This window comes from Eleutherodactylus coqui, chromosome 4 (genome assembly GCF_035609145.1).
Source record: "Eleutherodactylus coqui strain aEleCoq1 chromosome 4, aEleCoq1.hap1, whole genome shotgun sequence".
Taxonomy (NCBI): Eukaryota; Metazoa; Chordata; class Amphibia; order Anura; family Eleutherodactylidae; genus Eleutherodactylus; species Eleutherodactylus coqui.
This window is the reverse complement of record NC_089840.1, coordinates 48,864,627-49,008,805: the sequence shown is the minus strand read 5'-3', so window position 1 is coordinate 49,008,805 and position 144,179 is coordinate 48,864,627. Positions and strand designations below refer to the sequence as shown.

The 144,179-nt window shown below is 46.0% G+C and overlaps 1 protein-coding gene and 1 pseudogene across 3 annotated transcripts; both read right to left on the bottom strand.

The window, feature by feature from the left end:
* Positions 1-2,160, bottom strand: part of LOC136624597 (cell surface glycoprotein CD200 receptor 1-A-like) — a 6,359-nt pseudogene extending 4,199 nt beyond the window's left edge.
* Positions 2,161-47,131: 44,971 nt separating this feature from the next.
* Positions 47,132-113,453, bottom strand: CD86 (CD86 molecule). 3 transcript variants are annotated; one of them, XR_010792535.1, is made up of 8 exons: positions 102,204-102,228; positions 80,388-80,448; positions 66,526-66,846; positions 57,588-57,902; positions 54,360-54,497; positions 53,664-53,843; positions 52,577-52,640; positions 47,132-50,780 (listed from the first exon to the last, which is right to left on the bottom strand). XR_010792535.1 is itself a non-coding variant. In XM_066599392.1 (7 exons), exons 2-7 carry the CDS (start codon positions 80,434-80,436, stop codon positions 50,756-50,758), a joined length of 912 nt encoding a protein of 303 aa, XP_066455489.1. In that variant the 5' UTR covers positions 80,437-80,448; positions 113,325-113,453; the 3' UTR covers positions 47,132-50,755. The 3 variants fall into 3 exon arrangements, 2 of the variants coding, with proteins under 2 accessions (XP_066455489.1, XP_066455488.1); XM_066599392.1 differs by lacking the exons at positions 53,664-53,843; positions 102,204-102,228 and adding an exon at positions 113,325-113,453; XM_066599391.1 differs by lacking the exon at positions 53,664-53,843.
* Between the last annotated feature and the right edge of the window lie 30,726 nt (positions 113,454-144,179).

The window sequence follows — 144,179 nt, the reverse complement described above, 5'->3', positions numbered from 1 at the left end:
ACATACATCCTAAATCAGTCCACTGAGCACAGGACAGTTTTATGATGTGTCAGAACATCGTACTTTTGTTAGCCGTTAAAAGGTATAATATCTGCAAGATTACTTGGTTTCTCCCACTGAGAACAATCACACATTGAGCTGGTCATTGTATGGGGTGAGGCATTTGAGTCTTCCAAGTGTCTTGTTGGTGGTACAAATGTTGTGGTTGAGCGAGCTGTTGTGGAGTGCAAAAACAAGTACAAGAGGTGTTTGGAAGAGGCCGGGTGCTGCTGAAAGCACTGATCTGCAAGAAAGCCCCAGAGCTTCACTTCTAATCCTGCACCATCCGCAGGGCATAAGCTTACGTCTTGTTGCATTAAGTACCCTGCAGCCAGGACACAAACGTACTTCCTGTGGTGTTAAAGGGTTAAAGTGGCATGAATGTTGTAGATTTTAAAAAGTGACACATTTTTGAGTGAGTAAGGCTTGTGCCAAAATTTACTACAATAACCCCCCTAATGTAATGAAAAGTGATTCAACAACCATATGTACCCCACAATGGAACCAATAAAAACTACAGCTTGTCATAAAAGTAAGCCCTCACACAGCTCCATTGAGGTAGAAGTAAAGTATTATAGGTGCATTTGTTTAAATGGTTATTTCTTGAACATAGTACTATGGACATAAAGGGGGACACAAGATAAAATCAGGCAGAGTCTTCCTACCTTCCGATCTCCCCGCTCTTACCTGCAATGACAAGAGCTCCTCCTCCGCATACAGATAAAAATGCACGTTGCGACATTGTGAAAAAGAGGAAAGAAAAAGAGAAGCCAAAAGGAGGGGTGAGGGCGGCCCTAGGTGGCACGTTCTATGGTGGCAGCAGCTATCAGCAGACCCATTCTTATCACAGTGAGGGGCGAAGAGCGCAGGGAGAAGGGGCGCATGGTTTAGGAGTGATGTGAAATGAGACCCCCAATTCCGACTTCCATTAAAATTAATGGGAGTAAAGATCAGATTCCCTAATTTGGCCTCCAATATGTCCCTTGAACAAGAGTGCAGATGGTGGTAGCGGCGGCCCAGTGGTATTCATTGCTGCCATGCAGCAGTGGGGTCACAGGTTCAAATCCCCATCTGGAACTCATTAGATGAATTAGGCATTTCAATCGGTGCATCTTTGTGTCCCACATGCAAGTGACCATGCCCTGCATGCAGAAAAGAGTACAGCGAAATACGCCGATACGCGTGCAAAAAAAGCTTTGCTCATTGTGCAAATACGTTGCGCTAAGGCACATGCAATTGTGCATACACTTTGGTGAATAGCGTATTAACACAGTAGCAACGCAAGTAAAGCTATCCGATGATGTCACCTCTTTTATTTTATCTCCCGGTGGCATAGGATACTGCGTTCAAAAATGTGGTAAAACACTGTACACGGCATTCTACAGCATTTTTTACACTGTTGAAAATTCTCCCCCCTAATTTTAATCGGTGATGCTTGGCATTTAAAAACACTGAAATGTCTGAAAATAGAAGAGACAGCGCTAGAAAAATGAGGTGTTAGAAAGGCTGCGCTTTACTGCCGAGCTGAGAAACCCCATTGAAATGAAAGGAGGCGTTTTACAGTGTTTATTGTGGCCTTTGAAATGCACTTAAAAATGGCCCATGTGAGAGCGGCCGCAGACAATGCAAATATTGGTTACAGACTGTAATTATAATAAAACATGGGATACAGATCATGTATGATGTATTGTGTTATATAGACATTTTCAGAAATGATTCTCTATATGGACACTTTAGTGAAAGCAGTACCACAAGTTGTCACTCACCTAATACTTGTAGTACAATGTGTCTGATGACTGTGCCTGTATCATATATAACCTCACAAGTGTACGTCCCTTCATCAGATATCACTGTCTCGCTGATACTCAGTGATAAATTGTTGCTTCTCACCCTCGTACTGCAGTTGTTGTATGATGTCTTATTATTGTCTCCATCTATTTTATATGATGCTATACAGGATGAATTATACAGACGAAGCTTCCATACAACTCCTAGTAATGTGTTTCCAGGATCAGCCGGACAATGTAGGACAACAGGCCGGCCTCTTCTCACCGTCACCACATCTGAAAGTGAGAAAATAATGATGGTAAGATACAAATACATTAGTCTTTATACAGACATGATTATTTCTAACCATCATTTAATGGAGAAAATTACATCAACCCCAAATCTAGAATATACGGCTGGTTGGGACTATATCGTGACTACAACCTGCAGTACAAGGAAAAATAAACAAATTAAGGAAACTTTCCCTAAGGGGAATTGGAGAATGACCTACTAGTGGATGGCCCGCTCTGATAAGGATGTATGCAGCCACGTACCTGTGCCACTCGCTAACCCTAGCAAATGACAAAGAAAAACCAACATAAGAATAAACCAAAAACATCCAAGAATAAATCTCAGTGCAGAATCTCTGAGCTTCACTGGGAAAACCATGGAAACTGGATCCAGTGATGTCCTTGTAGTGGTCCAGAACAATGGGGCCCCCAGAAATGCATGCTATGTATAGTCTGTATTGTCTTTGAATGTGGTATGATTCAGCAAAATGTGTATTGGTGTTTGCAGGAAAGAATAGGTTAATATCTGCAAATGAGCTGTCTCTGTCTGAAAATGTATTGTTTTATGTTGTGAGTTTGTGGTCACATGACCATGCTTTATATTAATGTTTGCAGAATGTGAGTGGGAGAGTTAGTCTGTTTTGTGCCTGGGCAAGAGTCAGTCTGGAGTTCTGCAGAGTAGAGCACAAGCAAGTCTGCTATGTCTTAGGAGAAACTCTGCCTTGCCTTGTTGAGGCCCAGAATAAGAGTCCGAGAGGATGGCCAGATAGCTGCCTGAGGGCTACTATCCTCAGGAGTTCTAGAGGAGTCGCCAGTTAACTTGGATAGCATCAGAAACTGTGAATGTGTGCCGGTAGAGAGCTAGAGAGAGAGAGAGAGAGAGAGAGAGAGAGAGAGAGAGGAGATTGGTGCCGGGACCAGGACCCACAGATAACGGGACTGTGGATTTTCCCTGCCTACCCGAGAATCCTCCCTGCCACACAGCATAACAAACTGCTTATTCGAATGTTGCTGGTTGTAAAGTGTTTATAGACTGTTCCTTTTAAGTTATCTGCAGTAAACGAGCTTTGCCGACCGTTTCCGGCTCTACTCCTTAAAAGTTATCCCTGTGAGTGGACTGTTTTATTTACCATATCGTCTGGATCTACCGCAGCGGATGGAACGGTGGCGTCAGACGTGACAAAGGACTTAAGGTGAACCTCATTTAGGTTACCTCATTTAATAGCCTGGTCGGGTCCCCTTGCTACCTTCAGGGTGGGAGACGGAAGAGCCCCGTGACAAAGCCCAAACTCTACCCCGCTGTCTCCTAGGCTGAGGGCTTGTTCCTCGGACACTGCATCCTCACTCCACAACAGAAGGAGACTGAACTGAAATTGACCAACACAAAACTCAGACCAGAAAAGAACTAATAATCCTCCCTATTTGCCCCAGGTGTATAACAGCAGCTGACACACTCTAAGATGATAAATGCATAGTGAGGATTCAAACTGACACAACAACTACATTCTCTTTTCTTGGACCATAGACAGTATTACAATTTACCTGGGTATTGCAGAGTCGTTTTCTGTTGATGACCTTAAAAGCCCCTACCCCTTACACACCCTTTCCAATCCCTCGCCCTTCTCCTCCTTAAATAAAACACAAACAACTATTTCTTTGGATAATTTTGGCCATGGTATCCATTTTTATTACAAAGCATATTCAACATATATAATTATTTTAATGAAAAAAATCAATAACATTCCACCAGTATTAGTGTATCTTGAAGGCACTGGAAGCTAGGGGTTTGACAGGAGAAACGCCCCTCTTACACCCCTAGCTCCCAATTGGGTCAATTGCGCAAGGTCCTTCAAGTAGCTACAGAAAAGACAATTATAGCCATACACCCCTCCGGCGCTCCAAATACTTTCCTCCAGTATGTTGCGGGTCTGAGCACAGTATGTAGCTGAAATAATAGGCATGCAAGACGCCTCCGCTCCCAATAGTATTCTCCCACAATGCTGCGGATGTGAGGAGTGTGCGCGCTGCAGCGGCGCTCAGGAGCGGTCTGATGTGTGCCCCGCCACCTGTCTCAGCTGGCTTTTCCCGCACTGGAGCAGCGGTGACATGTGCCGATGGGCGGCTGTCAGTGCTGCCTTCGGACCGCCAACAGCGGGGAAGCTACAATGAGTGGACGTGGAACGCAACAGCCGCCGGGGAACAGACTGAAGCAGCAGCCAGCCTTGGACAAGGGGGCGGAAAGCGGGACTCCAAAATAATAGTGACCTGGCACAAGGGATCATGAGCAGCTGCGTGATCAAGCCGCCCTAAAAAGCAGCTGCATATGGAGCCGAGCTTTAAAGGTACAGGGACCGGGCAATAAAGAGCAGCAGCGGGGAGGGTTTCAGAGTGGCGCAAATTGGCCCTGCAACCAGGAGCTTGTATCACTGCTGGGAGTCGGCACACCAGCACCCAGGAGGTTGTATCACTGCAGGCAGGTGGGACGGGAGGCAGGAGCAGAGAAGAGAATAATTGTGGGCTGCCAGACACTGGGACGCAAGCATGCAGGAGGTTCTCTCAGTACTAGGAGCCAGGAGCTGAGAAATCAATTTTAGTGTGCTGACAGGACCTGCTGGGGGAAAGCTGTGCAGCCTATCAGGTTCAGGGGATGTGACCCAGCTGTCAGTCTTGTCTCCACCAGGACTTCCTGGTGGTGTCAAGATACACTAATACCCATTCCACCTACGAGGGGAGGTCTTTGGAGTCCCAGAATCTTCCACCACAACTTTACAGAAGATAAAGGGGCTGGAGATGTGCATGATATGCTGGGGTGGAGACTGAGGGATGCTATACACAAACAATGGTCAGACATTAAGCCGTCTGATGGCAGAATCGGTATGACTGCAGGGACAGTTGATGGTGGCTAGCAGGGATTGCAGTCAGTAGGTCAGGGAGCATGTTATCAGGTGGCGTATAGAGGGGTTTGGTTTAGGGGATGTGGTATGCCTCCCTGAAGAGGTACGTTTTTAGAGCATGCCTGAAGTTTTGTGAGTCCTGGATTGCCCGGATAGCCTTTGGTAGTGCGTTACAGAAGACTGGTGCTGCTCTGGAGAAGTCCTGGAGGCGGGAATGAGAGGTTCAAATTAAAAGGACGCTCAGTCTGATTTTGTCAGCAGAGCGGAGGGCCCAAGCTGGGTGGTGGATTGAGATGAGGAGGCAATGTATGGTGATGCTGTGCTGTGGAGGGCTTTATGGATGAAGCTAGTGAGTTTAAATTGAGTTCTGTATTTAATGGACAGCCAGTGCAGTGACCGGCACAGGGCAGAGGCGTCCGAGTAGCCGCAGGACAGGATCTTTGAAGGAAATCACATTCTTCTGCAAACAACCACCTCCCACCTTTGTGCTGGGAGAAAAATATTTAGCCAATCATAGTGCTCCGAGAAACGCTAATGCAAAGCCAGGTGAAATAAAACCATCTCCTAAGCATTATGACTAGAGATGAGCGAGCACCAAAATGCTCGGGTGCTCGTTACTCGGGACGAAAATTTCGCGATGCTTGAGGGTTCGTTTCGAATAACGAACCCCATTGAAGTCAATGGGCGACCCGAGCATTTTTGTATATCGCCGATGCTCGCTAAGGTTTCCATTTGTGAAAATCTGGGCAATTCAAGAAAGTGATGGGAACGACACAGCAACGGATAGGGCAGGCGAGGGGCTACATGTTGGGCTGCATCTCAAGTTCCCAGGTCCCACTATTAAGCCACAATAGCGGCAAGAGTGCCCCCCACCCTCCCAACAATTTTTACTTCTGAAAAGCCCTCATTAGCAATGCATACCTTAGCTAAGCACCACACTACCTCCAACAAAACACAATCACTGCCTGCATGACACTCCACTGCCACTTCTCCTGGGTTACATGCTGCCCCCCCCCCCCCACACACACACGACCCAGTGTCCACAGGACACACCAAAGTGTCCCGGCGCAGCCTTCAGCTGCCCTCATGCCACACCACCCTCATGTCTATTTATAAGTGTGTCTGCCATGAGGAGGAACCACAGGCACACACTGCAGAGGGTTGGCACGGCTAGGCAGCGACCCTCTTTAAAAGGGGCGGGGCGATAGACCACAATGCTGTACAGAAGCAATGAGAAATCCAATCCTGTGCCACCTCCATCAGGAGCTGCACACGTGGGCATAGCAATGGGGAACCTATGTGCCACACACTATTCATTCTGTCAAGGTGTCTGCATGCCCCAGTCAGACCGCGTTTTTTTATAAATAGTCACAGGCAGGTACAACTCCGTAATGGGAATTCCGTGTGCACCCACAGCATGGGTGGCTCCCTGGAACCCACCGGCGGTACATAAATATATCCCATTGCATTGGCCATCACAGCTGAGGTAATGTCATGTTTTATGCACATGGGCTTCGGCCCACACTGCATGCCCCAGTCAGACTTGGGTTCTTTAGAAGTGGACACATGCAGTTACAACTCCGTGTGGACCCACAGCATGGGTGGGTGCCAGGAAGCCACCGGCGGTACATAAATATATCCCATTGCATTGCCCTGCACAGCTGAGGTAACGTCAGATAAAATACAGGTGGGCTTCGGCCCACACTGCATGCCCCAGTCAGACCGGGGTTTTTAATACATAGACACAGGCAGGTACAACTCCCTAATGTGAGGTCCGTGTGGACGGACAGCATGGGTGGCTCCCTGAAACCCACTGGCGGTACAAAAATATATCCAATTGCAGTGCCCTGGACAGCAGAGCTAACATCTGATTAAATACAGGTGGGTTTCGGCCCAAACTGCATGCCCCAGTCAGGCTTCAGTTTTTTATAAGTATACACAGGCACGTACATCTCCCTAATGGGAAGTCCATGTAGACCGACAGCATGGGTGGGTCCCAGGAAGCCACCGGTGGTACATAAATATATCCCATTGCAGTGCCCAGCACAGCTGATGTAACGTCAGCTTTAATGCAGGTGGGCAAAAAATTAATTGGATTACACTGTAGGCGAGGGCCCAAAAAAATTGGTGTACCAACAGTACTAATGTACCTCAGAAAAATTGCCCATGCCCAACCAAGAGGGCAGGTGAAACTCATTAATCGCTTTGGTTAATGTAGCTTAATTTGTAACTAGGCCTGGAGGCAGCCCAGTTAAAATAAAAGTTGGTTCAGGTGCAAGTTTCAACGCTTTAATGAGCATTGAAACGTATAAAAATTGTTTACAAAAATTATATGACTGAGCCTTGTGGGCCTAAGAAAAATTGCCCGTTTGGCGTGATTACGTGAGGTTTCAGGAGGAGGAGGATGAATAGAATACACAGATTGATGAAGCTAAAAGGTCCCCGTTTTTGATGGTGATAGAGAACGATGCTTCCATCCGCGGGTGCAGCCTACGTATTGTTTAGGTATCACTGCTGTCCACTGGTGGAGAAGAGAAGTCTGGGGAAATCCAGGCTTTGTTCAACTTGATGAGTGTAAGCCTGTTGGCACTGTCGGTTGACAGGCGGGTACACTTATCCGTGATGATTCCCCCAGCCGCACTAAACACCCTCTCTGACAAGACGCTAGCCGCAGGACAAGAAAGCACCTCCAGGGCATACAGCGCGAGTTCAGGCCACGTGTCCAGCTTCGACACCCAGTAGTTGTAGGGGGCAGAGGCGTCACGGAGGACGGTCGTGCGATCGGCTACATACTCCCTCACCATCCTTTTACAGTGCTCCCGCCGACTCAGCCTTGACTGGAGAGCGGTGACACAGTCTTGCTGGGGAGCCAGAAAGCTGTCAAAGGCCTTAGAGAGTGTACCCCTGCCTGTGCTGTACATGCTGCCTGATCTCCGCACCTCCCCTGCTACCTGGCCATCGGAACTGCGTCTTCAGCCACTAGCGCTGTCGGATGGGAATTTTACCATCAGTTTGTCGGCCAGGGTCCTGTGGTATAGCATCACTCTCAAACCCCTTTCCTCTTCGGGTATGAGAGTGGAAAGGTTCTCCTTATACCGTGGGTCGAGCAGTGTGTACACCCAGTAATCCGTAGTGGCCAGAATGCGTGTAACGCGAGGGTCACGAGAAAGGCATCCTAACATGAAGTCAGCCATGTGTGCCAGGGTACCTGTACACAACACATGGCTGTCCTCACTAGGAAGATCACTTTCAGGCTCCTCCTCCTCCTCCTCCTCCTCCTCCGGCCATACACGCTGAAAGGATGACAGGCAAGCAGCATGGGTACCCTCAGCAGTGGGCCAAGCTGTCTCTTCCCCCTCCTCCTCATCCTCCTCATGCTCCTCCTCCTCCTCCTGATTGCGCTGAGATATAGACAGGAGGGTGCTCTGACTATCCAGCGACATACTGTCTTCCCCCGCCTCTGTTTCCGAGCGCAAAGCGTCTGCCTTTATGCTTTGCAGGGAACTTCTCAAGAGGCATAGCAGAGGAATGGTGACGCTAATGATTGCAGCATCCCCGCTCACCATCTGGGTAGACTCCTCAAAGTTTCCAAGGACCTGGCAGATGTCTGCCAACCAGGCCCACTCTTCTGTAAAGAATTGAGGAGGCTGACTCCCACTACGCCGCCCATGTTGGAGTTGTTATTCCACTATAGCTCTACGCTGCTCATAGAGCCTGACCAACATGTGGAGCGTAGAGTTCCACCGTGTGGGCACGTCGCACAGCAGTCGGTGCACTGGCAGATTAAACCGATGTTGCAGGGTGGGTAGCTTTTCAGAAAGCGCTGAACCACCAAATTAAAGACGTGGGCCAGGCATGGCACGTGCGTGAGGCTGCCGAGCTGCAGAGCCGCCACCAGGTTACGGCCGTTGTCACACACGACCATGCCCGGTTGGAGGCTCAACGGCGCAAGCCAGCGGTCGGTCTGCTCTGTCAGACCCTGCAGCAGTTCGTGGGCCGTGTGCCTCTTCTCTCCTAAGCTGAGTAGTTTCAGCACGGCCTGCTGACGCTTGCCCACCGCTGAGCTGCCGTGCCGCGCGACACCGACTGCTGGCGACATGCTGCTGCTGACACATCTTGATTGCGAGACAGAGGTTGCATAGTAGGAGGAGGAGGAGGAGGGTGGTTTAGTGGAGGAAGCATACACCACCGCAGATACCACCACCGAGCTGGGGCCCGCAATTCTGGGGGTGGGTAGGACGTGAGCGGTCCCAGGCTCTGACTGTCCTAGCCTCTACTAAATTCACCCAATGTGCCATCAGGGAGATATAGTGGCCCTACCCGCCTGTGCTTGCCCACGTGTCCGTTGTTAAGTGGACCTTGGCAGTAACCGCGTTGGTGAGGGCGCGTACAATGTTGCGGGAGACGTGGTCGTGCAGGGCTGGGACGGCACATCGCGAAAAGTAGTGGCGACTGGGAACTGAGTAGCGCGGGGCCATCATACCTTTGAAAGCCTCCGTTTCCACAACCCTATACGGCAGCATCTCCAGGCTGATAAATTTGGCTATGTGCACGTTTAACGCTTGAGTGTGCGGGTGCGTGGCGGCGTACTTGCGCTTGCGCTCAAACACTTGCGCTAGCGACGGCTGGACGGTGCGCTGACAGACATTGGTGGATGGGGCCGAAGACAGCAGAGGTGAGGGTGTGGGTGCAGGCCAGGAGACGGTAGTGCCTGTGTCCTGAGAGGGGTGTTGGATCTCAGTGGCAGGTTGGGGCACAGGGGGAGAGGCAGTGGTGCAAACCGGAGGTGGTGAACGGCCTTCGTCCCACCTTGTGGGGTGCTTGGCCATCATATGTCTGCGCATGCTGGTGGTGGTGAGGCTGGTGGTGGTGGCTCCCCGGCTGATCTTGGCGCGACAAAGGTTGCACACCACTGTTCGTCGGTCGTCTGCACTCTCAGTGAAAAACTGCCAGACCTTTGAGCACCTCGGCCTCTGCAGGGTGGCATGGCGCGAGGGGGCGCTTTGTGAAACAGTTGGTGGATTATTCGGTCTGGCCCTGCCTCTACCCCTGGCCACCACACTGCCTCTTCCAACCTGCCCTGCTGCTGCACTTGCCTCCCCTTCTGAAGACCTGTCCTCAGTAGGCTTAGCAAACCAGGTGGGGTCAGTCACCTCATCGTCCTGCTGCTCTTCCTCCGAATCCTCTGTGCGCTCCTCCCTCGGACTTACTCCAATTACTACTACCTGAGTGATAGACAACTGTGTCTCATCGTCATCGTCCTCCTCACCCACTGAAAGCTCTTGAGACAGTTGCCGGAAGTCCCCAGCCTCATCCTCCGGACCCCGGGAACTTTCCAAAGGTTGGGCATCGGTCACGACAAACTCCTCCAGTTGGAGAGGATTCGGAACCATTACTGCCCATTCTGGGCAGGGGCCCGAGAACAGTTCCTGGGAGTCTGCCTGCTCCTCAAAATGTGTCATTGTAATGGAGTGAGGAGGCTGCGAGGAAGGAGGAGCAGCAGCCAGAGGATTCAGAGTTGCAGCAGTGGACGGCACAGAACTCTGGGTGGTCGATAGATTGCTGGATGCACTTTCTGCCATCCACGACTGGACCTGCTCACACTGCTCATTTTCTAATAAAGGTCTACTGCTTGGACCCATTAATTGTGAGATGAATGTGGGAACGCCAGAAACGTGCCTCTCTCCTAATCCCGCAGCAGTCGGCTGCGATACACCTGGATCAGGAGCTCGGCCTGTGCCCACACCCTGGCTTGGGCCTCCGCATCCTCGCCTGCGTCCACGTCCTCTAGGCCTACACCTACCCCTCAGCATTGTGTATTACCAGTAGTGCAGAAACAGAACACTGTAATTAAATGTGCCGCTTATTGGCCTGTGGTTGGAGGCTGACTTCGCTTACGGAACGCACAGCAGAGCCAGGAAAGAATTTTGCGCAAGCCTGCTGTAACACTTAGCTGGCTGCGTATTAATTAGGAATACTACCCCCAGCACAGACGCAGTACACTGAGGACGGTCACAGGCAGCCCAAATAGAAAGTTTTTTCCCAATTTTTTTAGGAAAAGCCCACTGCCTATATAGACAGTATATCTCTTTCACTGTCCCTGCTTCACCACTACTGGCCCTGGACTATGTAAAATTACTGCAGACTGTTTCCCTCTGGACAGGATGACAGCGGTGATGTGACGGGCAACGCAGAGCCAGGAAAGAATTTTGTGCAAGCCTGCTGTAACACTTAGCTGGCTGCGTATTAATTAGGACTACTACCCCCAGCAGAGACGCAGTACACTCAGGACGGTCACAGGCAGCCCAAATAGAGAGTTTTCTCCCAAATTTTTTTGGAAAAGCCCACTGCCTATATAGACAGTTTATGTCTTTCACCTTTTTCACTGTCCCTGCCTCTGCACTACTGGCCCTATACTATGTAAAATTACTGCAGACTGAGGACGCAATGCTCTGCACGGCCAATATACAAAAAAAAAATGTGCAACACTGCAAAAAGCAGCCTCAACAGTACTGCACACGGTCAGATGTGGCCCTAAGAAGGACCGTTGGGGTTCTTGAAGCCTAAAATTACTCTTAACACTCTCCCTATAGCAACTCCAGCAAGACAGCACTTTCCCTGAACTATGTCAGAATGCATCTGCGGCGAGCCGCGGGAGGGGCCGATTTATATACTCGGGTGACACCTGATCTCGCCAGCCACTCACTGCAGGGGGGTGGTATAGGGCTTGAACGTCGCAGGGGGAAGTTCTAATGCCTTCCCTGTCTTTCTATTGGCCAGAAAAGCGCGCTAACGTCTCAGAGATGAAAGTGAAAGTAACTCGAACATTGCGTGGTGCTCGCCTCGAGTAACGAGCATCTCGAACACGCTAATACTCGAACGAGTATCAAGCTCGGACAAGTACGTTCGCTCATCTCTAATTATGACACACCTTTTATAATATTGCCCCCAGTTGTTCCAATAATTGAAAAGATACAGACCTAGGTTTATCCGGTTGCCTCTTCTATTTTTGGAAACCTTTCAGGGCATGGTCTACTACAAAATTCTTTCTCATGTCCTTCACCCCCACACTTTAAAACCAAAAGCCAAAGCTGCTGTGAAGTCATTAACCTTGGTTTCAAACCAGTCCGCAGTGTATGCCTCTCCCAGCCAATACAATATTGCTTCCACTCTTATCGTCATCCGTCCTTATGTCACCTAATGAGACCACCTAATTCTCCCATTTCTGACAAGCTGCTATGTAACTTGTCAATGTACCTGTTGTCAATGAGGCCAGAATCAGATGACTCGCTGTTTGCGGAACAATTTCCAAAGCCATGGTGGGTGCATCCTCCCTTCCTCCTCTACACCCAGAGCTAATGATTGAAAATGCTCCCACTGAAAGCGCAAGAGAGAGAGTCCACAATTTAATTCTCCACATGATACATGTATCGCCACTACCCATTCATTTAGGGACAGAGATTGTAACACTAAATAATGCATCAAACTAACTACCGGGGAAGAGGACACAGTTGAACTGTTAACAGCCTATACCACCACCATATTGTCATAGTGAAACCCGGTCTTCTTGTGGAAAAATTATTTGGGCCATAGCGTCACCATGACAATAATAGGTCTCAAGCAGCACCAAATTCTTCACCAATCCTAACCCAACCCACTCCTCTGGCCATTGCCTAGCACATCATTACCCCTGAAAGAACATGTTGAACCAAGAGTTGCCTCCCCTTAAGTAAGTTGTGTAAACAACTCTTATAGTCAAACTTTTCAATTGACTGCAGCATCATCAACCACCTACCATTATAACGTTTCAGAAAAGACATCCACACCTCCAAATCTGCCTTATGTTCCTTCTCCAAATTAACATAATGATGGCCGCTTTCACTCCGGACGTGGTAGCTGACAAAAATCGACAAAATACCAGAGAAACAACCAAATCTTTAAAAAGGTGTTCTCTCGCAGAGCCTGACCACGGAGAGAGATGGCCGCTTAGAGCCTGCGCTCCATCTCCACAGCACAAGAAAAGGCACTGAACAGCAGCGATCTTACCTAACAATGGGGAAGCTCGGCAGGGAGAAGGCAGGAGATCACGCTGCGACCCCCCGTCCAGCCCGAGGACAATCGGATCTCCAAAGATTCCTCAAAGACAGGAGCTCCCGCTCCCCACATGCGCCGGGCAAGATGGCGCCGGCGGCGGCTTCAGCTCTGACTGCAGTGCGGGAGGGAGAAATCTCCTCGGAGGGAGAAGATGAACCTCTCTCAAAAGGCTTTATGAGGGAACTTCTCTCCACAACTATGGGACCTCTGCTAACTGAACTAACAGCCATCAAGGAGGAGGTAAGGAGCGTGGGGAGGAGGGTGGAGGAGCTCGAGAGTTCCACGGCAACCATCACCACTCATACAGGGGAGTTCACAGCAGTAGTGAAGGAGCAGCACCTCCAACTTAATAAGATGCTCCTCATGCAGGAGGACTTAGAGAATAGAAATCGCCGTAACAATGTCCGCATAAAAGGATTACCAGAATCCTGGGCATCTGAAGTTCTGCAGAAAATCGTTATGGAAATTTTTGTGGACTTATTGGGAGAGGACAGAGCCTCAGTGATTACTATAGAACAAGTGCACAGGGCCCTCAGACCACAGCCAGCCCCAACTGACCCTCCTAGGGACATAGTATGCAAAGTGCTGGCATTCCCGGACGCTTTCTCCATCTTAAATGCGGCACGTAGCTCTAGAAATCTGCAATATGATGGCACAGCGATCCAGATTTTCCAGGACCTCTTCCCTTCTACCTTAGCCAAACGTAGGCTACTTCGGCCCCTTCTGGAGGAACTAAAATCCAAGAATATCAAATATGCCTGGTTTTTTCCCTTTGGAATCGGCATTACACATAAAGGGAGGAGACTCAACATAAGATCCCCAGAGGACTTACAGGACAGTTGGCACTACTTGGGACTCGAACCCATAAACCTCCCTAATTGGCTCCCCCTCCCAGAGTTCCCAACTCTGCCTCAACTACCTCCTCAAGACAGCTGGCGCACAGTCACCCATGTGAAATCCCCCCGCAGCAAACAGAAAAAGGAACAAGGAGAGGAAATTGCCGCCAGAGACACCTGATGATTAAAAGACAGTGGATCCTCTTGTTCCTCAGTCATGGTCAAAGAAAAGATGAACCCCTAAGTTCAATTGGACCCTTCTGACACTGCCCAAGATGACTACCTTTTGGGCATGAGAGGAACTGATCTCTGAACTACATTTGTTTGACGGTTCAGCCAGACTCCGCCGTCTGACGCTTTTTGGTTGATTCTTCCTTGCTATGTTTCCCCACAAGAAAGTGCCTTATTGTGCCCCCCCGGTTAGGCATCAGTTAAATTTTCTTAATTCAATAGCCTAAAAATTTTTCTTCCGCCCGGAATATACATCTGAGCTCCGGTAATTGCTGTAGAGCTCACCTGTATTCTATACAGCACCAAAGGTGCTGGTTTGTTAACTCATCAGTTCTATTTCTATTGTCTGACCCCCCTACTCCTTTTCCCTCTCTCTCCAGCTTTCCCAAACCTTCCTCCCCCCTCTATCCTTTAACACGCAAATGCTTCTAGGTACCAGAGAAACAGTCCGGACTAAGACGGCTGCTAGACTATCTATTGCCTCAAAGAAATATAGAGTGAATAGCTTCTGTTCTGACTTCTGCATCTTTCCCCCCCAGGGTAAAAAAAGCACAATCCGACCCTCCCAGGGAGTGATGGAGAAGCCTGGGGCCACGGAGTCGCTCAGAGTCACGTCTTTCAATGTCCGGGGTATGAATTCTCCTCAAAAAAGGTACAACATTTCCCAGCTGGTCAAAAGATACAACACTAAGATCCTGCTCCTCCAGGAAACACACTTTAAGGCGGACAAACACATTCATCTCCTGGGGAAAAATTTCTCCCAGTGTTATCATAACACACATCCCGTCTCCACCTCTAAAGGGGTGTCGATTTTGATTCACAGATCCATTGTGTTTTCTTTGAAAGCTGAGTACTCTGACGAGTTGGGGAGAACACTATTCATAAAAGGCTCCATCAACAACATAAAAATAACAATAGCAAACCTTTACGCCCCTAATTCGAACCAAGTGGGTTGGCTGCTAGATCAACTGAATATCCTGAAGGAATTCGCTGAGGGCCTAATTGTATTAGGGGGTGATTTTAACCTTTTCCTAAACCCTGTACTAGACTCGTCAAAGGGCAGATCATGGATCTCCCAGAGGCAAATCAAAAAGCTGCTTAAAACACTCCAGGACATGAGAGTCGTGGACGCGTGGAGATCCATCAACCTCTCAGTGAAAGATTTCACGTACTTCTCCCAAGTACATAACTCGTTTCAGAGACTGGACCATATCTATGTCTCCCAAGAAATCCTGACGAAGGTGGAGAGAGCAAAAATAGAAGCAAGCACCATCTCAGACCATTCACCTATACACATAGATCTTAGACTTACCACAGAAGGACATAGAGAATGGATATGGAAACTAAATGCTTCTCTACTGGACTCAGAGCTAGAGAGGGACCGCCTCTCGGGTCTGCTGGACGAGTTCTTCCTGCTTAATAACACGGGAGACGTAGAGTCCCCGGTTGTTTGGGAGACTCACAAGGCATACATGAGGGGCCTGTTCATCTCCCTGGGTTCCAAGACCAGGAAGCAACATCAATTTAAAATAGACAATCTCTTAACCCAGATCGCGAAACTACAGCAACTTACTAAACTATCCCTCGTCAAAAATAAAATGGAAGAACTGCTGGACCTCAGGCGAGAACTCAAACGCTTGCTAGAATCTAGATACAATAAAAAACACCTTTATCTCAAATATAAATTCTATGCGCATGGCAATAAGGCAAGCAAGCTACTTACCTCCCTAATCAAGAAAGCCAAAACTAGGAACCACATTCCCTCCATTTAGGACCACCTAGGTGTATCCACATCCTCATAAAAAAAAATAGCAGAGACCTTTCAAAGGTTTTACGCTGAACTTTATAACCTCAAAAGTTCAGACACTCCCGCAAAACTGAATAACACTAAAGAGCAAATTGACCACTTTCTCTTCTCCGCTAAACTTCCCAAACTGGAGGACACCGAGGCACAAGCCTTACTACAACCTATCTCTTTAACAGAAGTGGAGGATATAATTAAGAATAGCCCTAATAGAAAGAGCCCCGGCCCTGATGGCTTCCCAGCACTATATTATAAAACATTTAAAGACACATTGGCCCCTAAATTGAGAGACGTGATGAACGCACTCATGTCAGGGAAACAACTCCCAAAACAAGCGCAAGAGGCGCACATAACACTCATCCATAAAGAAAACAAAAACCCCGAGCTCTGTGGCAGTTACAGGCCCATCTCCCTCATTAACGTAGATGTTAAGTTTTGGGCAAAACTCTTGGCAAAAAGGTTAGAAGATATTATTCCACGTCTGATAGACAATGAACAATCAGGGTTTGTCAAAAATAGAGAGGGCAGGGACAACTGCTACAGACTGCTCCACGCCATTAGATATGCGCAGACCCACAACATAGCATTAGCGTTTGTTGGCACAGACGCCGAGAAGGCGTTCGATAGGGTGAGCTGGACTTACATGGACAGAGTACTGATTCATTTCAACCTCCCGCCCGCCTTTATTTCCACAATCCTCTCCCTATATAAAGAACCATTTGCAAGATTAAAGATTAACAATTTACTTCCCCCCCCCCCCCCCCCCCGTTCGATACTAGAAATGGCACCCGCCAGGGTTGCCCGCTCTTACCGTCTCTCTTCATCCTTACCCTGGAACCTTTGCTGAGGAGGGTCAGATTGTCCCCCACCATCAAGGGCTTAGAGTTAGGGCTCAGTTAGTCTGAACACGGCAGCCTTTGCAGATGACATTATGTTCATAAAATCCGTACCAGAAACAGGAATCCCCAACCTGATCACCCTACTAAATTTTTTTGGCTCCATTTCTAATTTTAAGATAAACTTCATAAAATCCACTATTTTTAATGTCTCGATTCCTGCAGCCAGCTGTGCCCAGCTAAAGTCCAGCTCACCCTTCGAATGGTCTGATACATTCATAGAATATCTGGGAATTAAAATTACAAAAAACATTGAGGACTTGTACAGTGCTAATTTCTTACCCCTCCTGACCCAGATTAAATCCCTATTACAGAAATATGACATCCCGTACGCCTCATGGCTAGGCTGGAAAAATATATTAAAGTCCTATGTCCTCCCCCAAATCTTATATAAACTCAGAATGGTTCCCATCCATCTACCCCAGACGTTCTTCAAAGCTCTACGGTCTGCCTTTTCTGGATACACGTGGAGACAGAAGAGGCCTCGTCTGGCCTTCAGCCTTATGATTAAGAGAAAGAATGAGGGGTGGGGTTGGACTTCCATGCGTCCACGATTTCTTTCAGGCAGTCCAGCTCAGGTACTGTTTAGACCTAGTCTCTCCCGCTGGAGATGATATACTACATGCACTGGCCGAAAGGGGTGAAGGAGACTCCTTCCTGGAGGAGCTCTGGTACCCAGCCAAAAATAAGTATAGATCCAAAAACTTTAATCCACTTCTAAGGGGCCCAAGTGAGGTCTGGGACAAGTTCAGACATTCCCTGGCTCCAGACCCTTCCCCCGTAGCTCCAATGAGCACCCTCAATAGATATCTGAACCGGCCGACAGACAGTGTCTCCAGAAGCCTTTGGAAGAGATTTGCTTTATTCAACTTGGGCGACCTACAAACACAAATACACAGAAAACCAGCGGACATATTAGACACACTGGTACCACAACTCTCCTTAACTTTCCTTCAAAAAGCCCATATATCCCAAGCTTTTGGCGAGTTTCAGAAAACCTCTAAATTAACGAGACCCGGAGACTCCCTTCGAAAAGACCTTTAAAAGTCACCCAAACAACAGCTCGATATCTAGTATTCGCAATAAGATCATTGCTCCCACAGCCCCTTACAAACCAGCCTTCCTAACATCTTGGGAAAAAGAACTCAAAATAACTCTCACTACTTCGGACATTAAATTGATATTACAGACCTCCTTCGGCCTCTCCCCTTGTATCTTGCTTCAGGAAAGCCACTATAAAATTATTGCTAGATGGTACAAGATACCACAATGGCTATATATGTACAAGCTAGCTAAACAGGACAAATGTTGGAGATGCAATGCCGAAACAGGTTCATATAGTCATATCTAGTGGGAGTGCACCGCACTCACCACATTCTGGAAGGAAGTAGAGGAGGTTTTACGCTTACTTAAACCCAATTTCCAAATTACACCAGAGATTCTATTCCTTTGGAGACCCTCAGCGACCTTTCACCCCATCAGGGATAAACTATTGGCCGTCCTCTTAGATGCAGCCAAGGCACTGATACTCTCCCTTTGGCTCCAGAAAGCGCCACCCACTCTGGCACTCTGGAAACCAAAGTCGAGGCAATCTACAATATGGAGGAGTTACATAGCTGGAACACGGGAATGCACGAGGGATTTATCAAGACATGGCACCCCTGGAGACAAATAAATCAGGGTAATGATCCCCTCCCTATTAATAAACAATAGGTGGTGGCTCAGAGCCAGGAAACCTCTGGACTCTCTAGCCAACAAGCGGATCCCTTTGTGGACCCCTAGGGCCCGACCCTTCGCCATATACCGGTCCATAGCCGAAACATAGATTTCCTGGAGTTAGGGGACAATTGCCTACACACACCCCAAAGGACGTGATGGGAGGCTTCGTGGTTCCTGGCACCCATCAGAGCGGCGGATCTAATCTGACCGTAAGTACCTCCGAGGAGAAGCAAAACACAAAAACAAGCACAGGAGAGGGCAACCCCCCAAGCTACCGATGGACCAATCTCGCCTCCCCTTGCCCCCTTTACCTCATCCCTCCCTTCCCCCTCCTTCCCAACCCCCCCACCCACAGCAACTGTTCATAGTTTAGTATTGTCTGTATATCTCTCACAAGAAGCGTATACTACAGTAGCTTATCTTTGTTACACTAGCAAATGACGCTAACTTTTTTGCGCTTTATACACTGACCTCTGTGATGAGAGAATGTTATGTAATATGAAAAATATAATAAAAAATTTGATTAAAAAAAAATAAAAAGGTGTTCTCTGAAAAGCCCCACCATGTAACCCAAGAGCACCTCCTTTTCTAGCTTTTCACTGACCACTGCAGCATACATAAGGGCAGTCTGGAGATTTTTATTGGAACAAGATGTAAAGGGGGTGGAATCCTAAAACTGTTGTATTTGGCAGCCATAGTTTAACGTGCACTTATTCAGCAAGCGTACAATTACATGGATAATACATTCCAAGATAGTGAATGCCGCAATTTTTTTGCATTCATATTTTGTGGCTCATGGGAGTGGCATTGCAGTGTCCGAGGAGCGGGCCCAGAGCTAACAGATAGCAGAGTAGATAAAGGCCTTGTCTCAAGGCTCTACCATTGGTCAGTAATGTTCGTTTACTTCAACTTTAGAATAACCCATCTTGTAATGGCAAACAGGCTCAACTACAACATTTGGAGGGTGGAGAGACAGGGAGGCTTCTTGGGGTAATCCAGACAATCAACAGTCCCAGTTTTTTGTACGATCCTACTCCCGTGACTCTCTCTGTCTAGCTCTCTCCTGGTCATCACTCACTCCTCTGTTGTCCTTCTCCTTCTCTATCATTCTCAGTGTAGATATCAACTCCGGCACATCCTGGGTAGTGTAGACCCAGGTCAAGCTGCGGAATATCTCTTAACCTCTTCCATACTGGACCACACAGACCAGACAGTGTCTGTGTGGCTCACTCCCTTGCCAGCTCTAGACTGACTGACTCACTCACTGACTGGCTGGGTGACTGACTAGCTGACTTGCATCCATCTTGCAAACATATATAGCACGATCACATGACTCACAACATGATACATTTCTCAGACGTAACCACAAATGCATACAAGATAGAAGACATTGACAATACCATTGCACAAGACAAACATCCAGCATCATGGAGGGGCCCGTTAACTCTGGGCCACTGCAGCATAATTAAAGTCAGTGGGATTTTTCTACTGTGTATTACACGTGTAAAAATTGAATTTAGTAAATCTTGGGTATATGGTGTAAAAGCAATTAGCAAAAAAAAAAAAGCAGAGAGACTGACAATACATCTGCTGATTAGCTGACCAGTTGGATGTTGCAAGGGACTTTGCCTTAGCCTCAACTTTAGCTGACAGCAGACTGTCATCTGTATATGACTACTGAATATTCTGAATATTAGGTGTACCATGTAAATTATTTCCAGGTAAGGTAGCTAAACCACTGGGAGCCTATCCTGATGCTTTCTCTCATAGTAAGAAACAACATAACATTACCTAAATGCCAAAAGAATGTTGAGGGATGGTGAGAAAAACCCTGGAAATTACAGTTCTTTCAAGCTTAAACTGTTGAAAGTAATATAAGCACTTGCTAAAAAGTACATTACCTCTTGTTGGGGCAGAGTTCATACTGTTGACTGACAACGATCCCCTAATGCACATAGACACGGTCAAGTTGATAGCCATGCAGCAGGGTTGTAGGGCCAGGCTCAGCTAGTTCAAGGACAAAATGCAGTACTGACTGCAATAACGGAAACACTGATACCCTCTGTTGTATTTTTGTTTCCAATTTACTTGTTTCAGTCTTCTTGTGGTCTGCCAATTTCTACTTAGACTCTTATGTTAATCCTCATGCATGTGGCATGTATCTGTTTTTCCTCTTAGAGGGTTTATTTAGGTAAAACATTGTTTTGGTCAAACTTTATATCCCGTGTAGAGTGCCAAGATGCAGGGATTAGACATCCATTCCTCTTTTTGCCTAAGTATAAAATGTCTGTGACCCTTGAGGTGCAGTGATAAGATAAAAAAGGATGAGCAATTTTTTGGACACTGAATCACAACTTTTAACCTTTCTAATCTTCCTTCTCTTCGCTGTAGTGACACTTACCTGAGGATACAACTCCCGGGTGCAAGAACACCAGACTCATCAGAAACATTACTGAATGCAGGCCGTCCATTTCTTTATTCTGCTGTGGGAAGAAAGAGGAAACCAATACATAGTTATAAAAATGAACTTCCTGTCCTGCAAACCTTCCACCCGTCATATAAACACTTTAGGGGTTTACTACACATTATGGTTACAACAAAAGAATATCAGATATCAGAAAGATTTAAAGCGTACTTGTACCTTCAGAAGATTTCAGAACAAGCTGCCACCTGCATTTACATGAGTAACAGCACCATTTCTGGCCATATGACTTGTATACCATATTTATCACCAGTATTCATGTCTGCAGGCTGTATCTCTAATTTTCAGTTTTCTTTGGCAGTACATTTATGTGAGCTACCCCCTCCTCCTCCTCCTCTTCCCTTCTCCCTCTCTGCTCAGCGGATGGATGAAGTGATCTTTCCTGCAGAGACAGGATAAGGTGCTGCCTGTTCACTAATCACCAACCGTGTAGAACGAAGAGTATTAACTAAGCTGAAGAGAAGTAAAAGGTCGTGGACTAAAGGCGCAACACATAATAAAAAGAGAATATTTCAATAAGTGACTGACCCATTCTTCTTTATTAGATGATTAAATACAGCCAATATCAACGTTTTTCAGGCAACCCCTTCCTCAAAAAGGTTTTGCCGCAGCGAAAAAATGCGAGATTTCCGCGGGGAAAGCACTGCTTCAAAACCCGCGGCACTTAGTCGCGGGTTTTGGAGCTGCTTGGCTGCATGCTTTTCTATTGCGGTCGGCGCTCCCATAGAGGAGAGCACAGACGTAGTGAGAAAAAAAAAAGAATGGACATGCTGTGTCCGGGGAATCCGCGCTGCAGCGTCGGCTTCTGCTGACTTTGCCGCGATGGATTCGCCGTCCCGTGTGGACGAGATTTTTCACAAATCTCATCCACATGGCTGGCTAACCCCGGGATTAGTGTTCGCAGGCGGATTTGCAGCGGTGAGATTACGGACAGAATTTCCGCCGCAAATCTACTCTGCGTGAACCCAGCCTTAGGGAATGTCTGACAAACAAAAATGATAGAGTATATTTTTATGATGGAGAATAACAGTAAAATAAAAAGCACAGATAAATTAAATAATACATCCAAAAATATCTAATATACTAATGTCAGTAAGAAGATACATGAATAGATGAATAAATAATTGGTACAAAACATTGGTATAAAATGTTCAGAGATGTAGAAAATATAAAAATATATAGTAATAATCAATTTTGACTATATAAAATATATCACAAAGCACAGTGAAAGAAAATCTTTTCCCCTCTAGGAGATATATGTATATACTAGCTGATAAACCCGGCTTCACCCAAGTTAATTTGGTACTGGCGTTTATCTGGTGTCCACACGGAAAATCTTATGAAGTCATGGTTACTTTAGAGATACCGAGGAAAAAAATATGTTCACCATTTTGCATGGTTCTTTGCGTTACCTAGGAAACACCATGGGGAGGTAACCATGAGACGTTTCCTTTATATAAAATGACATCAGGAAGTGAGAGAATTAGATGACGTACATAAAATTTGGACGCTAATTCTTTTGTGCTTAGAATTGAATAATCGAGTTGGGACCAATTAACTTTTCCTATTTATGACAATCAATGCTCATGCCAAATTTCAAGTAAGAGAATTAGATTACGTATGTAAAATTTGGATGCTAATTCTTTTGCACTTAGAATTGAATAATCGAGTTGGGACCCATTAACATTTCGTATTTATGACATAATCAATGCTCGTGCCAAGTTTCACGTTTCTATGACATCGGGAAGTGAGAGAATTAGATTACGTACATAAAATTTGGATGCTAATTCTTTTGCGCTTAGAATTGAATAATCGAGTTGGGACCCATTAACTTTTCCTATTTATGACATAATAATCAATGCTCGTGCCAAATTTTAAGTGAGAGAATTAGATTAAGTACGTAAAATTTGGACGCTAATTCTTTTGCGCTAGAATTGAATAATCGAGTTGGGATCCATTAACCTTTTCTATGTATGACATAATCAAAGCCCTTGCTAAATTTCATGTTTCTATGACATCGGGAAGTGAGAGAATCATATTATGTACGTATAATTTGGACGCTAATTCTTTTGCGCTTAGAATTGAATAATTGAGTTGGGACCCATTAGCTTTTCCCATTTATGACATAATCTATGCTTGTGCCAAATTTTAAGTTTCTAGGAGATCAGGAAGTGAGAGAATTAGATTACGTACGTAAAATTTGGACGCTAATTCTTTTGCGCTAGAATTGAATAATCTAGTTGGGACCCATTAACTTTTCCTATTTATGACATAGTCAATGCTCGTGCCAAATTTCATGTTTCTATGACTTCGGGAAGTTGGAGAATTAGTGGTGAGTCAGTGAGTGAGTCAGTGGGGGCTTTTGTCTTTATATCTATATATATATATATATATATATATATATATTTTTTTTTTTATATATATATATATATATATATAGATGTGTGTTCTAATAATGTTTTTAATTAGATATATGCAATGCTATTCCTTTAATATAATATATTTATTATATACCGTATATACTCGAGTATTAGCTGACCCGAGTATAAGCCGAGTCAATAGGTTTTACCACAAAAAACTGGTTAAAACTTATTGACTCGAGTCTAAGCCTAGCTATAATTGAGTACATACTAGGTAAAGAAAAAATGCAATACTCACCTCCCAGCCGGCGTCTGTGTCCCCGGCGCAATGGTCTCCCTGGCAGTGCGGCAAGCTGCTTGAGAATTCTCCCCGCTGTCATCTCCCTGCACAGCTTTGAATTCCCCCGCCGTCATCGCTGTGTCGGTAAGCGCTGTGATTGGATCGAGCGCCAGCCAATCAAAGCCATTCAGTGACGTCATCCACTGAATGGCTGTGAATAATCGAGCGCCGGCTGTGATTTACGCGGCTAAAGATCGCCGATCTGAACAAATGCATTGAAATCCAATGGTTCAGATAGTCGCGATTTTTGTCCGACATTGTATGGCGGCAAAATAGCCACGATAAATCACTTGTATGAATAAGGCCTAAGTCCACAACGTTTTACTTCTCTTCAGCCCTCTATAGACTATGAGCTGCATGAGTTACTTTTTTCACTTCCTGAGTTCGATCTTGTTATTTCTGTTACTAGAGATGGATTTCAATTGACAACATAAGTGGGCAGCAAATCAGGAGAAAGTGAGACCCAAGGTGGCAGCACTTTACAGCAATTTTTCTGCACGAAAACATTATTTCAGGTAAGTAAAGCAATTAGCACTTTTGCTCTTATTCACACAAGTTGTCTTATAGTCCAGTGACCATTTAAAGCACATTAAAAAAATCATCTCAGAAACTTGTTGACATTTTCAGATAAGACTTAATTTACATTGGTTCATGAAATAACAACAGAGGTAACAGACAATATGGGTGATATAGGACCCAGCAGGATATGGGAATGTACAGAACAAAAATCTACCGGTATGAAGAAAAACATGCTTGTCAATACTAACTGCATTAGCTGCCATATAGAAATAGTAATACCCATATATGCATATTGCAGATCACCACACCATACCCTTATCAATACATCTTGCATACGAGATATATTAATAAGTGGTTTGTAGGCATCGGCAAACTTTTGTATTGAAGTGGTTAACCTCTTAAAAAATACTACAAAGACTTTATATATAGCCTCATATTTTTCTCATAACTGTATATAAGAGACTAAGATATCCTTGTCATAAATAAGTTTTGCAGATGGGAAGTAGAACTGTAACCTGCTGCTTCCTCCCCGCCTCACCTTTGGATAAAGCCCACGCGGCTACACTAGGATCACATGCTGACTGCAGGATATGTTTCTGAATTTCAACAGAGAAAAGTGAGAATATGTTAATACATTTTTATTACTATAGTTCTAAGTGTAACTTCCTGTACAATATACCTTGGGTGTCATTAGAGATACAGTCAGAAATCAGTCACTTGCAAAACCCAGTAGGCTCTACTTTCAGGTTCTCGAAGGAAACCAAAAATATGAAATATGTGTAAGGCAGTCAGAAAAACTATTACCCTTTGGCCTCCTGCACACGGGCAATTTGGATTGCGGAATCCGGATTGGGATTCCACCTTCAGATTTCGCAGCAAATCCAGCCCATAGCATGCTATGGCAAAATGCGATTTTCTGCTCATTTTCATGAATTCATGGGTGAGTGCTGCCTCTGATTGGCTGAGCACAGGGACCAATCAGAGGCAGCTCTCAGCTGTCATTCAATATGCATCCAAAATGCCTCTCAAGAAGTTTGCGATGATGAACTCCACCCCGTAATGCATTGCATGACTTTGTTTGGGTAAAGTAAAAATACAGCTTATATGCATAACATATTGTGAGGCGGTGGCATCTGTACGCCAGGGTGCAGCACAGCGAGGCTGCCATGAAGATGTAAGGAGAAGCCCTATTGTTTTTTAGTTCTTGCCATGGAGAAACATTGTAGAGATAACAGTGATGACCATTGTCTGCAGTAAAATCATGTAAATTATGTTGCTGCCACCTGCTGGCTGAAACCAATTGTATTATTTGAAGTATTTCAACCTCGAAGAAGGTTGGATCATGTGATCACTCGGATGTGGGCAGTAGTAAAGCAGCAAACAATGTCCTCGTACGTATCCTGATTGGTGTCTTGTCTTATAGCCTAATCAGAAGTAGGGGGGACATCCTAATCCAGTCTCTACTGCGTGTGCTGCCTGGTGCTGGGTTTTCTACGCGAACTACGGACCAAGGGGCTTCTACCCACTAGCGTTTTTTTTCTTTACGCTGCGATATCGGGGTTTTTTTTTCAATGGGACTTTCTAATGTTAAAATCGCATCGCACAAAAATCAAAAAGTTTGTGCTTTTGCGATTTTTGTGAGATATGATTTTAACATTAGAAAGTCCCATTGAAAAAAAATGCAGGGATATCGCAGCGTAAAAAAAAACCGCTAGTGGGTAAAAGCCCCTAGGACTTCAGAACCATGGGAACTTTCCTATAGAGAAAAGTGAAATGTTCGTAAATCACTGCCTAGCCTCACGTCTGGAGTCTGAAGCTGCCATGTGGTCTTCCTCTCTCCCAGGAGAATGTACTGCAAAGCATTACAATTTTACCCCATTCGCTTCATGTTTGAAAGCAGCATCAGTCAGAGTGATGTCCCTCTTCTCATTGGGTACGGGTGGTTGCAACTGTGCCTATTTGCTGCTGTACCGGTGAGGGTATACTCCTTTCCACCACCTCCAAGATTACCAGAGCGCCTGCCTCCCACTATCTCTGTACCCTCGGCCCCCCCCCCCTTCAGCCCCCTCGTGTCACGGGCCACAGACACTATTCAAAGGCCCCATCTTCAAAAACAGCAGAGCGGTGGGAAAAAATCCCGGTATTTGTGACAATAAATGTCAACCTGCCTATCCTCTATAGTTACCTTGACTTCATAAACTTTTCAATGCCCATAAACACTTGCATCAAATTAACTTGGGTGAAGCCGGGTATACCAGCTAGCAGCTAATAAAGTGGTCTGTTTATGGCCCATTGCCAATACTACCACCACTCTGTTTTGTAGGATGGAAGGCCAGAATTCAACAGACATTTTGCTATGTTGCAGTTCCGTTACCCACCAATACAGAACTTTTTTCTATAAAGATCCAGATTTCCCACTTTCCTTGTGAACTCCCTGTGGTGCAGTCAGACAAACACCCGGTCATGGTAGAAGGAAAGAATCATTATATATATTGTCATTACAGTTCCAGTTGTCTGCAGAGAAATTCCTCTCATTTTAGTAGCAATTCTGGAGATTTTCTTTACAGCTTGAAACTCTGCATGAATAAATCATTAACTGACATCTATGGGAGAGCGTTGTGGGCCTGCTCTGTTACCGCTGCAGAAGTCATTGTGCAAGAAAGAAGGTGAGCTGTGTACAACACCTGTTGTCAATGGTGGATCCTGTGCCAGCTTTATAATGAGGTCTAATATAGCTAACACATTTGCGCTACACAGTGTATCTAGACATTTTTCCATGGCCCCCACAATTACAATTTTGCAAGTTATCCCAAGTGAACAGCTACCAACCCATATGCCAAATAGATTCCAGAAATTGAGACAGAGGGAATAATTTTGGGTATATAAAATAAACACTCTTTTTCCCAATGGACCTAATAAACTAATTTAAACCACTTGATCAAAAAATAAATAAATAAATGTAAAAAAAATTAAATAATTTAAAAAAAAAAAAATATATATATATATATATATATATATATATATATATATATATATATATATATATATATATTTGTGTGTATATATTAGAGATGAGCGAGCATACTCGGTTCGGGTTTTTTTGCACTCGAGCACCGCTTTTTCCGAGTAACTGACTACTCGGACGAAAAGATTCGGGGGGCGTCGGGTATGAGCGGGGGGTTGCAGAGGGGAGTGGGGGGGGGGAAGAGAGGGAGAGACAGCTCCCCCTTGTTCTCCACTGCTACCCCCTGCTCCACCACGGCGCTCCCCCCCCCCCCCGGCGCCCCCCAAATCTTTTTGTCCGAGTAGTCAGTTACTCGGAAAAAGCGGTGCTCGAGAGCAAAAACACCCGAACCGAGTATGCTTGCTCATCTTTACTATATATATATATATATATATATATATATATATATATATATATATATATTCAACTATGATCTCTCCTTTACCCCCTACGTCCAATATCTGGCCCCAACATATCAGCTGCAACTCAAAAACATCGCAAAAATCTGCTCTTTTTAAAAACGCTCACTGTTGCCCTCATCCACTCTCGGCTCCATTATTGCAACTCGTTGCTGATCGGCCTCCCCCATGCCAGACTCTACCCTCTCCAATTCATCCTGAATGTGGCAGCCACACTCATCTTCCTGTCCAGCCGGTACTCGGACGCCTCTGCCCTGTGCCAGTCACTGCACTGGCTGCCCGTTAAATACAGAATTCAATTTAAACTCACCACCATCATCTACAAAGCCCTCCACAGCACCGCGCCACCCTACATTGCTTCCCTCATCTCAATCCATCACCCAACCCATGCCCTCCACTCCACTAACAAAATCAGATTAAGTGCCCTTTAATCCAAACCTCTCATTCCCGCCTCCAAGACTTCTCCAGAGCAGCACCAGTCCCCTGGAACGCACTACCCAAAACTATCCAGGCAATTCCAGACACACAAAACTTCAGTCGTACTCTAAAAACGTACCTCTTCAGGGACCCCCTGAGGAAGCTTGGTGCGAAACACGTGTAATCGCTGTGTATATGATAAGATACAATTCTTGGTATGCTTTATGTGTAGAGATGAGTGAGTGTACTCAGTAAGGACAGATACTCGAGCGAGTATCGGCATTACCGAGTACCTGCCTGCTCGCCCGCAAAGGTGCAGGCGGGAGTGAGCGCAGCGTTGCGGGAGTCAGCAGGAGAGAGCAGGGGGGGGGGGGGGATGGAGAGAGAGATCCCCCCCCCCCCCCCCCCGTTACTCCCCGCTCTCCCTCGCCGGCACCTGAATCTTTGCGAGCGAGCATCAAGTACTCGGTAATGACGATACTCACTCGTGTATCTGTCCTTACTGAGTACGCTTGCTCATCTCTATTCATGTGTCATTTTATGGCTGATATATATTTTTGCATACATGCATTTTGAGCATATATATAATTCTATGAACTTGATATGTTCAATGCCTTCCTTTCGCCGGTCTGCTGGACACTGAAGACTCATCTCTGTTGTATTGGAAGATCTTTTTAATTGTAATTAATGAAATATAGAATGGTTGTTTTATGTAAGCTTTGTGTGCTGACTTATTTTCTTTTACCTCTTCAGGGTATCTCCTAAACCAAACCTTTCTGTACTCCCCCTGATAACACACTCCCTGTCCTACTGTTTGCAATCCCTGCTAGCCACAATCAACCACCCCTGTGGTAACATCGTTTCTGCCGTCACAAGGCTTAATGCCTGACCATTGTCTATGTGTATAGCATCCCTCACTGTCCACCTCGCCATACCGTGCACATCTCCAGCCCCTTTATCTTCTGCATCACCCTATTATCTGTATTATGGAAGCTCGCTGGAGCAGGTCCCTCACCCCTACTGTCTCCATCAATCAATTACTACATGTAACGGTGGTTTTTGTATTTTTGTACTTTTGTCTTTCTGTATCCCCCTGTTCTTGTAAGCGCTGCGGAATATGTTGGCGCTATACAAATAAAGATTATATATATATCATTTATTATTTGATTTAATTTATTTTTCATGTATTATTTTGCTGCCTGGTATTATTACATTGTCATGCCTCACTTCTCATCATCACACATCTTATAATAACTCCTTTTACATATTTATGGATTTCCTTAAGCATTCATGCTGGCTACAATTTGCTTTTATTAATTATTTGTATGATTGTCTAATATGCTTTTTTTTTTTTAAATCAATTAGAAGGTTTTTATGTATATTTTATCTTCAGTTTGTTTTATATGCTAGGACTGCTGGAGTGTGGGGATTGGTAGAGATCCCATGACATCAGATGCTCTGATTTCCTGCTTGTTTTATCTATTTAAATGTCCCTCGTTTCTCTGGTTTTGTAATTTGGCCTGGCGAAGGAGTCTGTTGGACTTTGTAACGCATAGTCCTAATAAAACTAATAGAGATGAGCGAGCGCATTCGTCCGAGCATTAGGGTGTTCGAGATGCTCGTTACTCGAGGCGAGCACTACGCGGCACTCGACTCCATTACATTTCCTTCCCTGAGAAATTTGTGCCCTTTTCTGGCCAATAGAAACACAGGGGAGGCATTACAACTTCCTTCTGTGACGTTCCAGCCCTATCCCACCCCCCTGCAGTAAGTGGCTGGGGAGATCAAGTGACCCCCGAGTATTTAAATCTGCCCCACCCGTCTTAACAGACACATGCTAAGAGAGATCAGGGACAGTGCTGCTGCTGCTATAGGGACAGTGTTAGCGTCTTCAAGAACCACAACGGTCCTTCTTAGGGCCACAGCTCACCTAGTGCATTACTGTTGTGGCTGCTGTGAGCAGTTTTGCACTTTTTTTTTTTATGTATATCGGGCGTGCAGGCTGTAGCGTTCTCAGGCTGCAGTCTGTACTTGAGTATAGGGGCAGTATTGGTCAGGCAGGGACAGTGGTAGTGTAGAATCCTGTCTACAAGTACCCCAACAGTTCTTCTTAGGGCATTTAACTCCGTGGTTGCTGGGAGTTGTAGTACCTCTGTATTGCACAGCAGAGCTTGCGTGCAGCCTTCATTTAAACATTCTTCTGTCCGCAGTTTGCGTTGCCTCAGTTCAGTCTGCCTCTAAGTGTACGCCAAGAAACCACACATTTTCTACAACGCTCTGTGTTATACGTGTGCTGTCTCACAAGTGCATGGTCTGCCCGACACCCATAGATTGAAAGTGCAATACACACTGCATAGCCTCAGCCTGCATTGCATAGAAAAATAAGGAGATTTAAAAAAAAAAATCCTTTTTACGGCTACCGGTGACCCAGTGCATTTGCCTGCGTGGCCTGTGGGACTTCACGTCCATCCAACTGCATAGTTCACAGCAAGGCCTAAGTGCAGCCTTCCTTATAATTTATCTCTGGCTTCATTTTGCGTTATATTACCACTGGCAGCCACCAACTGCGCGGCAATAATTCACAAACATTTTCACACCGCTCTGTCTCTGCTCGATTCTTAATCCAGCATGCTGAGGGGTAGGTTTGGGGCAGAGGACGTGGACGCGGTCGAGGACGCGGAGTCCCAAGTGAGGGTGTGGGGATAGGATGAGTTCCTGGTCCAGGTGAATCACAGCCGGCTGCTGCGGGAGTAGGAGAGAGGACAGTTTCTGGGGTCCCCAGCTTCATATCGCAATTTTTGGGTCCACGTCGTAGACCTTTATTAAAAAATGAGCAGTGTGAGCAGGTCCTGTCGTGGATGGCAGAAAGTGCATCCAGCAATCTATCGACTACCCAGTCTTCTACGCCGTCCACTGCTGCAACTCTGATCCTCTGGCTGCTGCTCCTCCTTCCTCCCAGCCTCCTCACTCCATGAAAATGACACACTCTGAGGAGCAGGCAGACTCCCAGGAACTGTTCTCAGGCCCCTGCCCAGATTGGGCAACAATGGTTCCTCTCCCACCGGAGAAGTTTGTCGTGACCGATGCCCAACCTTTGGAAAGTTCCCGGGGTCCGGGGAATGAGGCTGGGGACTTCCAGCAACTGTCTCAAGAGCTTTCAGTGGGTGAGGAGGACGATGACGATGAGAAACAGTTGTCTATCAGTGAGGTAGTAGTGAGGGCAGTAAGTCTGAGGGAGGAGCGCACAGAGGATTCGGAGGAAGGGGCGCTTGACGATGAGGTGACTGACCCCACCTGGTGTGATAAGCCAACTGAGGACAGGTCTTCAGAGGGGGAGGCAATTGCAGCCTCAAGACAGGTTGGAAGAGGCAGTGGGGTGGCCAGGGGTAGAGGCAGGGCAAGAGCGAATAATCCACCAGCTGTTTCCCAAAGCACCCCCTCGCGCCAAGCCACCGTGCAGAGGCCAAGGTGCTCTAAGGTGTGGCAGTTTTTCATTGAGACGGCGGACGACCGACGAACAGTGGTGTACAACCTTTGTCGCGCCAAGATCAGCCGGGGAGCCACCACCAGCAGCCTCACCACCACCAGTATGCGCAGGCATATGATGGGCAAGCACCCCACAAGGTGGGACGAAGGCCGTTCACCGCCTCCAGCTTGGGCCACTGCCTCTCCCCCTGGGCCCCAACCTGCCACTGAGATGCAACCCCCCTCTCAGGACACAGGCACGAACGTCTCCTGGCCTGGACCCACACCCTCACCTCCGCTGTCCTCGGCCCCATCCAGCAATGTCTCTCAACGCAGCGTCCAGCTGTCGCTAAGAGAATCGTTGGAGCGAAAGCGCAAATACGCCGCCACGCACCCGCACGCTCAAGCTTTAAATGTCCATATAGTCAAATTGATCAGCCTGGAGATGCTCCCCTACAGGCTGGTGGAAACTGAGGCGTTCAAAAACATGGTGGCGGCGGCAGCCCCGCGCTACCCAGTCCCCAGTCGCCACTATTTTTCACGGTGTTCCGTCCCAGCCCTGCACGACCACGTCTCACGCAACATCGTACATGCCCTCACCAACTCGGTTACTGGCAAGGTCTACTTAACAACGGACACATGGACAAGCACAGGCGGGCAGGGCCACTATATCTCCCTGACGGCACATTGGGTGAATTTAGTGGAGGCTGGGACCGAGTCAGAGCCTGGGACCGCTCATGTACTACCCACCCCCAGAATTGCGGGCCCCAGATCGGTGCTGGTATCTGCGGCGGTGTATGCCACCTCCACTAAACCTTCCTCCTCCTCCTCCTCCTCCAATGCAACCTCTTTTTTTTTTTTAAATCAATTTTTATTGAAGTTTTACAATTATTAACAATAATACCATTAAATCTCCCCACTCGGAGATACTTTATAATTCCTTCTTTACATACATTTGCTCATAGCATGTACTGGATATAGGACCATATCAGTATACAGATTACCTAACAAACTTCAGTATATCAGGGTCCTTAATATTGAGTCCCATCCATGAGTATCTGTGGGGGCATAACATTTACAGAGAACCTAGAATTATAAAGAACATATACCATTACAAGGTAGGGGGGGGAGGGGGGGAGGGGGGGGGGCAAGAGGGAAGGAAGGAGGGGTAGGGATAGTGAGTAGGGGTGCCCGGGTGACGCCCCTCCTCAGCTCACAACCGGATATAGCAGCGAGATCCACGCCTCGATCAATGCCAGGGTCTGTTTATATTTTCAGAAAGGACACCAGAGCATAGGTATTTCCCTTACTCTATTTTTTCTGCCTCACTCTCAGGAGTATCAGTTAGTCCGTTCCTGTCTGTCTTACTTAAATCTTATCCGCCTCCAGGGAGTCCATGTCTCAACAAAGCTTTCATGAGAGCCCTTGTTCCAACTGGATAATTCCTCCATATTGTAAATTGCATCTACTTTTGTTCTCCACTGGGAAAGAGTCGGGGGATCTTTTTGCATCCAATGTATTGGGATCATCGCTTTGGCGGCGTCTAATAGAAAGGCTATTAGCTTGTCTTTCCGTGGGTGGAATATAGGTGAGGGTCTCCACAGGAACAGCATCTCTGCCGTCAGTGTGAAGTTCGGTTTAATTTGTTGTAGGGCTCTCCCTATTTCCTCCCAATAGGTGGAGAGGACTGGACATTCCAACCAAATGTGCTTGAAGGAACCAATGTCTTTGTCGCACCTCCAGCACCTATTGTGTGGCGCAAGCTTATATGCGCAAAGCCACTGTGGTGTCTTATACCAGCGAACTAGAAGCTTATAGTGGCTTTCTTGTAGCAAAATACATTGAGATGCGCCAAAAGCCGTTTGGAGGATTAATTTTGTATCAGTGGGCGAGAGGGTGATGTTTAGCTCTTTCTCCCAGGATTGGAGAAAGTTGGGTTTGTAAGCAGTTGGAGGTGCTATAATTTTTTTCCGGAGTAATGTTATAGTTTTTTTGTTGAATGTGTCTCGGATAAGGAGTTTTTCAAAAGGAGTCTCAGGTCGAGTGGAACTGAATTTTTTTCTTAAATTCCTCGATCGTGTGGGTTAGATGAGCTCTTTGGAGGAAGGAGATCGAGGTTTGGGGTAGTAATTCCGCTATTATATCCGATGTTTTTTTATGTGCTTGAGTTTGTAAGTCTTTTATTTTTAGTAGACCTAGGTCTTTCCAGATGTTTCTGGTCATTTCATCCATTGATTTTCCTAGGCACTTATTGATAAGGTTAAGAGGGGTCACTGGGGATGGTATGGGAGCCAACCTTGATCTCAGCTTGTCCCACACTTCTAAGGGTCCTTTCAGTAAAGGGTTAATCTTTTTGGACCTATAGAGACCCCTGTTGGGAAACCATAAATCCTCTCTTAGTGTGTTCCCGTGTGTATCTACTGCTAATGAATATATTGTGGTATCTCCTGAGGTAGAAACTAGCCCCCACCAATAATTAAGTTGTGAGGCCAAGTAAAAATCATGGACACATGGCATACCTATCCCATCTTCTTCTCTTCTTCTTACCATAAGACTATATGCTAAACGTGGCCTCTTCTGTCTCCAGACATATCCAGAAAAAGCTGAACGTAGTGTTTTGAAGAAGGCCATTGGGAGCGAAACCGGCAGCATTCTTATTTTATATAAGATCGTAGGTAGGACATAGGAGTTTAGAACGTTTTTCCTGCCGAACCAAGATATGAACGGCATGTCATACGTATGGAGTAGGTGTTTAACTTAACAGGGGGATAAAGTTAACAGGGGGATAAAGTTATGTTTATAAATGTCTTCTACCTCTTTGGTGATGGTGACTCCCAGATAATCGACTGATGAGTTGGACCATTTGAATGGCGAGCCTGTGCTCAATATTTTAAATTTACTTGGGGGCAGGGTAATATTTAGGATGGTGGACTTAGAGAAATTGATTTTGAAGTTGGAAATATTACTGTATTCTTCTAGTAGATTTAGTAGGTTTGGGATACTCTTTTCTGGCTCCAATGCAACCTCAACCTCGCAATCAAGACTTGGCAGCAGCACATCGCCAGCAGTCGGTGTTGCGCGGCGCGGCAGCACAGCAGTGGGCAAGCGTCAGCAGGCCGTGCTGAAACTACTCAGCTTAGGAGAGAAGAGGCACACAGCCCACGAACTGTTGCACGGTCTGACAGAGCAGACCGACCGCTGGCTTTCGCCACTGAGCCTCCAATCGGGCATGGTCGTGTGTGACAATGGCCGTAACTTGGTGGCGGCTCTGCAGCTCGGCAGCCTCACGCACGTGCCATGCCTGGCCCACGTCTTTAATTTGGTGGTTCAGCGGTTTCTGAAAGGCTACCCACACTTGTCAGACCTCTTCGGCAAGGTGCGCTGGGTCAGCGCACATTTCCGCAAGTCCAACACGGATGCTGCCACCCTGCGCACCCTGCAACATCGGTTTAATCTGCCAGTGCACCGACTGCTTTGCGAAGTGCCCACACGGTGGAACTCTACGCTTTACATGTTGTCCCGGCTGTATGAGCAGCATAGAGCTATAGTGGAATACCAACTCCAACATGGGCGGCGAAGTGGGAGTCAGCCTCCTCAATTCTTTACAGAGGAGTGGGCCTGGATGGCAGATATCTGCCAGGTCCTTGGAAACTTTGAGGAGTCCACCCTGATGGTGAGCGGCGATGCTGCAATCATTAGCGTCACCATTCCCCTGCTATGCCTGTTGAGAAGTTCCCTGCAAAGCATAAAGGCTGATGCTTTGCGGGCGGAAACGGAGGCGGAGGGAAGACAGTATGTCGCTGGATAGTCAGAGCACCCTCATGTCTATATCTCAGCGCATGGAGGAGGAGGAGGAGGAGGAGGAGGAGGAAGGGGACGAGCCTGAGGAGGAAGAGACAGCTGGGCCGACTGCAGAGGGTACCCATGCTGCTTGCCTCTCATCCATTCAGCGTGTATGAGGAGGAGGAGGAGGAGGAGGATACTCAAAGTGATCTTCCTAGTGAGGACAGCCATATGTTGCGTACAGGTACCCTGGCACACATGGCTGACTTTATGTTAGCATGCCTTTCTTGTGACCCTTGTGTTAGACGCATTATGGCCACTACGGATTACTGGGTGTACACACTGCTTGACCCACAGTATAAGGAGAACCTTTCCACTCTCATTCCCGAAGAGGAAAGGGGTTTGAGAGTGATGCAATACCACAGGGCCCTGGTGGACAAACTGATGGTAAGCTTCCCATCTGACAGCACTAGTGGCAGAAGGCGCAGTTCCGAGGGCCAAGTAGAAGGGGAGGCGCGGAGATCAGGCAGCATGTTCAGTGCAGGCAGGGGAACACTCTCCAAGGCCTTTGCCAGCTTTATGGCTCCCCAGTAAGTCTGTCTCACACCTCCCCAGTCCAGGCTGAGTCGGAGGGAGCACGCAGCCGATCGTACCACCGTCCTCCGTGATGCCTCTGCTCCGTACAACTACTGGGTGTCAAAGCTGGACATGCGTCCCGAACTCGCGCTGTATGCCCTGGAGGTGTTGGCTTGCCCTGCGGCTAGCGTCTTGTCAGAGAGGGTGTTTAGTGCAGCAGGGGGAATCATCACGGACAAGCGTACCCGCCTGTCAACTGACAGCGCTGACAGGCTTACAATCATAAAGATGAACAAAGCCTGGATTTCCCCAGACATCTCTTCTCCACCAGCAGACAGCAGCGCTACCTAAAGACCTTTGTCAATCTGTGTTTGATATTCGCCCTCCTCCTCCGGCTCCTCCTCCTGAAACCTCTCCTAATCACCGCGAATGGGCAATTTTTCTGTGGGCTAAAAGGCTCATATAACTTTTCTAAATAATATTTATCTGTTTCAATTCTCATTAAAGCATTGAAACTTCCACCTGAACCAATTGTTTTCTTAGACTGGGCTGCCTCCAGGCCTAGTTAAAAATTAAGCCACAGTACGCTAAGCGATTAATCGGTTTCACCTGCCCTCTAGGTTGGGCATGGGCAATTTTTTCTACTGTCGGCACACCAACTTTTCGGGCCTTCGCCTAGAATGTAATCCAAGTAATTTTTATGGGCTTCGCCTGCACTCATGCTACACCACTGTGTCTGGGGTTGGCCTACACTTTTGCTACAGAAATGTAACTCTGTTCTGCCTACCTATACTTCTGCCACAGTAATGCTAGAGGGGTCTGACTATAATTCAGCAACAGAAATGTTACTTCGGTCTGCCGATACTTCTGCTCCTGAAATGTTACCTTGGTTTGTGTATACTGTTACTACTGTAATTTTACTAATACTGGGCTCTGCCCATAATGCTTCAACGGAAATGTTACTGGGGCAGGTCTATACTGCTATAACAGAAATGTAACTAATAGTGGGCTCTGCCCATACTGCTTCTATGTTAATGCTACTGGGGTCTGACTATACTGCTACTACTGAAATGTTACAAATACTTTGCTCTCCCTACACTGCTGCCAGGGAAATGTTTATCTGCTGCTTTGCCCATACTGCTTCTACGTCACTGTTACTGGGGTCTGACTATACTGCTACTACTGAAATGTTACAAATACTTTGCTCTCCCTACACTGCTGCCAGGGAAATGTTTATCTGCTGCTTTACCCATACTGCTTCTACGTTACTGTTACTGGGGTCTGACTATACTGCTACTACTGAAATGTTACAAATACTTTGCTCTCCCTACACTGCTGCCAGGGAAATGTTTATCTGCTGCTTTGCCCATACTGCTTCTATGTTACTGTTACTGGGGTCTGACTATACTGCTACTACTGAAATGTTACAAATACTTTGCTCTCCCTACACTGCTGCCAGGGAAATGTTTATCTGCTGCTTTGCCCATACTGCTTCTACGTTACTGTTACTGGGGTCTGACTATACTGCTACTACTGAAATGTTACAAATACTTTGCTCTCCCTACACTGCTGCCAGGGAAATGTTTATCTGCTGCTTTGCCCATACTGCTTCTACGTTACTGTTACTGGGGTCTGACTATACTGCTACTACTGAAATGTTACAAATACTTTGCTCTCCCTACACTGCTGCCAGGGAAATGTTTATCTGCTGCTTTGCCCATACTGCTTCAACGTTACTGTTACTGGGGTCTGTCTGCACTGCTGGAACTGAAATGTGACTGGGGCATGTCGCAACTGATACTGCTGAAATGTTACTGGGGTCTGTCAATACTGCTGGAACTGAAATGTTACTGGGGTCTGTCTAGACTTATACTACTGAACTGTTACTGAGGTCTGTCTATACAGATACTACTGAAATGTTACTGGGGTCTATGTATACTGCTGCAAATGAAATGTTAGTGGGGTCTGTCGTCACTGCTGCCAATGAAATGTTACAGGGGTTTGTGCATACTCTTACCGCTGAAAGGTTACTAATTCTCGGCTCTGCCTATACTGCTGCTACTGCAATGTTACAGGGTAGTGGAAACGGAGGCTTCCCAAAGACATGATGGTGGCGAGGCCGCGCTACTAGGTTCCCCAGGCGCGACAACTTTTCAGCAACGCGGTCACTGGGAAGGTGCATATAACCACGGACACGGGGACAGGACACGTATTGCCTCAAAAATATCCCCGTCCTCCTCCTCCAACAATGAAAACATTCTTGGCAAATGCTTTCGCAGTGGTCCGTCTGGCTGCAGTCCAAGAATTTCACCTTAAACGACACAATAAGAAAGCCCCCCACCACGGCCCACTTAATCCTGGCCACATTCCGAAAACCAACGGAATAAAACCGCGCTAATAGGTCCACAGTCTCGACCACTATCCCACCAAAGCGGTAACTGGTATGGTGCATATAACCACGGACACGGGGACAGGACACGTACTGCCTCAAAAACATCCCCGTCCTCCTCCTCCAACAATGAAAACATTCTTGGCAAATGCTTTCGCAGTGGTCCGTCTGGCGGCATTCGAAGAATTTCACCTTAAACGACACAATAAGAAAGCCCCCCACCACGGCCCACTTAATCCTGGCCACATTCCGAAAACCAACGGAATAAAACCGCGCTAATAGGTCCACAGTCGCGACCACTATCCCACCAACGCGGTGACTGGTAAGGTGCATATAACCACGGACAAGGGGACAGGACACGTACTGCCTCAAAAACATCCCCGTCCTCCTCCTCCAACAATGATAACATTCTTGGCCGAAGCCCACCTGTTTTTAATCTGACGTTAGCTCTGCTGTCCAGGGCACTGCAATGGGATCTATTTATGTACCTCCGGTGGGTTCCAGGGAGCCACTCATCCTGTGGGTCCACAGGGACTTCACATTAGGGATTTGTACCTGCCTGTGTCTATGTATTAAAAAACTCGGTCAGACTGCGGCATGCAGTGTGGGCCGAAGCCCACCTGCATTTAATCTGACGTTACCTCAGCTGTGCTGGGCATTGCAATGGGATTTATTTATGTACCGTCGGTGGCTTCCTGGGACCCACCCATGCTGTCGGTCCACACGGAGTTGTAACTGCATATGTCTACTTATAAAGAACCCCAGTCTGACTGGGGCATGCAGTGTGGGCCAATGCCCACCTGCATTTAATCTGACGTTACCTCAGCTGTGCTGGGCAATGCAATGGGATTTATTTATGTACCGCCGGTGGGTTCCAGGGAGCCACCAATGCTGTCGGTCCACAGGGACTTCACATAGGGGATTTGTACCTGCCTGTGTCTATGTACTAAAAACCCCGGTCAGGCTGGGGCATGCAGTGTGGGCCAAAGCCCACCTGCATTTAATCTGACGTTACCTTAGCTGTGCTGGGCAATGCAATGGGATTTATTTCTGTACCGCCGCTGGGTTCCAGGGAGCCACCCATTCTGTGGGTCTACAGGGAATTCACATTAGGGAGTTGTACCTACCTGTGTATACTTATAAAGAACCCCGGTCAGACTGGGGCATGCAGTGTGGGCCGAAGCCCACCTGGATTTAATCTGACGTTACCTCAGCCATGCTGGGCAGTGCAATGGGATTTATTTATGTACCGCCGGTGGGTTCCAGGGAGCCACCCATGCTGTGGGTGCACACGGAATTCCCATTGCGGAGTTGTACCTGACTGTGTCTACTTATAAAAAACCCCGGTCAGACTGGGGCATGCAGTGTGGGCCGAAGCCCACCTGTATTTAATCTGACGTTAGCTCTACTATCCGGGGCACTGCATTGGGACAAACTAGAGAAGCAATACAGCGCTAATGAGACGTGCACAGCTACGCTAGCATTGGAATCCGCTGTAGGCCCGCGATTGCTGAGGGTCTGTGTCCTGGGTGCATTGAAAATCCGCTTCCTGCCTAGGATTGCTGACTCTGTGGGCCGAGGCCTATGCCGTGGGCGTGGTGCAAGTCTGCCATGTTTGGCCTCTCAGATCAATTTTTTGTTCATTTCTTGGGTTTCCTAGGACCCACCTATGCTGTTGGTGCAAACTTAGTTCCCATTGCAGTGTTTGACCTCTCTGGCACAAAGACACTGACTGACTTGGGTAGGGGGCAGAGCGCAGACGGCATTCCCCTTGCAGTGTCGATTGAGCTATGCGACACCTTGACAGAATGAATACTGTGTGGCACATGGATTCCCCATTGCTATGCCCACGTTTGCAGCTCCTGACGGAGGTGGCACAGGATTGGATTTCTCATTGCTTCTGTACAGCATTGTGGGCTATCGCCCCGCCCCTTTTAAAGAGGGTCGCTGCCTGGCCCTGCCAATCCTCTGCAGTGTGTGCCTCCGGTTCCTCCTCATGGCCGACGCACTTATAAATAGACATGAGGGTGGTGTGGCTATGGGGCCAGCGTGTGGCATGAGGGCAGCTGAAGGCTGCGTAGGGACACTTTGTTGTGCGCTGTGGACACTGGGTCGTGCGGGGGGGGGGGGGGATTGGTCAGCATGTAACCCAGGAGAAGAGGCAGCGGTGTGTCCCGCAGGCAGTGCTTGTGCTTAGTTGGAGGTAGTGTGGTGCTTAGCTAAGGTGTGCCTTACTAATGAGGGTTTGTGCGAAGTAAAAATTGTTAGGGGGGGGGCACTCTTGCCGCTATTGTGGCTTAATAGTGGGACCTGGGAACCTGAAATGCAGCCCAGCATGTTGCCCCTCGCCTGCCCTATCCGTTTCTGTGTCGTTTCCATCACTCTCTTGGGTTTTGCAGATTTTCACCAATGAAAACCTTAGAGAGCATCGGCGATATACAAAATACTCGAGTCGCCCATTGACTTCAATGGGGTTCGTTACTCGAAACGAACCCTCGAGCATCGCGGAAAGTTCGACTCGAGCAACGAGCACCCGAGCATTTTGCATCTCTAAAAACTAACTATTTTTACCACTCCGGATTCATTCTACAAGGACAGCAGCACTGTTTTTTCCTTTTCTTCACATATCCATTGTCTGACTTGCTGGACCTGGTCCCCAGCATCCAGACTGAAAAAGGGCTGCAGCCATCTTATTCTGCATAGCACTTTTCTTGCAGCGCTCTCAGGTGAACACATCTGCCTAATAACTTCCAATCCCTTCATTGATGATTCCTACTCCATGGAAGACCTTGTTTTTTTTACTTTTAGCTTCATAATGAGGTGACTGCATGAGGCTCCAGTGTAGACCCTTTGCTTCACTACAGAATGTCTTCTTTTAGAAAGTGCATTAATCAGTCAAGTCAAGGATATATTTATGCATTGCGGTTGAATCTCAGTTTATGCCACAATTTATCTGCAATGTGTGAATACACCCTTAGGGCTCTTTCCCATGAGCGTATATCAGTCGGCCATTATCACGGCCAGCTGAAATACACTGCGATGTGATGCATTGGATTCCAATACATCAGATCACATGTCCGTATTCCTGAGACGTAAAAGCACCCAGCCAGGCCAATATAACACTGGGCATTTTTACGTCAGGCCCAAAAGATAGTCCTGGAACTATCTTTTGCACCAGAATACGTTGTCCGCTGCATGGGCCTCTATGGGAGCCCATAGCAGCGGCTGTAGGTGGGAGAGAGTTTAGCAGCGTGGCTGCTAAACCCCCTCCCTCTGCTCCCCCCCCCCCCTCTCCCCGTGCAGGCTTACCTCTGCTGTCCTTCCCACTCCGTACTGCCCTGCCTCCTCCCATTGCTGGCTGCAATCAAGGGGTGGGACATGGGTGGAGCTAAGCTTCTTCCCTCTCCCTGCCTGTTGTCCATAGCCATCAATGCCACTGCAAAGAACGAGCAGGGAGGACAGCAGAGGTGAGCCTGCGATAGGGAGTGAGGGGAAATGGGAGCTGAATGGTGAGCTCAACGCATATGCGCCGGGACCCATGCCGTCTTAACGGGCGCACAAACGTTAGATTTGCACGTCCGTTCATGAGCTTCTACGCCCAAGATGGTAGCGTATATCGGCCGGCCGATATACACTTATGGAAAAGAAAGCCTTAGGGAGGGATCATGAGCACTGTCAATGCTTTGATTGGCCAGGCATTGCTCACCTTTTACAAATATTACATTTCAGGCCACCTATCTACACATTGAGGTGCATTTAACGGTTTCAGATTCATCCATCAATTGTTCTTTATTAGGTATATAATGAATACTAATTAATATTTTGATATTATGCCGTATTTATGTGGAAAATCACAGTACTTTAGGGGATTTCCATTGCTTATTAGAAACAGCTAATGGCGATGATCTTTTTGAATGTCCTGGAATTTCCTGGAAGACTCTACATAACTGGCACGGAGCTGTGCCTTTTCTTACATTGTATATGAATCATATAATGATAAAAAGCTTGTTACTCTTTTTAGGTGGGATTTTCTTAGGAATTGTTTAAATTAACTAACCCATAATTCTCCCAGACATGTATATGTACCAGGCGGGGGGTACCACAAACACAATATTGTATCACTATTAAGGGGCTAATTTTTGTTTTTTAGACCTTAATTGAACAACAACAACTCACCCTATATGTATAAAATAGGAAAATAAAGGCTAGTGTTGAATTGTGGTTTCTTGCGTTCAAAGAAGATGAGTCTGAGGTCCACCCTTCATCTATACCAGTATTTCCCAACTCACGTCCTCAAGGCACCCCAACAGGTCATGTTTTTAGGATATCCTATAGCAAAGTTTGTGGGGTGTGACTTAAGAAAATTTGCAGCACCATGCTACTGGAGCTTCCGGAGTTATCCCTCTTTCTGTTGCTTAAAAGTTGGGAGGTATGCCTTTAACTGCATAGTAATCTTTGTTCTTATGATTGTACACACATCGTAATTGGACTGTCCCTTGGAATAAAGTTATCATGTAATTTTTTGGTGTGCAGTTAAAACAAGACACCCCCCCCCCCCCCCCAAAAAAAAAATGAATTGCATTTTTTTCCCTTTTACTCCATTAAGAAATTTTTAAAAGTATTCCAGTAAATTATGTGGTGCATTAAATAGCACCATTGGAAAATACAAGTCGCCCCGCAAAAGCCAGCCTTCGTTTAGCTATGTAAATGGAGAGCTAAAAAAGTTATTTTTTTAGAAGTGAGGAGGAAAAATCAAAAATGAAAATAAGGGCCCCTTGTTCTTAAGGGTTATATTCTGGACATTCCTGTTATTGCATTGCAAAATAATGGATGTATTCCTGTAGTTTACTGTAGGTCCAATTGTGCACTGTGGATCTCTTGCAGCAGAAAGTGATTAAGGGCAATTTACACAGGAAGATTATTGAGCAAAATTGCTGAATAATCATTATGTTTAAATGTAAAAAAATCGTTTACTATTCATTTCCTTTTTGTTTGTTGCTCATTTTTAACCACCATAAAAATCATTGCTGGATCTGCCTGTCTAAACGCTCTGCACGAGCGCTAACAACTAGTGGTGACGTCACCCACTCGTACAGTCGTTATGATCATTCCATCTAAATGGGCCGATGATTGCTCAAACGACAGTTTGAGTGACAGCTTTGAGCGATCATTTTGCATAAAGTATTAAGTAGCTACTCAGCTACTTAAGTAACAATTAGATGTGCAAATGAAGCCTTTGCTGAACACAGTTAATAGCCCCAGGTTCAGTTCCTTTGTTTTCCACGGGGAAACAATGCTATCAGCACTCCCTGTGGAGAACTTCTTATAAGAGTGAAGGACGATTTTTAGGTAGGACTGAATTTAACGATCAGCCAGCAGTGCCCTAAAAGTGCATGATGGGCGCACATTTACAGGCACCGATTATCGGTAAAACGATCGCTGACGAGCGATTTTTTTTTTTAGCAATCATGAGATGGTGTGAATGGTCCTTAAAGTGTGAGTAGAATTGTGAGCTGTCAGAATTTCTGATAAGCCAAGTGATGCACACTAATATCCTATTCCGCACGTTACATTTCAGTCCACTCATCTATGCATCAGAGTGGGGGGTACTTGTGTAGCCAGCGGAAGTTGGGGACGTCAGCTTGGGTTCACGGTGGCTAAATATTCTGACTTCCATCCGCTATGCTACAAGGGAGAGATGAACTAATGGATGATGGTGGTTGAGGTGTTCAGTGCAGGACAAACAAGGCAGAGGCCGGGAACTTGTAAAAACAGAAACTATAAACTTAGTGAACATTTGGTAACTGATTACAGCTAATCTTCACCACTACAATCACAGTATTTGTAAAATCCATAGTTTCTCCAATATGTGTATCTCTGCATGAGCCCAGGGAACTTCTTTGCATATATTTGCCAATAGCCTAATCCATGTGATTTACTTTAAATGGTCCCAGCGTTATTACTGCGGTACCACTGCCCTGTATCCTCTCCCAATAGCGCTTGTACCTTCTCCAAGCCTTGGGGTCCACTTCAGGTCCAGGTGGGCTTCACTCCTGCTGGTCTCCACATCAAAGGCTGGCAATAATCCTGCAGTTATCAGGTGCTATACGTTGCACCGGCGGAGTAGGGATAGATACATCACTTCCCCCTCTGCTCTGCTCCTGCTCCACACTATCTTTACTCTCTTCTGAGATCTCTCTGTGTACTGAGGGTCCTATAATATCTCCCCTTTCAGAAGTTTCTAGCATCTTCCAGATCAACCCCTTCCTCAGCCAATCAGGGCTCAGGTAATACAGGTTTTCTCAGTTGCTAAGGCAGGCTAAGATACTGGAGATATAGAAATATAGTCAAACATAGTACAATACAAATGCTGACACATTCTCCTGAGATGTTAATATTAGTGCCAGTACTGGGTCACCACACCTGGACATACTAAATTTTCTTTGTTATATGCAATATGGATGCTTGCATTTAAAGGGTATTGATTCTAGTGAGTTGTGTATTACTGTGGTGATATTATGAACTGTTTATGTGGATCTGTGTTAGTGGATTTTGTATGATGTATTATCATACAGCTTTATGTATAGTACTCTAGATTTTTATTTTGGCTGGATTGTATAGAACAAACTCTTGTACTTCTTGTATCACTCCTATTTTCTAATAATCTGTACACTCATGTGAGCAGGACCCTCACCCCTATTGTTGAAACTAGTTTAAAGGACCACTCCCGTGATTTTTTTTAAAATTAATTCATTATACGGCTATTCCCCCAAGTATAAAAAAAGTCAGCTAGTGTTACCTTGGTTAGTTATTCCTTCCTGTCTGAAACTCCCAGCCTCTTTCTCCTCAAATGATCATGTGATCTCATTTCTGACCAGCTCTGATCTTATTGATTCATTTTCCAGTTAATTTCTCACTCTGTGTCATGCTTTTACATGCCGTTACCACACAAACTGCTTTACCACAAAAACTGCCTAGTTATAATAGAGGAGATCACAGCTCATCCCCCCTGACTGTATACTTAGGGTCATCAGAAAGGTGATCACATATCCAGTGGTCTGTCAATATCAGATCAGTTTGTGTCTGTTTGGTACTATTTGTCCACTTATTTGGATAATGGGATATTTAATAGATATACAAGGAAATAGAGAGTAAGAACAACCTTACATTTGGGGAAAATTGGGGAATTTTTATTTCAACAGGAACACATTATCTCAATTAGTAAAAACTCAGGGGCATTCACAGCAGATACTGCATCATGAGCAGCTATAGCCCATGTAGTCATAGCAAACACTGCTAGTGTTGTCTTCTCTGCTCCTGGATATTGGCTGTCATGCTACTCAAGCAAAAGACTGACTCATTTACTGTTTAATCAGTGTATTAGTGGAGCTGATGAGATTATTGTGGCATTATTATTGCAGCAGTGTCTTCTCTAGTACCCAAGTATTTGGGTACCTGAGGTTCTTTGTTGGTAGATGAACATGCCTTGGGGGCACAAAAAGAACAGTAAAATATGCTGATGTGCATGCAAAAAACATAGTTCATTCTACAAATACACAGCACTCAGGCATACGCAAATACGCATACGCCCGTGTGAAGCCTGTCTCTATAATAAGCCATAATAATATGCTTATAGCGCTCCTTCTATATGCAGATGCTTTGGTGAAAGCCGGTATCTCTCAATGCTGTTACCAGCATCAGAGGCTGAACTCTGTGTAGCAACACCAGGAAAAGGTATTTCTTTAGATATTTTGGATATACACACCTCAGAGGAAAAACGCCTGTGTAAATTAACCCATTGGAAATAATGGGTTATTACAACGCCCAAGTTCTGTGCATGACAAAATTGCACAGAACTTATGCATTATTCTAGGCCATATGAATACAGCTTCAGGCTTCTCTCACATGAGCGCATATCGGCCGGCGTTTTCACGGCCGGCCGATATGCGCTGTGATCTGATGCATTGGATTCCAATGCATGAGATCATTCGAGTGTTTTTGTGAGACGTAAAAACGCCCGGCCAAGCCAATATAGCGCCAGGAGTTTTTACGTCGGAGTCAAAACATAGTTCTGGAGCTATGTTTTGGCCGAAATACGTCCAGCCGCTGCACGGGCTACTATGGAAGCCCATGGCAGCGGCCGTGGGTGGGAGGGTGATTAGCAGCGTAGCTGCTAAACTCCCTCTCTCTGTTCTTCCACTCCACCCGTGCAGGCTCACCTGTCTTCCTCCCCTCTCGTTCTGTGCAATGGAAGGGGGAAGGATGGGGGCGGAGCTAAGCGTCCATCCACCCTGCCTTCTCCCACTGATGCTATGGACAAGGGGTGGGACAGAGTGGAGCCAAGTGCCCGCCCTTTACCCGCCCCTTGCCCATAACCATCAATGGGAGGAGGCGGGGCGGACTGGTGCTTAGCTTCGCCCCCGTCCTGCCCCCTCCCATTGCACGGAACGAGGAAGAGAGTTGAGCCTGCGATAGGGAGAGAGGGGAAGTGGGCAATGGCCTGGTGAGCTCGCCAGGCCATATGAACGGGTGCACAAACATTTGATTTGTGCTCCCGTTCACCAAATCTTTCACTAACAATGTAGCATATATCGTCCGGCTGTGAAAACGGCCGTCCGATATGCGCTCGTGTGAAAGAAGCCTCAGTTACGCAAAAACCCCTTTGAGTTCCATCTCCCTACCTAAGGGATAAAGCAGACCCTCGATAAACAATCCTCATATATACAGTATATGCTACATAAACCCCAAGTGGAAAAAAAGTTAGCTACTATGGATGTCAATTTAAAGAAAAAAAACACAAGACTATAAAAGGTTAAATAGTTTTATTACAAAATTAAGTTACAGAAAACATTACTGATATTTAATCCATTTAGAATAAATGTGTATATCAAAAAGCAAAAACAAAACGGATTGACAGAAAAAAAAGCTGAAATCGTTCATCATCCAAGTGGACTTTCATCCTTGTCACCTTATTGCACCTTGTAGGCTGGACTCACATTTTTTTTAAATAATCAATCCAGACTGTATAATAGTAAACTCATTGAACATAATCTCCAATATCTGGGCTACATATTACAGAGCAGGCAGAGCCAAGCAGATGGATGTACCATAGCTTTCTGAGAAAGTATAACTTTACTCATTTAAATTTCCACTCCCTCTAGGGGTAAAAGTTCAGCGGGTGGAGTGAAGTGAGTCTACACACACTCAGTCATAAAATTGTCAATCACTGAGGAGGGACCGCCCACTGGACACTTAAACTCAGAATTAAATTAATGGAGTATTATAAAGCTATACTGAATCTTTCACTTAAACTATACATCATTCTGCTCAGCTCCTCCTGCTCTATAGCAAGCCGCCCACAGATCGGACTACATGTTCAATATTAAAGGTTCCCTTTGAATCTTTCTAAGAGTATCATTTCTCTGATTTTATTGTTTTACTTTTTCCGGAAAACTATTTAAAAAATAATGTTAATGTGTCCTTAATTGTATTCTATATATTCCAAATGAACTTTTATCCATGTCTCATTCTATAAATATTACAAAAATAAAATACTCAATATCATACAATGTTTAAAAAAAGATAAATAAAATACAGCCTCCAGTGTCCAAGTTTGAAGGTTTATATACAGATTTGCAAATTGTCATTTAGAACTGGGACTAAAATATTGATGGCCCGGCCTTGCAGTGGAGCTGCTGACCCTTCACGGTTTACCCAGAGTGGCTTAGGGCTCCTTCACATGTGAGCAATGATCTCTCAGTGAATGAAAGTGGAATGGGCTGGAGATTGTTCCAGCCAACCACCTTCATTCATAGTAAGCAATCCGTCATTCATAGATTTTTATGCCTGCTGAGACTGAACAACAAATGAATGCTCATTCAGTCTCTGGAAGCATTTACACTGAAGATTATCATTCAGATTACCGCAATCCAGCAAGAATCTGAATGATAATCATTCTGTGCAGGGGTGTAGCTAAAGGCTCATGGGCGCAGGTGCAAAAGTTTATCTTGGGGCCCCTCAACTTCTCCCTATATGGAGAAGAGAAGCCTTATGAACCCCCTAAGCCAGAGGCGTAATTTGAAGCTCCTGGGCCCCAATGCAAAACCTGTAACAGGGCTCCAACTATAATGTTTTATTCATACTACTGGGTTTCCTATATGGAGAAGAGAAGTCTTATGGCCCCCCTAAGGCTCTTGGGCCTGGGTGCAACCGCATCCCCTGCATTCCCTATAATTATGCCAATGGTCCTGTGTAAAAGGGTCCTTACCCATACAGATGTGTTCATCCTTATCTTTCCTAAAGCTGAACATATCTCAAAATCTTTGACGCAAGATTAAAATAATTTTTTTTGTGATACTCTATCAAGATATAAATGTACTATACGGGTTTCGGAGGCGACTCGGTCGTTATGATTTGGTTTGCAATCCGTCAAGAGGTTTGATAGCATGTCACAATGTTGTATTGAATTTGTATCATAACTAATTGAAGCCCTTAAAGGGGTTTTGTCATTACAACAAAGCACTGTCCACCCGCTAGGTTTGACTTAAAATGAAAAAAAATAGGGCATACTCGCCTCTCCTAAAGCCCTGGGACGCAGCTGAGAGCCACGGCCATTATCAGTGGCAACTTCCGGGTAGAAGTCAGGTGTCCACTGTGGCCAATCAGAGGATACCGTGGGGTATTTGAGACAGTACAGAAAATGCAGGAAAAAAATCAAGCCATTGAAATGTTTTTTTAAGGTCAAATTTTTATGTCAAATTTGTTACAAATTATTCTCAGAACAACATTCTAAAAAGATAATGACAAAACGCTTCTGCAAAAATGCTTTAAACAGCACCTCCAATAAGATAGTACAGTACAAAATAGAAATAGCTTACAACCTCTAAAGCACTAACATATTCCTTAGTGATTAACAATGGGGGGAACCAACAAACAAGTAACATGGCAAGTACATAGAACAAATGAGTGCCTTATAGGAGACCAGGGAAGATGAGGCTTGACATGATGTCTCATTTCAAATACATTTTCTTTTTATAGACTCTCTATCCTAATAGCTTGGCTGTTATATGACAGTCAGTACAACTCATTGTGCCACATGGTAAATGTAATGGAAATTAAAAAGACACAAAAAATACCTTTTACTATGTAGAAACCATATTGTAACAATGAGCATAGGAAGCTTAAAACGACCCTGTGGTCCCAGAGACAATTTTTTTTCCTGAGACAGGCTCCTCTTTGGTCTACCAAGATGGCGGCACTTTTCTTGTCACTAGCCGATGCTCGCCACCTAGTGTCTAAGACAATTGAAGCAGTACCCTTTGTCCAATTCTAGGACAAATTTTGGCCTGGGACCAGAGAGTCACTTTAAAGCCTTTATAATGTCATAGCACTTTTTCTCCCCTTAGTATTGGAATCAGAATGCAACTGAGAGCCATTCAAATTAGCTTTAACATATTCTTCAGTTTAAGCACCTACAAAGAAATATAAAAACAAACAAAAAAACATATTAAGTAAGATAGCAAATAAGGAGATTTTCTCCTGAAGGCTAAAAAAGACAAATTTGGCAGCCACTATTGTTTCCTCATTTTCTTGGCTTACAGTTATATATGAAAATACAATGCAAAAAAATGTGAAAACAGTCAGTTATTTATATAAAAAAATACAAAAAAAGGTTTTAACAAGCCCTGCAACCCAATCCTATAAAAGTCTAAATGACAAAATCAAAGCTTATCTACAAACTTATAGTACATTGCGCTCATACTGCAAGCAGTTCAGTCCACAAACACTGGCCATACATTAAATAGTTAAAACATAAGTGCAAGAGTAAATTAATTTTTATATGAGAAATCCTTCATTTTCCAACCTATTGGAATTCCCGTTATCAGATGCTGATATATTACAGAATCCAATAGTTCAGCATTTTGTCTACTTCATTGAAACTTTATCTATTGATAAAACACATCAGATCTCACTGAAACCAAAAATTATTGGAAAGTCAGTCTTTAAATTAAAGACTAAATGAAATTTTTGTTTTCTCCTTGGTTGGGTAGGCCTTATTTCCCCACTTCATGTGTGCATAGTGTTGCATAGAGATAGAATTAAGACCGCATCAATATATTGAAAGGTAGTCATATTGGAGAAGTCCACTTCATGCAAATACACCATCATGGAAAGTATATCTGAATACCAAAATCCATCCTAGCTTCAGTCATGATAATCCTGAGTGGAAGAACATTCTGTCAGTAAGTTTTGAACTTTAGGGGATCCATGAAAGAAAAGGATCATTTAGGGGAACCATCGGAAGAATGACACTATAAAGGAGATACTGTAGGGGTCAGTTTTGTATCGCCTTGTGATGTCAGTAGATATTTTTGAAATGACCTGAAGAAATAACTGTAGTTGTGTCAAGAAAGATTGACTTTCGCTCCTTTTCAAACGAAGGATGTAGTCTCCTCTCTGTTAGAAAAACAAAAAACAGAAATTAGATTTTGAAGGGAAACTTCAGAAAACTTAAATTTCAAAATATTGTGAAATTGCTTAAATTGGGTTGTCTGTTTTAGAAAAATCCTACTTATTAGAGTCAGACCTCCTGCTTAGGACTCTAATCTATTAACTAGAGTAGTTAAAAAGAGCATCTCTCACTCTGAAGGACGCAACATTAATGTAATGCTTCATTTCCCCTGTGGTGGTGCTGCAGGGAAATTGAACAGTTACTGCTGTATTCTCTTGGAGATTACAACAGATCTCTTGGATGACCAACTGAAGGACACCAAGTGATCAGTTTATCATCCTTGACTTTGTGAGTTCTGTCGCCTCATTATTCTGATTAATTGTTGTCCCAAGTTTCAGTGCCCCCCTCCTTTCCCATTAGACCCCATTTTCTTCACTGCAGTGTGATTTTAATGCACATTTGTGTATGCAAAATTTGGTACAATCTTCAGTACGTATTGAAGTAATATTCTAAGAACATTACAAGAAAACATTCTTGCAGAAACACTTAAAACAGTACTTCCAATAGGATTACAGTGCTCAACAGTAATAGCTTACAACCCTTTGTCACTAAGAGCTTCTCTTGTTCTGGAGAACCAGCACTATGTAATGCTTCATTTTACCTGCGGTGGTGCTGCAGGGAAATTGAACACTTACTACAGGATTTCCTCTAAGATTATATCAGATCCCTTGGATGACCAACAGAGAAACATCAAGTAATTGGTCAATCATCATGGCATCCTTCTAGCAAAATTGAATTGTTCAAAACAGGCAACCACTTTAAATAGGAATAGCTGCCTGAGAAATTCGGCTCTACCACAGGATAGCAGAAGGAAATTCACATTCCAGGGAACTTTCTTAGGGTGCTTTTATACCCAATGATGTCCGATTGAGTGATTATTGTCAGAGTTCGCTCATGCATCCTATTTATACTGGCAGATAAATCATTTGCTTGTTCACTCGCTAAACTGTTCAATCCCTGTCATTCACTGTATAAGTGAATGAAAATGACTGAACAATCAGTATTTAAACTGAACAATTAACGAACAAGCCCTGATGATTTCATGTCTGCATAAAATGAACAATAAGTCAACAAATTACCATTCATCATTTGTTGTGTTTACACTGAATGATTTTGGTTCTCAAAACAATTTTTGAACAATAATCATTCAGTGTAAGAGGGTCTTTACCCTTCTTTTGGTAGGTCCTATAGTGATGTAGATGTAGTTTGTGTACCATGCCCTATCAGCTGGCTTTTTAATCAAAAATGGCAGTAGATCTCAGTACAATGAGAGAGAAAATATTCCCCAACATTTCTTTAGGCAGGGGCTTAACCATGCTGGGAACATTTGTTATGGTGGCACTTTAACCTTGTAGTCTGAGGGGCCCCAAAAGGCTCATCTGACCCATAGGATGAGATCTTTACTAACAGTTGGGAGGCCCTTTTACAGATTTTGCATTGGAGTCTAAGAGCTTGACATTACTCCTCTATGCATGGGGATTTTTTTCCCATTTGTGAGTCAAGATGCGATTCTCCTTTTGATCTAAGACATATGAAAGTGTTGATCTCCCAGATGTGATGAGAAATGGACCTTATTAAACTTTACTCAAGAAAAGGGAATCATATTGTCAAAAAGACAATAATCAGAACTACTGTACAAGCCAAAGAAAAGTTGCACATGCCAAATATCTCAATGCATGTAAAATGCTGAATCTTGGATGGCGTGAATAAGTAAAGATTACATCATAAACTGAATATATACCTTTGTTGAATATCATTGTTTGGGTCCGCTGTCCTAGAAGTTTCTCTATTGTTCTGTGAAGATCCTGCCAAAAACAACGCACAATTTAGAGGGTCTCTTTTCATTTAACCATCAAGTTATTCTAATCTTTACTTTCTACTTGCAAGGATAAATTTGCCAGTATGTGACTCTGTATACAGTATATAATATCAAAGGAGAAGGCAAGAGTGGTTAAAAACCGCTTCTCCATTCTTCTTCGGGTTCTCAGCTGTGACTAATAGCTGACAACCTGACCTGCTTCTGCTTGAGTGCAGAACCAGGGGCTTTAATTCCTTCCAGATTTTTGCTATCGGCCAGGATTAAAGCCCAGGACCAAGAGCCTCATATTTATTGAGCTTGGTCCTTAAGGGATTAAGAAGAAATAATGTAATTGTTTCATTTATTTAGTCATGTTTAATACGTATTAACTATTTAATTATATAATACATCAATTTCCATAAAAGCTTCTGACTACTGGGTTTCAGGCAGAACACACAACATTTGGTAAGCTCTGTTGGGGAAATAAGGTTATCTTATTCAAAACTCTATGCCAAGAATTCAATATACCTCATAGGGAATATGTTAAATACATGCAGATCCACTATTTACTATATACATCTGAATTTACTCCTAAAATCTACAGATCACAAAATCCAAGGACCTTTGTAGTAATTCACCTAGGGGCAGGGGAGTCTTGCTTTCTCTGTATGACCAGTTTAGAGCTCTCCTTGTTACAGGCCCTACTCCACAGGCCACACTATTTTTGCTCTACATCTTAATAAGAGTTTACATAATAATTAAGAGTTTGAAAAAAATCCCTCTTGCTAACAATCCTGATCGGGCCCAGCAGTGATTGGATTATGCCACGTGACATGACATTACTATGGACACGACTTTAGCGGGACCTAGTGTACACAGTCCTGATGGTGAGAGGTAGGTATATAGCAATTTGTTTTAGTTACCATTAACTAATCATGGCCATTGAGTAATACTACACTTTCATGTGTAGATTTCAAGGGTTGAACCTGAGGGGACCCAATACAAAATCTATGATAGGAACCCCACATACCTTGTGCAATTAATAATCTTGGTGTCTTCTTTTATTACAGAGGGGTCTTTGGGCCCCCTCATGTACCAGGGCCTGGGTGCAATTACTAACTCTGCAGCCCCTTGTTTATACCCCCTGCCCAAGGTGGTCTGATTGCTGGGACATGTTACAGTTGAGAAGAGGTCTTCCTGTTGGAGAATCCTTGAAAATTGTTAAAAGTTATTACTTTCGACTGAGTGGAAAAATAAATTCAGTAATTCAGTGAATTAAGATCATGAAAAGGTTAATCTGGTTATTATTAAAAATCCCAACTGGAAAATCCAATTTCAAATACTCAATTAGGGAATTCTGAGGCAATAGTGGGGGAGCTCCGCATTCAGGGGTAGCAGAAAGTGGCTGCCAAGTGCATCTCTTTCTCTGAACAACCTGCAGTGCAAATACAGTCCAGTGACTTCAATCAGATCAGTGTAATGCTTCATATATCCTGTGGTGGTGCTGTGGGAGGATAAAACACTTGCTGATCCCTGGAGGTTCCAAGCTGCATAACACCTTGTAATTTGGTTATTATTGGTACACCCTTTAACAAGAAGGGATTATGCAAAGTGGACATTACTTTAAGAAATACATCAGAGCAATCTATTAGAGTAGATTCAATGAAGAAAAAGAGTGACCTGTCATAGACCAGTTAGCATGATGTCTGAGGTCATGTGTACTTACTCAGATTAAATGTCTTTCCATTCTTCTTATAACAAAAATACACAGTGCATGCGATAATAGTGAAGGCAGTCAGGAATCCACACAGCAAAATATATTTTAAATGGTCATTCTCCTTAGGTAATCTTTCATCTTTTAAAACTGTAATAAAAAGTATTAGGGTTAACTCAAAAGAAAACCACCATGACCATAGTTTCCACCTAGTTATGCTTAGTGCGCTTATTCTACTAATAACTTCCAGAAGCATGAAAAGTAAGGAAGGGAAAAAGGCAACCACTTTTATGAAGGCATGTGAATGTCATAGAGGAATATTGCTCTCTAGAGAGTCCCCTCTATAAGTTGGAATGGAAAGCCGCTGTGTAGAAGTGGCTCCTGTTCTGGCAGACTCATAGTCGGTAGCACCTCCTCTCACCTCCATCACCTACGGGCCGCAGCCGTTGGTATCCTCCAGCACTCTGTCCTCTGTGTGGCATACACTGCACCATTACTCCGGCTGCTCCCGGCCATAGGACAAGCACATGCTCAGACTGCCTTTTAAAAGGCCAACGTACACCCAGCTTTCCTTTATCTACGTTACCTTAGCCCTTCCTGAACTATTTAATGCTCCTTACCTCACCAAAAGGGGCCTGAGTACTAAGATTCCTCGTGTTCCAGCGAGGATGTTTCTGTATTCTGCAACCTTTCCACCATCTACCTGAATATGTAGCTTTCCTCAACTCTGCCGATACCAAACTTAGCCAGTTCACTAAATCTTGCTCTGAACACTGCCTACCTGCTTCTATTTGTTTAGTGTATTGCACAAACCCCACCTATCTTGATCTTGGCCTGTTATCTGACTCTATCCTAGCTTGATCCCTTGGCACAACATAATAGTAACTTAGGACCCACTTGGATCATCTGTCACTGTACTAAGACTAGGATCAGAAATGCTATCTTTTCTCCTTAGGGAGAGCACCTAGACAGTAAGTGAGGGGACTCAAAAGGTCATTCATGCTCCTCTGGGTAATATGGAAATAAGACCCTGAAACAGCTGTCTGTACATGGAGTCTGGCTTTGCTTTTAATTCCCAGTCATTGTTACAAGGCTTGTATAAAGAGTCTGACTTTGGCTTGAAGGAACGCTCCCTTCCAATAGGTGGCACTGTGGAGGGATTATTTCATCTCCCTTATTTGCATATTACCCAGAGGAGCATGAATGGCCTCTTAGGTCTTCTCACTCACTGTCTAGGTGCTCTTCCTAAGGAGAAAAGATAGCGTTTCTGACCCCCATCACAGGCCTCTCACTAGCAAAGCCAGACTCCTACTGTACACCGATGAAGTGCAAACACCCTGAAACAGCTGTCTGTACATGGAGTTTGGCTTTGTTTTTAATTCCCAGTCATTGTTACAAGACTTGTATAAAGAGTCTGACTTTGGCTTGAAGAATGCTGGCTTCCAATAGGTGGCGCTGCAGAGATATTGTTCCATCTCCTTTATTTGTACTAAGACTAGCAACGTCTAGGAGGTTCCTTGTAGCAAACAACAGATGCCTCTAAAAAGGAGTCACACAGTATGGACCAAGGACCTCTTAAGGCTGTTCCAAAGGACAGCGCCAAGTCGTACCAGTCAGTCACGCAGTGGGTCCATGCCCATGTATAACATATGTGATGCTACATATTCTACCTGCAGATAACCAGTTCCAGTGCCATTGCCATCTGAGGCTGTGTTCACACGTATTGGATTTGGGTCCCCACAACAATTTCTGTGGCAAAAACCACATAAGAATCCACACCCTTATTGCAGATTTTGCCACAGATTCACAACAGACTTTACCCCTTCAATTGAAAGGGTGAAATCTGCTGCAGATCCAGCCTGCATTATGGACACATGGTAGTTTCTCACTTTCTCTGCAAGTCATCTGCCCTCATGTTCTCCTTCTCTGAAGTTTGCCCACACTCATACCATAGCCCTGAGCAGTTGAAAAAGATCACCTTGTTAGTTGAACCCAGATTTCTGTTGCACCAGGCACATTCTGTATGAATCAATGAACATTTCTTGCCAGCTGTTCAGAGCATTTCAATACCTCCATCTAATTCGCGCCAACTACAAGAAGCTTCCTGTCCATGTGGGCCAATATTCCTGAAATGCTATTTCAATAGCTAGTGGAATCTATGCAACAAAGAATTGTGGTAGTTCTGAAGGAAGGCCAAAAGAGTTCAACATTGTACTAGATGGGTGCCTCAAATAAAGTGGCTGTTAAGCTTCATTCACACGGGCGACACAGTATCGCCGCGAGAAAATCGCAGCAATATCGCATCGCTGGTCCATGTGATAACACTGCGGTTTCTCGTAGTGATACCGCAACTTTGTAGCACTACAAAGTCGCATGTGGTGCTACAGAGTCGAGCCACTTTGTAGCAGCACATGCGAGCATTTTCGGGGAGGGGGGGGCTTTGAAATATAAGTGCTACCCAAAAAATAAGCCATAGCTACAGAACAATTTTTTTAAAAGAGTATACATCACCTACAAGCGCTGTCCGTAGCTCCGCTGCAGCTTCTTCCCAGTCCTCGGCACTAGTCTTCTCTTCTGGCTGGGGATTGAAAAATCTTGCCTCCTGGAAATGCAGGCTGTAATTGGCTGATGCTTAGCCAATCAGAGCCAGCACTCGATGAATGGCTGTGACTGGTTCATCGAGCACTGGCTGTGATTGGCTAAGTGTCAGCCAATCAGAGACAGCACTTCCAGGAGGCAAGGATTTTTCAATCCCTGGTCAGTGTCGGGGACCAGGAAGAAGACGCGGCCAGGCTGACAGCACTTCTTAGGTCATGTACTGTATGTGTATTTTTTAATTTTTTTTCTGCAGCTAGGGCTTAGATTATGGCTTTGACAGTAGGATTTCCTACTGTCAAATTTGCATCGCACCACATGAAAACCGCGTCTTTGTGCAATGCATGGGCTACAAAATCTCACAAGTTACGTGCATATCGCGGGACCCACAAGGTTTTTGTGTTGGGTTGTCCCATGCTACAAAATATCGCATGTGTGAATTAACCCATAGGAAAGCATGGGCTTCACATACATGAGATTTGTAGCATTGTAGCATTTGTCGCCTGTGTGAACGAGGCCTTCAGTATATATTTACAATTGAATATGACAAATATTTCAGAATGAACGTAATACAATGTTTTATTAATTTTTATATCTTAGAAAACCTTGTAATTTTTAAATTCAAATAAATCATTGAACACCAACCTATGTGTACCGTCGTGGAAGAGAAATTATGGTGTGCCAACACCACACAGGTGACGCTGATATTGCTATTCACCATCACTTCAAACTCGCTTGAGATGCTGTATGTTTGGGAGTTGCTGTCCATTTTACACGATAGTCTGGATTCTAGATTACAGAATTGATGGTGATATTCTGTTCTATTGTCATCAGAAACCTCCCATAATATTCCATAAGGCTTTGGAAAACCATCTCTCGATGAGCAGTGAAAGAGGACATCCGTACCATTCTTAACCACTGTAAGACTTCCACTGTTGATCTGAGGGACACTGAAGTTAGCTGGAAAATAAAATTGAAAACTTCACAAAAATGAGCATAGAAATAGATGTCAATATTGCCAAGTGAAAAACACAAGTGTGAACGCCTCTTGTTTTATTACATCACAGAAGTAATTTGAAGCTCCTGTAAAAAGGCTTCCCATCTACCATCTCCCATTCATAGTACTGGCATTTTTGATCCCCTCAAGCACCAAGGCCCAGGTAGAACTACTACTTCTGCAGTCCCTATAGCTGTGCCCCTGATTTACATGTTCTGTTAACTTTTATAAAAAGAATATATCACATCATCTGGATTGAAAAAAAACATCATCCCTTTCCGAACAGAGGAGCAGAAGTATTACAGATAAGTGCTATATAAAGCAACCATGAATGAGTGTGCGTGCTGAATTCTACGTGTGCTGTTTCATAGACTAATAGATCATAGACTGAACATGAGTCAACAATGTGATGCAGCAGCCAAAAAAGCAAATACAATTCTGGGATGTATTAACAGCAGCATAGAGTCTAGATCAGGTGAGGTAATTATCCCCCTCTACTTCCTTAGTCAGACCTCATCTGGAATACTGTGTCCAGTTCTGGGCACTCCACTTTAAAAAATACATAGACAAACTGGAGCAATTTCAGAGAAGAGTTACCAAGATGGTGAGCAGTCTGCAAATCATGTCCTCTGAGGAACGGTTAAAGGATCTGGGAATGTTTAGCTTGCAAAAAAGAAGGCTGAGAGGAGACTAAGAGCTCTTGCACACTTGTATTTTTCTTGCGTGTTTTTTTCATGCGATATTGCTGCGTTTTTTTTAACACTGATGTCAATGGGAACTTCTAATGTTAAAAACACATTGCACACAAATCGCAAAGCACAAACTTGTCAAACTTTTGTGTTTTTAACATTAGAAAGTCCCATTGACATTCGCATTAAAAAAACGTAGTGATACCATGTGAAAAAAACGTGCAAGAAAAACGCAAATGTGCAAGAGCCCTTGATAGCTGTGTACAAATATCTGAAGGGCTGTCACAGTGCAGAGGCATCAGCCCTATTCTCATTTGCACAAGGAAAGACTAAAAGCAATGGGATGGAACTGAAAGGGAGAAAATACAGATTAGATATTAGAAAAAACATTCTGACAGTGAGGGCGATCAATGAGTGGAACAGGTTACCACGGAAGGTAGCGAGTTCTCCTTCAATGGAAACAATGGCTGTAAAAATATCTATCTGGGATGATTTAGTGAATTTTGCACTGAGCAGGGGGTTGGACCCGATGACCCTGGAGGTCCCTTCCAACTCTACCATTCTATGATTCTACAGTGTGGTTCACACATGTGACCAGACAAATCGAAAACTGCTACTAGCGAGAAACAAGTGAGTACACGACAGTGAAGAGGGAATTATTGCTGGGAGAGAGAGGGATCCAACAGATAACTGAGACTGTGGATTGTTCAAATAGCAATAGAACCTTCTGGGCTGCAGCATTTTAATAGTTTGTTTTCCTGTAACAAAACTGTTTTGCTGGAATATCATTGCAAACATTAAGTAAAAGGAGTAGAGATGAGCGAGTATACTCGCTAAGGTACATTACTCGAGCGAGTAGTGCCTTAGCCGAGTATCTCCCCGCTCGTCTCTAAAGATTCGGAGGCCGGCGCGGGTGACAGGTGAGTTGCAGTGGGGAGCGGCAGGGTCTATCCTCCCTCCCCCGCTAATTTCTAGGCACTCCTGCTCGGGAGGCGACGGGTGGCTGGAATCCGGCGACTCGCGGTGCACTAACGTACAACCGCCCCACTGAACTGAGTAGAAAGTCGTTGTCTCACTCTCTCTCTTATTTATCCAGATTTACAGGTCCGGCTCCTGACAAGTAATTCCGGGACTAACATGGCCTCGATCCGCCTCACATCGTTCAACGCCCGGGGCCTCAACTCACCTCGCAAAAGACACAGTGTTGCACACCTTCTCAAGAAGTGTAAGACCAAAATTTTATTACTTCAAGAAACACATTTCAAAAAGAATAGACAGTTTCCTCCGTCAGGGCTGGGGTTCCAACAATACTATCACAACACACACCCCACTACAGCTGCCAAGGGGGTTACCATAGCGATCCACAAGTCAATCCCCTTTAAACTTGAAACAGAATTTCAGGACGGGGAGGGAAGAGTCCTCTTTTTAAGAGGCTCAATTAATAACATAAAATTGACAATCGCTAACCTTTATACCCCGAACTCGGACCAAGTCCCCTGGCTCATTAAACAGTTAGAAATCTTAAAACAATTCGCAATAGGGCATATTCTATTGGGGGGGAACCTGAATGTCACATTAAATCCCTTGATGGACTCCTCGACGGGGCGTTCCCAGACCTCACAGATAAAAATAAATCGATTACTACGTTCCATTAAGGAACTGGGGATCCTGGATGCATAGCGCTCTCTCCACCCCTCCACTAAGGACTTCTCCCATTTCTCCCAGGTACATCACTCATTTCAAAGACTAGACTACTTCCTCATCTCTGCAAAATCTACTCACCCACCTGAGTAGAGCGAGTATTGACCCAGTCACCGTCTCGGACCATGCACCCATTCACATTGATATCAACCTACCGCAATTCACCCCTGGCGAATGGCGATAGCGTCTAAACGACTCCCTCTTAGACTCCCCAGAGGAGAAAGCTAAAATAAGCGAGTTATTAGAAGAATATTTTAAATTTAACTCTGAGGGAAACATAGAACTACCAATAGTATGGGAGGCACACAAGGCCTTTGTCAGAGGCCTCTTGATAGCACTGGGTGGAAAGACGAAAAAATAGCATCAAAAAGAAGTAGACAGCTTGTTAACCCAAATAACGAAACTGGAGCAGGTTACAAAACACTCGCAGTCCAAAAAGAATCTAGACGAACTAACGTCCCTTAGGCATCGGCTGAAGTGCCATCTAGCAGACAAGTTTAACAAAAAACATATGCACCTAAAACAGACCTTCTATGCCCATGGCAATCGGGGTAGTAAGCTCATGACCCATCTCCTAAAAAAGACCAAGAAAAGAAATGCGATTCTCACCATAAAAACGCAGTCTGGCTCTCTGGCTTCCGCCACTGTAGACATAGCGAAGGAGTTCCAACTCTTTTATTCAAAACTTTACAACCTAAAGGAGGGGGAATACCCAATCCCCCAGCAAGACTCTATCAGCAGAATAGACGCCTTCCTGAGCTCACTTAAACTGCCGGAGCTGAGCGAAACAGATGCGCTCTCTCTAATGTCAACAATCACAGAAAGAGAAGTGGAACAGGTACTTAACTCCTTCCCACAGGGCAAAAGTCCAGGCCCGGATGGTCTAACAATTACCTACTACAAGGCATTCAAATCACAACTGGTCCCTAAGCTCACCGAGACTCTAAATGCACTTCTTAAGGGAGCGGTTCTTCCCAGGCAAGCCCAAGAGGCACACATAACCCTCATCCTGAAGGAAGGTAAAGACCCGACGCAGTGTAGTAGCTATAGACCGATTTCACTAATTAATCTGGACACAAAGATTTGGGCCAAGCTATTAGCTAAAAGATTAGGAGAATTCATCCCCACATTGATTAACTCGGAACAGGCAGGGTTTGTCCGTGGGAGAGAGGGAAGAGGTAATTGCCTGAGATTACTCCACGCCATTAAATACGCTCACTTCAGCAAAATCCCTGTAGCCTTCGTAAGCACTGATGTGGAGAAGGCTTTTGACAGGGTAGACTGGACTTTCATGGAGAGAGCCCTGCGACGCTTTAACCTCCCACGACCTTTTATTTCGGCAATACTCACCCTATACTCAAATCCCCACGCCAGACTAAAAATAAATGAAGCTGTCATCAACCTTTGAGATTAAGAACGGGACTCGCCAGGGGTGCCCCTTATCCCCCATACTATTTATTCTCTTACTAGAACCCCTGTTACAATGGGTCAGACAGGATCCGGTCATGGAGGGCCTGAAGATTTCTTCACATACTTTGTCGGCCGCGGCATTGGCGGACGACATTATGTTCGTAATCACTAAGCCAGAAAAGAGCCTGCCCAGACTGGTTTCCATCTTAAGCGACTTTGGCAAGTTGTCAAATTTTAAAATCAATTTCACCAAGTCCACAATACTCAATATCTCAATCCCAGAAAAGAAATGTGGCCCCTTGAGAGCGAATTCTCCCTTCGCCTGGTCCGAGACGGTGACAGATTACTTAGGAATAAAACTCCCAAAAAGAACTGAAGAACTGTACGCACACAACTTTCAACCACTATTAGCCCAAATTAAAGCTACACTACAAACGTATGATTTACCAACCCTTTCATGGTTTGGTCGCAAGAACATTCTGAAGTCCTACGTCCTCCCCATAATAATATATAAATTACGCATGATTCCTATACATCTCCCACTCTCCTTCTTCAAAGCTATCAGAGTGATATGTACGGGCTTTGTGTGGAAACAAAAGAGACCTAGATTAGCATACAACCTAATGACCAAAAGGAGGGAGGAGGGGGGGATGGACCTGCCATGTATCCAGGAATACTACCAAGCCATTCAACTCAGTTACTGGGCGGACTTAACACAACCGTCGAGGGACCCATTGTTGCAAGATCTGGCTAGGGCCTCACATGGGAATTATCTAGTGGAGGACCTTTGGTTCCCTAAAAGAAACCTCTACAGAGCAAGGGGATTTAGCGCACTCCTCAGAGGCCCATGTGAGACCTGGGACAAACTTAAAGACAAGCTGGCCCCTACCCCATCTCCACTGATACCTATTCGCAGCCTGAACAGATTAATGGAGATCCCACCAGACCCGGGATCGCTGAGTGTCTGGACGCAACTCCAGGGTGCCAAAATAGGAGACATTCAGGTCCTGGCGCACAAGACACCCGAGGATATTATCAAAACATTGGCCCCTAATAGCAGCTCCTCCTTCTTGCGGTTAGCACACATGAGAGAAGTAGTTGGGAAATTCCTAACTAAATATAGTTCCACCAGACCAAGGACGAGCTTCGAAACTGCTTTAGAGGAAGATAGAGCCAACACTAGGAAAATCTCCTATACTAGGAGAAATTTCATAGCGCCCCCGTTATTCGCAAAGCCAGCCTTCCTGTTATCATGGGAAAAAGAACTAAAAATAGTCCTATCTCCAGCGGATTCTAAACTAATACTAAAATTGGCCTACGGTATGTCCATGTGTGTTCTGATGCAAGAAAGCCACTTCAAACTTTTGGTTAGGTGGTACAAAACCCCCCAATGGCTGAAGGCTTACAAACTAGCTGCCCACGACAGATGCTGGAGGTGTGACGCGGCAGTGGGCTCCTACCTACACATCTGGTGGGAGTGCAAGCTGATCTCTCTCTTCTGGAAGGAGGTGGAGGGAGACTTGAGAGTCCTTTCCCCCAACCTGGTAATCTCACCAGAAATGATCTTCCTCTGGAAACCTTCCAGAAATTTTCATCCCTGCAGAAATAAATTGATAGCCTTTGCGATAGACGCAGCTAAGGCCCTGATCCCCTTAAACTGGCTACAACAAAAACCACCCTCTCTTACGCAATGGAGAGAAAAGATGGACTTGATATGTAATCTTGAAGAGCTAACAAGCTGGGCAAAAGGCACACATAAGGACTTCATTCTCACATGGCACCCATGGAGGGAGGTAAGGAGGGGACATTAAGACCCTTCCGTGCAGGGCTGTGGATCGAAGAAACCTGATCTGTCTTCCCTTAACCGAGAGGCACATCTGTCGGGACGGAGGGGACCCCGGGCGTTGATACGGAGGTGGAGTTTACGAGGCTGACGGAGCAACAAGACCTAAACAGAGAGGAGGAGAGCAACCACAGGAAAAGCGGCCTACCCCCCCTCTACCCACATATCCCACCCTTTTTCCCCATCTTGTCCCGTCTCATTCCAACGTCCCCCCCCCCCAACCACCTTACCTATTCCTTACTTTATGAATACTGCAACTTTGCAGTTAAGTCTAGATTGTCTTTTTCCCTTTATTTTATGCGAAGTTAATCTTATATTCTCAGTTCATGTCTTTTTCTCTCTTTTTTCGCAAATACAGTGTTAGCATATATTTTGTCTAAGTAATAAGAAAAAAGCATTTATTGCCTTGCTCTCTTGCAATGTATGTTTGAAAAATATAATGAAAATCCAAATAAAACTTGATTTATAAAGACAAAAAATAAAAAGGAGTAAGGCTGACTGTTCCCTGTCTTGACTCAAAAAAGTATTTCCCTATGTGTGGACTACCTTATTTTATTCACGAGAGCTACAACAGAGAATAAGAACGGTGGCGTCATAAGTGACAAACAGGACTTCAGGTAACTAAGGTTACTCCGGTTGTGATCACACCCAGTCCGCAACGAAGTCGGGTTCCTAGCCACCCGTAGTGAAGAGACAATACAGCCCCATGACCAGGCCCAAAACTCTACCCAGCTGTCTCCTCGGCTCAGGGCCCACTCCTCATACGTGACAAGTGCACACTGCCCAACGAAATGTGAGCACATTGTGCATTTGAAAGCCCAAATTGTGTAACTGTGCAGCTTGCAACACTAAGATCCATTGACAACATGGTAAGGAGTTTGCTGCCCACTGAGCAGGCACTCGCTGTTGTAGATGTGGGGGTGGATGGTAGTTCGGGAGAGCAGGGGGAGCAGGCAGCTAGCTGGGTGACAGAAGAAGGGGTAGAGGGAATAGATCCAGGGAGGATAGCTCCTCTATATACTACACATCACAGGAGAGCGGACAGCTCCTCTATATACCGCACCACACAGGAGAACCGACAGCTTCTCTATATACTACACCACACAGGAGAGCCAACAACTCCTCTATATACTACACCACACAGGAGAGCCGACAGCTTCTCTATATACTACACCACACAGGAGAGCCGACAGCTTCTCTATATACTACAGCACACAGGAGGGCCGACAGCTTCTCTATATACTACACCACACAGGAGGGCCGACAGCTTCTCTATATACTACACCACACAGGAGAGCCAACAACTCCTCTATATACTACACCGCACAGGAGAGCCGACAGCTCCACTATATACTACACCACACAGGAGAGCCTACAGCTCCTCTATATACTACACCGCACAGGAGAGCCTACAGCTCCACTATATACTACACCACACAGGAGAGCCTACAGCTCCACTATATACTACACCACACAGGAGAGCCGACAGCTCCTCTATATACTACACCGCACAGGAGAGCCAACAGCTCCTCTATATACTACACCACACAGGAGAGCCGACAGCTCCTCTATATACTACACCATACAGGAGAGCCGACAGCTCCTCTATATACTACACCACACAGGAGAGCCGACAGCTCCTCTATATACTACACCACACAGGAGAGCGGACAGCTCCTTTATATACTACACCACACAGGAGGGCCAACAACTCCTCTATATACTACACCACACAGGAGAAACTACAACTCCTCTATATACTACACCACACAGGAGAGCTGACAGCTCCTCTATATACTACAGCACACGGGAGAGCCGACAGCTCCTCTATATACTACACCACACAGGAGAGCCGACAGCTCCTCTATATACTACACCCCACAGGAGAGCGGACAGCTCCAATATATACTACACCACACGGGAGAGCCAACAGCTCCTCTATATACTATACCACACAGGAGAGCCGACAGCTCCTCTATATACTACACCGCACAGGAGAGATGACAGCTCCTCTATATACTACACAACACAGGAGAACCGACAGCTCCTCTATATACTACACCCCACAGGAGAGCGGACAGCTCCAATATATACTACACCACAATGGAGAGCCAACAGCTCCTTTATATACTATACCACACAGGAGAGCTGCCAGCTCCTCTATATACTACACCACACAGGATAGCCGACAGCACCTCTATATACTACACAACACAGGAGAGCCGACAGCGCCTCTATATACTACACCACACAGGAGAGCCGACAGCTCCTCTATATACTACACCACACAGGAGAGCCGACAGCGCCTCTATATACACTACACCACACAGGAGAGATGACAGCTCCTCTATATACTACACCACACAGGAGAGCCGACAGCTCCTCTATATACTACCCCACACAGGAGAGCCGACAGCTCCTTTATATACTGCACCACACAGGAGAGCCGACAGCACCTTTATATACTGCACCACACAGGAGAGCCGACAGCACCTCTATATACTACACCACACAGGAGAGCCGACAGCTCCTCTATATACTACACCACACAGGAGAGATGACAGCTCCTCTATATACTACACCACACAGGAGAGCCGACAGCTCCTCTATATACTACACCGCACAGGAGAGCCGACAGCTTCTCTATATACTACACCACACAGGATAGCCGACAGCTCCTCTATATACTACACCACACAGGAGAGCCGACAGCGCCTGTATATACTACACCGCACAGGAGAGCCGACAGCTCCTCTATATACTACACCACACAGGAGAGCCGACAGCTCCTCTATATACTAAACCACACAGGAGAGCCGACAGCTCCTCTATATACTACACCGCACAGGAGAGCCGACAGCTCCTCTATATTACACCACATAGGATAGCTGTCATGTACACTATAAAATATAATAAAATTGCTTGATTTAATTGCATTCTTACCCAGTACAGTGAGTTTGTGCTCACTTTGTTTTTCACGGATATAACAGCCGTAGACACCTTCGTCTTCCAGTGTAATGTTATGCAATTCTAGGTCTCCATGATCTTTAAATTTCATGGAGCGGTTCTTGTAAATCTCATTGATGTGGTTGTATTTCCTTTCTCCTTTAAAATTTTCAGCAACTACAATATTTTGGGGCTTCGCTTCCTTTTCCCAGCTTATAATTAACTGTTTACTTGTATCCTTTTTGTCATTCGGCAGCAGACATCTGAATTCTGCCGTCCCGGACACATAAGCAGTTATTTCATTTAGTGCTGCTGCGCCTGCAACGACAAGAAATCAACACTTAAAACTTTAATATAAATTATTTATATATTGCAAAGTAATAAGAATTTCCAATTCTTAGGTCTTTAAAAAACAACAGGTTCTGATTCTATAGAAGTATGAGATTTCCAAGAACTACATTGATTTCCCATCATCCTCACTTCAATACATATCTGTACTGTAAACCAACACTCTTAAATGAGTGTACAATTGGTTACAGTCTCTATGGGTCCCTCACCAACATACTGGGAGATTCAGACAGAGCCTAATCATACGTCACAAACAAATGGACCACAAATTCTGTATGTATTACATTATACACTGAATGGCCACAGCCATTTATCCCAGTGTCCATCCGCAGTTATCAGAGGACCCAGGATGTGCCTTTCTGTTTCCGTTAGACAGCAATGGCTCTGGAACTGGGTGTCTCCTGTTATAACTCATCTGTGCTAAGGAATAGAGATGAGCGAACACCAAAATGTTCGGGTGTTCGTTATTCGTAACGAACTTCCCGTGATGCTCGAGGGTTCGTTTCGAACAACGAACCCCATTGAAGTCAATGGGCGACCAGAACATTTTTGTATTTCGCCAATGCTCGCTAAGGTTTTCATGTGTGAAAATCTGGGCAATTCAGGAAAGTGATGGGAATGACACAGTGACGGATAGGGCAGGCGAGGGGCTACATGTTGGGCTGCATCTCAAGTTCACAGGTCCCACTATTAAGCCACAATACCGGCAAGAGTGGGCCCCCCCCCCCTCCCAACAACTTTTACTTCTGAAAAGCCCTCATTAGCATGGCATACCTTTGCTAAGCACCACACTACCTCCAACAAAGCACAATCACTGCCTGCATGACACTCCACTGACACTTCTCCTGTGTTACATGCTGCCCAACCGCACCCCCTCCCCCCCACAGCGCACACCAAACTGTCCCTGCGCAGCCTTCAGCTGCCCTCATGCCACACCACCCTCATGTCTATTTAGAAGTGCGTCTGCCACGACGAGGGACCGCAGGCACACACTGCACAGGGTTGGCACGGCTAGGCAGCGACCCTCTTTAATAGGGGCGGGGCGATAGCCCACAATGCTGTACAGAAGCAATGAGAAATATAATCCTGTGCCACCGCCATCAGGAGCTGCACACGTGGGCATAGCAATGGGGAACCTATGTGCCACACACTATTCATTCTGTCAAGGTGTCTGCATGCCCCAGTCAGACTGGTTATATGCACCTTAACAGTAACCGCGTTGGTGGTAATGTGGTGGTGACTGCGGACCTAGTACCACGGTTGTATTTTGTTGGTTTTCGGAATGTGGCCAGGATTAAGTGGGCCGTGGCGGGGGGATGGTGGGGGGGCTCTCTTGTAGTGTCGGTAAAGGTGAAATTCTTGGACTGCCACCAGACGAACCAATGCAAAGGCATTTGCCAACAATGTTTTCCCTGTTGGAGGAGGAGGGGGATGTTTTTGAGGCACTACGTGTCCTCTCCACGTGTCCGTGGTTATATGCACCTTAACAGTAACCGCGTTGGTGGTAATGTGGTGGTGACTGCGGACCTAGTACCACGGTTGTATTTTGTTGGTTTTCGGAATGTGGCCAGGATTAAGTGGGCCGTGGCGGGGGGATGGTGGGGGGGCTCTCTTGTAGTGTCGGTAAAGGTGAAATTCTTGGACTGCCACCAGACGAACCAATGCAAAGGCATTTGCCAACAATGTTTTCCCTGTTGGAGGAGGAGGGGGATGTTTTTGAGGCACTACGTGTCCTCTCCACGTGTCCGTTCCATGTCAGCAATAGTAGCACTCAAGACAGGCCCCAGTAACAATTCTGAAGCAGCAGTATAGCGGGAGCGCAGTCTTCGTTCCATGTAAGCAATAGTAGCACTCAAGACAGGCCCCAGTAACAATTCTGAAGCAGCAGTATAGCGGGAGCGCAGTCTTCGTTCCATGTAAGCAATAGTAGCACTCAAGACAGGCCCCAGTAACAATTCTGAAGCAGCAGTATAGCGGGAGCGCAGTCTTCGTTCCATGTAAGCAATAGTAGCACTCAAGACAGGCCCCAGTAACAATTCTGAAGCAGCAGTATAGCGGGAGCGCAGTCTTCGTTCCATGTCAGCAATAGTAGCACTCAAGACAGGCCCCAGTAACAATTCTGAAGCAGCAGTATAGCGGGAGCGCAGTCTTCGTTCCATGTAAGCAATAGTAGCACTCAAGACAGGCCCCAGTAACAATTCTGAAGCAGCAGTATAGCGGGAGCGCAGTCTTCGTTCCATGTAAGCAATAGTAGCACTCAAGACAGGCCCCAGTAACAATTCTGAAGCAGCAGTATAGCGGGAGCGCAGTCTTCGTTCCATGTAAGCAATAGTAGCACTCAAGACAGGCCCCAGTAACAATTCTGAAGCAGCAGTATAGCGGGAGCGCAGTCTTCGTTCCATGTAAGCAATGGTTAATGTGGCTTAAGTGGTAACTAGGCCTGTAGGCAGCCCAGTGTAACGAAAAATTGGTTCAAGTTAAAGTTCCAACGCTTTTAAGCGCATTGAAACTTATAAAAATTGTTCAGAAAAATTATTTGAGTGAGCCTTGTGGCCTTAAGAAAAATTGCCCGTTCAGCGTGATTACGTGAGGTTTCAGGAGGAGGAGCAGGAGGAGGAGGAGGAGGAATATTAGACACAGATTGATGAAGCAGAAATGTCCCCGTTTTGGATGGTGAGAGAGAACGTAGCTTCCATCCGCGGGTGCAGCCTACGTATTGCTTACGTATCGCTGCTGTCCGCTGGTGGAGAACAGAAGTCTGGGGAAATCCAGCCTTTGTTCATCTTGATGAGTGTTAGCCTGTCGGCACTGTCGGTTGACAAGCGGCTACGCTTATCTGTGATGATTCCCCCAGCCGCACTAAACACCCTTTCCGACAAGACGCTAGCCGCAGGACAAGCAAGCACCTCCAGGGCATACAGCGCGAGTTCAGGCCACGTGTCCAGCTTCGACACCCAGTAGTTGTAGGGGGCAGAGGCGTCACCAAGGATGGTCGTGCGATCCGCTACGTACTCCCTCACCATCCTTTTACAGTGCTCCCGCCGACTCAGCCGTGACTGGGGAGCGGTGACATAGTCTTGGTGGGGAGCCGTAAAGCTGGCCAGGCCCTTAAAGACTGTTGCACTGCCTGGGATGTACATGCTGCTCGATCTACGCACATCCCCTGCTACCTTGCCCTCGGTACTGCGCCTTCTGCCACTAGCGCTGTCGGCTGGGAATTTTACCATCAGCTTGTCCGCAAGGGTCCTGTGGTATAGCAACACTCTCGAACCCCTTTCCTCTTCGGGAATCAGAGTGGGCAGGTTCTCCTTATACCGTGGATCGAGCAGTGTGTACACCCAGTAATCCGTCGTGGCCAGAATGCGTGCAACGCGAGGGTCACGAGAAAGGCATCCTAACATGAAGTCAGCCATGTGTGCCAGGGTACCAGTACGCAACACATGGCTGTCCTCACTAGGAAGATCACTTTCAGGATCCTCCTCCTCCTCCTCCTCAGGCCATACACGCTGAAAGGATGACAGGCAATCAGCCGGTGTACCGTCAGCAGCGGCCCAAGCTGTCTCTTCCCCCTCCTCCTCATCCTCCTCATGCTCCTCCTCCTCCTCCTGTACGCGCTGAGAAATAGACAGGAGGGTGCCCTGACTATCCAGCGGCATACTGTCTTCCCCCGCCCCCGTTTCCGAGCGCAAAGCAGCTGCCTTTATGGTTTGCAGGGAATTTCTCAAGATGCATAGCAGAGGAATGGTGACGCTAATGATTGTAGCATCGCCGCTCACCACCTGGGTAGACTCCTCAAAATTACCAAGGACATGGCAGATGTCTGCCAACCAGGCCCACTCTTCTGAAAGGAATTGAGGAGGCTGACTCCCACTGCGCCGCCCATGTTGGAGTTGGTATTCGACTATAGCTCTCCGTTGTTCATAGAGCCTGGCCAACATGTGGAGCGTAGAGTTCCACCGTGTGGGCACGTCGCACAGCAGTCGGTGCACTGGCAGCTTAAAGTGATGTTGCAGGGTGCGCAGGGTGGCAGCGTCCGTGTGGGACTTGCGGAAATGTGCGCAGAGCCGGCGCGCCTTTACGAGCAGGTCTGACAAGCGTGGGTAGCTTTTCAGAAAGCGCTGAACCACCAAATTAAAGACGTGGGCCAGGCATGGCACGTGCGTGAGGCTGCCGAGCTGCAGAGCCGCCACCAGGTTACGGCCGTTGTCACACACGACCATGCCCGGTTGGAGGCTCAGCGGCGCAAGCCAGCGGTCGGTCTGCTGTGTCAGACCCTGCAGCAGTTCGTGGGCCGTGTGCCTCTTATCTCCTAAGCTGAGTAGTTTCAGCACGGCCTGCTGACGCTTGCCCACCGCTGTGCTGCCACACCGCGCGACACCGACTGCTGGCGACATGCTGCTGCTAACACATCTTGATTGCGAGACAGAGGAGGAGGAGGAGGAGGGTGCTTTAGTGGAGGAAGCATACACCTCCGCAGATACCAGCACCGAGCTGGGGCCCGCAATTCTTGGGGTGGGTAGGACGTGAGCGGTCCCAGGCTCTGACTCTGTCCCAGCCTCCACTAAATTCACCCAATGTGCCGTCAGGGAGATGTAGTGGCCCTGCCCGCCTGTGCTTGTCCACGTGTCCGTAGTTAAGTGGACCGTGGCAGTAACCGCGTTGGTGAGGGCGCGCACAATGTTGCGGGAGACGTGGTCGTGCAGGGCTGGGACGGCACATCGGGAAAAGTAGTGGCGACTGGGAACTGAGTAGCGCGGGGCCGCCGCCTCCATGATACTTTTGAAGGACTCCGTTTCCACAACCCTATACGGCAGCATCTCAAGGCTGATGAATTTTGCTATGCGGACGGTTAACGTTTGAGCGTGCGGGTGCGTGGCGGCGTACTTGCGCTTGCGCTCGAACACTTGCGCAAGCGACGGCTGAACGGTGCGCTGAACTACACTGCTGGATGGGGCAGAGGACAGCGGAGATGAGGGTGTGGGTGCAGGCCATGAGGCGGTAGTGCCTGTGTCCTGAGAGGGGGGTTGCATCTCAATGGCAGGTTGGGGCACAGGGGGAGAGGCAGGGGTGCAAACCGGAGGCGGTGAACGGCCTTTGTCCCACCTTGCGGGGTGCTTGGCCATCATATGTCTGCGCATGGTGGTGGTGGTGAGGCTGTTGGTGTTGGCTCCCCGGCTGAGCTTTGCGCGACAAAGGTTGCACACCACTGTTCGTCGGTCGTCAGGCGTCTCTGTGAAAAACTGCCAGACCTTAGAGCACCTCGGCCTCCGCAGGGTGGCATGGCGCGAGGGGGCGCTTTGGGAAACAGTTGGTGGATTATTCGGTCTGGCCCTGCCTCTACCCCTGGCCACTGCACTGCCTCTTGCAACCTGCCCTGCTGATGCCCTTGACTCCCCCTCTGAAGACCTGTCCTCCTGAGTAAGCGTTGCACACCAGGTGGGGTCAGTCACCTCATCGTCCTGCTGCTCTTCCTCCGAATCCTCTGTGCGCTGCTCCCTGGGACTTACTGCCCTTACTACTACCTCACTGCAAGACAACTGTGTCTGATCGTCATCGTCCTCCTCACCCACAGAAAGTTGTTGAGACAGTTGGCGGAAGTCCCCAGCCTCTTCCCCCGGACCCCGGGAACTTTCGAATGGTTGGGCATCAGTGACGATAAACTCCTCTGGTGGGAGAGGAACCGCTGCTGCCCAATCTAAGCAGGGGCCCGAGAACAGTTCCTGGGAGTGCTCCCGCTCCTGAGCAGGTGTTATTGTAGTGGAGTGAGGAGGCTGGGAGGAAGGAGGAGCAGCAGACAGAGGATTCGGATTGGCAGCAGTGGACGGCGCAGAACTGCGGGTAGACGATAGGTTGCTCGAAGCACTTTCTGCCATCCAGGACAGGACCTGCTCACACTGCTCATTTTCTAATAACCGTCTCCCGCGTGGACCCATTAATTGGGCGATGAATGTGGGGACGCCAGAAACGTGCCTCTCTCCTAATCGCGCAGCAGTCGGCTGCGACACACCTGGATCAGGAGCTTGGCCTGTGCCCACACCCTGACTTGGCCCTCCGCGTCCTCGGCCGCGTCCACGTCCTCTAGGCCTACCCCTACCCCTCAGCATGCTGTATTACCAGTGATTTGATTTCACAGGCAGGAAATAAATTGGCGCAAGACTGCAGGCCAAATATAATTTTTGCCCTTTTTGGAAAACGAAAGGCCCCACTGCCTCTAGTGAATGAATAATCTAAGTTTAATAACTGTGCTGTGTCCCTGCTTATGTGTCACAGAACGTGAGGGTAGCAGAGTTATTATAACTCTGGCAGAGCAGGAATTTTTTTTCCCAATTAAGGAAAGCAAATGGCGAAGCCAGCAGTAAAGCGTAGCTGGGTGCGTATGATTTAGCAATGTTTTTCACGCAGCTCACACGTGTCCACAGCCCGTAAGGACGGACAGAGGCTGGACAAATAGATTTGTTTTCAGTTTTTTCCCACCAAAAGGCAGCACTGCGTATATTCTATGAACATGAGAAGTTTAATAACTGTGCTGTGTCCCTGCTTATGTGTCACAGAACGTGAGGGTAGCAGAGTTATTATAACTCTGGCAGAGCAGGAATTTTTTTTCCCAATTAAGGAAAGCAAATGGCGAAGCCAGCAGTAAAGCGTAGCTGGGTGCGTATGATTTAGCAATGTTTTTCACGCAGCTCACACGTCTCCACCGCCCGTAAGGACGGACAGAGGCTGGACAAATAGATTTGTTTTCAGTTTTTTCCCACCAAAAGGCAGCACTGCGTATATTCAATGAACATGAGAAGTTTAATAACTGTGCTGTGTCCCTGCTTATGTGTCACAGAACGTGAGGGTAGCAGAGTTATTATAACTCTGGCAGAGCAGGAATTTTTTTTCCCAATTAAGGAAAGCAAATGGCGAAGCCAACAGTAAAGCGTAGCTGGGTGCGTATGATTTAGCAATGTTTTTCACGCAGCTCACACGTCTCCACCGCCCGTAAGGACGGACAGAGGCTGGACAAATAGATTTGTTTTCAGTTTTTTCCCACCAAAAGGCAGCACTGCGTATATTCAATGAACATGAGAAGTTTAATAACTGTGCTGTGTCCCTGCTTATGTGTCACAGAACGTGAGGGTAGCAGAGTTATTATAACTCTGGCAGAGCAGGAATTTTTTTTCCCAATTAAGGAAAGCAAATGGCGAAGCCAGCAGTAAAGCGTAGCTGGGTGCGTATGATTTAGCAATGTTTTTCACGCAGCTCACACGTCTCCACCGCCCGTAAGGACGGACAGAGGCTGGACAAATAGATTTGTTTTCAGTTTTTTCCCACCAAAAGGCAGCACTGCGTATATTCAATGAACATGAGAAGTTTAATAACTGTGCTGTGTCCCTGCTTATGTGTCACAGAACGTGAGGGTAGCAGAGTTATTATAACTCTGGCAGAGCAGGAATTTTTTTTCCCAATTAAGGAAAGCAAATGGCGAAGCCAGCAGTAAAGCGTAGCTGGGTGCGTATGATTTAGCAATGTTTTTCACGCAGCTCACACGTCTCCACCGCCCGTAAGGACGGACAGAGGCTGGACAAATAGATTTGTTTTCAGTTTTTTCCCACCAAAAGGCAGCACTGCGTATATTCAATGAACATGAGAAGTTTAATAACTGTGCTGTGTCCCTGCTTATGTGTCACAGAACGTGAGGGTAGCAGAGTTATTATAACTCTGGCAGAGCAGGAATTTTTTTTCCCAATTAAGGAAAGCAAATGGCGAAGCCAACAGTAAAGCGTAGCTGGGTGCGTATGATTTAGCAATGTTTTTCACGCAGCTCACACGTCTCCACCGCCCGTAAGGACGGACAGAGGCTGGACAAATAGATTTGTTTTCAGTTTTTTCCCACCAAAAGGCAGCACTGCGTATATTCAATGAACATGAGAAGTTTAATAACTGTGCTGTGTCCCTGCTTATGTGTCACAGAACGTGAGGGTAGCAGAGTTATTATAACTCTGGCAGAGCAGGAATTTTTTTTCCCAATTAAGGAAAGCAAATGGCGAAGCCAGCAGTAAAGCGTAGCTGGGTGCGTATGATTTAGCAATGTTTTTCACGCAGCTCACACGTCTCCACCGCCCGTAAGGACGGACAGAGGCTGGACAAATAGATTTGTTTTCAGTTTTTTCCCACCAAAAGGCAGCACTGCGTATATTCTATGAATAATAACTGTGTTGTGGCCCTGCCTATACAATTCTTTCCCTGCAGTATCAATGGAGGGTGGAATGCTCTGCAGAGGCGATTTTGAGAAGCCCAAAAAAAATGCAGCACAGCCAACAGCAGCCTGGACAGTACTGCACACGGATAAATATGGCCCTAGAAAGGACCGTTGAGGTTCTTGAAGGCTACACTCACTCCTAACACTCTCCCTGCCTATGCAGCACTTCTGTCCCTAATGCCAGGTGCAACGGTCTGCAGAGGCGATTTTGAGAAAAAAAAAAAACCCACTGCTAACAGCAGCCAACACACAGCTATCAGTGGCCCTAATAAGGACCTTTGGGGGGTCTTGAAGCCTACACTAACTACCAATTCTTTCCCTACAGCAGCTCCGGTATAAACAGCACTGTCCCTCATCTAACTCACACCGCATCTGAGGCGAGCCGCGGGAGGGGCCGACTTTTATATTAGGCGAACACCTGATCTCGCCAGCCACTCACAGCAGGGGGGTGGTATAGGGCTTAAACGTTGCAGGGGGAAGTTGTAATGCCTTCCCTGTCTTTCAATTGGCCAGAAAAGCGCGCAAACGTCTCAGGGAAGGAAGTGAAAGTAACCAGAACACCGCATGGTGTTCGTTACGAATAACGAACATCCCGAACACCCTAATATTCGCACGAATATCAAGCTCGGACGAACGCGTTCGCTCATCTCTACTAAGGAACAATGCGTTGTGTGTTCAGACGTATGCATTATCATTGTATTCGGCTGCAATTTGCTCGACTGTTCGTCAGAACGATTCTTGATATTCTCCTCTGGCCTCTTTCTTCATTGAGTTGTTTAGGTCCACATGATTCACTCTCTGTGGATGATTTTCCTTGCTTACACATTTTTGGTATACTCTCCATACCACTTCATTTCACTCCATACGACTTACAACTTCCATAAGGTTGGTAATTTTTAAAATACTGCCTTGTTAGTATAGCACCGATATTTTCATAACCTCTGGGGTGTTGTCCTATTTATAACTGATAAGATGAGGGTTAGGATTTCACAGGATAGGAAGTGGGAAGCTAGGTGGCAAAGTGATTCAGAAACAGGCAGGGAGGACCTGGGGGGTGGAAGATAACTGCTACTCACATGGACAGCAGATGGAAAAGTTGTAGGGTATGTACCTCGAACAGTGGGAAAGTAAGTGAGGGTACTGGGGGGATGGCCTGGAAGGTGCATTGAGGAGAGATAAGAGCACCTACTCCTCCACCTCACATGTTTTCTGGTCTTGAGGTATGGGAGAACTGCAGGCCATCGTAAGACAGTGCAACAGGGGAGGCCGTGTCAGACTGCTGTGTCCACATTTCTGTCAGAGCTAGCAGGTTTAAAGATTTAGCAGTGAAAAAGTCCTGAATATTGGGGAGTTTGTTGCGTGCTGACTGGCAATTCCAGAGCGCACATTTAAGGAGAAAGGGGAGGATATGCATGGACTAGTAGGTGGGGGTGGGGGTGGGGGGGGGGGGGGGTTAATAGTTAGGAGCAATAAAGGGCGGACCAGAATTGGGAGAAATATCCTCCACTGCTAGTAGCAGCAGAATGGAGAGGGTGAGCAGGTGGTAAACAGATTTGTGGGGACAGCTGTTATGTAGAGAGATTTAGGTGTTTTAAGAAAGTGAAAAGTGCATGTGACCTGTGCATGGGCGGAGAAAGGAGAGAGAGGCTGATATAGATAGAATGATCTAGTGGTGGGCTTTGGAAATAGGTTTTAAAGTTAACAGTAAAGATGAAGATAGAGACTACAGTAGAAGTGATGGTGTTGAAGTGCAAAGTGTTTGGGTAACTAGTGTGGCCTACCTGTCTCCAACCATGTCTATCTGCGTAGGTCACGTTATCCTGCCCACTTCATACAAGTCACACATGCGTGCCAAACACTCGCGTGCCAGTTAAGGTAAAACTACTTTTATAATACGAACTGCATACTACGGCTGGGAGTGGCTAGTTAGCTCAGATTACTTAAACAACTGGGACCAGCATTGCATTGGCAGTGACCGGGCAGAGGCTTATAGCTCTGCTTAGATAAACCAAGCTCAACAATAACACTAGGAGGAGAGGTAGAGATGGGAGATAATGCTATTTGGGGGAGTGTGAAACAAAAGTGCGTATAATAAAAACAAAAAATTCTATCTAGACAGGGAGCATACCATGGACAAACACAAGAATATGGAATGACGAAAGCAGTGATACGGATTTATCTTCAAACTGAACGAAGTCTTAAATACTCTGTGCTGCTAATTTATATTCAACTATGCTAAATATCTATCTCATATCTATCTATCTATCTATTAGAGATGAGCGAGCACCAAAATGCTCGGGTGCTCGTTGCTCGAGTCTAACTTTTCGTAATGCTCGAGAGCTCGTTTCGGGTAACGAACCCCATTGAAGTCAACAGCCGACTCGAACATTTTATATGGGACCAATGCTCCGCATAGGTGATGACTTGTCAAACACCAGAAAACATCAGAAAGTCATGGAAACACCACAGAAACGGATAGGGAAGGGCAGGGGCAGCATGCATGGCTGCATCTGAGGCTCCCATGTCCCACTATTAAAGCAAAATGGGGGCAAGAGTCTGGCGTCACCCCCCTTAACAATTTACTTGGATAAACCCTCATTAGCAAGGCACACGCACTGGCACATCTTAGCAAAGCACCACACTACCTGCAACCAAGGACAATCACTGCCTGCGGGTCACACCGCTGCCTCTTCTCCTGAGTTACATGCTGGCATTGCTGCCCAACCCCCCCGCACGACCCTGCGTCCACAGCGCACAAAAAAGTTTCCCTGCACAGCGTTCAGCTGCCCTCATGCCACACGCTCGCTTCATAGCCACACCACCCTGTCTATTGATAAGTGCGTACTGGATGAGGAGTAACTGGAGGCACACACTGCAAAGGGTTGGCAGGGCCAAGCAGCGACCCTCAATGCTGTTGAGAATGGATGATAAATTGACGTACGATCATCATTCCATTTCCATGCTATCTCCATCACAAAATTGTCAGGAGCTGCAAACGGGGGCATAAAGGGGACTCAGGTGCCAGCCCAGCACTTCGACACATCTCCACAATGCAGCAATACTCTGTGTGGGAAGCATGTGAGAGGGCCCAGGGTCAGCTTCTGTCCCAGCCTCCACCTTGTGTGACCCAAGGTGCCGCGAGTTACATAGCAATGGGGACTCAATGTGTCCCCACACAATTCATTCTGTGTAGGTGTCAGATAGCTCAACACCGCAATGGGAAGTCTTTGAGTTCCTTGAGCTCGCCTATGCTGTGCGTGCACAAAGATGGTATTACACAGGAAGAAATCAGAGCGCCCAAACATGGCAGAGTTTCACCCCGCCAAGGACCTCGGCCCACATTTCTACCCTAATCAGTCAGTGTATTTGTGCCAGACAGGTAAAACACCTGCCTGTCTGTATCTTGTAAAATATCTGCCTGTCTGTATCTTTTATAAAACGTGATCCAAGGGTTTTTGGAGAATCCTTTTTAAACTTTAACCCCTGGACACTTTTGGGCATACATGTATGCCCTCCAATGTCAGGGTTTGTATGGAGTGGGATTGGGAGCTAATCTTGCTTAATACAGGGTGGGTGTTGCTGTTTCTAACAGTTGATGCCCATGGGCAACCGCTTCAATCAGCATTCGTGCTGATCAAAGATGTTATCAATTCTGTCAACAGCATTTAAATGTCCTGATTAGAGTTTGGGGATCCAGAATGGACCCCCTGCGATGATATCACGAGGTGCCATTCAGTTGTTATGGCAGCCGTAGGTCTTCTGAAGGCCCCCAGAGCTACTATTAATGAATACCTTCAAGGCGTGCCTGTGGCATGCCTTGCTAAACCACCTGTCAAAATGCAGTATAATGTAATATTATGGTATTACATTGCACTGTAGAAACAGTCAAACAACAGCAAGTTCAAGTCCCTTATAGGAAAAAAAAAGTAGTGAGAAAAAAATGTATTAATTATTACAAACATTAAAAGGTAACAAGTTGTTTAAAAAAAAAAAACTCTTTGCCATGTTTATGAGAACAAAAGCAAAATTAAAAACATAATTGGTATTGTCACATCCATAAAACTCAGATCTATTAAACACTCTTTCCCGCACAGTGAACATCGGCAAAAAACAAAATACACAATGCCAGAATTGTACTTTTTTGGTCACCTTGTCTCCAAGGAAAGATGTAATAAAAAGCAATCAAAAAGTCATATGTACTCCAAAATGGTAGCCATAGAAAGTTGGGGTTGTCCTGCATAAAAACAAGCCATCACCAAACAAGCTGCATAAAAACAAGCCATCACCACACAAGCTGCATAAAAACAAGCCATCACCAAACAAGCTGCATAAAAACAAATCATCACCCAACCCTATCAATAGAAATACAAAAAAAAAGTTATGGTCCTCAGAAGATGGCAACAAAAATATATTTTTTCAAAAGATATATTTTTTTTAAAGTAGTACAGCAAAAAACAAAACATAAATACATTTGGTATCGTTATATCATTATAATCATAATGACCCGCAAAATAAAGTGTCATTTTTGTCACTTTTGCCGCAATATATTCTCCGTAAAAACAATACCCACGCAAAAGGTGGTGAAATTGCATTTCTTCCCCATTTCAATCCACTTAGAAATTTTTTAAGGTTTTTCAGCATATTCATTATATTGTACTACCATTGAAACATACAACTTGTCCTGCAAAATCAAGCCTTCAGACAGCTACATTGACGGTAAAATAAAAAAAGTTATGATTTTTTAAAAAGTGAATAGGAGAAACCGGAAATTAGACAAAGAAAATAAAGGCCCCTGACTTTAAGGGGTTAAAGACCAATCAGACTCAGGGCTTATTCAGACAGGCATGTATCGTCCGGGTTTTCACGCCCAGCCGATATACGCTATCCCTCTCTACAAGAGGAGGCGCTGGGCCTGGCTGGGAGCTAGTGCACTGAGCTCCCGCCCCCTCTCCGCCCCTCACCACTGTTTGCAATTGAAGAGGGAGGATCGGGAAGTACTTGGCTCCGACCCCACCCACCCCTCTGATTGCAAGCAGCAGGGTGAGGGCGAAGAGGGGGCGGGAGCTCAGTGCACTAGCTCCCAGCCAGGCCCGCCTCCTCCCCTTGCAGTGAGGGACAGCGTATATTGGCCAGATGTGAAAACCCAGCCCTTATACTGTGTTTTTGAAGAGCCATTGGTTGTTTACCACTAGTCCATCACATAGATCAGTGATTAACCTGTAGCTCTCGAACCGGACACCACTGATATAGATGATGTTTTACTTACCTGGAAAGATGAAAAGGAATGCCAACAGACTTTTCGTAAATGGAATCATCTTGATATTGATCTGTAATGAAATAAATATGTTATTATAATTGATTTATGATAGCTATATACTTTAATCTATGTAAAATATAGGAAAATATTCCTTACAGAAAAGTAGTACCCCCTAACAAAATCACCATGAGCCACCCCATTAACCCCCATTTTTCTGCTGGGTCTTTTCCCAACATGGGATAAGTAGGATAAAGGCAGAATAAGATTGAACTAGAATCATAGACAAAAAAAAAGAGTTGGAAGAGACCTCCAGGGTCATCTGGCCCAACACCCTGCTCAGTGCAGGATCATTAAATCAGCCCAGACAGATGTCTGTCCAGCCTCTGTTTGAAGATTTCCATTGAAGGAGAACTCTGCACCTCCTGTGGCAACTTGTTCCACTCATTGATCACCCTTACTGTCTCCTCCCTTTGAATTTAATACCATTGTTTCTAATCTTTTCTCATGCAAATGAGAATAGGGCTGATACTCTTCACCAAATCTAGATCCTCACTTCAAGCTGTAGAGCAGCCATTTAAATGGTCAAAGGATTTTGAAAGACTTTGTGTTAGGCAGGTTTCACGCAGGCGACAAAATCGCTCGATTTCCCCGCGATGCAACAGTGCTACAAATCACATGTATGTGAAGGCCATGCTTTCCTATGGGTTCCATCACATTAGCGATGTTTTGAAGCCTGCAACATTGTGAAGATAAAAAATTGCGGGTTGCTAAATATTACTGTGATTTGCAATGTTTTGTAGTCCCTGTTTCCCTAAGGAGCCTTCTTTTGTGTTGCATTGCATGAAAACACAGTTTTCGTGCTGTGCATTGCAACTTTTACAGTAGGAAATCCTACTGTAAAAGCCCTAAAATAAGCCCTAGTTGCATATAAATAAATACATCACCTAACAGCCGCTGTACACTCCACCGGGTCTTCTCTGCAGCTCCCTGGCACTTGCTTGTAGTTTTCTCTCAGCACTTCCTGGTCAGGGGTACAAATTCCCCACCTCCAGGAAGCGCTGGCTGTGATTGGTTCTCAAGTGCCGCAGTTCAGCCAATCAGAGCCAGCACTCGATGAACCAATCACAGCCATTGCATATTGCGTTGAATGGCTGTGATTGGTACATCGAGCGCTGGCTCTGATTGGCTGAGCTGTGGCGCTCGATAACTAATCACAGCCTGTGCTTCCTGAAGGCGGGGAATTTGAACCTCCAATGCAGGAAGCGATGACAGAAGATTTCACGCACAAGTCTGCTGGAGCTTCAGGGAAGACATGCTGGGAGCTGACAGCGCCTGAAACGGGACGTATTCTTTTTTTTTTTCAAAAAAGACCAGCAATATCTTTTCCATTTTCTTGCGCCGATATCGCGTCACCCGTGTGAAAGAGACATTAATATGATAGCCAATGTGATAAGAAGCAAAAGAGAAAATCATTTTATTTACCTAAAATAACATTTTTTTTGCTAAGAAATCACCCAGGAGTGTTAGCCACTAGGGGTCACCCTTCCTTCTTATTTGCTGTCCACTCCCTGTTGTCATGCAATACCTGTCTCTAGTAAAAGAGATAGCAAGACAGAGAACAGGGAGTGGGAGAGGGTTAGAGTTCATGCTCTCATTTAAATGTATAGAGAGCAGAGGGGAGAGGGGAGGAGGAGGGAGAGATACTCACACAGACATACTCCCATAGAAAACTGAAAATCGCAGATACAGGCTGCAGAGAGCAATACTGCGATGCGATGCGATTTTAACATTAGAAAGTCCTATTTACTTCAACTAAAAGAAATCGTGGCAAAATCGTGTAAGAAAATTGTGAGTGGCAGTGATGATTTTGTGAGAAAAAGCGGCACTAATGCTCAAAAATTGCAGTAAAAAAGACACGATTTTGCTGTGATTTTCTTGCTGCAAATCACGATCGCCTGTGTGAAACTAGCTTAAGGGAGATATACTGCTGCAGCAACTCCTTTCTCCCCCTTCCTCTTCTCTATCCGAATAGTCATTCAGAATAGTTTTTTAACACATTTACTACAATATGAGTTGTATTTATGCAAATAAGTGAGATGGAACAATTCCTCCACAGCGCCACCTATGGGAAGGCAGCATTCCCTCGAGTCAATGTTAGACTCTATATACAAGCCTTGTAACAATGACAGGGAATTAAAAGCCTGACTCAATGCACAGACAGCTGTTTCAGGGTGTTTGCCCCTTATCAGTATGCCGTAGGATTCTGGCTTTGCTAGAGAGAGGTCTGTGAAGTGGGTCAGAATTTTCTATCTTTTCTGAATTACTGGTTATTGTTACAAGGCTTGTATAAAGAGTTTAACATTGACTTGAGGGAATGCTGCCTTCCAATAGGTGGCACTGTGGAGGTATTATTCCATCTCCCTTATTTGCATATAACCCAGAAAAGCATGAATGGCCTTTTAAGTCTGCTCACTCGCTGTCTAGGTGCTCTCCCTAAGGAGAAAAGACTGAGTTGTATTTATCTCATGCTAGTTTTGAGCTGGGGCCCTTGTGAGGTATCATGTTTCCCTGAAAATAAGACACTGTCTTATATCATTTTTTGCCCCAAAAGAGGCCCTAGGTCTTATTTTATGGGGAGGTATTATTATACTTACCTAGCAGGCTCGGTCTAAGTCCCTTCCACTGCTCTCCACAAATCTGACATGCTTCCCGCAGTCCTCGGCAGCTCATACAATATCAGGAAGCGATGGCTGTGATTGGTTCTTCAACCGCTGCTCAGCCAATCAATGCAGTGCTGGATGAACCAGTGCGATGGCTGTGATTGGTTTATCCAGCACTGAATTGATTGGTTCTTCCACTCAACTGCCATTGCGTTGCAGAGGTGAAATTTATGAATTGGCTGAGCTGCGGCCAATCACAGCCATCGCACTAGTTTATCCAACGCTACATTGATTGGCTGAGCAGTGATCAAAGAACCAATCACAGCCATTGCTTCCTGGAAGTGTGATTTATGAATCCTGTAACTGGGTAGTGATTTTGTCCGAGCGGCTGAGGACTGGGAACCACGCCAAAAAGCGCCAAACCTCTAAAGAGCAGCGAGAGCGACCTGGACTGAGCCTGCTAGGTAATGTATTATTTTATTTATTTCTTTTTTTATGTAGTGTAACTAGGGTTAATTTTCAGGGTAGGTCTTATTTTGGGGGAAACAGGGTATCAATAACTCACACACACACATTAACTTCTATTTTGTAATAAAACTCCGTGGCCTCAAGGCAATTTTTTTTCCTAGTGTGGTAGTCAACCTATTAGGGGTCTCTCAAACGAGCGCTTTGCGCGTGCTGTATACCCATGAGCAAAGATCGCGGTTATACAGCTGTAAAGATCATGTGAACGGGTTTATTCAAGTAGCCCATTTATTGAAGTAGCCCATTCGCGCAATCCGTGGTGCGAGGTGCATGATTTGCAGCTCCCATACGAGCCTATGGAAAGCATGCAGCAAAGATGAAGTGTGAAGGCACCCTTAGGTGAGCAGAAAAAAAACTACCGACTCTTGAGCAACTTATTACCCGTCACTCTGTTGGAGGCCATATTTACAAAGAATAAGGCTAGTTTCGCACAGGCGACCACGATTTTGCCGCAAGAAAATAATGTTTTTTTCCGCGTTATTTTTGAGGGTTAGCACTGTTTTTTCTTGCTAAATCATCACTGCCACTCGTGAGTTTTTTGTTTGTTTTTATCGTGCGACTTTGCTGTGATTTTTTTAGCGAAAGTCAATAGGACTTTCGAATGCTAAAATCGTAATGAAAGTTTGTGCGTTGCGATGCGATAAAAAGGAGGCTCCATAGGGGAACATGGGAGTTAAAAAAAATAATAATAAAATTGAAAAAAAAAAATCGCACATCGCAGAAAGATAGATTTTTTTGCTCTCGCAACATCGCATGAGTGAAACTATCGCTAATGGGAAGGAAACCAATGTAAGCCATTGGTTTCATAATCTGCTTTTTGTTCCGGAGTCTTGCATCATGTGAAAATTGTGCAATCGTGCCCGTGTGAAACCACCCTGACTGGTTGCATCTTTAGGCAAACCTTTTAAGTGACTAAAGAGGCTTCTAAATACTTCCGAGTGCCTGCAAGAAGGAAAAGGAGAAGTACGCTCTACAAGAAAGTGAGGAAGATGACAAGTTCTTCTTATATTTAAAATGTGGACTTTAAAATTGATTAGTTGCTTTTCAATTAGATAAAAGTAATGAATAAAAGCAAAACATCAATTATTCTCTGACAAAGAATACAACAAATTCCATCACCGATTAGATCCATCATCGTATCTGATCCGTTCAACACGTGTTGAGCTGACAAATCACATTGGAATTTCCTCGAAAAGAAAACAGGCCACAAGAGTCGTGTAATTTGTGATCTTACAAGGCTGAAGAATCTAAATTGCATCTGATGAAGCAACACATGGTAATCCGAAGGAGCAGTGACTTCTGCACAGCATTCTTCAAGGTTGTGATGATGTCAAGGGGTTTTCCAACAAGGAAGGACATCACCACAAGTCCTCATAGTTCTGCTTCACCCAGTCCTTAGTATTATTTACCAGTTACATATAATATTCCTACAGTAACTGTGTTATGGACAATATTTGGGTGCATTTACTGACAAATCAAGAAATATCAACTGCCATTCAAGACGTTGTCCAAGTTGTACCATCTCAGTATAATCCCTTCCCCATCAAGTAACATAAATTATCATATACTCGCCTCTCCTCGCTCTCGTTGTGTGCCACAATGGTGCTCAGCCCCCGACTCTGGTCCCTGTTTACAGCTGCAGTCCCACCCAGTTTATGGGATGTCACAGGGGCTGCAGCCAATAACAGAGCTCAATGATGGATCGCAGAGCTCTGTTATTGGCTGTGGCCCCTTTAACTTATCGTAAACAGGGAGGGACTGAAGCTGTAAACAGAGACCGGAGTGGGGGACCAAGCACCGTCGTGGCGCACAGCAGGAGCAGACAGAAGTAAGTATATAACAATGTGTCCAGTTACTCAGTGGGGATGAGGCTATGCCGAGATGGTGCAACCAAGACAACCCCTTTAAATAAATCAGAAAAATCAAACTATCCTGAGATACTCAAAATGCACTTTTATGTATTGCTGTGATTGCATTTTGCAATTTTGTGTTATTTAGATTTTTGCAGACTTAGGAGAGACACTTCTTCTGCAAATGCTACATGGAATTATATTGTGTAAATGTATTAAATCTACTAAGCTACATTGCTTTTCCACCTCCTACAGTGATAAGAGTATATTACAGAACATGGGATAACGAGGACCAAATTGACCAGCTGATTGCTCAAATGGTTTCAGATTTACTACTTAAGTTTGAACCCTGAAAATCCTGAAATGAATTTCCTTAAAGGATTACCAAACTTTTCAAAAACGTATGAATTGTCATAGGGACATGTCAGAAGTTTTGATCGATTGGGGATCCAGGTGCCAAGATCCCCACTGATCACTAAAAAAAACGAGTAGAAGCATTTGTTTAAGCGCTGTGCCTGTTTGGCTGTTTCTAACACCGCTCAGAGCCGTGTACAGGCTCCAAAGAAAGTCTATGGAATCCGTGCATCCCTCGTTATGACAGCCAAATGAGCAAAGCTGAGTGTTTATATGAATTCATTTTAGCAATCAGCAGGTAGAAGCACTCGGACCTCCATCGAACAAAACTTCTGACATGTCCCGATGACTTGTCAGACGTTTTTGAAAAGTTTAGTTATGATTAGAGATGAGCGAGCACCAAAATGCTCGGGTGCTCGTTACTCGGGACGAAATTATCGCGATGCTCGAGGGTTCGTTTCGAGTAACGAACCCCATTGAAGTCAATGGGCGACCCGAGCATTTTTGTATTTCGCCGATGCTCGCTAAGGTTTTCATTTGTGAAAATCTGGGAAATTCAAGAAAGTGATGGGAACGACACAGCAACGGATAGGGCAGGCGAGGGGCTACATGTTGGGCTGCATCTCAAGTTCACAGGTCCCCCTATTAAGCCACAATAGCGGCAAGAGTGGGCCCCCCCCCCTCCCAACAACTTTTACTTCTGAAAAGCCCTCATTAGCAATGCATACCTTAGCTAAGCACCACACTACCTCCAACAAAGCACAATCACTGCCTGCATGACACTCCGCTGCCACTTCTCCTGGGTTACATGCTGACCAACCCCCCCCCCCCCCACAGCGCACACCAAAGTGTCCCTGCGCAGCCTTCAGCTGCCCTCATGCCACACCACCCTCATGTCTATTTATAAGTGCGTCTGCCATGACGAGGAACCGCAGGCACACACTGCAGAGGGTTGGCACGGCTAGGCAGCGACCCTCTTTAAAAGGGGCCGGGCGATAGCCCACAATGCTGTACAGAAGCAATGAGAAATATAATCCTGTGCCACCGCCATCAGGAGCTGCACACGTGGGCATAGCAATGGGGAACCTATGTGCCACACACTATTCATTCTGTCAAGGTGTCTGCATGCCCCAGTCAGACCGGGCTTTTTAATTCATAGACACAGGCAGGTACAACCCCCTATTGTGAAGTCCCTGTGGACCGACAGCATGGGTGGCTCCCTGGAACCCACCGGCGGTACATAAAAATATCCCATTGCATTGCCCAACACAGCTGAGGTAGTAATGTTGTGCTTAATGGAGGTGGGCTTCGGCCCACACTGCATGCCCCAGTCAGACTGGGGTTCTTTAGAAGTGGAAACAGATGCATTTACAAGTCCCTGTGGACCGACAGCATGGGTGGGTGCCAGGAAGCCACCGGCGGTACATAAAAATATCCCATTGCATAGCCCAACACAGCTGAGGTAGTAATGTTGTGCTTAATGCAGGTGGGCTTCGGCCCACACTGCATGCCCCAGTCAGACTGGGGTTCTTTAGAAGTGGAAACAGATGCAGTTACAACTCCCTGTGGACCCACAGCATGGGTGGCTCCCTGGAACCCACCGGCGGTACATAAATATATCCCATTGCATTGCCCAACACAGCTGAGGTAGTAATGTCGTGCTTAATGCAGGTGGGCTTCGGCCCACACTGCATGCCCCAGTCAGACTGGGGTTCTTTAGAAGTGGACAGATGCAGTTACAACTCCCTGTGGACCCACAGCATGGGTGGCTCCCTGGAACCCACCGGCGGTACATAAATATATCCCATTGCATTGCCCAACACAGCTGAGGTAGTAATGTCGTGCTTAATGCAGGTGGGCTTCGGCCCACACTGCATGCCCCAGTCAGACTGGGGTTCTTTAGAAGTGGAAACAGATGCATTTACAAGTCCCTGTGGACCGACAGCATGGGTGGGTGCCAGGAAGCCACCGGCGGTACATAAAAATATCCCATTGCATTGCCCAACACAGCTGAGGTAGTAATGTCGTGCTTAATGCAGGTGGGCTTCGGCCCACACTGCATGCCCCAGTCAGACTGGTAATATGTACCTTAACAGTAACCGCGTTGGTGGTAATGTGGTGGTGACTGCGGACCTAGTAGCGCGGTTTTATTTTGTTGGTTTTCGGAATGTGGCCAGGATTAAGTGGGCTGTGGCAGGGGATGTTTTTGAGGCACTACGTGTCCTCTCCACGTGTCCGTGGTTATATGCACCTTAACAGTAACAGCGTTGGTGGGAAATGGCCTCGCCGCCATCATGTCTTTGTGAAGCCTCTGTTTCCACACCCCAGAGACATACCATTAGCAGCGGTATAGGCAGAGCCCATAATTAGTAACATTTCAGCCGTAGCATTAGGACAGGCCCCACTAACATATCACTAGCAGCATTATAGGGGGAGCACAGTATGCGTTCCATTTCAGTAATAGTAGCACTCAAGACAGGCCCCAGTAACAATTCCGAAGCAGCAGTATAGTGGGAGCGCAGTCTTCGTTCCATTTCAGTAGCTGCAGTATAGACAAGGCACAAGTTACATTTATGTAGCTAAAGTGTAGGCCAACCCCACACACCTTTCTGTACCATGAGTGCAGGCGAAGAACATAGAAATTGCTATGATTACACTGTAGGCGAGGGGCCACAAAAATTGCTGTATCAACAGTACTAATGTACATCCAAAAAATTGGCCATGGCCAACCAAGAGGGCAAGTGAAACCTATTAATCGCTTTGGTTAATGTGGCTTAAGTGGTAACTAGGCCTGGAGGCAGCCCAGTTGAACGAAAAATTGGTTCAAGTTAAAGTTTCAACGCTTTTAAGAGCATTGAAACGTATAAAAATTGTTTAGAAAAATTATATGAGTGAGCCTTGTGGCCCTAAGAAAAATTGCCCGTTCAGCGTGATTACGTCAGGTTTCAGGAGGAGGAGCAGGAGGAGGAGGAATATTATACACAGATTGATGAAGCAGAAATGTCCCCGTTTTGGATGGTGAGAGAGAACGATGCTTCCATCCGCGGGTGCAGCCTACGTATTGCTTACGTATCGCTGCTGTCCGCTGGTGCAGAAGAGAAGTCTGGGGAAATCCAGGCTTTGTTCATCCTGATGAGTGTAAGCCTGTCGGCACTGTCGGTTGACAGGTGGGTACGCTTATCCGTGATGATTCCCCCAGCCACACTAAACACACTCTCTGACAAGACGCTAGCCGCAGGACAAGCAAGCACCTCCAGGGCATACAGAGCGAGTTCAGGCCACGTGTCCAGCTTCGACACCCAGTAGTTGTAGGTGGCAGAGGCGTCACGGAGGACGGTTGTGCGATCGGCTACGTACTCCCTCACCATCCTTTTACAGTGCTCCCGCAGACTCAGCCTTGACTGGGGAGCGGTGACACAGTCTTGCTGGGGAGCCATAAAGCTGGCAAAGGCCTTGGAGAATGTTCTCCTGCCTGCGCTGTACATGCTGCATGATCTCTGCGCCTCCCCTGCTACCTGGCCCTCGGAACTGCGCCTTCTGCCACTAGCGCTGTCGGATGGGAAGTTTACCATCAGTTTGTCCACCAGCGCCCTGTGGTATAGCATCATTCTCGAACCCCTTTCCTCTTCGGGAATGAGAGTGCAAAGGCTCTCCTTATACCGTGGGTCGAGCAGTGTGTACACCCAGTAATCCGTAGTGGCCAGAATGCGTGTAACGCGAGGGTCACGAGAAAGGCATCCTAACATGAAGTCAGCCATGTGTGCCAGGGTACCTGTACGCAACACATGGCTGTCTTCACTAGGAAGATCACTTTCAGGATCCTCCTCCTCCTCCTCTTCCTCCTCCTCAGGCCATACACGCTGAAAGGATGACAGGCAAGCAGCATGGGTACCGTCAGCAGTGGGCCAAGCTGTCTCTTCCCCCTCCTCCTCATCCTCCTCATGCTCCTCCTCCTCCTCCTGAATGCACTGAGATATAGACAGGAGGGTGCTCTGACTATCCAGCGACATACTGTCTTCCCCCGGCTCTGTTTCCGAGTGCAAAGCGTCTGCCTTTATGCTTTGCAGGGAACTTCTCAAGATGCATAGCAGAGGAATGGTGACGCTAATGATTGCAGCATCGCCGCTCACCACCTGGGTAGACTCCTCAAATTTTCCAAGGACCTGGCAGATGGCTGCCAACCAGGCCCACTCTTCTGTAAATAATTGAGGAGGCTGACTCCCACTGCGCCACGCAAGTTGGAGTTGGTATTCCACTATAGCTCTACGCTGCTCATAGAGTCTGGCCAACATGTGGAGCGTAGAGTTCCACTGTGTGGGCACGTCGCACAGCAGTCGGTGCACTGGCAGATTAAACCTATGTTGCAGTGTCCGCAGGGTGGCAGCGTGCGTGTGGGATTTGCGGAAATGTGCGCAGAGCTGGCGCACCTTTCCGAGCAGGTATGACAAGTGGGGGTAGCTTTTCAGAAAGCGCTGAACCACCAAATTAAAGACATGGGCCAGGCATGGCACGTGCGTGAGGCTGCCGAGCTGCAGAGCCACCACCAGCTTACGGCCGTTGTCACACACGACCATGCCCGGTTGGAGGCTCAGCGGCGCAAGCCAGCGGTCGGTCTGCTCTGTCAGACCCTGCAGCAGTTCGTGGGCCGTGTGCCTCTTATCTCCTAAGCTGAGTAGTTTCAGCACGGCCTGCTGACGCTTGCCCACCGCTGTGCTGCCACGCCGCGTGACACCGACTGCTGGCGACGTGCTGCTGACACATCTTGATTGCGAGACAGAGGTTGCGTTGGAGGAGGAAGGTGCTTTAGTGGAGGAAGCATACACCGCCGCAGATACCACCACCGAGCTGTGGCCCGCAATTCTGGGGGTGGGTAGGACGTGAGCGGTCCCAGGCTCTGACTCTGTCCCAGCCTCCACTAAATTCACCCAATGTGCCGTCAGGGAGATATAGTGGCCCTGCCCGCCTGTGCTTGTCCACGTGTCTGTTGTTAAGTGGACCTTGGCAGTAACCGCGTTGGTGAGGGCGCGTACAATGTTGCGGGAGACGTGGTCGTGCAGGCCTGGGACGGCACATCGGGAAAAGTAGTGGCGACTAGGAACCGAGTAGCGCGGGGCAGCCACCGCCATCATGCTTTTGAAAGCCTCCGTTTCCACAAGCCTATACGGCAGCATCTCTAGGCTGATCAATTTTGCAATGTGCACGTTTAACGCTTGAGCGTGCGGGTGCGTGGCGTCGTACTTGCGCTTGCGCTCAAACTGTGGCGCTAGCGACGTCTGGACGCTACGCTGAGAGACATTGCTGGATGGGGCCGAGGACAGCGGAGGTGAGGGTGTGGGTGCAGGCCAGGAGACGGTAGTGCCTGTGTCCTCAAAGGGGGGTTGGATCTCAGTGGCAGGTTGGGGCACAGGGGGAGAGGCAGTGGTGCAAACCGGAGGCGGTGAACGGGCATCGTCCCACCTTGTGGGGTGCTTGGCCATCATATGCCTGCGCATGCTGTTGGTGGTGCCTCCCCAGCTGATCTTGGCGCGACAAAGGTTGCACACCACTGTTCGTCGGTCGTCAGGCGTCTCTGTGAAAAACTGCCACACCGTAGAGCACCTTGACCTGTGCAGGGTGGCATGGCGCGAGGGGGCGCTTTGGGAACCAGTTGGTGGATTATTCGGTCTGGCCCTGCCTCTACCCCTGGCCACCGCACTGGCTCGGCCTGTGCCCACACCCTGACTTGGGCCTCCGCGTCCTCGCCCGCGTCCACGTCCTATAGGCCTACCCCTACCCCTCAGCATGGTGTATTACCAGTGATTTGATTTCCCAGGCAGGAAAGAAAGTGGCGCAAGCCTGCTGTAAAACGTAGCTGGTTGCGTCTGATTTTTTAACGTTCTCCACGCAGCACACACGTACCCAGAGCCCCGAGGACTGTCAGAGGCAGGCCAAATATACTTTTTTCCCTTTTTTGTAAAACGAAAGGCCCACTGCGTCTATTCACTGAATAATAAGTTTAATAACTGTGTTGTGCCCCTGCAAATGTGTCACAGAACTTTAGTGTTGCAGAGTTATTAACTACAGCTGAGCAAGGAATTTCACAGGCAGGAAAGAAAGTGGCGCAAGCCTGCTGTAAAACGTAGCTGGCTGCATATGAATTTTTTACTATCTCCAGCCACCACACACGTACACAGAACGCTGAGGACTGACAGAGGCAGGGCACATAGAATTTTTCCCTTTTTTAAAAAAGAAAAGGCCCACCGACTATATTCAATCAGATAAGATATGTGTTGCACAGAAATGCAGTTATATGAAGTGCAGCAGAGCGGTTACTTTTCACAGGCAGCAAATAAATTGGCGCAAGCCTGCAGGACAAATAGAATGTTTCCCTTTTTGGGAAACGGAGGGCCCACTGACTATATTCAATCAGATAAGATATGTGTTGCACAGAAATGCAGTTATATGAAGTGCAGCAGAACGGTTACTTTTCCCAGGCAGGAAATAAATTGGCACAAGACTGCAGGACAAATAGAATGTTTCCCTTTTTGGGAAACGGATGGCCCACTGACTATATTCAATCAATAATATATGTCTTCTGGCCCTGCCTACACAATTCTCTCCCTGTAGTATTACTGCAAGGCGCAATGCTCTGCAGACAGCCGATTTTGAAAAGAAAAAAATATGCAACACTGCTAACAGCAGCCTGCACAGTACTGCACACGGATAGATGTGGCCCTAAGAAGGACCGTTGGGGTTCTTGAAGCCTACACTCACTCCTAACACTCTCCCTGCCTAACCACCACTTCTGTCCCTGGACTATAAATGCGGGGCGCAATGCTCTGCAGACAGCCGATTTTGAAAAAAAAAAAATTTCTGCAACACTGCTAACAGCACCCTCCACAGTACTGCACACGGATAGATGTGGCCCTGAGAAGGACCGTTGGGGTTCTTGAAGCCTACACTGACTACTAACACTCTCCCTACAGCAGCTCCGGCACCAGCAGCACTGTCCCTCAGCTAACTCACAAGGCATCTGAGGCGAGCCGCGGGAGGGGCCGACTTTTATACTCGGGTGACATCTGATCGCCCCAGCCACTCACAGCAGGGGGGGGGTGGTATAGGGCTTGAACGTCACAGGGGGAAGTTGTAATGCCTTCCCTGTCTTTCAATTGGCCAGAAAAGCGCGCTAACGTCTCAGAGAGGAAACTGAAAGTAACCGGAACATCGCGTGGTACTCGTTACGAGTAACGAGCATCCCGAACACGCTAATATTCGCCCGAGCATCAAGCTCGGACGAGTACGTTCGCTCATCTCTAGTTATATGTCAGACATTTTTTTAAAGTTTGCTTAAACTTTAAGTTGCTTGCCACTTTAAATCAGGCAGGAGGAAGGGAAATTCCACTGTCTCTTTCTACTCTTGATGATGTTCTCATACTTTGCATTGTTCCTCATTTACTCATCAAACTCTGAAAATATTGTCTTATGATTCACTGGTTTTATTAAACATTTATTACATTTTAGAGCTTTACATTTAGTCATAGTGACTGAAATGGTATGCATCTTTCCTCCTGATCTCCCTCTCATCTTAATTATCTAGCTCCTTCAATTCTCATTGCATCATGCAATCCCAAATTGTCACTGTAACCCTACCAAAACCCAGAAATTATTGCTACCATACTGTCCTACTCATCAGCGATCACTTGATCGGCATGAGTCCATTTCCTAGCACCCCCCGCAAACTGCTTAGTTTCTCTTGCCACCCCTTTCCTTGTGGCGGGCCAAATGTAGTATTACATGGCAGCCATTCAGAATAATAGAGCTAATGAACAGAGGTTGCCTGTATGGGACAGCTCCTTTAACCGTTTGTTTGGCCAGCCCGACTCTTCACAGTGAGTACTTCTCATTGGTTTATAGGGGAGGGTTTTAAAAAAAGAAAACCCTTTTATGACATCCATATACTCTAAAAGGACATATAAGAAGGGGTTCCCAAAATCAGACAATACCCCTAAATACCTTACATTATAATTAGAGATGAGCGAACGTGTTCTTCCGAGCTTGATATTCGTGCGAATATTAGGGTGTTCGGTATGTTCGTTATCCGTAACGAACACCATGCGGTGTCCGGGTTACTTAAACTTTCTTCCCTGAGACGTTAGCGCTTTTTTCTGGCCAATTGAAAGACAGGGAAGGCATTACAACTTCCCCCTGCAACGTTTAAGCCCTATACCACCCCCCTGCTGTGAGTGGCTGGGGAGATAAGGTGTCACCCGAACATAAAAGTCGGCCCCTCCCGCGGTTCGCTATGGATGCATTCTATATGCGCTCAACGGGGCCAGCGGCAGCAGCGCTGACCCCATTGAGAACATATAGAAGACAAATCCTTCTTCTCTGGCACAGCTGTAACAGCTGTAGCAGAGAAGAACGATGTTTGCCCATTGAATTCAATGGAACCGGCAATACAGCCGACTCCACTGAATGCAATGGGCTGCCGGCGATCGCAGGATGAATGGTCGGAAAGGGGTTAAATATATAACCCCTTTCCTGCAATTCATCCAGAAATGTGTTACACTAAAAATATATACCGGCGTATAAGGCGACGGGGCGTATAAGACGACCCCCCAACTGTCACCTTATACGCCGGTAATACAGTGGAGCAAAGAATAAAAAGCATTACTTACGTTTTTAGATGATCTGCGGCGCTCCTGCAGGCTGTCGCTCCCTCCTGGTCCACGGCAGAGTATTGCTTTCTCCACGAAAGACTTTAAATCCCTGCCTCCAGAAGCACACGTGCCTTCAGCCAATCACAGCCAATGACAATGATGTCATTGAATGGCTGTGATTGGCTGTGTTTCTGGAGGCGGGGATTTCAAGGCTTGAAATCCCCGCCTCCAGAAACACAGCCAATCACAGCCATTCAATGACATCATTGTCATTGGCTGTGATTGGCTGAAGGCACGTGTCTTTCTGGAGGCAGGGATTTAAAGCCTTTCATAGAGAAAGCTTGTCTGCCGTGGATTAGGAGGGAGTGACAGCCTGCAGGAGCGCCGCAGATCATCTAAAAACGTAAGTAATGCTTTTTATTCTTTGCTCCACTGTATTGCCGGCGTATAAGGTGACAGTTGGGGGGTTGTCTTATACGCCCCGTCGCCTTATACGCCGGTATATATTTTTAGTGTATCACATTTCTGGATGAATTGCAGGAAAGGGGTTATATATTTAACCCCTTTCCGACCATTCATCCTGCGATCGCGGGCAGCCCATTGCATTCAGTGGAACATGCTGTATTGCCGCTCCATTGAATTCAATGGGCAAACATCGTTCTTCTCTGCTACAGCTGTTACAGCTGTGCCAGAGGAGGACGATCTTTATGCTGACAGTGGGGGGGGGGGGGGGCACTCTTGCCGCTATTGTGGCTTAATAGTGGGACCTGTGAACTTGAGATGCAGCCCACCATGTAGCCCCTCGCCTGCCCTATCCGTCACTGTGTCATTCCCATCACTTTCTTGAATTGCCCAGATTTTCACACATGAAAACCTTAGCGAGCATCGGCGAAATACAAAAATGTTCTGGTCGCCCATTGACTTCAATGGGGTTCGTTGTTCGAAACGAACCCTCGAGCATCGCGGGAAGTTCGTTCCGAATAACGAACACCCGAACATTTTGGTGTTCGCTCATCTCTAATTATAATCTTCCTGAGTTGAATCTATATTTCTCCTAATAACTATTCTAGATATGGACGAGCAATGGATCATCTCTGCATATAACACCTCTGGGTAGGGTGATACTTTCTAGGTACATTCTAACCACATTGGATTCCTAGATTAATGAACAGCCATTCTTAGATCAGCCATGGAATGGGAAAACTGCTGGCTACAACAACGTTCAGTTCCATTAGTCTTAAATATTTCACAATATAACTTAGTTTGGGGTGCTGATCACGGGTGACAGGTTCCCTTCACAATCAGCCATTTCATTGACCACTGGGAGACAGCCACTTTAGGGTGCATTCACACATGCAAGATTTTGGTGCAGGTCCGCACCAAAATCCACACTATTGGAAGACATTAAGTATGCCGTGGATCCGTGCTGAAATGTGCACCAATGGTGTGGATTTTGATGAGGATTTTGGTGTGGATTTTCCACTGTGGAAACTCGGCACCAAATCCGCTACATGTGAACACACCCTTTAATGGGAATGTCAGAGTTTTCTGTTTTTTTAATTCCTGCTTCCAATTGTCCAAGCATAATATAATATCTTATACTCACTGTTTAATGAAACCTTTGATATTTTCTGCATTGAAGGGAACCTATCACCAGGTTCTTGCTGGCTGAACCAGGGTCATAAATGCACTGTGAGATTTAAACATCCATTACAGTGCTCTGATGACATCAATGCCTTGGCAGGTCACCTGAGCAAGTCATGTGACGCACCTTTGGCCCGGAGGGTCCGGACATCCGAATATGTGCAGTGATGTCTATGGACGCCGGGATGGTGCTTTATATATGGCAGGGACACTCAGCACACCCTGGGGCACAACGCGGCTCTTACCTAAGGTATCTAAAGAGTTAAATGTTTCAATCAATGAATGGCAGTGGGGATTGGTTGATTTCCAACTGCACACATGTCACTAGTTATTACTTGTCTTGGATATCTATTTAAATGTATGTCTGTTCAGTATTGTCAAGGAACTTGAAAAAGACCATCCAGAGGTCGAAACGTTGTTCCCTTGATTTCTATGGAGGAATGCATTTTTGCCTTTTAAAACTGCATCCACAGCTGCTGCTACTCATTCATTTACTTCTGGCAGAGTGTCTTGAGGTTTTTGGTCCAAAACCTACTTTGGAGTGGCTGGCAGACATACCAACGCTGGGATTCCCTCACCCTTTGGTTTTTTTTGCTACTTTTGCTGCTGTCCAACTTGGATATACAAGACTTAGGGCCCCATTTATTCCAGGTAACAGTGGGGATCCCATAGGTTCCTTATAGTTTACAAAAATAAAAAGGCGACCGCCTGCACAGCTGAAAAGTCAGAACCTTTTTAATGTATTAATGTGCTGGCATAGCATGAAAAATATAAGAAAAATCAAACATAAAAATACCTATAAGGCCTTAGTCAGACGGGCGTTTTTAGCCGCGATTTGCGCATGCGCATGCGTCCAGCGATTTTTTAAAACCATTGCTTTGCAATGGTATCGGACACATGAGCGCTTTTTATGCGCTCGTCCGATAAATTATAGAACAAAAAATCGCAGATCGCACCTATCTGCGATCTACGATTCCTGTTCTCTTCTGTATATGCGCTCAATGGGGCCGGCGGCAGCAGCGCCGACCCCATTGAGAACATATAGAAGACAAATCATTCTTCTCTGCCACAGCTGTAACAGCTGTGGCAGAGAAGAACCATGTTTGCCCATTGAATTAAAGCAATGGGCTGCCGGCGTGCGTGGGGTGAATTGTCAGGAAGGGGTTAAATATATAAACCCTTCCCTGCAATTCATCCTAAAATGTGTTAAAATAAAAAAAAATTGTATACTCACCTTTCCGCTGCAGCCGGAGTCCAGCCGCGGCCGCTGTCAGTTCTCCTGAACTGCTTCTTGGTACTATTCAGCCGCCGGGGCTTTAAAATCCCCGCCTACTGAATGATCTGCCTCTGATTGGTCACAGCCCTGACCAATCGGAGGCCGGTTTCACTCACACACCCATTCATGAATTCATGAATGGGTGAGTGACTGCTGCCTCTCAGCGCTGAGCCAATCAGGGGCAGGTCTGACTCACATCCATTCATGAATTCATGAATGGGTGTGAGTGAGGCATGTCTCTGATTGGCTCAGCGCTGAGCCAATCAGGGGGCAGGTCTGACTCACACCCCCTTCACACCCACTGCAGGACGGCCGCTCGGAGCTCCGGCTGCCGGGAGAAGGTGAGTATACAATTTTTTTTTATTTTAACACATATTAGGATGAATTGCAGGGAAGGGCTTATATATTTAAGCCCTTACCGACAATTCATCCCGGGCTCGCCCGCAGCGCATTGCTTTCAATGGAGACGGCTGTATTGCCGTCTCCATTGAATGCAATGCGCTGGACAGCTCCGGCCCGTTTCTAATGAAACGCGGCTAGGAGCAGATTTTCGGTTGATTTGCGGGCGACTTGCGCGCACCGGTCACGCGATTTGCAGATGCGCATCCGTCATGCGATCCGCAAATCACGCGAATAAACGCCCGTCTGACTAAGGCCTTAGTGTGAATTTAAAACATCCATTTTAAATTAAAAATATGGGGGAACATTTTTTAAAACATCACATGACCGCAAAATAATTTCACCGTATCCTCTATAGTGTATGGAACATTTGGTTTTCCAGAATAGTAAATTCAATGCGGTATTCTTGGTGAATACAAGAAATATGGCTGAATTACATTTTTTTCTCAATTTGCCCCACAATTTAAATGTAGGTATTAATGTATATATACCCTAAAAAAGGGCCCCCAAAAATGATGGCTCTAGCTGCAAAAGACTCAAGACCTCAATCAGGTACATTAAAAAGAAAAACGAAAAAAAAGAATGACTGTTGCAATACAAAGAGGAACATATTGCTTGGGCTCTCAAGGGGTATAAATGTAATAGATGAAGCCAGAAGATCATAGCGGCAGAATAATAAGTTCTGGTTTATAGATGGCTCACCACAGAAGCTTATATATCAAGGGATAACCTGTACTCGCTAAAAATATTGTAGAAATTCAGTATATACTAAGTGATAAAAAACTCCTCTGCCTTCATTTTTCATGAGAACTTTTTGAAGATTTAACTACCATTTACAATATAGCGATATATCAGTATTAATGGTTGTTACATGCAGGAGCAATCCAGCACTGAAAGGGCATCAGCAAATTTGGTACCAATTATTGGAGCCTGGCCATGGGCACAAACTAATGTCCAGATGAGCAGTCTCCCTCTCAGATTGAAAACTGGATATTAACTAATGCCCATGGCTAATCAAGGCCATAGCTCTTACGTTCAGGCAGGGCACAAATATGGCACCCTTCACAGATGTCACCAAGATGTCATTAAGGTTCACAAAGGAGCAATATAGACTTAAATTATATCACCAAAATGTGAGGAACACAAAATGGGGCAAATAATGGTAATAGAAAAACAGGAATGGGAACGCTATCCCTAACGAACTTTGTATGTCAGAAATCTTATGACAGATAGTGCAAAACACATTATATATAACATGCTTGTCATCATAATTATTGATCGTTCCCACTACCATTTTTTTCTCCAGCATTTTTAGAGGAGTATAACATGGCTGTATCTGAATGTTGTCTATTGTCTATATGTATAGCATCCCTCACTCTCCACCTTGCCTTACCTTGCACATCTCCAGCCCCTTTACCTTCTGATCCCCCCATTACTTGTAGTATGTAAGCTCGTTGGTGCAGGACCCTCACCCCCATTGTTCCCATCAACTGATTACATGTAACAGTGGTTTTTGTATCTTTGCTTTGTATATCTGTTCTCCCCTGTCATGTAAGCGCTGCGGAATATGTTGGCGCTATATAAATATAGATTATTATTATTCTGTTCATTAACCTTAACGGGACTTATTGTATTTGAAGAGGAAACATTGAAAGAACTAAAAATCACCATCAATCATGTAAAAGATCAATTGTATAAATACGCTAAACTCAAGGATCATGATTTTCTATAGTCTAGGATGATGGAAAGACTGAACAGGACCAAAAGGGCTTTTCGAATAACTCCTCATGGAATTGGAAAAGAAAACAAATTACCTCTCGGCCGAAGTCCTGAGCTCTTCATAATTGTAGAATAAACTGTGCTCTTTTTGCGTGCACATTGGCGTATTCTACTGTACTTTTTGCACCTACAAAATTTGCGTGCCGCTAAAAAATGGGTACCATTTGAAATGGCTAATTAGTCTGATGAGATCTACATGTGTTCTTTTCCCTTTGGATTTCGCAGTTTTACACACATCTCCTAGCATATTTTGCATGCATTTGCACATCCCTATTGACTTCTATGGGGACTATGGGTGCGTAAATGCAAAGACACAGAGTGTGCTATGTTTTTCTTTCTTTTTTGCACCACCGAAATACACAAGAAAAATATACGTGAATGAACCCATTGAAATCAATGGGTTCAACTCTGTGCGTATAAATTTTGCATGCGCAAGTACGTCAGTGTGAAGGAGGCCTAAGGGCTCATGTCCACGGGCAAAATAAGAATTAAAATCCGCAGCAGATTTTAACTCTTCTCCTGCCCGCGGATCCGCACCCCATAGGGATGCATTGACCACCCGCGGGGTAGATAAATACCCGCGGATGGTCAATAAAAGGGATTTAAAAAAAAATGGAGCATGAAAAAATCTGGACCATGCTCCATTTTCATGCGGGTCTCCCACGGGCTTCTATTGAAGCCTATGGAAGCCGTCCGGATCCGCGGGAGACCTAAAATAGGAATTTAAAAGAATTTACCCATCCGGAGCGGACCGGGAAGGTCTTCTCTTCCCCACGGCCGCATCTTTCTTGCTTCGGCTCGGCGGATGTGCCCGGCGCATGCGCGCGGCACTCCGGCGACATGCCGAGTTCATCCGCCGGCCGAAAAAGAAGATCCGGCCGTGAGGAAGAGAAGACTTTCCCCGCTCGCTACGGATGGGTAAATTCTTTTAAATTCCTATTTTCAGCCCTCATGTCCGCGGGGCAGGAGGGACCCGCTGCAGATTCTACATGTAGAATCCGTAGCGGGCCTGATTTTCCCCGTGGACATGAGGCCTAAGGGCTCCTACGCACTTGCGTTTTTTTTTCACGCTGCAATATCGCTGCGTTTTTTAACGCGATTATCAATGGAACTTTCTAATGTTAAAAACGCATCACAAGTTTGTGCTCTGCAATTTTTGTGCGATGCGTTTTTAACATTAGAAAGTCCTATTGATAATCGCGTTAAAAAACGCAGCGATATCGCAGCATTAAAAAAACGCAAGTGGGTAGGAGCCCTTACTTTGATCTTTTTCATCTTGATTCGAACAGGTTTGTAACCGTCAGGAGACATTTTCACAAAGAAGAACATGAAGCCCCTGGAATTGAAGATTTGGAGGTTCAAAATAAATATAAAAATATTAATTTTTCTGAAAAAATGGCATTATGTGATTTGCTGGCATTACATTGGGAGGGCCATGACAACAGTGATATTGTAGAACATTTGAGGTTTAAAATGTCTATTCCGTCTTTCTACCCCATTATTTCCATGTATCATGTGACGCAAAAGAGTGATTAGAAGCGCAAAACTGAGTAATATGACTAAAAAACAGAATGCAGGGTTGGATGTTCTAATGAAACATTAAAATGTAGTGATTAAAAATCTGATAAGGGGGTTAGGATAGTAGTACTAGACGCTGCTTTGTATGGTAATCTTGTCCCTGGCATGTTGGATGACATCCAGGTTTATCGCAAAATTATGCTTGATCCCACTAGCCAATGTCAGGCCTTTTCAGAATCAGAGAATTTATTTCCTGAACACCCTTAAATGTCAATTTTTGTGGACTACCCAAATCACAGAAGGGACTTTTTCCTTCTCCCCTGTGTCCTATGGCATCCAGCGCTGGTTCCCTCAATGAGAGACTCAGTACTTGGGTAGATGAAGCTTTACACCCGCTTATTCTATGTATTCCAGGATATTTAGCAAGGATGTGGTAAAACACTTTCAAGACTTCTCATAGAGTGATCAATACATCTGGCTGATGTGACGTGGTGGGATGGTATTCATGTATTCCTCACCATCTAGCCGTCATTGCAGTTTCATATCAGCTTTCTAAGTAAAGCACAGATGATAAGAGGCTACATTCATTTATTGTAATAAAAGTTGAATATCTGTTAAAACTCAATTTTTTTTTGCATTTGATGGAACTTATTACCTGCAGAGAACAGCAGATCCTATGGGTCTAGATTCTCTCCAACACAAGCTAATCTAATGATAGCCTTGTGGGAGGAACAGTACATCTATTCCCATAGGAATCCCTATGAAGTAGTGTGTTATGTGTTATGTGTTATCGATAACTTCTTAATTCTTTGGGGGTTGCGGTGTGGCATCCACCCAAAATTTTGTACACTATCTTAATGTTAGGCCGGCTACCCGTGTCTGACGCCCTCTTGCTTTTCTGGGCAGATGCGAGGCGTCACTCTGCTCCTCCTATATGAGTGGGCTCGTAGCTGTGTACTCTCCGTCATCACTGTAGGAGTTAATCCTCCCGAGTGCTCTCAGCCCAGCTGCAGGGTAATAGGCCATTACCCTCCTATTTAGCTGAGCTGGGGATCCTTCACCTTGCCTGAGAATTGGTGTGCGTTTGTCTCAGTCACCTAGCAATGGTCTTCTCTTTTTGACTTCTGTGTTTGCCTTGATTCAGAGATCTATTATTGGGATTACGATTGTACTTTGCTTACCCCAACATTGGACCTCATTCTAATTATAATTCAGTCTGTTTCACAGTGCGATGCACCAATGTTTCTGACTGCTGTGGATCAGCTGCAAACACCAGTACTACTCCAGGAGGTAGTGGTCTGCTCGGTTTCCTGCAGCGAACTCCAGATCTCTGTACAGGGGTTAAAGGGTGAAAAACAGGGAACCATCAGGATAATGCCCTTAGGATTAGCCCAACAGTTAGTTGGCACACTGGGTCCGAACTCTCTGTCCGTAACACTTCATGACAATCAATATCATTTACAGTTCACAAATCGAGAAGATGTTTTTTCGCCATCATTTTTGGATATCACTCCATGTTTTTTGTTTAAAACTTTTGTAAATTGTGATAGCAAGCACCTTATATATAATGTGTTTTGCACTAACTGTAATAAGATCTATACAGGATGCACCATTCGTAAATTAAAGACTGGAATTAGGGTTTGAATTTCAAAAATGATTTAATTTAAATGTATTAATATACGGATTGTATGTGAATTGGGCTCTGTGAAAATGTATCTCATTCTATGCACGTTATCAAATTGGATGAGAGAGGATTGTTCTGTGATTGGTTTTAAGGAGGAGTAACATATAGGTCTGTTAGCGGTGATCAAGGAAGCAGTGGCTTTTGAAATGCATCTTAGCATGGGCATGATATTACACGGTACCTTCATTATGTGATTTTATATCTTTTTTTTTTTAAATAAAGAGGATTTCTTTATGGAGTCAGCATTTCTTCAGTATCTTATGGTTACTCATTTGACTCATGGCAAGCGTGTGCACCTAGGAATCTTCTATGCTGCTATGTTGTGGACACATGCTATTTTAACCAGCAGAGAGAAGCGTTTTGATATATGTATTGGATTTGCGTGAATGATTTTGCCTAGAAGCAGGGTGATCACCCCAATTAGGACGGACACATGTCAGGACCCTAGGGGACCTAGCCTACCTAACCTGTGTCTAGATGGAGAATAGAAAATATGTTCAATACTGATGGAAAGAGCAATGCATATAACACAGTATTTGGTAGAAGTGAATAAGCTCCACAAAGAATAACTAACATCAGGTACTGAGTTGACAGGAGTTCACTGCCTCACCAAACATCTCAGGCAGGAAAATAAACAGCACCGATGTAAAGGTGGGCCTGGAATAAATACACTTATATTACGGCTGATTGGTCAGTTGCCTAATTAGTCCACTACAGGAGATGTTGTAGCAGGGTTATTAAGAAGGGCACGTTATACACTCAGCTCGCTGAGGGATTACCGACAAACGACGTCTTAGAGAACTTCAGGGGTGACAAGAAGAAGGCACTCATTGGCATCCTATGCTGAATGATAGGGTGCATTCTCGAAGGTGGGATCATGTGGATTGGAGCTGATGTTGAGATGTCATCCCAGCTCCATTTCCTGATTGTAATAGCAACAATAGAACTCCTTTTGCAGTTGCAACCCAACAGTAGACATTTATGGCATATTGATAGTATGTATGTGGAGTTTCAATGCTTGGACCCTTCCTATCAGACCCTTCCTTTGCCTGGAAAATCCAGCTACAAAGAAGGGAACAGCTGGGGAAAAGAGGTACTTTTCCTTATTTATCAGTGAATTTTCCATCCTGCGGCACTTCCATAGTGAGCACTGTGGAAGTATCGTGGGATCCGCGTCATCACCTAACAACGGCAGCTACTCCGCATGACTGACAGAGTGCCGCCCCGACACATCCACAGCGCTGAAAGAAGCCGCCAGATTGGTACGCAGGGGTCACCAGCCGGGCACTGGGTCGAACTCCGCTGCAGGAATCTTGCATGCGGGGTCCGACCCGCCTGTGTGCAGGAGACCTTAAAAACCAAGTGACTCCAACAAGTGAGCGATTCTCGGTTCCTTGCCCAGTCAGGTCTCATGTTTACTCAAGCCGGGAGTCACTTGTTATCGCTCTTTTGAGCAATTAGTCAGGCGACTGTCAGCCTTTGTAAAAGCTCCCTATATTAGGGCCCCTCACTTACCAGGTACCATTTATAATACTAGTGTCTTCTCACCTCAACAAAGGGCCTTTCAGCACCTCAAGTACCAAGGTCTGATTTAAATGCTTCTTCTACACCCCTATAGCTACATTCCTGTTTGTGACTTTGAAGACCACCATTTACTGTATTCCATTCAGATTCTCTTGCTCTTGATAAAAGTGTAAGTCCTCCCTACCCTTTACTCTACACATGATATAACTTTGCCCAAGGCTTCAGTAATGTCATTACTAGTTTGGCACCGGATTTGTCAACATTAGTGTTTACCTCTAGGCTCGTATAAATGCTTTGCTTTAATACTTTATGACAGACTTACAACACTTACAAATCACATAAAAGACTATATTAAATCAATCTCAGAACCTCAGAATGACTCACCTCGCCATCAGCAGTGATTAGAAACTGAAATCTGGATTGCATCCGCAGCATGCAGAGATGCATTGAAATACAGAAGTCCTCTAATAAGCTCATAGTCCATTAGTAGTCCACATCAAAGTTCCTACACACAAATATCCAACAACATCAATCCTCTTTTGATGATGTGGTGCAGCAGATGGCTCATATGTCCACAGTTGATGGCCTGTTTAAAGGGATTCTATCAGCAGATCGATGAAGTTTGATTTGGAGCTGAGTTCCGAGTCACGGGACAGACAGTGCTGGCCTCTCCCCACCCGCTGTATGATGACTGACAGCTCTCTCGCCTTTCGTGTATAGGAAAAGAGCTATCACTTTGCATGCTGCAGGCCGGGAGAGGCCAGCATGGCTCACCTCAATGACTCCGAGCACAGAATCCCTTTAAAAACCCTTTTGGTAAGAAGCCCAAAAGCTCATCCGTTCCCAAATATTCATTAAATTATATCCCCCTTTCAAAACATTCTCTGTTGCCTCATATGATCCCTCTGTATTAAGCACTGATGTCCCCACTGCTAATTTCACTCTGGTTGCACTAGAAACCAGAAACCCAATGTCCAGGAACTTCCCATGTAATATTGGGTACCCCCTATAATGTGGCTATAGAAGCTAATATTTTGAAAAGACTCTGCTAGCGACTACTTGCCAATCTAATTTCTTACAGCCTGCAAAACATACTTTAGATGTTCTTCAGAATCAGGTATGTACTCTTAAACTGGGTTCACACGTGGCATTTTTTGTTGCAGTTTTGAATGATATATTGCTAATGTTTAATCTACCTTTGAAACTCACATTGCAGAGAGTTTAAAGTATTTTCTAATGACTTAGGCCTTAGTCAGACGGGCGTTTTTAGCCGCGATTTGCGCATGCGCATGCGTCCGGCGATTTTATAAAACCATTGCTTTGCAATGGTATCGGACACATGAGCGCTTTTTATGCGCTCGTCCGATAAATTATAGAACAAAAAAATCGCAGATCGCACCTATCTGCGATCTGGGATTCCTGTTCTCTTCTCTATATGCGCTCAATGGGGCCGGCGGCAGCAGCGCCGACCCCATTGAGAACATATAGAAGACAAATCATTCTTCTCTGCCACAGCTGTAACAGCTGTGGCAGAGAAGAACGATGTTTGCCCATTGAATTCAATGGAGCCGGCAATACAGCTGCTCCATTGAAAGCAATGGGCTGCAGGCGTGCGCGGGGTGAATTGTCGGGAAGGGCTTAAATATATAAGCCCTTCCCTGCAATTCATCCTAAAATGTGTTAAAATAAGAAAAAATTGTATACTCACCTTTCCGCTGCAGCCGGAGTCCAGCCGTGGCCGCTGTCAGTTCTCCTGAACTGCTTCTCGGCACTATTCAGCCGACGGGGCTTTAAAATCCCCGCCTGCTGAATGATCTGCCTCTGATTGGTCACAGCCCTGACCAATCAGAGGCAGGTTTCACTCACACACCCATTCATGAATTCATGAATGGGTGAGTGACTGCTGCCTCTCAGCGCTGAGCCAATCAGGGGCAGGTCTGACTCACATCCATTCATGAATTCATGAATGGGTGTGAGTGAGATATGCCTCTGATTGGCTCAGCGCTGAGCCAATCAGGGGGCAGGTCTGACTCACACCCCCTTCACACCCACTGCAGGACAGCCGCGCGGAGCTCCGGCTGCCGGGAGAAGGTGAATACATATATATTTTTTATTTTTACACATTTTAGGATGAATTGCAGGGAAGGGCTTATATATTTAAGCCCTTCCCGACAATTCATCCCGGGCTCGCCCGCAGCGCATTGCTTTAAATGGAGCCGGCTCTATTGCCGTCTCCATTGAATGCAATGCGGTGGACAGCTCCAGCCCGTTTCTAATGAAACGCGGCTAGGAGCAGATTTGCGGGCGATTTGCGGGCGACTTGCGCACACCGGTTACGCGATTTGCGGATGCGCATCCGTCATGCGATCCGCAAATCGCGAGAAAAAACGCCCGTCTGACTAAGGCCTTATAGAATAGCATAAAAAATAATCATGTGGTTTGTAAGGGGATTCCCAATAGAAGGTAAATGAAAATTATCTTTGAAAACAAACATGCTTAATATTTGCGTTTCATCACATTCTCTGAGCCCGGTGGCGGGGAGGGTGGGGGTTCTTCCAATTACTGTAAGCCAGTTGCAGGAAACACGCTCTTTCATGCACAGTTGTGTCATCTAATGCAAGTGAAAGGAATGTTACCCTTAGGGTGCATTCACACAAACATATGCATACATAGGTGCGCACAAAAACGCATGTCTATTAGAACCATTAGTTCCCTATGGTGTGTTTAAATCCCCACCAGCTGAAAGAACTTCATAACAGTGACAGGACCCAAGCTGCTAGTTGTGCCTGAGCACCGGCAGCTGCGGAGAGGTATTTTTTTTTATTTTTGACATCAGATAGGAATGATTTTCAGGGAAGGGCTAATATTTAAAGCCCTTCCCTGGAAATCACTGCAGGGGTTGCCAGCAGACCATTGCTTTCAATGGGGCCGCTGGCAGCAGCCGCGGCCCCATTGAAAGCAATGATGCACTGACCTGCATTCATGCGTGTTTTCGCACGTACGTGGACGCGCGGTTTTGTGTGCACCTATGTACGCATCAGCACACGCTTGTGTAAATGCACCTGTTGGGTTTTGTTGGCTGGGATCTGTTGTACCATGTAGGTTTCTAGCAGCACAGCTCCACAGGTGTGGAATGATTGAGCTGGCTGGGTGTAGTGATCTCCTGCTAGCCAATCCCCCGGGTCTTTGCTCACATATAAACACAGCTCCTGTCAGTGTGTGTTTGGTGTCCAGGATGAGCAGTCATGTATCCTTGTCCATTGCAGTTTGCTGTGTGTTTGGTGTTCAGGGTGAGCAGTCATGTATCCTTGTCCGTTGCAGCTTACTGCCTGTTTGGTGTCTTGTTGGTTCATGTCCGTTCTTACGTTTATTTTCTGTCAGTGTTATGTCAGTTTGTCTCTGCTTTGTCCTGCTGAGTTATTTGCCATTTCTGGGCTAGGGTGTCCTCTAGTAGATGTGTCTTGCTAGTGTAAGGACTGCAAGACATGAGGAGCCTTGACGTGGCCTTGTGGCTTAAGTTCACTGGCCAATGTACGAACCAATACCTTGTACTTTTATAGCTATAACATCTGCCTATGTGTACAAGTATGTAAGGTGAGTGTTTTGGTCATTTGTCAGTCCCTATGTTATGTCAGTCCGTCAGTCCGGTCCGCAGTATGCAGTTCTCTGTCCAGTTGGTGTTTCTGTCAGCACGTCCAGTCTGAAATCTGTTTTAGGTTCCATTCTTCGTCTTTGGGCATGTTCGTGTGGGCCTTGTGCTTATTTGCCCACACGAACATAACAGCACCCTTAGGGGAATTTATAGGAAGAAGGAGAAATTATTCAACTAAAATTGCATTGAATAAAGAAAAGGAAATAGTTTAAAGGAACGAGGTTACTCCAAGGGGTTAATAGAGCAAGCAGAATTTAAGGCGAAAAAGAGCGAGAAAAATTCCTTTCTGAACAATAAAAAGTGAGTTTGCGCAAAAAAAAAGAAGCAAAATCGGGGTTCCTTTTTTCACCTGCATCTAGCCTGGAATTTGGCTGTATTAAAATTATTTCTTTAAACTGTCTACCAATTTTGCACAGATTCCTGATATTCCGGATGGTGTGAGATGTGTACCTTAAAGGACTCCTACACTTGCGCAAAAGTTGACTCCAAGTTTGTATTGTGAGAACAAAGAAAACAAAACTATAGTGATGGTAAGACATATAACGTTCTTATATTAATTGCAACACTTCATTTGTCGTTAATTTAATGACATGTGGGATATGTAAGATACAATATGTGGGTGGCACAACACAACGCTTTTAGGTGGGCTTCACACGGGCCTTAGTACATTTTTGCCGCACACGTTCGTGTGGCCGGGCTGACACCTGCATTTTTTGGATGCTGGTTTTTTTTGGCATCTGCAAATGTACCACGCATTTGCGCATACTAATATATAGGTATGTAATCTCATTGATTTTGTGCTTATATGCTCCACAAATACAAAGGTTCACTGCATATTCGTTGCGCACTTGCACAAGCCCGTTGATTTCAATGGACTCTTGCGCTGCACAAATGCCCAGAAAATAGAGCATGCCACAATTTTTTGCGCGGCTAAAAAGTGTGTGCAAAACAGAGACATGTGAATGAACCCAATGTGAATGAAATCAATGGGTTTTATTCACTGTGTTTTGCACACGCAATACAGTGCGCAAATATGGCCATGTGAATCTAGTCAGTAGTCAGCTCGTCCACAGTGAAGCCTGCGCTCCTCCCACCATTCCTCCACAAATAACCAGTTACAATGCCCACTCAACTCTAGTTAGCAGCCCCGTTTGTCAGGAGAGAATTGAGGAAACCATGTATGTTGTAGCATTGCTTCTGCCCAGAGGCTTTTGAAGTATTTTGCCACCTGCTACCCTGCCAAGTGTGAAGGTTGTGTCCAATCCACAGGAACTAGTAAACTGTGTGCCTTCGGTTTTACTAAAGCTGTATTGTACTTGTCTCTTTATTTCACTGTCACCACATACTCAAAGGCACTGGCGTCACATCCAAACTTACACTTATTTCCAATCACTCGCACCAAAAACCCTTTTGCAATCCCGCCTACCATTTTAAGCGGAGTAGCAACCACAGTGACAAGGATACAGTTAGCGCATCCGACTCAAGCTGCACCTCCCAACTCCTGCTCGCTGCATACTGTATTTGGATAATGGTGTTGGGTGGGGTGAAAGTACACAGCTCTACTAATAACAATGCTTCAAAAGGGAAAATCAAGTCCTTCCCGCAATCTGCTCCATAAGACTGATGTCTAGAGAAACCTCCAGAGAGACAAGGACAGATCTCTAAGTTCTAGGCGTTCTTAGCAGATTCGGCTCAAGTGTGGTGACAGAATGCTACCACATAAACCGAACTACTAACAGCCGCTTATTACCTTAAAAACGGAACAGCAATAATAATTCTACGGTATCTTCACACAATTAACACAATTAACTAACCATTAACCCCTTCATGACACGGCCTATTTTGGCGTTGAGGACCAAGCGATTTTTTGGTATTTTTCCATCTCCATTTTTCAAAAGCCATAACTTTTTTATTTTTCGATGGACGCGGCCATATAAGGGCTTGTTTTTTGCGTGGCGAACTGTAGTTTTTATCGATACCAATTTTGGGTACATAGACTATATTGTAAAAATTTTTTTTTTTTTTTAATGATAGCAGAGAGAGAAAACGCATCAATTCTGCCATAGATTTTTTTATTTTTTTTTTACACCGTTAATCATGCAGCATAAATGAGACTTTCCATTTTTTCTGCAGACCGGTACGGTTACAACGATACCAAAATTCTAACATTTTTTTTAGGTTTTCCCACTTTTCTGCAATAAAAACCCTTTTTTTGGAAATCTTTTTTCTATTCTAAATTGCTGCATTCAAAGTCACGTAACTTTTTTATTTTTTGATGTACAGAGCTCTATGAGGGCTTATTTTTTGCGAGACGAGCTGTAGATTTTATTGGTACCATTTTGGCGTACATACGACTTTTTTGATCACTTTTATTGCGTTTTTAGTGAGGCAAAATGCTAAAAATGAGCATTTTGCCTCAGTTTTTTAGCTTTTTTTTTTAGCGTTTTTTTCGGTGCACAGTCAAAAGCATGTGCAACTTATTGTACGCATCGTTACGGACGCGACAATACCAAATATGTGGGGTTTTATTTTTTTTTTACCTTTTTTTATGCTAATCTGAGAAAAAGCATAAAAAATGGTTTTTTTACTCTTTTTTTTACATTTTTTTTAATTCATTTTTTAAATCTTTCTTTTTTTTACACTGTTTGTGTCCCTCTGAGGGACTTTAATCACTGCCCTGATGATCGCTGTCATAAGGCATGGCAGAGCTACTGCTCTCCCATGCCTTATCGCTCATACAGCGATCTCAGGCATAGGCAATACAGGACGCCAGTGTCTGGCGTCCTGTTGCCATGGTGACAGGCCGGGCTCTCGCGATGACATCGCGAGTTCCGGCCGGAGACACAGAGGGAGCCGCGCTCCCGCTGTGAACTCTTTCCCTGCCGCGATCTACTTAGATCGCGGCAGGGAAGGGGTTAACAGTGGCGGGCGCATCTCCGATGTCCCCCCGCTGTTGCAGCGAGACGCCGGCTGTGACTGACAGTCGGCTCCCGCTGCGGGTTAGCGCTGGATCATATGTGATCCCGCGCTATCTCCAGGACGTAAGTTTACGCCCTGTTGCGGGAAGTACCCCGCTCCCAGGACGTAAACTTACGCCCTGCAGCGGGAATGGGTTAAGGACGAAGCACCGTAAAATTTATGGCGCTTGTTCCTGGGCTTTAATCCAGGGTGATAGTAAAAATATAGAGCAGGATTAAAGCTTCTGCAATGTAACAGGAGCACGTTAGGTCCTCGGCTGTTAGTCATAGCTGTTTTTAACCAATTTGACCATCTTTATTGCTCAATGAGAGCTATGTAGTGAAGAGAGAAAGTGGAAGTGTCACAGACGCTATTTAACCCGGTGATCACATGACTGACGGGTGCCCCCTGCCACAACAGAGCTGCAGGGTCTTAGCAGACCCAGATCAGATCCGCCAGTGACTACTGTCACTACAGGCATGTGTTTTATCCTGTGACTTGGACTCCTTTGGATGGAGCTCCTGTGGATGTTCCAGATACAATGTAAAAGTGTGAAATTATAAAAAAAAAAAAAAACACGATGTGAACGACCCCCAGAGGTCTTCTATGACATCATGGGAGACAAGATGTTAAATTAGTTACAAAGATAAGTCTAAAAAAATACAGAATAAAATGAAAAAAATAAATAAATTAAAAAATACATATATACATATATATACATATATATATATATATATATATATATATATATATATATATATATATATATATATATATGTATGAAAATGACCCACTGTCAATGCCAACCAAAAACCGTGGCTGTATGCGTAATGTAATCCGAGAGCATACAAATTATATATCAAAAACTCCAAAACAAAATGAGGAACCCATTCCCATACTTTATTTTTGTGTAAATGTACACATTTTAAAGATAAACAACTATAAATTTTTAAAAAGTTTTTTTTTACCTCTTTAACCCTAATAAAACTGAAAAAAAAATTCTGTGAAAAAAAAAATCTATTAAAAATAGCCCTGTTGGTCACGGAAAAAAAAACCCAGCAAAAATAATTTTGATAGCTGAAGAAAAAAATAGGTCAGTAAAACCACCACATATGTAAAATCCCTTAAATGTGCTTCCTCCTTTTGGACCAAAACACCCTGGTCCTTAAGGGGTTAAATCGTAATAGTAAACCCTATACTCCAGACTCTAATGTTCGAAATTCATACTACCACATTTAAATAAAAGGCACAATTTAATACCAAATCATAAAATACAACTAAAACGACTATGATTTGATAAACCGCGGGGCCCTCGTGGAAACATATAATACAATGTAATGTGACAAACCATAGTATTGTTGACAACGTACAGGAACCGCTATCCTCTGCAAAGTGTCTGTAAGTTCTTATGAGACGATCACCCACAACAATTTTGCACACATGTGAAGTTCTTTCATTAGCAGAAAGTCACTTACAGAGAAACACCCATCACTTAAAAAAAACATTAAAACTTTCTGAGTGTTCCTATACCAGACTCCAATCCTTACCACTTCTTTAAGACAGCGGCACTTCGTTACTTTTTAAGATGTATAATCACTGAGCATTGATATTTCCAACATTCCAGCTTCTCAAGGTCATGACACTGCTGGGAACCTACGCCCTAGTTGTATAGCAGGCTTAGTAGATAGTACATGTGGGGTTTCCCGTTAGCAGGCTGGCTGGGACCTATAGTACCATGCACATATCAAGATGTCTCTGCTGTGCTGTGTTCAAACAGCTCCAGGTCTACTCCCCACAAATCTAAGGAGGTTTGGGTCCTTTACTAAATCCACAACTTATTATTCTATACATTATGCGGTTTCCAGCTCACATACCCCCATCTTTTGGCATGTAATTATGACATACATAGAAATCAGCACTAAAGTTTGCATTGGCTTCCAGAACTCTTGGCAAACAGCAACTTTTGCTGGGAGTCCTGTTATTGCCTAATTATTTTCTGTATGTTGCCCATTTTAGATGAAATGTTAACTTATTACACAAAGTCATTCAAATTAATGGACGTCCACTTAATTACATGAAAGAACCCGAACCACCAGAGTGACAGCAACTGTTTGCAGTAACACTCTGCTCAAGGAAGGGACTGCCAAGAGGGGAACCCCATCCCATGATGTCCATATACCTACTAGGTTGTTTTTACTTTAGACAACTCTAAAAACTCTCAACAAATTCAGCTCTGCTACATCCGTAGTAAGAGAATGTATTTTAGAAAATTTGTATTAGAAGATCAGCAGTGATCTTCTCCCAGGATATTAGGGCATGTTGGGAGTTGTAGTTTCACAGCCAGCGAAGAGGACACTGCTATTAGGTATATAATAATCAAGTACACTATTGCCATTATATCCAAGCTGAACTGGACAAGGAATTCATAGAGAGACAGGAAAAACCTGATTTCTTAGCTGTAAAGTGAGAGCGGTAATAACTTACTTGTTCTCTGATCAGTCCTCTGTTATAATATCCAAGTCAGCTGGAGCCCTGTGGTAAACCTGCCGCTCCGAAATCCACAGCAAACTGAAAGTCTTCGAGCTGAGACATTGATAAAGTTGTGCGAGGAAGTGTTCCAGATTCATGTGACGTAGGATCGTGTGGGAGGAGAATTTCCCCTCCTTAATCATTAACATGTTGATTGCTGTATAAAATCACTGGAGCAATATTTAGAAATCTCCGTATCTGCAAATCGCATTCCTATAGAGCTTTATGTGTAGAAGTAATCACGTCTCATGCACATACTTGGTTGTGTGTGAAGCTGGATTGATATCTAATTCTTCTTCACACAGTATAAAAAGTGACATCATTGAATAAGCACAGAGAACAGAAGAGTATCAAACAAGAAATTCAAATTACATTTATTAAAAAAGTTTGGACACCCTAGTACACTCTACTATTTAGTATTGCCCCCCTTTGGTAGAAAAACCCTCCAACGGGTGTTTCATTTTAACTGTTTTTTGACATTGACTGGGAAAAAAGTTGCCTGATTCTTCACCCAAGTTTGTAGATTTCTGAATAATAATAATCATTATATATATATATATATATATATATATATATATATATATATATATATATATATATATATAAATTCTGCAGTACTTTACAAATCAGAGGGCATATATAGAGACACAATCAGACATAACATACAATATAAAACTAATAGCCCAACTGAACAGTAGGGGTGAGGCACTGCCCGCAAGAGTTTACAATCTACAGTGTGAGGACAAAGGGTGATACATAAGAGACAAGTGCTTGCTCCGTACAATGGTCCAGCCATCTTCTATAGCGATGTATACATAGCACTATGTGAGTCGTTTGCCAGCCAATATCTACACTTATATGTATGGGATGAGAGGGCTACTATCATCAGGTTTAGACAGAGAGTGTAGAAACAGGGTAGATGGAGAAAAGTTAGATTATGGGATCTCCCTAAAGAGATGTGTTTCTACGGACTACGACGGAACTTAGTCTCAGATTATGGGCAGAAAGGAGAGCATGGGAAGGGTAGTAGATAGGGATGAGAGAACAGAGACAGGATGGTGCAGCACTGTGGAGAGCTTCGTGGATGACAGCGAAGAATTTAAATTGAATGCTATGGTGCATCAGCAACCAGTGCAGGGACTGGCACAGGATGAGGGCATTGGTGTAGTGACTGGTACAGGATGGGGGCATTGGTGTAGTGACTGGTACAGGATGGAGGCAATGGTATAGAGACAGGCACAGGATGGAGGCATTGGTGTAGAGACAGGCACGGGATGGAAGCATTGATGTAGAGACAGGCACGGGATAGAGGCATTAGTGTAATGACTAGCACAGGGTGGAGGCATTGGTGTAGTGACTAGCACAGGGTGGAGGCATTGGTGTAGTGACAGGCACAGGATAGAGGCATTGGTGTAGTGACTAGCACAGGGTGGAGGCATTAGTGTAGTGAATAGCACAGGGTGGAGGCATTGATGTAGTGACAGGCACAGAGTGGAGGCATTGGTGTAGTGACTAGCACAGGGTGGAGGCATTGGTGTAGTGACTAGCACAGGGTGGAGGCATTGATGTAGTGACAGGCACAGAGTGGAGTCATTGGTGTAGTGACTAGCACAGGGTGGCGGCAGCTGCATAGGTTCCTATGGGAGCCTTTGCTAGCTGCCGGAAAAGGGAGGTGGGAGGGAATTTAGCAACGTGACTGCTAGATTCCCTCCCCCTTCTCTTCTCCTCTCCGCCCCTTGCCGCTGTCTGAGGACAAGGCATGGGGACTTGGTTCCTCACCTGTCCTGTCCTCTCTTATTGCAAACGGCTGGAGGGGAGGAGAGAGGAGGGGAGCCGGCGATGGGGGGAAATGTCTCCCAGGCCTCACGACATTGCGGTCTGGGCATATATGCGCCAGACCCTTTGCCGTTCAGGCATTTTTACGGCGCCGGCACGTAAAGCACCTATGGCCGTGTAGATGGGCCCTAGTGCTGCCCTTTAGTGACCTCCTCGCAGTAATAGTGCCCCTTAATGCAGTTATATACAGTGATCACAGGTGGTGTCATCTCAAATTGGTGTCCTCTATTTTAATTTTAATTCTCTATCTGGGTCCAGACTACTATAAAGACTTCTTCGAGCCATAACTTGTCTCTTCACACTCTTCTCATTCTGTCACTACACTCAATGAACCCCTGAGTAACATTTCCATAGTTCTAATGCCCCCTTTTGTCTTACTAATAGTGCCCCCTCTTTGGCCCCACTCATTTATAGTGCCTCTACTGTGGCCTCAACCATTTATAGTGGCCCCAGTTATTTATAGTGCAACCACTGTGGCCCACTCCACTGTCCCATCGCTGAGTCCAGCAACAATGGCACTTCATGACTTACATACTACTGCTAGTTAGACAGTGCGCTCTGTATAGAGACACCCCGAAAGCAGGAAATGGGGGAGGAGTCAGGCTATTCTCCATACAGAGAACATTATCCGACCAGCACTACCGTATATGATTAATGAAGCAATGCTGCTGGAAATAATGTACTGAAGCGGGGATGGCAACAAGATGGAACGGGAGGAATAGAGATTTCTCCAGCCTCCCATCATGATAGGGTAGCCCCTATAATCCAAGACTGTCTCACTGAATCCATGACCGTTGGGGAGCAGGGTTTTCTTGGGAAAGGGACTTGTTGAGCAAAGTGCACTACACTGCATAGTGCTGAAGGACCTACGAGCTGTCACATTAAGGCAGGATGTAAGCCCGCCAACTCAACCAGGAAGTTCAGTGGAGCTCATTGCTGCATGAGAAAAGGCAAGGACTAAGTAAGATTTTTTATTAAAGAAAAAAAAAAAAACATGCGACAATGTTTTGTTTCGAGTCATCTCCCATTTTATATATATATAGATTTTTTTTTTTTTCTTAACTAATTTTATGTGAGGAGACCACCCCTATAAATATGACCTATCAACTACCTATAAAAGTTACATGGACGGGCTTTAATCCATATAAATACAAAGGTGCATCACAATAAAATATTTGGTGTCATATTAACTGCTGCAATGACCTTCTGGGTGCAGAGATGACAGAACAAAGAAGCCCAAATGGACTAATACAGCTGACAATACTAGCTGCTGTCACTTTCAGTCTGAAAGCAGGAACATAAATAGCTGGGCTTACAAGAAAGAGACAGCACACGAGTGCTACAAAATAGCATCTAGGAGCTAAAACAATGTAAAAACCTGTAGGTACACTTTAAGAATATAATAATCCAAATTTCGTAAGAATAGGGAAGTTTATAGTTTTACATCAAACAAAGTCTAATTCTGCAGGAGTGTCAATAATTTCACATCTGTTACAAGAAAACACCCGGTTACAGAAGAAAAACCAACAAATACACGTATTTTATGCTAAGAAGTAGGCTTACATTTCTTATTATATAGCAGGGGAGCAGCTCTTGGGGTACAGTCATACCAGGGCTCTGGAGCCTTAGGGGGCCAAATGGTTTCTCTACAACATGGTAGGTGTGAGCCCTATTGCAGATTTTATATTAGGACCAATGGGACTATATCTCTATTTCATAGGTCAAGAGTGCACAACCTTCATACAGTTCCAAACCATTAAGATAGTTCCAAAAAACACACCAGTAAAAGGAGAGCCAAATACTGCTGATGTAGAGGACAGGTTTCAAAGAAAACATCTTAGCTTAGCCCAGCCCCCGCCCCGCCCACTTCCATTGCAAACCGCTCAGAGGGGAGGAGAGAAGCAGAGAGCCGGTGAGGGTGAGGGAAGGGGGGGAACTGCTTAGATGGAAGCGTATATCGGCCGGCCGTGAGAACGTCGGCCGATATACGCTTGTGTTAATAAACCCTAAGAAATAGAATAAAAAGTTGTATGTTTTCCAAAATGGTAGCAATGAAAATGTCAGCTCATCCCAATAAAAGCAAGCTTCCACTCCCACAGAAAAATAAAAAAAAGTTATACCTCCCAGAAAGTGCCAATGCAAAAAGAAAAAAAAATGTTTCTTTTTTTTTTCATGCAAAGGTAGTAAAAGACATAAAAGCTACATCAGTTTGGTACAGAACAAGGTCATCATGTCATTGATACGGAATAGTGAAACCAAAAAAAAAACAGACTCCACAAATTGCAGAATTGCGTTTTCTTTCCATTCCCCCTAAAAGTTTTTTAATACATTATATGTAACCCAAAATATGGCCATAAAAAAAAAGAACTGAAAAAACAAACAAACCTGCTTACCTCTATGTTGATGGAAAAATGTAAGAATGATGGCTCTCAGAAATGTTTAAAAAATCAACACTCCCTGAACCAAAATAGGCCGGGTTATCCGGCTGTACTGCAGTCTGCAGGCACCCAGGTGGTGACTATACAATCTCCACTGATTTGTTAAACAAAAGACAGCAGAAGTGCTGGGCTCTTCCCCAAAAACCATGTTATCATAAAGTTTATGTAGTCAGCAGACTGCGGAAGCGTTTAATGTGCGACTAAAATAAACAAATGCCAAACCGTTGTTCACTCGTAGGAAGAAGTTACAAGAGTCACACTTTCGATTACAGACATATGTGTGTGAGCTTCCTAATTCATGCCAGATTCTCCACAGTCTCTGCTATTGTAGTGAATGATTAAAGGGTCTCTCTATTTTAGAAAATCCCGTTTTGTTAGAAGGGTGCCACAACAATAAGTTGATTCCAGGGTTTTGTGCTAGTATCCATTGATTGGCTGTAACCTGCGAGGGACCTGGCAGCAACAATAAGTGTTCAATTCACTTACAGCACCCCCAAAGGGGAAAAAAGGCATTACACTGTGTCCTTTGAAATGAATATGCTGTTGGTGTAACACAGGGAGACGTTGGGTCCTCCGGGGGTAGGAGCACTGTTTGGAATCAGTCAAAGACCTCTTTTCGGCTCATGACAAACCACTTATGGGGAAACATGTTGGGAGGGTTTTATTATTTTGACTTTGATTTGGCAAGACATACCGGGGCTACCGACAGGGAATGTTTCCAGTGCAGGACCACCCCTTCATGGTGACTATTCTGCAATATTGGAGGGTGTTAGGAATCAGCGATTTATAGGGATGTGTTTTTACCTATAAATACTCTCCTTATGCTCTCATCCTACATTATTACTATATTATCAGACCCTACATTATGTCGCGGTTGCTAATGGCAATGCCTCTTTCAACAAGTAGAAAATTAAAGGTTATGTTTTATGGTCTGAGAGTTTCAGTTATATCAATAGATGAAGATCCTAAGAGACCAACCCTTTATTAACTCCGAATTCCATAAAAGGGTATTTAACAAAGGGTTTTGTAAGGCAGATTCTGTAGCTTCTGGAATCATATTCACCTTCTATATCAGATATAGCTATTATTGATGTCATTTCACTCTAATTATATACATATATTGACTTCTATGGGAGTTGTCATCGACTTCTATGAGAGTTATGGAAACAGCAGAGCTCAGTTAAGCTCGCCTGTTTCCGTCTTCCTGACAACACTATGATGACCTTATGATCAGCTGTGTTCCCATTTGGTCAATGTTTTGTTAAGATGGAAACACCCCTTTATTAGACTATAATGGCATATATTAGAATCATCTTGGGGTTAACAGCCTTGTCTTCTGGCAATACCTTGCATTCGCCCAAACAACTTGAGTCAAACAAGCCTAATTACAGTAAGTTGGTGACAGATTTAGCAGCTGCCAGGCTGGAAGAACAAAATATGAAGCCCATTTTGTTACTTCATCCTAGAATTTAGAGCTATATAAGGTGCTGGTGCCAAGGGGTTCCCACAATCTGCCATAAATCCATTATAATATAATATTTTATATATATATAGTGTGTGTGTGTGACTCATCCTCCAGTATGTACAATGTAATTTGACTAGTATTATCTTGGTTAGTTATTCGTCCCTGCCTGACACTTCCTGGAGTCTTTCTCCTCAGGTTGGTCCTGGGATCTCATTCTGGCCATCTGAGAATTACTTGGTTTTATGTTAAATCAGTTTTTCCGTCAGCATAATTCCTGTGTGATATTATATGAAGTCTACTAGAGATGAGCGAACGTACTCGTCCGAGCTTGATACTCGTTCGAGTATTAGCGTGTTCGAGATGCTCGTTACTTGAGACGAGTACCACGCGATGTTCGAGTTACTTTCACTTTCATCTCTGAGACGTTAGCGCGCTTTTCTGGCCAATAGAAAGACAGGGAAGGCATTACAACTTACCCCTGCGACGTTCAAGCCCTATACCACCCCCCTGCAGTGAGTGGCTGCTGAGATCAGGTGTCACCCGAGTATATAAATCGGCCCCTCTCGCGGCTCGCCACAGATGCATTCTGACAGAGATCAGGGACAGTGCTGCTGGTGCTGGAGCTGCTATAGGGAGAGCGTTAGGAGTTATTTTAGGCTTCAAGAACCCCAACGGTCCTTCTTAGGGCCACATCTAACCGTGTGCAGTAGTGTGGAGGCTGCTTTTTGCAGTGTTGCACATTTTTTTTTTTTTTGTATATCGGCCGTGCAGAGCATTGCGTCCTGCAGTAATTTTACATTGTTCAGGGCCAGTAGTAGTGAGGCAGGGACAGAAGACATATTTAGTGTATATGGGCAGTGGGCCTTTCCAAAAACATTTGGGCTGCCTGTGACCGTCCTCAGTGTACTGGGTCTCTGCTGGGGGTAGTTGTCCTAATTCATACGCAGCCAGCTAAGTGTTACAGCAGGCTTGCGCAAAATTCTTTCCTGCCTCTGTGTTGCCTCTTACATCACCGCTGTATTCCTGTCCACAAGTGTACTGGGTCTCTGCTGGGGGTAGTTGTCCTAATTCATACGCAGCCAGCTAAGTGTTACAGCAGGCTTGCGCAAAATTCTTTCCTGCCTCTGCTGTGCGTTCCGTAAGCGAAGTCAGCCTCCAACCACAGGCCAATAAGCGGCACATTTAATTACAGCGTTCTGTTTCTGCACTACTGGTAATACACCATGCTGAGGGGTAGGGGTAGGCCTAGAGGACGTGGACGCGGCCGAGGACGCGGAGGCCCAAGTCAGGGTGTGGGCACAGGCCGAGCTCCTGATCCTGGTATATCGCAGCCGACTGCTGCGGGATTAGGAGAGAGGCACGTTTCTGGCGTCCGCACATTCATCTCACAATTAATGGGTCCACGCGGTAGACCTTTATTAGAAAATGAGCAGTGTGAGCAGGTCCTGTCGTGGATGGCAGAAAGTGCATCCAGCAATCTATCGACCACCCAGATTTCTGCGCAGTCCACTGCTGCAACTCTGAATCCTCTGCTGCTGCTCCTCCTTCCTCCCAGCCTCCTCACTCCATTACAATGACACATTCTGAGGAGCAGGCAGACTCCCAGTAACTGTTCCCGGGCCCCTGCCCAGAATGGCCAGCAATGGTTCCTCTCACACCGGAGGAGTTTGTCGTGACCGATGCCAAACCTTTGGAAAGTTCCCGGGGTCCGGGGGATGAGGCTGGGGACTTCCGGCAACTGTCTCAAGAGCTTTCAGTGGGTGAGGAGGACGATGACGATAAGACACAGTTGTCTATCACTCAGGTAGTAGTAATTGCAGTAAGTCCGAGGCAGGAGCGCACAGAGGATTCGGAGGAAGAGCAGCAGGACGATGAGGTGACTGACCCCACCTGGTTTGCTACGCCTACTGAGGACAGGTCTTCAGAGGGGGAGGCAAGTGCAGCAGCAGGGCAGGTTGGAAGAGGCAGTGCGGTGGCCAGGGGTAGAGGCAGGGCCAGACCGAATAATCCACCAACTGTTTCCCAAAGCGCCCCCTCGCGCCATGCCACCCTGCAGAGGCCAAGGTGATCAAAGGTCAGGCAGTTTTTCACTGAGAGTGCAGACGACCGATGAACAGTGGTGTGCAACCTTTGTCGCGCCAAGATCAGCCGGGGAGCCACCACCACCAGCCTCACCACCACCAGCATGCGCAGACATATGATGGCCAAGCACCCTACAAGGTGGGACGAAGGCCATTAACCGCCTCCGGTTTGCACCGCTGCCTTTCTCCCTGTGCCCCAACCTGCCACTGAGATCCAACCCCCCTCTCAGGACACAGGCACTACCGTCTCCTGGCCTGCACCCACACCCTCACCTCCGCTGTGCTCGGCCCCATCCACCAATGTCTCTCAGCGCACCATCCAGCCGTCACTAGCGCAAGTGTTGGAGCGCAAGTATGCCGCCACGCACCCGCACGCTCAAGCGTTAAACGTGCACATAGCCAAATTTATCAGCCTGGAGATGCTGCCGTATAAGGTTGTGGAAACGGAGGCTTTCAAAGGTATGATGGCGGCGGCGGCCCCGCGCTACTCAGTTCCCAGTCGCCACTACTTTTCCCGATGTGCCGTCCCAGCCCTGCACGACCACGTCTCCCGCAACATTGTACGTGCCCTCACCAACGCGGTTACTGCCAAGGTCCACTTAACAACGGACACGTGGCCAAGCACAGGCGGGCAGGGCCACTATATCTCCCTGACGGCACATTGGGTGAATTTAGTGGAGGCTGGGACAGAGTCAGAGCCTGGGACCGCTCACGTCCTACCCACCCCCAGAATTGCGGGCCACAGCTCGGTGGTGGTATCTGCGGCGGTGTATGCTTCCTCCACTAAACCACCCTCCTCCTCCTCCTCCTACGCAACCTCTATCTCGCAATCAAGATGTGTCAGCAGCAGCACGTCGCCAGCAGTCGGTGTCGCGCGGCGTGGCAGCACAGCGGTGGGCAAGCGTCAGCAGGCCGTGCTGAAACTACTCAGCTTAGGAGAGAAGAGGCACACGGCCCACGAACTGCTGCAGGGTCTGACAGAGCAGACCGACCGCTGGCTTGCGCCGCTGAGCCTCCAACCGGGCATGGTCGTGTGTGACAACGGCCGTAACCTGGTGGCGGCTCTGCAGCTCGGCAGCCTCACGCACGTGCCATGCCTGGCCCACGTCTTTAATTTGGTGGTTCAGCGCTTTCTGAAAAGCTACCCACGCTTGTCAGACCTGCTCGGAAAGGTGCGCTGGCTCTGCGCACATTTCCGCAAGTCCCACACGGACGCTGCCACCCTGCGCACCCTGCAACATCGGTTTCATCTGCCAGTGCACCGACTGCTGTGCGACGTGCCCACACGGTGGAACTCTTCGCTCCACATGTTGGCCAGGCTCTATGAGCAGCGTAGAGCTATAGTGGAATACCAACTCCAACATGGGCGGTGCAGTGGGAGTCAGCCTCCTCAATTCTTTACAGAAAAGTGGGCCTGGTTGGCAGACATCTGCCAGGTCCTTGGAAACTTTGAGGAGTCTACCCAGATGGTGAGCAGCGATGCTGCAATCATTAACGTCACCATTCCTCTGCTATGCCTCTTGAGAAGTTCCCTGCAAAGCATAAAGGCAGACGCTTTGTGCTCGGAAACAGAGGCGGGGGAAGACAGTATGTCGCTGGATAGTCAGAGCACCCTCCTGTCTATATCTCAGCACGTTGAGGAGGAGGAGGAGGAGCATGAGGAGGATGAGGAGGAGGGGGAAGAGACAGCTTGGCCCACTGCTGAGGGTACCCATGCTGCTTGCCTGTCATCCTTTCAGCATGTATGGCATGAGGAGGAGGAGGAGGATCCTGAAAGTGATCTTCCTAGTGAGGACAGCCATGTGTTGCGTACAGGTACCCTGGCACACATGGCTGACTTCATGTTAGGATGCCTTTCTCGTGACCCTCGCGTTACACGCATTCTGGCCACTACGGATTACTGGGTGTACACACTGCTTGACTCACGGTATAAGGAGAACCTTTCCACTCTCATATCCGAAGAGGAAAGGGGTTCGAGAGTGATGCTATACCACAGGACCCTGGCGGACAAACTGATGGTAAAATTCCTATCCGACAGCGCTAGTGGCCGAAGGCGCAGTTCCGAGGGCCAGGTAGCAGGGGAGGCGCAGAGATCAGGCAGCATGTACAGCACAGGCAGGGCAACACTCTCTAAGGCCTTTGACAGCTTTCTGGCTCCCCAGCAAGACTGTGTCACCGCTCCCCAGTCAAGGCTGAGTCGGCGGGAGCACTGTAAAAGGATGGTGAGGGAGTCCTCCGTGACGCCTCTGCCCCCTACAACTACTGGGTGTCGAAGCTGGACACTGCCCCCTACAACTACTGGGTGTCGAAGCTGGACACGTGGCCCGAACTCGTGCTGTATGCCCTGGAGGTGCTTGCTTGTCCTGCGGCTAGCGTCTTGTCAGAGAGTGTGTTTAGTGCGGCTGGGGGAATCATCACGGATAAGCATACCCGCCTGTCAACCGACAGTGCCGACAGGCTTACACTCATCAAGATGAACAAAGCCTGGATTTTCCCAGATTTCTCTTCTCCACCAGCGGAAAGCAGCGATACCTAAACAATACGCAGGCTGCACCCGCGGATGGAAGCATTGTTCTCTATCACCATCAAAAACGTGGACCTTTTTGCTTCATCAATCTGTGTCTAATATTCATCCTCCTCCTCCTGCTCCTCCTCCTGAAACCTGACGTAATCACGCCGAACGGGCAATTTTTCTTAGGCCCACAAGGCTTAGTCATATAATTTTTGTAAACAATTTTTATACGTTTCAATGCTCATTAAACCGTTGAAACTTTCACCTAAACCTATTTTTATTTTAACTGGGCTGCCTCCAGGCCTAGTTACAAATTAAGCCACATTAACCAAAGCGATTAATGGGTTTCACCTGCCCTCTTGGTTGGGCATGGGCAATTTTTCTGACGTACATTAGTACTGTTGGTACACCAATTTTTTGGGACTCTCGCCTACAGTGTAATCCAATTAATTTTTTGCCCACCTGCATTAAAGCTGACGTTACATCAGCTGTGCTGGGCACTGCAATGGGATATATTTATGTACCGCCGGTGGGTTCCAGGGAGCCACCCATGCTGTGGGTCCACAGGGAGTTGTAACTGCATGTGTCTACTTCTAAAGAACCCCAGTCTGACTGGGGCATGCAGTGTGGGCCGAAGCCCACCTGTATTAAACATGACATTACCTCAGCTGTGCTGGGCAATGCAATGGGATATATTTATGTACCGCCGGTGGCTTCCTGGCACCCACCCATGCTGTCGGTCCACACGGAGTTGTAACTGCATGTGTCTACTTCTAAAGAACCCCAGTCTGACTGGGGCATGCAGTGTGGGCCGAAGCCCACCTGCATTTAATCGGACGTTACCTCAGCTGTGATGGGCACTGCAATGGGATACATTTATGTACAGCCGGTGGGTTCCAGGGAGCCACCCATGCTGTTGGTGCACACGGAATTCCCATTGCGGAGTTGTACCTGCCTGTGACTATTTCTAAAAAACCGCAGTCTGACTGGGGCATGCAGACACCTTGACAGAATGAATAGTGTGTGGCACATAGGTTCCCCATTGCTATGCCCACGTGTGCAGCTCCTGATGGCGGTGGCACAGGATTGGATTTCTCATTGCTTCTGTACAGCATTGTGGGCTATCGCCCCGCCCCGCCCCTGCCTAGCCGTGCCAACCCTCTGCAGTGTGTGCGTGCGGTTCCTCCTCATGGTAGACGCACTTATAAATAGACATGAGGGTGGTGTGGCATGAGTGCAGCTGAAGGCTGCGCAGGGACACTTTGGTGTGCGCTGTGGACACTGCGTCGTGCGGGGGGGGGGGTGGGCAGCATGTAACCCAGGAGAAGTGGCAGCGGAGTGTCATGCAGGCAGTGATTGTGCTTTGTTGGAGGTAGTGTGGTGCTTAGCTAAGGTATGCATTGCTAATGAGGGCTTTTCAGAAGTATAAGTTGTTGGGAGGGGGGGGGGGACTCTTGCCGCTATTGTGGCTTAATAGTGGGACCTGGGAACTTGAGATGCAGCCCAACATGTAGCCCCTCGCCTGCCCTATCCGTTGCTGTGTCGTTCACATCACTTTCTTGAATTGCCCAGACTTTCACAAATGAAAACCTTAGCGAGCATCGGCGATATACAAAAATGCTCGGGTCGCCCATTGACTTCAATGGGGTTCGTTACTCAAAACGAACCCTCGAGCATCGCGATAATTTCGTCCCGAGTAACGAGCACCCGAGCATTTTGGTGCTCGCTCATCTCTAAAGTCTACCACACAATCTCTTTATAGGGAATGGGGGCAAAGCCTCCCATCACAGTTACTGCTGATGGTTTAGAGACTCCTGTCACACAGTTAAATGATAGAGAGCACAGATCATCCTCCTCTATAATTATTGTCTGTAGTTTATATAGGTGAATATAGAATACAGAAGGTACTAATACAAATCTTTATTTATATAGTAAATATAATTTATATAGTATAGTTATTTTCCACTGTCAAAACACTCACACTTGCTTTCTTCTCTTCTCGCTGATAAGTGGTTCCATTCTCTGAGTACTCAGCAGTTGAACGGGCCCAGGCTGAGCATTAGGCAATCTCTCAGCCTCCTCCATGCACCACACACAGACCAATCTGACAGCCTCTCTGTAGTGTCTCATCTCTCTGACTGCACTACTCTCTCTCTCGTATTGCATTCTTGAAAACACATATATATAACACCATCACATGACCACAAATGATACACTTTCAAGACAGGACAGAACATACCAGACATTAACTCTTTCAGTCCTGCAAACATCCAATACACATAAATCTGATACACTATACAAACAAGACACTGACAAGACAGTGACACAAGACAGACATAGAACATAATGGAGGGGACCCCATTAACACTGCGCCACTACACACACTTAGCTAGAGAAGGTAGTGTCCTCCCAGCAGGCATAGATTGCTCTGGCTTTATCTGGCTATGTGATGCTGTGCTGATGCATTATGGGAGTGTTATCAGAGCATAGAAAGAGTGAGCAGGGAGAAATTTCATCATCAGATGGTATCTGGTAAGTATGAGACAGGAGGCTGCACTGCAAGCAAGTGACTGCAGTATGCATAAGAAACATCTAAAGTGTGACAGGTAATCAGATGAGGGGGGGCAGGAATGAGAAAAAGGTGTTTTTTCTGGAGTGGCTCTTTATTCTTTAATATTCATGCCACTAAAGTGTCAAATGACAGGAGAGGGAACAGAGTAGGGAGAGGGAAGGCAGGGATCCCAGTCCATCCAGGTAGGGCAGTCCATTTTTTTGAGCTGTCTGATAAACAAACTGGAAGAAGCGGATAGCTCCTGAACAAAAGGTGTGAGGTAATCCCACATAGCTCCCAATATCGGGAAGAAGCAGGCTTTGTTAAGAGCACATGGAAATCACCAAATATTATGAGCAAACTGGTTTTTTTTGAATTGTTGGTAATAGGCCTATGTTTTGACAGCTTGGGATGCTTTATGTTAGAGGTTAGATGTCCTACAATTTATTTTTCATCTGCACTGTTTTGTAAAGATGTTGGTCGAGTCTGAAGTATAAAAGTGGCTGAGTTCAGTTTTAAATGAAAATCCTTTGTGTAGGTCTGAATTTCATGTGCCAACTACCTTACCTTAAAGATGGCAATCCTGTGAGTTGATTTAACCCCCAGGTTGTCACATATGGTGGAGAATGCGGGCACAAAAATGTCAGATGAAGTTTGCAGCGGTAGAATTTAAGTAGTGAGACACCCAATTAAAGAGACTATGATCTTTCTTGATCTCAGAGACTTTGTCTCTGAAGAGAGTGAGAAATAACTGTCTTGCTGAATGAAGAGAATGTTATTATGCATATCATGGAGGACTTTGCTAAACATATATGACTAATACAGCAGTGAGAAGACAATACTAAGCAGAAGTGCCATACCCAAATTGATCTGGCACAGTTTAAGCGGAGCAGGAAGATGTGTAGCCACAACTTCAGAGGTTCCTAGATAAGAGGGCTACAGTACAAAGTAGATGCTCTACAACCCAGAGTTAACTTCCAACTACATGCACTGTATTTTAAGATAAAATGGTCATGGTGTCTGGATCTCTAAATGTGAAAACTGTGAGTATCATTCCTAAGGGCAACCGACAGGAGCTTTGTGAGAGAATGGACTCTTGTATGTCAAATGTCCTATTGCCAAAATACCAAGTATTTCCTGTAAATCTTTTCCAAATCTTAAAGAACCAAGCCTGCTGATGTGCAAGTAAGTGGCTGCTATGGGCAACTTACCTTGACACCATGTGGCTATTGCATTGTATTCAAGTTTGCAAAAATTCAATTACCAGGGGTGACCAACTTCAACAGCTGGTGGTTGTCGCTACTGAACAAGGAGAAGAGCAGTGTTAGAGGTGCAAAAAAGCAAACAGATGTGTACCAGATTGTCCTTTGGTCAGAAGACTGGGGAAATTGCAAATCCAAACCTGTGAATTGTTGGTGGTTGGACTCCCAATACTGCTTGAATTGGATCCTATACAGGAAGTCTCAAGGCTACATCTAGAGATATTTCTGCACACCGAGACTGGTCCTGAAACTGATGAGACTGTTCTTATTATTTTTGGGACTAATGGAACTGTATGGCATAACCTAATTCAATGTCAAGAACTGAGTATAGAGCTCTTACTTGGCAGAGACTTTCCATGTTTCTGGCAATCGTGGGAGAGAGAAAATATTATGAGATATTCCTGGGAAAAGCCCCCTGTAGAGCGTGCTGATCAGCTGACTGAAAGGGAAAAGCCAGAGAAGTTGCAGACAAATGTCCATGAATTGATGGTGGGAAGAGGTTCACTGTGTGAACGTCTGAATTGCAACCCAGATGGGTTGAAAATGTATCCCAAGATGTTGTTGTGCAAAGAGAAAAGTTGTGAGAGGTGAGACAATTCTAATTTCTGCTAAGACTGTGGAGCAGGTATTGCATGCAACAGTACTTGATGAAACTGATACACAATAAGTATGTGATAACACATGACATTAAATTATTCTTATGCATAACATGCCTTTAAGGGGATTCTGCCACTAGATTATAAGCAGGCACTATAGCGCTGCCCGCCGCACACCACACAAACCATATAAACATATGTTTGTCAAAAAGACAAGATTCTTCATTATGCTAAAAATTCACTTTCATATTCTGCCATGTGGTAGAGTCAAGGAGGCGGGCCGCCTGGTCCCAGAGTCACAGTGTTCATGACCCTGTACACCTCGTTTACCTTCCCTTCATCGCTGACATCAGCGCAAGTAGTTTTGATATCCCTTGCTTACGCTGTGCAATTAAGTGTCCCAACCAGAGCTATTATCTCCCCTTTACCGCTAACACACGGCAGCGGTGAAATCCCACGTATGCGCTGTGTGGTTCTCTATCTCAGCCTGAGCTGTCTGCTGTCTGGATAGTGGGGTCCTATCCCAGATTTTGTGACCTACAGAGTTCTTGCTAGGTGTAGTTATGTATGGGTCTGGTGAGATGTGGTGTGGTGGCAGTGGGTGTGTAGTGGCCAAGACTTGGGGCCCCAAGGCACTTGGTTAGCCTCCTCATTGTGACTGTATTTGTTTGTCTGTGTCTTCATGGTTGTCTATGTGTATTTCTGTTTCATTATGTGTATTGACCTAGACAAGTCGCTCTAAGGTCAATGTCTGGTGTCTTTTCTGACTAACCAGTGTATGACTGAGCACAATGTACCCTAACCCATTCTATGTCTTGTCAATCACCCCTAGCTAGGTCTGGAATTTGGTAGGGAGATTCCCTTCGTGGCCCCAGATTGGTTAGTGGGTATGGTATAAGTACAGCTTGGGGGCAGAGGAGATGTGGTTGCTCGGGTGTTGTTCTGTGGTAGTAGTTGGAGTTGGTGAGGTAGCGAGGAGTCAAGGCTAGTCCCGGCCTCAAGAGTGCCGGGCCTAAGCCCAGAGTCCAGGCATGGAGGAAGCCTAGTTATGGACTCCATGGGCAGGGAAGAAGGCTGGACGGAGGGGAGTCGACTACAGTCTTCTGCAGCCTTGCTCAGAAGGAATGTTGCCAGAGGAGGTTTGCTTGTCAGCGGGAAGGAAAGCGACCACCGCAATCGTGAGTTAAAGTTGTCCCTGTCGAGTCCGAAGTCAAGTAACTACAGGAGAGCCGCTGGCACTGTTTTCTCCATTCCTCCACAAACAGCCGCCTGGGATAGTGTCCCCTTGGCTAAGCTCCACTACCTCATCGCCATCTTTTGGTGAATAATCAAACAAGTACACAAAGGGAGTTGTCTGTGTTGGACTGTGATTTGTTTTCCAAGCTACAAGTAAACTGTAGCTGTAACTGTATATTTTACAAAAGCTCTTTGGTCTGGACTCTTTATTTCACTGATGCACTTTACTCAGAGGCACTGGCGTCACATTGAACTTATAACATTTCTATGGCGAACCGCCCTTGTGTAATCCGCCTACTGTGAGGGCTATCGGTCTATACAGAGTAGCTACCACCATGACTAGGCCTGAGTTAGAATACTCACTGGAGTTACTGCTGCCCACTCTAGCTCATTGCAGGTGCAGCAGTGGAGTAAGCCAAAGACCTTGAGATCCTGTGGGTGGCAATCCACCACCCTGGCCCCTTAGACTGTGCTGTGACTTTGTGTGCAACTGCTGCCTGGAGAAAGTCCTCTCTAGAAAGTATTCCTGGATATTGATGTGGTTCCAGTCCACTACTTGCAAGAAGTACTGCTAAGAGGACCAAGTTATTGCCAAGCTTATACTTTTTGTGACTTAACTGCTAAGTTTTGTGTTACCTGTGGAGTTTTCTTGCTACTGGTGTCCATCTAAGTAAGTTACTGCACCATGGTTGAGTGGGTCCTTGCATTAAGGGCCATGATCCTAAGTAGGAATAGCACCTGACATCCATGTTAGAGGTTGAGATATAGTTAAAAGGGTTGTCTGAGTTATTTTTTTATTGTAAATGTGTTCCTTCCCCGACCTGCCCTAAATTATGCTTTATAAGTAAACTCACTGTGGTGCTGGAGAACGACTTCGACGCCACAGCATCTGACAGCCAGCATCACCAGGTCCTCTGGCCTGATGATGCCCTATAAACAGGACACGTGGGCTTCAAATGTAGAGTATTACCAGTAGAGATGAGCAAGCATGCTCGGTAAAGGCAGATACTCGAGTGAGCATCACTCTTCTCGAGTAACTGCATACTAGTCCGAGCAAATGCACGGGGGATAGGGTGAGCGGGGGCGAGAGAGACCGGTCTCACTCCCTCCCTCCCCTCGGCTTTTCCCTGCCGTCCATATGCAAGAGCTCCATATACAAATATGTTAAAGGGGTTGTCCCGCGCCGAAACGTTTTTTTTTTTTTTTTCAATAGCCCCCCCGTTCGGCGCGAGACAAACCCAATGCATGTGTTAAAAAAAACAAAAAACTTTAGTACTTACCCGAATCCCCGCGCTGCGGCGACTTTTTCCTTACCTTAGCAAGATAGCCGCCGGGATCTTCACCCACGATGCACAGCGGGTCTTCTCCCATGGTGCACCGTGGGCTCTGTGCGGTCCACTGCCGATTCCAGCCTCCTGATTGGCTGGATTCGGCACACGTGACGGGGCAGAGCTACGAGGACCAGCTCTCCGGCACAAGCGGCCCCATTCACCAGGGAGAAGACCGGACTGCGCAAGCGCGTCTAATCGGGCGATTAGACGCTGAAATTAGACGGCACCATGGAGACGGGGACGCCAGCAACGGAGCAGGTAAGTGAATAACTTCTGTATGGCTCATAATTAATGCACGATGTACATTACAAAGTGCATTAATATGGCCATACAGAAGTGTATAGACCCACTTGCTTTCGCGGGACAACCCCTTTAAGAAATTATTCAGTACAGAATTAGGGGTGCCTAAAGCTCCCAGCATAGCCGTCCCAAATTTTGGAAAAGTTTGAAAAAGTATGCTAGATATACATGGATAGAAAGTGGGTCAAATAGAACTGATGCTAGATAGATCTAATTATTACGGGGCATCATTATTTTCTACTGGGGAGATTAAAGTATAACAACAGATATGTAGCAATCGTATATAGGGAAGTCTCATCCCAAGAGGTAACTTCAGCTCATAAAGTTAATTTTAGAGCTGAGCTGTCTTCAGGACAAATTGACCCCAATTATGCCATCTAAAGCGATACTGTGAAGCTGTAATTTTGTAATCCAGTGCACCATAATAGACATTAAAGTCCAGGATCAGACAGTTCCCCTATTTAAGGGATATTCCGTGCTGACATCCCCCTGTACATCATGCATACACCCACACAACACCTTCCAAAAACCCTGCCATTAGCCAATCACTTATCTAAATTCTCTAAAACGGAGTTAACACGCAGATAATAACTTTTTCTGTAATTAGTACAAACCTTTCAGAAGTCTATAGGGCTACAAACAGGGGCATAATTACAGGGGATGCGGAGGATGTGGTGGTAATACCAGGGCCCTGGAACCTTACGGGACCCATAAAGTCATTCTTGTCCTTATAAGGAAACTAGTATTATAAATGAAGTATTATAGTTGGGAGCTCTGTTATTAATTTTGCCTTAGGAACCAGCAGCATCAAGTTAGGCAACTTACAGTGATTTGAAAAAGTATTTGCCCCCTCCTAGTATGTCCTGTATTATTTTGATTTAATCATACTGAAAGGTTTGTGATATATCAACAAAATAAGGAAGAGAAAGAGAACAGAGTAATCACATGATAATTTGTTTGAAATATTACTGCATTTATATAAAGAGCAACATTTCCCTGTCTATTACTGCTTTCTTAAAGGAGGATTGACAGTTTTAGCAATCATTTTGCATAAAGTGTTAATGGACACTAATGTCCATTAATACTTTATCACCTTTATTTGCATGTAAAAGGGCCTCTCGGTGCTGTTTTCAGAGCCCAGCATGTTGGCTGGGCTCTGCCCACAGCTGCATTGTTCTCGCCGGGGCTGTTGGTAGACTACAATGTAATCTCCGACACCCACTGAGAACACAGCGTGCGGTCTGTGCTATCTCTCTCTGGCTGAACAATGGATTTTGAGCTCACTTTAAAATCATTGTTCAGATGAAAAGTAAATGATGGCCACGTTTACAGGCAACGATTTTTACTCATATGCCATCGTTTGGACGAATTTTGAGCAACAATTGTTGGGTGTAACTGGGCCTTAAGTTATGCCTCCTCTACAGTTTGCGGAGATGGAACATGGCAAAGGGATGATCCTCCCCCCTCAGTTCCTGCATTAGCCATAGTACATTATATTCATTTTGTATGGTCTGTTCCTTTTAAGGGTTATGTTTATCTCTATAACTATGTTTTATTGCTTCAATGTATCTTAAATAAAGAATGAGCCAATTTAACAAAGAGTTTTGATGAAAAATCTACTATTATTTAGCTATACAGCTCTTATTGAGGCCTATATGTTACCATGGTAACAAGCTACAAGTAAACCCTGTGTAGTCTGATCCTGTAGTCATTCTCCCTTCCATCTGTCTCTTAGCTCTTACTAGCATACATTTGATAGGTTAGCAAGTTCTTGGGGACAGATGGGTTCTAATATGGCTACAGGATCAGATTCCACAGGATTTGTTTATAGTCTGTTACTAAAGAAACACATAGGTTTGCATAAGAGCTGTACAAACAAAATTATAGTAGATTTTCAATGAAGACTATTTACAAAGTTGATTTGCTTTTTATTTTAGATGCGTTGGAACAATAATGGTTGTAAGCATGAACATATCCATTAAATGGACTTACAGATTGCAACACCATTGGCCATAATAACTGAAACCAAAAGCTTCCTATAATTTCATATCAGTCTTTCACATGACTATTAAGTAATTTCAACTCTCTCATCTTAGAAGAACGACTTTTAGGGTGCATTTACATTTGTGCAGAAACACAACGGAAATACTTACTATTAGGCTGGGTTCACACACAGCTGATTCCCGGCGGAAATATCGCGGTTTGGCCGCAACGAAAAACCGAGACATTTCTGCGGGGCTTTGAAGTTGCCCGGCCGCTGCATTCTGCCTTCGGTTTCTGCCTGATTTACCGCAGCGGATTGGCCGTCCCTTGTGGACGAGATTTCTCAGAAATCTCGTCCACATGGCTGGCTAATCCTGAGATTAGCGACCGCAGGCGGATTTGCCGCGGCGAAATTCCGCATGGAATTTCCACGGCAAATCCGCCCCGTGTGAACCCAGCCTTAAAGTCAATGGGATTAAAGCAAATCCTGTTCATACATGGAGGTAAAAAAATGCTGCAAATTTTCTGCTGTAACTGCAGTATAAGTGTAACCTGCGGTTTTGCTGCGTTTCCACGGTGGAAATTCCATAGCAGAATTGCTTCTGTAACATGTGACAGCTTCAGTTTCAGAGGCGTTTGAATGGAACGATGAATGGACCTGTGGGTAGGTGAAAAATATTTTTGTAGAATAACCCCCTTAATATAATATTGAGGGGCAAGCAGTGGGAAAAGCCGCACCACAGAGAGCTCTGCTGAAAAGCCTTCTTTCCCAGCTGCTACCTACGAATATAGGCATCGGAGAGACCCAGGGAGCAGAAAACGAGCCTCCCCAGCTTCAGCGGAACAATTTGAGCCGCTGCACGAGCAGATCCGGGCCAGAGTGCGGTGCGGCCTTCCCGACCAAAGGAAGCCGCGGGTTAGAGTACCGGACGCTGGCGTCCGGAAGTGGTCGAGGGGAAAGACGGACGCGGCAGCGGCGGGAGAAAAGGCACTGGAGGAAATCTCCGCAGTAGAGAGGACATCCTCAGGCACAGAGGAGTGAAGGAGGAGCGGCAGTCGGCGGGAGATGGGCGGCGGAAAGCCTTGCTGAGAGCTCCTAACCGCGGGAAACTACGAGCGGACTTTATCCCACTCTGGAGGCTCACCCGGGGCCGAAAAATAATACAGCGGGCTCTACTGGACCCAGACCAACAGAAAGAGTCCCTCCGCGGGTCTCTAGCCAGCACCGCAAAATCGCGGCCTACTGAACGGGTCGCATCTCGGGGCTACACCTCCAGATGCAGCCGACTGGAAGTGAAGGCTGGCTGCGAGCCACCGCAGCAGAGCCTCTTTAGAGGAGTACCGGAGGTGAGAGGGCAGCGGTAGGTGAGTGAGGGCAGATGGAGAGGCTAAGTAAAAAGGGAGCAAAGCAGTCATCTGGCACACAAACAAGGGCAGCCCAACACAGTCCCCACTGAAACCTACAGCAGACCAGCATAAGGGACTTGAAGTAAAGGTGAACATTGCAGCCCAGCAGTGCAGCACATGCATTCCAATAGAGCCACTTCACAGTACCCCCTTACCAGCAGTGAATTACTTTGCATAAAGTCTCTCACAGATAAGAGAACTCCCTTAAGCAGACAAGAAACTGCCGCATACAGCAAGTTCACCTGCTGCGGCAACAGGTCAAGAATAGAGATGAGCGAGCACCAAAATGCTCGGGTGCTCGTTACTCGAGACGAACTTTTCGCGATGCTCGAGGGTTCGTTTCGAATAACGAACCCCATTGAAGTCAATGGGTGACCCGAGCATTTTTGTATATCGCCGATGCTCGCTAAGTTTTTCATTTGTGAAAAGATGGGAACGACACAGCAACGGATAGGGCAGGCGAGGGGCTACATGTTGGGCTGCATCTCAAGTTCACCGGTTCCACTATTAAGCCACAATAGCGGCAAGAGTGCCCCCCCCCCAACAACTTTTACTTCTGAAAAGCCCTCATTAGCAATGGATACCTTAGCTAAGCACCACACTACCTCCAACAAAGCACAATCACTGCCTGCATGACACTCCGCTGCCACTTCTCCTGGGTAACATGCTGCCCAACCCCCCCTGCACGACCCAGTGTCCACAGCGCACACCAAATTGTCCCTGCGCAGCCTTCAGCTGCCCTCATGCCACGCCACACTCATGTCTATTTATAAGTGCGTCTGCCAGAGGATCCGCAGGCACACACTGCAGAGGGTTGGCACAGCTAGGCAGCGACCCTCTTTAAAAGGGGCGGGGCGATAGTCCACAATGCTGTAAAGAAGCAATGAGAAATCCAATCCTGTGCCACCTCCATCTGGAGCTGCACACGTGGGCATAGCAATGGGGAACCTATGTGCCACACACTATTCATTCTGTCAAGGTGTCTGCATGCCCCAGTCAGACCGCGTTTTTTTATAAATAGTCACAGGCAGGTACAACTCCGCAATGGGAATTCCGTGTGCACCCACAGCATGGGTGGCTCCCTGGAACCCACCGGCAGTACATAAAAATATCCCATTGCATTGCCCATCACAGCTGAGGTAGTAATGTCATGTTTAATGCAGGTGGGCTTCGGCCCACACTGCATGCCCAGTCAGACTGGGGTTCTTTAGAAGTGGAAACAGATGCATTTACAACTCCCTGTGGACCCACAGCATGGGTGGCTCCCTGGAACCCACCGGCGGTACATAAAAATATCCCATTGCATTGCCCATCACAGCTGAGGTAGTAATGTCATGTTTAATGCAGGTGGGCTTCGGCCCACACTGCATGCCCAGTCAGACTGGGGTTCTTTGGAAGTGGACACAGATGCATTTACAACTCCCTGTGGACCCACAGCATGGGTGGGTGCCAGGAAGCCACCGGCGGTACATAAAAATATCCCATTGCAGTGCCCAACACGGCTGATGTAACATCAGCTGTAATGCAGGTGGGCTAAAAATTAATTTGATTACACTGTAGGCGAGGGCCCACAAAAATTGCTGTATCAACAGTACTAATGTACATCAGAAAAATTGCCCATGGCCAACCAAGAGGGCAGGTGAAACCCATTAATCGCTTTGGTTAATGTGGCTTAATTGGTAACTAGGCCAGGAGGCAGCCCAGTTAAAATAAAAATTGGTTGAGGTGAAAGTTTCAACGCTTTAATGAGCATTGAAATGTATAAACATTGTTTAGAAAAATGATATGACTGAGCCTTGTGGGCCTAAGAAAAATTGCCCCTTCGGCGTGATTATGTGAGGTTTCAGGAGGAGGAGCAGGAGGAGGAGGAGGAATATTATACACAGATTGATGAAGCGAAAAGGTCCCCGTTTTTGATGGGGATACAGAACGATGCTTCCATCCGCGGGTGCAGCCTACGTATTGCTTAGGTATCGCTGCTGTCCGCTGGTGGAGAAAAGAAGTCTGGGGAAATCCAGGCTTTGTTCATCTTGATGAATGTAAGCCTTTCGGCACTGTCGGTTGACAGGCGGGTACGCTTATCTGTGATGATTCCCCCAGCCGCACTAAACACACTCTCTGACAAGACGCTAGCCGCAGGACAAGCAAGCACCTCCAGGGCATACAGCGCGAGTTCAGGCCACGTGTCCAGCTTCGACACCCAGTAGTTGTAGGGGGCAGAGGCGTCACGGAGGATGGTCGTGCGATCGGCTACGTACTCCCTCACCATCCTTTTACAGTGCTCCCGCCGACTCAGCCGTGACTGGGGAGCGGTGACACAGTCTTGCTGGGGAGCCATAAAGCAGTCAAGGGCCTTAAAGAGTGTTGCCCTGCCTGTGCTGTACATGCTGCCTGATCTCCGCGCCTCCCCTGCTACCTGGCCCTCGGAACTGTGCCTTCGGCCACTAGCGCTGTCGTATGGGAATTTTACCATCAGTTTGTCCGCCAGGGTCCTGTGGTATAGCAACACTCTCGAACCACTTTCCTCTTCGGGTATGAGAGTGGAAAGGTTCTCCTTATACCGTGGGTCGAGCAGTGTATACACCCAGTAATCTGTAGTGGCCAGAATGCGTGTAACGCGAGGGTCACGAGAAAGGCATCCTAACATGAAGTCAGCCATGTGTGCCAGGGTACCTGTACGCAACACATGGCTGTCCTCACTAGGAAGATCACTTTCAGGATCCTTCTCCTCCTCCTCCTCAGGCCATACACGCTGAAAGGATGACAGGCCAGCAGCATGTGTACCCTCACCAGTGGGCCAAGCTGTCTCTTCCCCCTCCTCCTCATCTTCCTCCTCCTCCTCCTCCTCCTCACCGAGCTGAGATATAGACAGGAGGGTGCTCTGACTATCCAGCGACATACTGTCTTCCCCCGGCTCTGTTTCAGAGTGCAAAGCGTCTGCCTTTATGCTTTGCAGGGAACTTCTCAAGAGGCATAGCAGAGGAATGGTGACGCTAATGATTGCAGCATCGCCGCTCACCACCTGGGTAGACTCCTCAAAGTTTCCAAGGACCTGGCAGATGTCTGCCAACCAGGCCCACTCTTCTGAAAATAATTGAGGAGGCTGACTCCCACTGTGCCGCCCATGTTGGAGTTGGTATTCCACTATAGCTCTACGCTGCTCATAGAGCCTGGCCAACAAGTGAAGCGTAGAGTTCCACCGTGTGGGCACGTCGCACAGCAGTCGGTGCACTGGCAGATGAAACCGATGTTGCAGGGTGCGCAGGGTGGCAGCGTCCGTGTGGGACTTGCGGAAATGTGCGCAGAGCCGGCGCACCTTTCCGAGCAGGTCTGACAAGCGTGGGTAGCTTTTCAGAAAGCGCTGAACCACCAAATTAAAGACGTGGGCCAGGCATGGCACGTGCGTGAGGCTGCCGAGCTGCAGAGCCGCCACCAGGTTACGGCCGTTGTCACACACGACCATGCCCGGTTGGAGGCTCAGCGGCGCAAGCCAGCGGTCGGTCTGCTCTGTCAGACCCTGCAGCAGTTCGTGGGCCGTGTGCCTCTTATCTCCTAAGCTGAGTAGTTTCAGCACGGCCTGCTGACGCTTGCCCACCGCTGTGCTACCACGCCGCGCGACACCGACTGCTGGCGACGTGCTGCTGCTGCTGACACATCTTGATTGCGAGACAGAGGTTGCGTTGGAGGAGGAGGAGGGTGGTTTAGTGGAGGAAGCATACACCGCCGCAGATACCACCACCGAGCTGTGGCCCGCAATTCTGGGGGTGGGTAGGACGTGAGCGGTCCCAGGCTCTGACTCTGTCCCAGCCTCCACTAAATTCACCCAATGTGCCGTCAGGGAGATATAGTGGCCCTGCCCGCCTGTGCTTGTCCACGTGTCCGTTGTTAAGTGGACCTTGGCAGTAACCGCGTTGGTGAGGGCGCGTACAATGTTGCGGGAGACATGGTCGTGCAGGGCTGGGACGGCACATCGGGAAAAGTAGTGGCGACTGGGAACTGAGTAGCGCGGGTCCGCCGCCGCCATCATACTTTTGAAGGACTCCGTTTCCACAACCCTATACGGCAGCATCTCCGGGCTGATAAATTTGGCCACGTGCACGTTTAACGCTTGAGCGTGCGGGTGCGTGGTGGTGTACTTGCGCTTGCGCTCAAACACTTGCGCTAGCGACGGCTGGACGGTGCGCTGAGAGACATTGGTGGATGGGGCCGAGGACAGCGGAGGTGAGGGTGTGGGTGCAGGCCAGGAGACGGTAGTGCCTGTGTCCTCAGTGCGGGGTTGGATCTCAGTGGCAGGTTGGGGCACAGGGGGAGAGGCAGCGGTGCAAACCGGAGGCGGTGAACGGCCTTCGTCCCACCTTGTGGGGTGCTTGGCCATCATATGTCTGCGCATGCTGGTGGTGGTGGCTCCCCGGCTGATCTTGGCGCGACAAAGGTTGCACACCACTGTTCGTCGGTCGTCTGCACTCTCAGTGAAAAACTGCCAGACCTTTGAACACCTCGGCCTCTGCAGGGTGGCATGGCGCGAGGGGGCGCTTTGGGAAACAGTTGGTGGATTATTCGGTCTGGCCCTGCCTCTACCCCTGGCCACCGCACTGCCTCTTGCAACCTGCCCTGCTGCTGCCCTTGCCTCCCCCTCTGAAGACCTGTCCTCAGTAGGAGTAGCAAACCAGGTGGGGTCAGTCACCTCATTGTCCTGCTGCTCTTCCTCCGAATCCTCTGTGCGCTCCTCCCTCGGACTTAATGCCCTTACTACTACTTCACTGATAGACAACTGTGTCTCATCGTCATCAGCCTCCTCACCCACTGAAAGGTCTTGAGACAGTTGCCGGAAGTCCCCAGCCTCATCCCCCGGACCCCGGGAACTTTGCAATGGTTGGGCATCAGTCACGATAAACTCCTCTGGTGGGAGAGGAACCACTGCTGCCCAATCTGAGCAGGAGCCCGAGAACAGTTCCTGGGAGTCTGCCCACTCCTCAGAATGTCTCATTTTCATGGAGTGAGAAGGCTGGGAGGAAGGAGGAGCAGCAGCCAGAGGATTCTGAGTTGCAGCAGTGGACGGCGCAGAACTCTTTGTGGACGATAGGTTGCTGGAAGCACTTTCTGCCATCCACGACAGGACCTGCTCACACTGCTCATTTTCTAATAAAGGTCTACCGCATGGACCCATTAAATGTGCTATGAATGTGGGGACGCCAGAAACGTGCCTCTCTCCTAATCCCGCAGCAGTCGGCTGCGATACACCTGGATCAAAAGCTCGGCCTGTGCCCACACCCGGACTACAGTAGGTCCTCGGCCGCGCCCACGTCCTCTAGGCCTACCCCTACCCCTCAGCATGCTGTATTACCAGGAATGCAGAAACACAACGCTGTAATTAAATGTGCCTCTTAATGGCCTGTGGTTGGAGGCTGAGTTCGCTTACGGAACGCCAGGAAATAATTTGGCGCAAGCCTGCTGTAACACTTAGCTGGCTGCATATTTATTTGGAGAACTACTACCCCCAGCAGACACGGACCCAGAACACTGAGCACAGTGACAGGCAGGCCAAATAGATTTTTTTTCAATATTTTTTTCAAAAGGACCACTGCGTATATTCAATCAATAATATATGTCTTCTGTCCCTGCCTACACAATTCTGTCCCTGGACTGTGTCACGGAACTGCAGTGTTGCACTGTTATTAACTGCAACAGACCGGTGATTTCAGAGCCAGGAAATAATTTGGCGCAAGCCTGCTGGAACACTTAGCTGGCTGCGTATTTATTTGGAGAACTAATACCCCTAGCAGACACGGACCCAGAACACTGAGCACAGTGACAGGCAGGCCAAATAGATTTTTTTCCAATAATTTTTTGAAAAGGACCACTGCGTATATTCAATCTATAATATATGTCTTCTGGCCCTGCCTACACACTTCTGTCCCTGGAGTATTACTGCAGGGCGCAATGCTCTGCACGGCCGATATACCAAACAAAAAAAAATGTGCAACACTGCTAAAAGCAGCCTCCACACTACTGCACATGTTAGATGTGGCCCTAAGAAGGACCGTTGGGGTTCTTGAAGCCTACAATAACTCCTAACGCTCTCCCTGCCTCCACACTTCTGTCCCTGGACTATTACTGCAGGGCGCAATGCTCTGCACGGCCGATATACCAAAAAAAAAAAAGTGCAACACTGCTAAAAGCAGCCTCCACAGTACTGCACACGGTTAGATGTGGCCCTAAGAAGGACCGTTGGGGTTCTTGAAGCCTACACTAACTCCTAACACTCTCCCTACAGCAGCTCGACACGATACCACTGTCCCTCAGCTATGTCACAACGCATCTGAGGCGAGCCGCGGGAGGGGCCGATTTTTATACTCGGGTGACACATGATCTCCCCAGCCACTCACTGCAGGGGGGTGGTATAGGGCTTGAACGTCGCAGGAGGAAGTTGTAATCCTTTCCCTGTCTTTCAATTGGCCAGAAAAGCGCGCTAACATCTCAGAGATGAAAGTGAAAGTAACCCGAACATCGCGTGGTACTCGTTACGAGTAACGAGCATCCTGAACACGCTAATACGCGAACGAGTATCAAGCTCGGACGAGTACGTTCGCTCATCTCTAGTGCCCACACTACATCACTTACCTGGGCATCAAACTTACCTACAACTTAGACAATCTATACAAATGGAATTACCCACCCCTATTTGCCACTTTAAAATCCGATCTCAAAAACTGGACACAGCACGCCATCTCCTGGATAGGACGTATCAACTCAGTAAAAATGAACATCCTGCCCCGCCTACTCTACCCATTCAGATGTCTCCCGATAGAAATCCCCGCAAAGGACCTACAAGAAATGCAAAACTCCATTTCACACTTCATCTGGAAAAACAAAAAACCCAGAATTAAGCAAAAAGTAATGCATTACCACAAAAGACTCGGAGGCTTATCCGTACCCAATTTAAAAAAACATTACACAGCTGCCCAACTAGCACAAATTCCCTCCATGTCAGCAGGGAATAAAAGACCTCTTTGGGTAGATATAGAAGCCGCCCTTCTGGCCCCAATAACGTTTAAGACTATCAAATCTAGGTATCATAGGTATCATATTTACAAGACTACGTGGTTTCTCTTGCTGGGAACAATCACATATTGCTTAAGACTATCTTCTGGGACAGAAAGTGGAAAGTCGCAAATATCCGCCAGCTGGCCCCATTAACCTACCACCAGTTCTTAATTTGGAGGAGAAATAGATTTAAGTACACACTGATCTTGAATACTTCCCCGCTACTACCAGGCATCCCCAATCAAGCTTTCCCTTTAAGCCTGCGAGAAGAAAACTACCAATGGTGGAGAACTAACCACCCCACATCAGTTCACCAGTTTATGTCATGCGGTAAACTTCTTTCCCCCCAACAACTGATTGACAAACACAAAATCCCAGATCGCCTGTGGCTTGAACTGAAACAAATCTACAGTTTCCTTCGCTCATTGATAGATCCCACCGACCCCCCCATTGGTCCCCACACCATTCGAAGGAACATGCTTATGGGCCGCACTCCAATCAGGCCTAGTATCGCTACTCTACACCAACATGAACAAGCCTATTAGGGAGACTAAACTACCCTACATGCTACGCTGGGAATCGGACCTTGGCATCTCCCTGACACTACCACGCTGGCACCACTGCTGCACCTACATCGCAAAAGGTAGTCGCCAAGTAACCTTCGCAGAATCTTCAATTAAAATCCTACACAGAGCACACATAGTCCCTGTAATAAAACATAAATATTCCCCCACGGCCTCCCCAAACTGTTTTAGGGGCTGCAACAACTTGGACACAAAGACAGAACACAACCAAAGCAAATTCACAAACATGGTCAACCAGCGTGGAATCAAAAATGTTTATTTTGTATGTTAATTGTTCTCCTTCTACAAACACTTGCATATTTGTTATGCGATAGAAAGTTCGTTACAGTTAAATTCTCACATTGATAAGCATAATTTTTTCACGTTCATGCTATATAAGACCCCCTGCGCGGGGATATGTTAGATTAAACATTAATGTAAAATCGAAATCTTAATAAAATATTTTGAGACAAGATAATATTGAGGAGTTGCAATATATCTCAAAAACTGTCTGGCTAGAAGCATTATTTCCCAGTTGAGCAGTGGCTAAAATTTTATCTCAGAAGAACATGCAAAAAAATTGACGGTTCTATTGCATAAGCTAAGGTCAATGTTGATAATGATACAATAAAAGTGGGTATGAATGTGATTCATGAAATAATACATGAGAAGAAATCACTTATAGCCAATATGAACAGAGGAAAAAGAACTCTTTGATCCCCAATAAGTTTTGAGGTTCTGCTGAAAAGAGGCACTGTTTAACCCATTATACGGTGCTTAGTCCTGGGCTATCATCCCGGCCAATAGTAAAAATATGGCGTGGGATTAAAGCCCTGCTTCTGCAATCAATCAGAAGCAGGTTGGGTTGTCAGCTGTTAGTCACAGCTGAGAACTCAAAGGAGAAGGAAAAAGCAGTTCTGTCTTCTTCTATCCCTGATATTATTGAGCAATATATACTAAAAAGTGAAAGTGGAAGCATTTCTTCCACTATGAGAGACGGCAATCACGTGACTGCCGGAATCCCCTGTTACACTAGAGCTGCAGGGTCCTAGCAGACCCTGATCAGCTCTGCCAGGATGTTTTTCCTTGCAACTGGGGCTCCTATGGATGCCCTAGCTACAGTGGAAAAGTGTGTAATAAAAATAACAAAAAACATGTGAAAGGCCCCCAGAGGTCATATATGACATCATTGGGAAACATAGATAGTAATAAATAAATAAGTAAAGTAAAATGACAGAATAGAATAAAAAAATATACAAAAAATAACCCAAAGAAACAACGCCGACCAAAACAGTCACCATATGCGCTCTATAATCCAAAGCGATACATATTATATATAAAAACGTCCGAAACAAAATGAAGAACCCGTTCCCATACTTTATTTTAGCGTAAATATACAAATTAAATTGTAAATTGGTTAATCGTCTCCAGCCTACCTTCAAGGCTGGTGACGCTGCTGAATTTTTTATTTTCATTGGGGTGGTACTGGGGAATGGTGGGATTAAAAGGAACTAATGGGAATTATCCAATAATGGTTAGCTTCTGAACCGCACCTTGCACATCACTCCTGTTCTATGTTTTCCTTACATAACTGGTTAAACGGTCTTATATAGAACAAATTAAATTTTTGGTATGGTTCCTGGTGAAACTGTGCTATATACAGTGGAAACGCATAGAACCAGCTTATAACTATCTGAAAGTGTCATTAGAACCAGTTTTTTAATCACTAGCAAGAACTACTACAAGATCATCCAGACAAGGGGTACTATTTAGTACTTCCACCTTAAGAAACAATAGTGGAGCATTTTAGAGCCAGTGTTAGATTTATTATGCAATCAGTATGAGACAACCGTTATTTTTTATGCACCGGAATTCCTTTTGGAACGGGGCGTCTCTCTTTTGCGCTATTCTCTTAGGGATGAATAAGCGCCTTTGCACCTCATGCATGGTGTCTATTGCGTTCTGCTTTAAACCAACCTGGTCTATTTTTATGGTCATACATCTGATATAGACTTGCTGGCCATTGCTTCCCCCCTTTTTTTGTCCACTTAGGTGTGAATTTGTTTATATATGTCTGTCTGTTTGTCCGAAGTCTGGCCTAGGATTTTTTTATTTTAGCAACAGAATAAAAGTTAGGTTTTAAAAAGACGAAAAAGGCATCAATACAGTAAAATACCTCCTTGTAGAATAAGTTTATTGATTCCT

What these genes read in the sequence shown, in the direction of transcription:
- CD86 (XM_066599391.1), bottom strand. An exon ending in GCACAAACTCACTGTACTGG is followed by an intron (nt 57,903 to 66,525) that starts GTAAGAATGCAA and finishes TTTATTTTCCAG; the next exon opens with CTAACTTCAGTGTCCCTCAG. An exon ending in AACAATGATATTCAACAAAG is followed by an intron (nt 50,781 to 52,576) that starts GTATATATTCAG and finishes TTTTTCTAACAG; the next exon opens with AGAGGAGACTACATCCTTCG.